General features: G+C 44.4%; 1 protein-coding gene and 1 long non-coding RNA gene across 2 annotated transcripts; one reads left to right on the forward strand and one right to left on the reverse strand.

Annotated features, from left to right (window-relative positions):
- Positions 1 to 30,465: 30,465 nt before the first annotated feature.
- On the forward strand, positions 30,466 to 41,277 carry LOC309563837. Its single transcript, XR_014225744.1, has 3 exons — positions 30,466 to 30,590; positions 37,609 to 37,671; positions 41,031 to 41,277. It is a non-coding gene; the product is annotated as an uncharacterized lncRNA (long non-coding RNA).
- A 7,499-nt stretch (positions 41,278 to 48,776) lies between these two features.
- Positions 48,777 to 84,149, reverse strand: LOC309564519 (glutamate dehydrogenase, mitochondrial). The gene is made up of 13 exons (XM_082269149.1): positions 83,651 to 84,149; positions 71,219 to 71,299; positions 69,774 to 69,829; positions 67,443 to 67,506; positions 62,441 to 62,535; positions 62,047 to 62,226; positions 57,963 to 58,100; positions 54,261 to 54,398; positions 54,092 to 54,172; positions 53,284 to 53,407; positions 53,093 to 53,184; positions 51,855 to 51,917; positions 48,777 to 49,162 (listed from the first exon to the last, which is right to left on the reverse strand). The coding sequence occupies exons 1-13, from the start codon at positions 84,039 to 84,041 to the stop codon at positions 49,043 to 49,045; spliced, it is 1,623 nt and encodes a 540-aa protein (XP_082125275.1). The 5' UTR covers positions 84,042 to 84,149; the 3' UTR covers positions 48,777 to 49,042.
- Positions 84,150 to 144,179: the final 60,030 nt, after the last annotated feature.

A 144,179-nucleotide genomic window follows, 5' to 3' on the forward strand; every position in this document is an offset into this window, starting at 1 on the left:
GTCTGAATACTTAGGACCCTGTGATATTTCAGTTTTTCTTTTTTAATAAATCTTCAACAATGTCAACAATTCTGTGTTTTTCTGTCAGTATGGGGTGCTATGTGTACATTCATGAGGAAGAAGAATGAACCTAAATGATTTTAGCAAATGGCTGCAATATAACAAAGAGTGAAAAATTTAAGGGGGTCTGAATACTTTCCGTACCCACTGTATATACATATACATATACATATATATACATACATATATACATATATATATATATATATATATATATATATATATTTGTATAACACTGATAAATTTAAAAAAAGAACAGAAAAAAAACAGAATATAGATTTTAAAAAACGTTTTTCTATAACAATTGTCAGCTCCTAAACATCAATGGATACTAGATCTCTGCACACCAAATTTGACCTGAAGTTTTAGTGCATGCATACATACATACATACATCATTCTATAGTCTTGACTTAAGTCCATGTGTGCATGAAAATTGTAGTGATCTGAAAGGATTGGCGGTCAGCAGAGTTTAATAAAATAAGTAAATCTGCCATAAGAGAAATCTCTGCTAAATTTGGTTGAATTGATTCCTGTGTCATGCTCTGGAACAAGTACACAGATCAGAAAAATCAAAGCCAAGTCACAAATCAGCGAATCAAACCGTGAAAGCAAGAAGGTCAGCACAGCAGCCAGGCAACTTGCATTTTCAAAGCAGAGGTTTAGCAGGACATTGTGCGTGTTTGTACTACAACAGGTTATCTTTTCCTTTATAACTCAACAACCATACCACAGTAGAATAGCAAATGCACTTAAGAGAAGCTCTCTTTCTATTAGATAGCTTTTACAGTCCTTATTTCATCATGGAGTGCCTAAAATGCCATAAAAACATGTTATGCGTGTTAAATGCAACTACAGCTTGATGCACACAGCTGTATATAACAGAAAAAATGTGATTGTGTTCATTTTTACTTAACATTTTATTTTTAAAGAAAATTGAAATTCTATTGTTCTTATATTTTTGTAGTAAAACAAGGAACAGATGCCGTGAAGGACACTGCCAACCAGTGTTCAGAAGAGGGCCAAAAAATCGCTCAAGAAGGCAAGTTATTTCTAATATTAGAACATTTATAATTGTCTGAAATTGGATTTCTGAATATGTATGTTAAACTTGTGTGTGTTTAAAGTGATCGTAAAGTCTAGTTTTTTTTTTTTTTTTTATAACAAACATGTTATACTTACCTACCCTGTGAAGTGGTTTTGCACAGAGCAGCCCAGATCCTCCTCTTCTCATGTTCATCTTCGGTGCTCCTGGCCCCTCTCTCCTGTTAAGTACATTGAGATTAAAAAAAAAAAAAAGCCTTCTGCCTTTACAGTCCCTTTGAATTATTCCTTAAAAGAATTTGTCTGTACCTGCCCAAATATTTTGTAGCCCCCAACTATCACCTCTAAGAAAAAAGATATTTAAGAGCTAATAGCTCTGATTTTTGCATTCGTGTTGTAAATATGTGTTTTGGTCTGTCCTTGTTCATGTACCAATCATGATCTCTACATTTTATAGAGCATTTTTTGCCTCATTTTATACCACAATTTAAACTTAACGTAAAGTCTCATTTTTTTTTAATACCAAAAATGTTATACTTACCTGCTCTGTGCAGTTGGTTTTTGGAGTTACCCAGATCCTCCTCTTTTCGATCCCTCTTCTGTGCTCCTGGCCCCTCCCTCCTATTGAGTGCCCCCATAGCAAGCAGCTTGCTATGGGGGCACCCGAGCCGAATCAAAGCTCCCTGTTTCCATTCAGACACAGAGGCGTGACTCGGCCCTGCCCCCCCCCTCTCCTGATTGGCTGACTGAAAAGAGATTTTCAGTAGCGTGTTGGAGTCTTTGAGCTGGGCCAGAATGTTCAGAAGCAGCACGATGGAATGGTTCATATGAGAAGCAAAACTGCCGGGCAATCTATCTCATCCATAGGTATCTGCCAGATTCCCATCACAGTAAAGAAAGACCATCATTTTTTCCACAAATAACCCTGCCTGTAATGTGCAGGCAGATTGTCATTATCAATTGTAACTAGATTTGATCATTAGTCGATTGTGGAGGGGGAGATTATGGCCTAAAACAATCAAAAGGATATAGTGGCACCTTCCCCCATGTAGTCTACATGTAAAAGGAGGGGGGGGTACAGATCGACCAATTGGTGGAGCTGTACCAAGGGGGGTTTGAGTGTGCCTCTTAAGATATCTGTGTATGCGTATATATCATAAGCGACAAAAAGAAAATAATTAAAAAATCACAACATTTTATTTAAATATCATAGTATACAAATTTCATAAAATCGACATTGTTTGATCAAAACAGATCATTTCATTGAAAATATCTCATAAAGGGTTAACAGTGATGCATAACCGTTGCTGGAACCACGCCTTTCACAGTGGATGCTTCCTCAGGGTCCAGCAAGAGTGTTTATACATTTATATTGAGTAAGTTACAAGGATCTAAGGATACATAATACATTAATTAGAATTATGAGAGACAATACATCAATACAGTAAACCCCCCTCCATTGCGGGGGTTACGTTCCGGACCCAGCCTTGAAAAGTGAAATTCCGCAAAATAGAAAAACCCTATTAAAATGCATTGTAGGCATGATTTTTTTACTGTCACTGTACGTGTAAAAGCATTTTAAGGTCTTTAAACACACTTTTAAAACAATAGAAACTCATTTAAACACATAAAAGATATTAAGAGACAGAGCAAGAGCTATGGAAAACACAAAAATATTTCAATTTTAATGATTTATATAGTAAAATAACATTACAAAAAAAACGCAAATTACCGGGACCGCAAAAACTGAACCGCGATGGAGATTTTTTGTACTTCTTTTCTAATCTGATAAAAAGTGGAGTCTCGTTATTATTTCTCAGAAATCACACATAGGTCTAAATATACATTTTTGACCAGATTTGAACACTAACAAGGGGTTAAAGGTTTAGCACTAGGCTTCTTGCATTGTATGTTAATGAAGACAGACTTGAGACATATTTCAAAAAGTGACCTGCTTAGAAGGCTTTATTCCATGGACTGTAACAATTAAACAGTGTAAACAACAAGGCATTTCATCTTTTATACATAGCCAACAAAATAATGGGGAAATGGGGAGGAGGATAGGTTTGGGAGAAGGCGGTATGAAAGACCTAACAGGATAAGTTTTAGGAAAGGGGAACTGAGTATAGGAGAGTGAGAGAAAAGGGGCATGGGAGACAAGTAGAAAGAGAGAAAGGGGACATGTGAGATAAAGGGAAATAAAAAAAGGGGGGGGCAGTGGTGAGGGTGTGTGCAAAATCCCAACAGCCCTTTCTGAGTTTATACACTGTTGAAATATTCTCGAAAGGGTTGGAATTTGATCCAATAGTACCAGATTCTTGTAAATTGCTCTGTTTTGCCCCTAAGTGCCGGTTCACACTACCACGGCACAACTTGCACGGACTTCATAAAATGAATGTCAATGCAAGTCGCTCCGATGTCGCCCCGAAGTAGTACAGGAACTTCTTTCTGAGTCGCTCCTGTTAGAACGGTTTCCGTAGCACTGCATGAACCGTGACTTGTCAGGCTGTCCAGTCGCCTGACAAGTCGTGGTAGTATGAATGGGCACTAAGGGTGGAAGTAAGGTTTAAGAGAAGTAACATAGTATCATTTACCTTGGTAAACCATTGACCCAAAATTGATAGATTAGTTTCCGCTTACTGGGAATGCAAGCTTTTGCTGCACTTCATAGATGGATAAGTAATATTTTTTTCAAGAAAAAAAGAATCTGTTCCTGGGTATGTAGTTGAGAATATGTTGGTGAACCAGTGGATGATATTGGTCAGCATTTACCACCAGGAGGTACTTTGGCCAAATTGAAACACCAGCATTGGCTTCCCAGCTGTGGGTAAGCTTTTGAGATAACTGATAGTATCCTATACAAATCAGTTGTGATTTTGTAATCCTGATCTCCTGATATTTCTGAAAATATATGTCTTATGGGTAAAAAAGTAATGACTTATTTTTTGGTCATTTAAGTGTATGTGCAGGTCTTTTCCCCACTATCAATGGATTGGTAAGTGTAATGTGCAGGTCTTTTCCCCACCAAAGGAATGGGGGTTCTGGCAAGGAGTTAGAGTGCAACAAAAGTAGTAAGATGTAGAGAGGGACTTTTTATGGAACCTCATCCCTTGCACAGCTTCTCAAATATAAAAGCAGTTCTAAAAAACTGGTGAGGCTTTGAGTGGGACTGGAGCAAGTGGGTTATTTGGGATTGCCTCCAAAACGTTAGAGAGGTCAGGGTTGGTGTGGAGTTCTTCTAAGGTTATCCAAGAAGTACTGGTGGTAATAAATTTGTCTGCCCACAGGTATCCTCTACAAAATTCTCTTAAACACATGATACCACACTCCTAAAGTGTGGCTCAGCTATTTATTAAATGGAACTCCAGCTAAAAGTCTTTTCATTTTTGACAGGGTTCAACAATAAAACCTGATGGGGGCTCCAAATCTTTTCCACTTCAAATGTTCAATTTTATTTGACTAAGTAATGATTTTAATTTTGTTATGCAACTCTGATAATATATTGGTAATTACCTAGCCTCTGTTAACACTGTTTTTTCTCTCCCTCTCTAGCTATAGACAAAGGATGTCAGGCTGCGAAAGAAGTAGGCGAAAAGGCAACAGCAAAGGTGAAAACTGGCTTCAAGACTAAGTGAATCCATGTACAGAGCTGGGATTTTGTTGTTTATTTGATTTATTAAATGAAATCATTTTAAATATATTTCCTTTAATTAAATGTACAATTCCCAAATCAAGTATCTCTGTTATATCATGATGACTTGAATTTATCTTGAAAATAAAGCCTTAGTCTATTCTTTTTCTTGTGGGATTCTTTAAAGTGACCTTGAGATGAGCTTGTACTTGATCGGTTGTAAGTCATGCTTTCGCAATGTTAATGGTCGAAACTGGTGGGAGTAGCGTTATCAACCACATTTTTGAATTTACCAACAAAAGGTTAACAGGCAGCTCAAAATGTTATACAAACATAAATACATATGGTAAAATAAACGGAATCATTGCTTTCCTTTTTCTTTAACATCAGCAAAACTATATAAAATTGAATTATTAAATGAGATATGTACAGTGCATTCCAAAATACATAATTGACAGCTGATACAAATCAATCAGTATTAATTCCACATTTTAAAAAATAAGCAGTGCCACCTGTAACAACATAGCAAATATCTAAGGCACATTTTTCGTATGTTACCACTAAAAATGATTTTTAAGCCCCGTACACACGGGGTGAATGTTGGGTGGCATCGGGCGGTTCAATAGAAACCAGCCAACATTCAGCACATGCCTCAGGCCGACCTGCTCCCAATCAGTGCTCGGAGTGTTCTGGCGAGGGGGTTGGGGGGGGGGGGCAGAACACAATAGAACAGGAGGGGAGATCACTGTACTAACATCGGTTGTTAGTACAGCGGCTCCGACCCGAGCTGATTTGAACTAGAAAAAAAACAAAGAGTAGTGTGTACTAGGTTTTATTTGTACAAAATACCCAACATGTAAGCTTTTAAGCGCAGCATGCATAAATCGAAAAATTACCCTTTATAATCGAGTCTACTGCAACATGAATCTAAAGATTGCTATACTTAAGCAAAAAGTTCATAGACCTGTATTTGCTGTGATAGGCCTGGAAATGGTAATATATACCGAAACTGTGAAAAGTTACAAGAGCTGAGATAATGGAAAAATAAGTTTTGAGTCCCAAGCTCTGCTATCCTGGATCTGATGACCTTTCTACACATGACTGCAATATATGTTACCCTTGTGTCAGCTAGAGAGTGAGGTTCAACAACCACCAGATTCTTCCCTGTCGCTGAAAAAGCTATTCATCCCAACATGTATAATGCTGTATGTTACAATGAAAGAAAAATTATGAAAAATGCTTCTCTTGTCTTGGTCAGTAAGAAGCGATTGGGTGGGGTTGTCTGTAGCGTAGTGGTCATTAAAAGTGAGCAAAGGAGAAAAGAACTCCAAGGTATCCAACTCCCTTTCATTGGGCATATGAAATAAGTACATATAACACAACTTCGACTTAAAGCAGTTTCCAACTTTGTCAGGGACAGTCTCTGAGTGCCCTAGACATCATAAAGACTTCATAATTTCATTGAAAACAACTGTAAACAGACTGAAGATGGAAGCCCAAAAGAACAAACTCCTCAGTTAACATCCCACATGAGTTATGCACAACACATACATACTGTACACTATATATTGTACACATATAGTTACATAGTTAGTCAGGTTGAAAAAAGACACAAGTCCATCTGGCTTAACCAAAAAAAAAAAAAAAAACAGTAATGATAACCCAACCATACAATCCTATAACCGCAGTTGATCCAGAGGAAGGTGAAAAAACCCCAGCAAAGCATGATCCAATTTGCTACAGCAGGGGGAAAAAAATTCCTTCCAGATCCCCCGAGAGGCAGTCAGATATTCCCTGGATCAACTTTACCTATAAATATTAGTACCCACTTATATTAGGAAAGAATCCTGGCCTTTTTTAAAGCAATCTAGTGAGCTGGCCAGAACCACCTCTTGTGGGAGTCTATTCAACATTTTCACAGCTCTTACGGTGAAGAAACCTTTCCGTATTTGGAGATGAAATCTGTTTTCCTCTAGACGTCTAGACCTTAAACAACTCAACACCAAGTTCGCTATATGGACCCCTTATGTATTTATACATGTTGATCATATCCCCCCTTAATCTCCTCTTCTCAAGTGAGAATAAATTCAGTTTCTCTAATCTTTTCTCATAGCTGAGCTTCTCCATGCCTCTTATCAGTTTGGTTGCCCTTCTCTGCACTTTCCCCAGTTCCCCGGTATCCTTTTTAAGAACTGGTGCCCAAAACTGAAATGCATATTCCAGATGAGGTCTTACTAATGATTTGTACAGGGGCAAAATGATATCTCTCACTCTGGAGTCCATGCCTCTGTTAATACAAGAAAGGACTTTGCTTGCTTTGGAAACCGCAGCTTGGCATTGCATGCTATTATAAAACATATGACCTACCAGAACAGCCAGATCCTTCTCCGCTATGGATTCCCCCAGTTCTACTATGTATGATGCATGCATATTCTCCTCCCCCCCCCCCCCCCCCCCCCAGGTCCATAACTTTATATTTATCAACATTAAACCTCATTTGCCCAATGAAACAGTGCATTGAAGTCAGCTTGTAAGTTGGAGACATCCTGTAAAGAAGTTATATGAATATAAATATGTGTCATGGCACATGTGATAACATGACAACCTAAAAACATTACTTCTCTAGTAGAATGATACAATTTTAAATGACTAAATTGAATTTGATTCAAAATACTAACCACAACATACAAAGCCATTCGCAACTCTATCCCAATCTACATCACCAATCTTGTCCCCAAATATCAACTGTCCTCTCCGCTCCTCTCAAGACCTCCTACTCTCAAGCTACCTTGTCTACTCCTCCCATTCCAGGATTTCTCCAGAGCCTCTCCTGTCCTCTGGAACGCTCTACCTCAACCTGTCCAGCTATCTTCTACTCTAGCTGCCTTCAGACAACCCCCGAAAACTCATCTCTTCAGGGAACCCTATCACTCCTCCATCTAATAACTTTTACCTCTTCCATCAGCTCATTCCCCACAGTTACAACCTTTTTTTTACCACCTGCCCCACCCTATTAGACTGTAAGCTCCTCTGAGCAGGGCCCTCTTAATCCTCTTGTATTTTATTGTATTGTAACTGTATTGTCTCCCGTTTATATTGTAAAGCGTTGCGTCACCTGTTGGCACTATATAAATCCTGTATAATAATAATAATAAATTGCATTTCTAGTAATGCAGCTAATGGTTTTCTATTCAACCTCATATTAACATATAAATTATAGCAGTGTAGCACTGACTTTGATTATGGAACCATGCCTTTTAATGAATATATTTCCTTGTATTAGCATATCTGCACAACAAAGACAGGGTTTATTTAGAGAAAGAAAGTTTGGATGCCAAAAAAGCTGTACCAACCAGATCCAGAATCTAATACTAGGTGAAGGTATTGTTACTACTGTGAAGTCAACATAAGACAAATCCACTAATGACTTAACACAAATAGTGCGGTTACAAAAGATCTGCTTTTTCCATAACTAAGACTAGACAAAAACTGAGCAAATTTGTTTTCATGCAACCACAGACAATGTTGATGCGGGAATGTCTCCTGCCAGGCCATTGTCTTCAGGCCAGGGGAAGCTGTGCCTGCCGAAAGAAAACACTGATTTATGCTAATGGCTATAGCATCTGCTAGCGATAATCGCAGTTAAAACCAGCATGCTGGTTGTACCCAAGTTGATCGATCGATCAACTTGCTACATTCAGCCTGCCCATTCCCCTGTTCGAATCTCGGCCGGTTCCTGCTGAAACGGCCGAGATTTGACCCATGTATTGCCCTGCCTAAGCTATTGAACGCCATTATGTGGCATAATAGAGTTAGGAAGTGCCTAAATACAAGGCAGAGGTTTCTGCGCAAGCTTCCAAATAAAGCTAGTCTCTGAAAGTTGAAACAGATGGGGAGAGACAACAGAGGCATATTGAGAGGTGAGGAAAAAGAGGATTAATTATTGGTAATGATATTTTTATTTGAAGTGTTACTAAACCCACAATAATAAAATCAGTCTGAATATGCAGTAAAGTATGCTTGTTGTACTCACCATGGAACCTAAGGGGTTAATCCCCTACATTGTGTAATACGACTGTTTAATCCTGTCTTCTCTGATCCTCTCCTTCTTCCACTGTCCCCAATATATTTCCTGGTAATACAGAGTAGTAAATAGAGAATTGTCCCTTTATAACAATTGTTAGTGTAAGAGAAGGTTTGCTGTGCAAAGATGTGCTCCTGTTAGAAACTTGACAATGGCGAATGCGCATGCGCGAACTCGCGCAGCCGCGCGTGCGCAAACCCGCGCAGCCGCGCGTGCGCAAACCCGCGCAGTCGCGCATGCGCAAACTCGAACAGCCTCGCACTCACGTTCGCGAATACGCAACGTGCGTTAGACACTGGCGCCAAATGGGCTATATAAACCCAGCCCTCACACTGCTCCAGTGCTGCTTTGTCTTCAGCCTTGGATACCTGTTACCTGCTTACCTGCATCTTGTTTCTAGTTCCAGACCCGGCTTGTCCTGACTATTCTCTGCTCTCCGCCTGCACCGACCTCGGCTTGTTCCTGTGACCTCTGTTCCTGTCTGCTCCTACTGGCTTCTACGTTCCCGATTGATTTCAGACCCGGCTTGTTTGACCACGCTCTTGTCATTCCCAGATCTGTCCATCCTGCCTAAGGACGTTTACCTGGCTCCTCCTGTTATCCGGACTCCTGTCTCCAGCACCTGCTGCCTGATCATCATCCTGCTCACCGGACTTACCTGGCAACCCTCACCAGTGGCCACTTGTGCGCTTCAAGCAACCTCCAGGCGCTCGTGCTACTCTATACTCCGGTGCCCCCTGTCTGCACTATCAGGGGTCTGAGTCAGAGGCGCAAGAGAGGCCTTCCTCACAGTATCAGGCTCATCTCCAGGTACGTCATAGTTAGTCAAGAAGTGTTCCCTCACATTGGTGGTCAGCAGCACAAAGAATGTTCTCCTACATGACTTATAAGTTATGAAGTGTCCCCCTACATTGATAGTCAGAGGAAAAATGCCCCCTTATAATAGTGGTCTGTGGAAGAAGGGACCTTTTACAATGGTGGTCAGTGGAGAAGTACACCATTACATTAGTAGTTAATAGAAAAGTGCTCTCTTACCATAGTGGACAGTGGAGAACTGTACCCCTAAATCAGTGGTTAATGGAAAAGTGTCTCCGTGCGTTGGTGGCCAGTGGCATGAAGGATGCCTACTTACATCGGTAAGCAATGGAGCAATGCCCCCTCATGCTGGTGGTTAGTGGAAAAGTGCCCTCCGACACTGGTAGTCAGTTGGATAAGGATTCCGTTACATTGGTGGTCAGTGGCAAGAAGACAAGAAGAATGCCGCCTTACATTGGTGGTCAGTGAGGATGCCCCCCTCTACATTGGTGGTCAGTGGAGAAAGCCCACTTACATTGGTGGCCAGTGTAGTGCCCCCCTGCAATTGAGGCCAGTGGGGACTTTTCCCCTTACCTTGGTGGCCAGTGTAGTGCCCCTTATGATTGGGGCCAGTGGGGACTTTTCCCCTTACATTGGTGGCAGGGTGGTGCACCCTTACAATACTAAACAGACAACAAAGTCACTGATAAAGCAAAATGATCAACAGGCTGTAATTGTATCAAAAGTACATCCATATCATTACAGCACAGTTACACAGTCACAGCTCTATTAGGATCACTATCCCAAATCGAAAAAAAATAATGTGGGGAGCTTTTTGGTTTATACAAATATTAACTAACCTCAGGCTTCTTTAATCAGCTTTGATGTGGCAAGACTGGAGACAGAGCAATGATTTTTGGTTTCCTTAATCTATACCCTCTCGTATCTATTAGCCGCAAGCTGTAACTTGTAACTGTAGAGCTGTAACTCACGATGTGATGAAATTTGTTATTCTGTGATTGTGTTATAATGTCTAATAAAGATAAAGAATCATCGGTCAGGATCCTTTATATGAGTTGAACAAAACAACGTGGTTTATTTATATTAACAAATTATGAACATGCTGAATAAAGTAAACCATCAACGAATCTCCAGAGTACATCACATGACCCTAACCCTAACCTCTAACCCTAACCCCCTAACCCTAAAAAAAATAATGCCAAACAGCTACCTATCCCTTCGATAGGAAAATAAGGTGGTGGCATGCTGAATCCATGTTGGATAGGCATGTAGAAGCTTTTTAGGCCCCTCTAATTTCTTAATGCCTCGTTTCCACTGAGTGGTACGGTACGGTTCGGTTCAGTACGGTACGGTCCGGTACGGTACACATTGCGTTTCCACTGCCAATAGTACCCTTTTCATGATAGGCGTGGTGTAGCTGGTCACAGCAGGAAAGCTGTGATAGACGATTCTCTGTCAACCAATCAAAGTTCTGCAGAGTGTAGCTCCACCCAGTTGGTACGGGTCTAATGTGCTTGGTACCCCAACGAAAGGGTACCAAAAAGTGGTACGGTATGGTTCGGAATTAGGGTACCATTCATAATGGAAATGGCATAAATAGCGTACCGTACCGAACCGAACCGTACCAGAAAGCTCAGTGGAAACGCGCCATTAGAGTTGGTAGAAAAGAGAGGGGTAGGGGCAATTTAGGGGACAAAAATAAATGTGGCTCAACCATCTATTTTTTTTGCATTCAATAATTTTTATTGAAAAAGATATTTCGGAGAACAAAAGGTAATTAAAAGAACAGTTAAGGGAAAAGATTCAGACAGTATTCCTCAACATACATTAATAATGGATGCAAGTAAGATTACATCGACATTACCCAATCAGAATACAATCATAAACAAAATCAGCTATAGCGCGGTTTAGTTGTGAGGTGCTGGGAGTTATCGATCGCCTCCTGACACCCCTAATGGGAACATTTTGTGTCAAGAGGGAGTCAACAGAACTCCCCGTTTACCCCTCAACCATCTATTTTTTAACACCTCCCTCCATAAGTGTAAACTATGCCTTAGGCTGGCCATATATGGTTCAGTTTTTTTGTTTTTTTTTAGTTCAGTTAGCCAGCTGAACAAGAAAAACTGACTTGGTTCCTCCATCCACACATTTGATATGGATGTAGTGGTGCTCCCTGCTATGTCGTATTCTGACAGCGGGGCTCCACTGTCAGAATACACTGATAAGCTCTGCAGCTGATTGGCTGCAAACACTGATCAAATTGAATTTTTCTAGCAGGACAGTTCATATCGATTGACTTCTCATGAAAAGAAACAGCCCTAGATGGATCGAAATTCAGTTCCTGCTGAACCCCCAAACTTTGATCAATATATAGTCAGCTTTAGTGTCTACATAACAGAAACAAAATGAGTCTAATTAAATTTACTAAAATGTTTGCAGTCTATTTAAATTGGTAGTAAACTCATTTGTTTTTATATTGTACCTACAGGTAAGCCTATAATAAGGCTTACAGGTAGGTAAAATGAATATCTCCTAAACATTCACCAGTTAGGGGATATTTACACTGGATGCCGTCGGTAACATCACTGGCGCATGTGCTCTGAAGGTACAGCATACCGTCCCGGAGCCCTTCCTCGTTTGCACGGTAGTGGAATCATCACGGCTCAATCCACTCATACAGCTGGAGGCCAGAAACCCAGGAGAAAGAAGATGGAAAGTAAGATGGAAGCCCTGTCAGCACAGTGCTGGAGGGCTTCGTTCTAAAGCTGGATACACACTATGCAACTTTTGTGGTTAGATTTCCTTCAGATTTACCTTTTCTATGTAGTGCAAGGGCCTGCCGGATTGCATACAAATTGAAAGTGTTTAGGTTTGACCTCATATTATATGGTTTTGGTAAATCTAAAGGAAAAAGTCTTCAGAAAATCTTATAGTGTGTATGGCCCATTAGGTAAGTACTCCATAATCTGCTAACATGCAATGCATACTAGCACATTTTGCAAATGCCTTAAACGGAAACGTTTTTTTTTTTTTACTGCCGCGGTTTACAGCGGTTTTAAATGACCAGAGCTTAAAGCGGAGTTCCGGGCACTAAAACATTTTTTCAATAAACATACCCCCAGGACAGTCAGGGCTAGTACATTCCACAATGGCTAGCCTTTGATCTGTCCCGGTTCGCACTTACCTGCAAGAAGAAATACTCACTTATAAAATTTCTTCTCCAGCGTTGCCATCTCTGTTGTGGGCAGCTGAAGCTGGCACGATCCTCTTCTGCGTCCTCTTCCGCGTCCTCTTCTCCCAGAATGCGCCTTCACCGGCCCCTCTCGTCACTTCCGGTGCGGCGCCCCATTCCTCCACAGCTTCTGGGCATGCCCAGAAGCTGTTTAGCAGGGAATACGGCGTCGCCCCGGAAGTGACGAGCGGGGCTGGTGCAGGCGCATTGATTCCTGGGAGCGATGACGTTCAGCTCCCAGGAATCATTGCAAGCCAGGAAGTGACGGCGGAGCCGCGGCACAGAGGGAAGAAGTGGAGAATAGGTGAGTATTTTCTATCTACAATTACAAGGTGAGTAAAAAAAAAAAATATATACCTAACTATCCAATTCCTTTTCAGGTGAAGAAGATCCAGCGGATGGGCACAAAATCGATTAGGTCGATTTTGTGCCTGGAACTCCGCTTTAATTTTGCCCCTGAGCAAAAGTGGAGTACCACTTTAAGAAATACAGTAACTCATTGCTCTGTAGTGTCTTTGTTTCCCCTCAAATCATCCTTGGCATTAGGATAATATTTTTGCTAACAATACAGCTCAGGTACAATGGATTCTATATACAATGCAGCTGAAGGGCGTTTTCTACTTCAGAACCAGGTGTGGCAAGGGCTAGACCTTCATAAACTAGACATGAATTCTCTGCCATTCATAACTAATTAATCTACATCTGAGCAAACAGCCTTCAGCCACAACTTCAGCCTTTGTCAGACATAAAGTCCTATTATCGGCGTCCATGAAACATAATTCTTCATACAAGGAAAGCAATAGAAGCCTAAAGAATTAGAACAATGCATGAGGTCAGATCAAATATTTTACATCTACTTCTAAATGAATGCTGCAAAGTTTTTGTATATAGGTAAATAAATACGCTCAGACAAACTACAAAGAATCCCTGCAAAGTGAAGAGAAAATAAAATAATTATATATAAATAAAAAATGATATACAAAGTGCTAATTACTTCTTTAATTCTCACATTTCTCCCTATGCTGGCATCCATGTGTAGCACCCTCCTAGCTAGGTAGGTGCTAGGGAAAGTATTTATCGCTCCTGCTGCTTATCAGGGGAGCCTGATCTATTAGTTTGCCTGTCACATGTTTCCAGGTGTGATTCACTGGGTCTGAGGGAGTGTTCCCACTGCATCCAATGAGGGGGCTTGTTGGACAGTGGAGGAAACCTAGCCAGTGACACATCATGTTTTATGGCAGTCCCAGTGGGAGGGCATTCTGCAATGCATCCTGGGATTGGCCATAAATACTGAGGGGACATGTGACAGGGTGTCTTTGGTGGGAAGCAGAGTCCGAGGAGGAGGTGGATGGCTGTCTCTCCTCCTGCAGTGTGTGAGGAAGGTGGTCTTAGGCGGTCGGCCTAGTGATCCAGGTGTGGAGCTGAGCTGCATAGGATCCGGTGTAACTGACGGTGGAGCTGCTGGCAGAGTCTTTTGGAAAAAACAGTGTCCGTGAGTACCGAGGGACTTGCCAAAGGGTCTGCCCTGGAAGGGGGACCACTTCAGTGAAGTCAGGGGATCAAGGAGCTAGCTCACACAGAGAGTATGACAGTAAAGGGGGTGCAATGTAAAAAGCCCTGAAGAATAGGAACAAAAGGGGGTGCCGGGAAGGACCCTGAAGTGTGTTCTGCAGTACAGTACAGCTTATTTAAAGCGGTTCATTTATCACTACTTCATCGCAATTGACAAGGTAAAGTAGCGGCCTTGCCACATTCAAGTGCAGTTAAACGTCCCAGCAAATTGTGCATAGTGTATTCAAGTTGGAGTATCCCACTCATTCCCTTCTTCTATCCAAGTTCTCAATAAAACAACAAAAAACCAAAACCCCTAGACTGTTTCTTGACTGAGCCAAGCACTTTAAAGTCACTAAACTATTGTACTGTTGCTATGGGTAACCCAGGGGAATCTGTCACCCGCAGCTCCCAAGGGAGTAGTGCTACACATGTGAGAATAAAAGAAGGAGAGATATAGTGATTGGTGGACTGGTTTGCCTGATGGGTAAAGAAGAACAATAGAGGTGGAACCCTTTGGGAGGGATAAGCGGTGCAGACCCTGGAGAGCAAGAGGACTGTGGCGGTGCTGTATATAAGCGAGGTGGAGGAATGGTGGAACCGCCCCATGATCCTAAGCATGTTTTGACCCTAAACAGCAGTGGATCTATATATCTGGTGCGTGGAAGTTGCACACGGTAAATGAAGGCTTAAAGTAGAAAGTACAACAGTGCTTGTAAAGCACATGAGACACTAAGGCACTTTTTGTTCCCTAAGGCACTTTATTTGAGACTTTTACGATTTTTTTTTACTTTTCATATTGGTTTGATGTTTCATATATAATCGTGTGGTTTTATGTATAAACGAAGGGTATTTTTGTATAAAGTACTGAGCACATCATTGTAGAACTTCTCAATGTCATCCTCATTATAATGCTTTTGTTTTTGATGGCTCCCATTTCCTCCAGGTACAGGGCAAGGGGGAATTCACCTTGCTTTCTGATGAATCCTCTATTTTTTTAGAACATATTTTGATTTGGCTTAGGTACATAAATTATAATTTTCTATTATGGGATGGCTCTGTTGAGCTGCTACAAGATTGCCCTAAATTTATGAATACTAACCCCTAAAATCTACTATTCACTATGTCCTATGGTTACTCCAAGTCCTGTTTGCAGAAACCCTATAACCAGGCAATTAACCAATCCCGTACCCATCTTTTGTTTGGCAGTTAAATTAGATCTCCTGCCAACAAAAAAAAACCCCTTAGAATCATTACTACTTTTAACAATCAACAAGATATAGTCAAAAGATGTGTTGAAAGGTACTGGCACCTACTTTAAGTACCTCTGAAACTAGGATTTCTCATATTATTCCTTAAAAATCTCTCTTTACTTTTAGAAGAGCTCTTATCAGTCAAGGACAGGTTGGTGTCCAGTGCCTTTCGGTCGTCACCCCCCTTGACTGATCGGTCACCTAGGGGGACATACCCTTGTGGGGCTTGCAGTCGGGGTCAATCTGTATACGCAACTAGGTTTTGCATGTTACCTGATGGCACAAAAGGCAGATCCAAATTGTCGGTGATTTGTCATACCCCAGGGATTGTTTACATATTAATCTGTCCCTGCAAGGCTTTCTATGTTGGCAAAACCAAAAAAGAATTTTGGCGTAGGATTAAAGAGCATATCCAAGCTGCGACATCTGGCAATATATACTCGCCACTTGGCAGACATATTTTTCAAGTAAATAATTACCATGTTTCCCCACTCCTCTTTTGGGCTTTGGATATGGTTGCTCCAAACCCAAGAGGAGGTAATTTAAACAAAACTCTATTACACAAAGAGACACATATAATTCATAGATTGAAGGCTACTGAGTATATATATATTAGAGCTTTTACCCCTCCCTTCCTCTTGGCTGTGGACAGGGGTCATATGCAAGCTATTCACAATACTGGATCTTTTTTTCTGGATGCCTTAAATTAGCAATGTAAAAGAGAACTAACAGCGGGGCACTGAGGTCAATAACAAATGAAAATCCTTTTATTAAAATGAGCAGCAAACCTACATTGAAGTTAGCATGAAACAGAATGAATAGGGAACACCTGAGACCGAGCAGCTGTGATCAGTGTGAGGCTGTAGGCATCACTAAGCAGAGACCGAGGATGACAGCTCAAAGGTATGGATATTAGCGGCGGTGTTCTCAGCTACACACAAGGATGACAGCTGTCAAAATGCCTGGTGGATGCCGAGAGAGGGGTGTGCATGACGCGTTTCCAGGGACTTCGCCCTTTTTTTTAAATGCATGGACAGTGAAGGGGAGCAATGGGCTTATAAAGCTAAAATGGCAGGAAGGGGAGGAACATGAGAGGGGAAAAAGGGAGAGAGCCGAGCTACTGCATAGAGCCAGAAGGGTGGGAGGGGGAGGAAGCAAGGAGGGGAGAGAAAAAGCACAGAAGACATGGCTGAGCCATTAACCCTTGGCTTGCAGACTGCCAATATCAGGGAATTCAATGTTACTACTGCAAACAGGGACTAAGACAAGGAAATATAAAGCGGATAAAACAAAATGGCTGCACTGCAAATACAAGGATGAAGTATTACAATACAATATGAACATTAATATCACTAGAAGATATATTCATAGATACTTAAAATGGATATATATTAGGAATAATGATGTATATAAGACAAATATATAATAAAAATGGTGATGTAGAAAAATAAATCAGGATTTAAAAAAAAAAGGTATTTAGGAGTCAACAGTGTCAACTCCTAAATGTCTGTACCACTCTCAGAAAATGCAGGTGTAAGGGAACCCTAACTGCATCATCACTTCAAAACTAAAAATGATAGTTGGAACAGAAATCAGGAAGATTTGCACTAGTGCAACACTGCAAGAGTGCAAACATTAAAGTTCAAGTGCAGCCAAATACACAAGCAGACAAATTAGCACAAGGGAAAAAAATATAGTCAGTATGGTTTGTCCCTAGTGCTGATTCCTGTTCTGACACCCTCCACCCCCAGCGCTGCAATCTTCCAGTGTGGTTGGGGTTAAAACAACAGGCTGTCACCCCACTAGGGGTGCCTATAGATGCCCTTTTGAGAGGGGTGCTTACCTGTATGAGTCTTTTTTAATCCTTTCGCGGTGGGGGTGCTACCTGATTGCTTCCACACACACACCCGATACCGGTGCTCCCACCCACCATGTATTTTGAGCTCCGCTTGTGGGTAGAGGGGAGAGAGAACAGCGGACACACATCCGCTCTCCTCCCCTTCTGGCTGTGACCCAGAAAGTGACAAGTATGACTTCACTTCTGGGTCATCCTGCCACTTTCCCCGGCTAGCGTAACTGGAAAGGGATGTATTACAATGCAATGTGCATTGCAATACATTCAGTGGAGCACAGGGGAGACATGCAGGGAATTTTAGATCCCACACGTCTCATTAAAGAGAACCTGCCACCTAAAAATCATCAGATAGGGGACTTTTTGTCCCCTATGTGATGACAAAAAAAAGATAAGCAAGAAAAAAAATTATTTTTTTTGCAAAAAAATAAAGTTGCACCCAAGCATATAAAATCCCGTTGGTGGTCAGTGGGAGAGGTGTCCCCTTACACTGGTGGTCAGCAAAGAAGAACCTCCTTACATTGGTGATCAGTGGGAGAAGGACTCCTTAAACTTGTGGTCTGGGGGAAAAGGACCCCCTTAAATTAGTGACGGGTAGAGAAATCACATTTGTGTTCAGTGGAAGAGTTGTCCCCTTACATTGGTGGTTAGTGGAGAAGTACCCCCCCACATTGGTGGTGGGTTGAGAAGGACCTGGTACATTGGAGATCACTGGAGAAGAACCTCCTTACATTGGTGGTCAGTGAGAGAAGGACCCTTTTACACAGGTGATCAGTGGGAGAAGGGCCCCAATACACTGGTGGCCAGTGAGATGAATGCTCCTTATTTTTGTTGTCAGTGGAAAATATGTTCCCTTTACAGACAGCTAAAAAGGTAACTGGTGTCAGCGGTTAGTTATGTGAGAGGCAGAAACTTGTGAGTGCACATGGAAATCCTAACAACCTTTGGAGGAGACATGCTGCATTTTTCCAAAGTGCACTGTATAGCACCCAGGGCCAGATTAACCTCCCTGGCGGTATGATTCTTTTGGATTTTAGGTGCTGAAAGCGGTACCATTATTTTGCATGTAATTCTTGTGAATGAGCAACCCAAACCAACTGTATACATTTATTTTATATATATATATATATATATATATATATATATATATGTATATGTATGTATACATATATTATGTATATATATATATATATATATATATATATATAATGTATACAGTTGGTTTGGGCTGCTCATTCACAAGAATTATGTATGTGTACATATATACGTATATGTGTATATACATATATATATATATATATATATATATATATATATATATATATATATACTGTATATATATATATATGTATATATATATATATATATATATATATATATATATACATATATTTACATAAAAAGTACAGTAAAACTGCAGGAAAGGGCACTGGGGGGCAATGTAATGTGATTTTATTTTATTTTGAATGGTATCAGTGTGTTTGGTGTGTTTTACATTTGAATTTGCCGCCGGTTCCACCCTCCGGTGGACGTTATGTCGCCAGAGACGGAAGCCGGGGCTCGAAGACGATCAGGAGGAAGCTCCGCCGCCGCATACCGCCCGCATTCTTCGCTGGATCCCGGAGAAAAGGTAAGTAAAACCTCTTCCAGGATCCAGCGATCTTCCTAGCGGTACCCCGAGTGTGGCTCGGGGTTACCGCTTTTGGCTCTAAAATCTAACCCCGAGCCACGCTCAGGAATACCGCTAGGAAGGTTAAGAGCATCGTGGGCCTGGTGCTGAAGATTTTGGAATGGAATGGAATGGAATTTGGAATATTTATGGAAAGAAAAAAAAAAGAAAACACAAAGAATTTTATATTAAAATAAATATTTAAACAAATTAAATTAAATAGCGGGGTAAAGGGGGGTAGGTTGGTAAGAGAGAGAGGAGGGTGAGAGAAAGATTGGGGATGGGGATGTGAGAGAGAGGGGGATGGGGGGTGAGAGAGAGAGAGGGTGGGAAAGGAGGTGAAAGAGAGAGGGGGGATGGGGGGGTGAGAGTGAGAGAGAGAGGGGGGATGGGGGGGTGAGAGAGACAGAGGGTGGGGATGGGGGTGAGAGAGAAAGGGGGGATGGGGGTGAGAGAGAGAGAGGGTGGGAAAGGAGGTGAAAGAGAAAGGAAGGGTGAGAGAGAGAAAGGGTGACAAAGAGAGGGGTTGTGGGGGGTGAGAGAGAGAGGGGGGATGGTGGGTGAGAAAGGAGGTGAGAGAAAGAGAAAGAATGAGAGAGAGAGGGGCGGTGGGGGTGAGAGAGGAGGTGAGAGAAAGAGAAAGGGTGAGAGATAGACAGGGGGTGGGGGGAGAGAGAGATGAGTGGGATAGGAGGGGAAAGAGAGAGGAAGGGTGAGAGAGAGAAAGGGTGACAAAGAGGGGGGTTGTGGGGGATGAGAGAGAGAGGGGGGATGGTGGGTGAGAAAGGAGGTGAGAGAAAGAGAAAGAATAAGAGAGAGAGGGGCGGTGGGGGTGAGAGAGGAGGTGAGAGAAAGAGAAAGGGTGAGAGATAGACAGGGGGTGGGGGGAGAGAGAGATGAGTGGGATAGGAGGGGAAAGAGAGAGGAAGGGTGAGAGAGAGAAAGGGTGACAAAGAGGGGGGTTGTGGGGGGTGAGAGAGAGAGGGGGGATGGTGGGTGAGAGAGGAGGTGAGAGAAAGAGAAAGAATGAGAGAGAGAGGGGGGGTGGGGGTTGAGAGAGAAGGTAAGAGAAAGGGTGAGATATAGAGGGGGAGTTGGGGGGGTCAGAGAGATGGGTAGGATAGGAGGTGAAAGAGAAAGGAAGGGTGAGAGAGAGAGAAAGGGTGACAAAGAGGGGGGTGTGGGGGTGAGAGAGAAAGAGGGGGGATGGTGGGTGAGAGAGGAGGTGAGAGAAAGAGAAAGGGTGAGAGAGAGAGGGAGAGAGAGAGAGAGAGAGAGAGAGAGAGAGGGGGGGTTGGGGATGAGAGAGAGAGACAGTATTGGGGGTGAGAGAGGGGAGGGGGTGAAAAAGAGAGAGGAGGTGAGAGGCACTTTATAATCAGTTACAGCAAACAGTTTTTTCCTTTTGGGATAAAGGTTTTACATGAATAAATAAAAGCTGTTCATTTTACTCACCCCTGCCAGTGTTAAGTGTTTTGTCTCATCCATGTAAATTGTTACATTCTGCTGGAGAGCTTGTGCTTTTGAAAAAGAACAGACTTGCTGGCTGAATAAGCAGGTGAAAACAGAAGAAAGAGTGGATAAGTTGCCATATAATAAATGTTTGCTTCTGAGTTTAATACTGCTTAAAGTGCTTACCCCAATAATCCATTAAGTTTCTAAATGCCCTTGTAATACATTTGTAGGCAGATTTTGAAAAAAGATTGTGCAATCTGATTGTAACATGTATTGTGAGCGTTAGTTGCCACAAAACCAGGAATTGTCTTTATTAGGTTGCACAGGTGTATAAGAATATATTGTTCTTTCATACAGGATAAGCTGTTTTTTTTTATGAACCCAAAGAAATATCCATGATTCCTTAGCAAGTAACAACAACCCTCAGTAGAATACAAAACATATTTTACTATAATCAGGTTTAGCGGTAATAATTAGTGATTCAGCCATTTAGATTTGGGTGGAGAGCACAACTGTTAATGCTGGGTCAAGTAAATTCTAGTTTAGGCATAAAGAAAGATATTGCAGGCTTATAATAAACTATAATAAGCATCTTTTTATCCTGTTAAACTTGTAATCTGTGCACCAAGATCTATTACACTATTAGAAGATCTACATAATATTTGTGGCAGTTACAGTGGGGAAAATAATTAGTTGATCCCCTGCAGATTTTGTAAGTTTGCCCACTTACAAAGAAATGAAGGGTCTATAATTTTATCATAGGTGTATTTTTAATGATAGAGACAGAATATCAACCAAAAATCCATAAAAATCATGATACAAATGGTATAAATTGAGCTGCAGTTCAGTGAGTAAAAAAAAAAATAAGTATTTGATTCCCAAGCAAAACATGACTTACGTACTTGGTGGAGAAACCCTTGTTGGCAAGCACAGAGGTAAGACGTTTCTTGTAGTTGGTGACCAGGTTTGCCCACATCTCAGGAGGGATTTTGGCCCACTCTTCTTTACAGATCTTCTCTAAATCCTGAAGGTTTCTTGGCTGTCTCTTGGCCCCTCGAAGTTTTAGCACCCTTCATAAATGTTCTATAGGATTAAGGTCTGGAGACTGGCCATGCCACCTTACAGGGCCGGACTGGGAATAAAATTCAGCCCTGGAAAAAATTTCACACCAGCCCCATAGCATTATTATACCGGCCCAACAGCATAACGCCATTATTTTCTTGTTCATAAAAGGGAAAACCATGCATTTTAAAGCAAATTTGAAGAGTGTACTATACATAGGTAAGATAGATATGAAAGCATATAGGGCTTTATATATAAAAGAGCAAATTCTAGTTAAAAGTGGTAAAAGTGTGGATATGGTAAAGGAGATGTCATAGGCTGTGCAGATATGATGCAGGACGTCAGAGGCTGTGTGGACATGCTACAGGAGATGTCAGAGGCTGTGCAGACATGATACAGGACGTCAGAGGCTGTGTGGACATGCTACAGGAGATGTCAGAGGCTGTGCGGACATGGTACAGGAGATGTCAGGGGCTGTGCGGACATGGTACAGGAGATGTCAGGGGCTGTGTGGACATTGTACAGGAGATGTCAGGGGCTGTGCAGACATGGTACAGGAGATATCAGGGGCTGTGCAGACATGGTACAGGAGATGTCAGGGGCTGTGCGGACATTGTACAGGAGATGTCAGGGGCTGTGTGGACATTGTACAGGAGATGTCAGGGGCTGTGTGGACATGGTACAGGAGATGTCAGGGGCTGTGCGGACATGGTACAGGAGATGTCAGGGGCTGTGCGGACATTGTACAGGAGATGTCAGGGGCTGTGCGGACATTGTACAGGAGATGTCAGGGGCTGTGCAGACATGGTACAGGAGATGTCAGGGGCTGTGCGGACATTGTACAGGAGATGTCAGGGGCTGTGTGGACATTGTACAGGAGATGTCAGGGGCTGTGCAGACATGGTACAGGAGATGTCAGGGGCTGTGCGGACATGGTACAGGAGATGTCAGGGGCTGTGTGGACATTGTACAGGAGATGTCAGGGGCTGTGCAGACATGGTACAGGAGATGTCAGGGGCTGTGCGGACATTGTACAGGAGATGTCAGAGGCTGTGCGGACATTGTACAGGAGATGTCAGGGGCTGTGCGGACATGGTGCAGGAGATGTCAGAGGCTGTGTGGACATTGTACAGGAGATGTCAGGGGCTGTGCGCACATGGTACAGGAGATGTCAGGGGCTGTGCGGACATGGTACAAGAGAGGTCAGGGGCTGTGCGGACATGGTACAGGAGATGTCAGAGGCTGTGCGGACATTGTACAGGAGATGTCAGGGGCTGTGCGGACATTGTACAGGAGATGTCAGAGGCTGTGCGGACATTGTACAGGAGATGTCAGAGGCTGTGCGGACATTGTACAGGAGATGTCAGGGGCTGTGCGGACATGGTGCAGGAGATGTCAGAGGCTGTGCGGACATGGTACAGGAGATGTCAGGGGCTGTGCGGACATGGTACAGGAGATGTCAGGGGCTGTGCGGACATTGTACAGGAGATGTCAGGGGCTGTGCAGACATGGTACAGGAGATGTCAGGGGCTGTGCGGACATTGTACAGGAGATGTCAGGGGCTGTGCGGACATTGTACAGGAGATGTCAGGGGTTGTGCGGACATTGTACAGGAGATGTCAGGGGCTGTGCGGACATGGTACAGGAGATGTCAGGGGCTGTGCGGACATTGTACAGGAGATGTCAGAGGCTGTGCGCACATGGTACAGGAGATGTCAGGGGCTGTGCGGACATGGTACAGGAGAGGTCAGGGGCTGTGCGGACATGGTACAGGAGATGTCAGAGGCTGTGCGGACATTGTACAGGAGATGTCAGGGGCTGTGCGGACATTGTACAGGAGATGTCAGGGGTTGTGCGGACATTGTACAGGAGATGTCAGGGGCTGTGCGGACATGGTACAGGAGATGTCAGGGGCTGTGCGGACATTGTACAGGAGATGTCAGAGGCTGTGCGCACATGGTACAGGAGATGTCAGGGGCTGTGCGCACATGGTACAGGAGAGGTCAGGGGCTGTGCGGACATGGTACAGGAGATGTCAGAGGCTGTGCGGACATTGTACAGGAGATGTCAGGGGCTGTGCGGACATTGTACAGGAGATGTCAGAGGCTGTGCGGACATTGTACAGGAGATGTCAGAGGCTGTGCGGACATTGTACAGGAGATGTCAGGGGCTGTGCGGACATGGTGCAGGAGATGTCAGAGGCTGTGCGGACATGGTACAGGAGATGTCAGGGGCTGTGCGGACATGGTACAGGAGATGTCAGGGGCTGTGCGGACATTGTACAGGAGATGTCAGGGGCTGTGCGGACATGGTACAGGAGATGTCAGGGGCTGTGCGGACATTGTACAGGAGATGTCAGGGGCTGTGCGGACATGGTACAGGAGATGTCAGGGGCTGTGCGGACATGGTACAGGAGATGTCAGGGGCTGTGCGGACATTGTACAGGAGATGTCAGGGGCTGTGCGGACATTGTACAGGAGATGTCAGGGGCTGTGCAGACATTGTACAGGAGATGTCAGAGGCTGTGCGGACATTGTACAAGAGAGGTCAGGGGCTGTGCGGACATTGTACAGGAGATGCAAGAATTATTAGGGGCCCTAATACAATGCTGATCCCCCCTCCCCCTAATACAATGCTGTTTCCCCCCCTCCCCCTAAATTTGGGAGGGGGGGTCAGCATTGTATTAGGGGGAAGGGGGCCCCAGGGGGGGGGGGTGGCACGGCAGATAAGCATTGTATGAGGGGGAAGGGGGACAAGTCAGGCCAGCATTGTATTTCCCTAATAGGGGGGAGGGAGGTTAGCAGTGGGACCTACCCTAATATGCTGATTGATTCCCCCCCTCCCCGACCCACCAGCCCCAGTCCATTTACTTTTTCTGATGATCAGCCGCTCATCTGGCTCTCTCTGCGGTGCACTCTCTGCCACTGTCTCTGACTCTCTGACCTAAGTAAGTCAGGCAGGCTGCTCACCTCATCATCATGAGTTCGATCACATGGCTGGCCTGTCTGTCATGTTGTCACATGTTGTTTGTTGTTGTGTCGGGACTGGACAGTGGCGGCCGCGTTGCACGTCATCAGTATGGAGGGAGGGATCATCATCACCAGTCGGCAGTCGCAGGCTCGCAGCCTCCCTCCACTCACCCAACCACCAGTCATTTCCCCGCCGCACCAGCCGCTGAGCCGCCCCGCCCCCGTGACCGTCGGCGTGGTGACGTAATGGCGGTCACAGCGGCTGACGTCACGCGGTAATATCGGACGAACGGCGTCGGACAGTCACAGCCCAATGATTACTGCAGTAATGTCACTGGTAGCCCCAAAAGTGTCAAAAATGTCAGCCAAGGCTCCGATCTGTCCGCTGCAATGTCGCAGTCCCACAAAAAAAATTGCAGATCGCCGCCATTACTCGTTAAAAAAAAAAAAAAAAACCCCAAAAATGACAAAAATCAAAAATCTTTCCCTTTGTTAGTAAACGCGGTAACTTTTGCGCAAACCAATCAAAATACGCTTTTTGTGATTTTTTTTTTTACCAAACATATGTAGCATAAAACAAATTGGCCGAAAATGTTAAAAAAATTTTGATTTTTACATTTTTTTGGGGGAATTTCATATAAAAAAATTTTTGTTTATAGCGCATGATCAAAAAATCGCACAGGTGATCAAATACCACCAAAAGAAAGCTCTGTTTGTGGGAAAAAAAGGACGTCAAATTCGTTTAGGTACAGCGTTGCACGACCGCGCAATTGTCCGTTAAAGTAACGCAGTAAAAAATCGCAAAAAAAACCCTGGTCGGGAAGGGGGTAAAATCTTCCGGGGCTTAAGTGGTTAAACTGACAGGACTAATCTGTGTACCACATGAGCACATACTGTAGCTGTAGCCAGTCTGTGGGACAAATAATTATTGTTGGTTGGTAGAGAATCAAATACTTATTTTACTCACTGAACTGTAACTCAATTTATAACATTTGTTTTATGTGCTTTTCTGGATTTTTGGTTGATAGTCTGTCTCTGTCATTTAAAATACACCTATGATAAAAATTATAGACCATTCATTTCTTTGTAAGAGGGCAAACCTACAAAATTTGCAGGGATCAAATAATTATTTCCCCACTCTACAGAAAGGTTATTTTTAACAACAAGAAATTTCAAAAAGGCTTTTGTAGCAATTATTAAGTGGAATATACCTTTAGGGCTCTTTCACAAGGTCGGCCTCCGTAGGCGGATCTGTGCTGCTCAGCAGGGGATCGTAAACACAGATCTCTGCTGAGCAGGAAGGTGACAGCTCCCTCTCCGCTCTGTGTGCGGAGAGAAAGGTGTCAGAGCCCCATGAATCTCTATGGGGGAATCGGATGAGAGCGGACCGCCTGTCCGCTCTCATCCGATCCCATCCGAACCCATCCCCTGGACAGATGGAAAATAGGGTTTCCATCCGTCTGGATTTCACGGACAGGATCGGATGCGGATAGCAGCGGGTGTCAGCGGAGATGTCTCCGCTGACACCCGCTGCCCCATAGGGATGCATGGAGGATCCGATCAGATCCGCCTAACAAACTGACAAGCAGATCTGATTGGAGCGCTCGTGTGAAAGGACCCTCAATAAGAAAATCTGAAGAGAAATTTCATCCGACGACCGACCTGCTGATTTTCAGATTGTTAGTATGGTGCTTTGGACAGCTGACTCCGACTTTTCGGCCGACAAAATCCTCCATTTCAGTCACATTCTTAGGCTTGTGCACTGCCACTGCTTTCTTTAAGTCCCACCAGAGGTTCTCAATCGGATTTAAGTCTGGTGACTGTGATGGCCACTCCAAAATGTTCCAGCCTTTAATCTGCAACCATGCTCTAGTGGACTTGGAGGTATGCTTGGGATCATTGTCCTGTTGAAAGGTCCAACATCTCCCAAGCCTCAGGTTTGTGATGGACTGCATCACATTGTCATCCAATATCTCCTGGTACTGAAGAGAATTCATGGTACCTTGCACACGCTGAAGCTTCCCTGTACCTGCAGAAGCAAAACAGCCCCAAAGCATGATTGACCCCCCGCCATGCTTCACAGTAGGCAAGGTGTTCTTTTCTTAATAGGCCTTGTTCTTCCTCCTCCAAACATAGCATTGATCCATGGGCCCATACAGTTCTAATTTTGTTTCATCAGTCCACAGAACACTATCCCAAAACTTCTGTGGTTTGTCCACATGACTATTGGCATACTGCAGTCGACTCTTCTTATTCTTTGGAGACAGCAAGGGGGTGCGCCTGGGGGTTCTGGCATGGAGGCCTTCATTACGCAGTGTGCGCCGTATTGTCTGAGCAGAAACTTCAGTACTCACATCTGACAAATCTTTTCTCAGTTCCTCAGCAGTCACACGGGGACTTTTCTCCACTCTACTCTTCAGGTAGCGCACAGCAGTCGAAGTCAGCATCTTCTTTCTGCCACGACCAGGTAGCGTTTCAACTGTGCCCTTTGCCTTGAATTTGCGAATGATGCTTCCTATGGTGTCTCTTGGTTTATTTAACATCTTTGCAATCTTCTTATAGCCATTGCCCTTCCTGTGAAGAGTAATCACCTTCACCTCTTATCTTGTCTTCCTGGACCATTCTCTAGACGCTGGTCAAATATATTTTTTCCATGTTATACTTACCTGCTCTGTGCGGTGGTTGTGCACAGAGCAGCCCCGATCCTCCTCTTCTCAGGTCCCCCGTCAGCACTCCTGGCAACTCCCCCTTTACCAGTGCCCCCCAAAAGTAAGCCGCTTGCTATGGGGGCACTGGTGTGTGCTCGCTGCAAAGCCCAGCTCTATGCGTCCATAAGACACACAGAGCCACAGCCCAGTGCCCGCCCCCCATTCTCTCCTCATTGGTTCACTGGCTTTGATTGACAGCAGTGGGAGCCAATGGCACCTGCTGCTGTCTCAGCCAATGAGGAAAGGGAGTCTTGGGACAGCCCGGTCTCTCGTGCACATCCCTGGATCAAGAGGGGGCCCAGATGAGTATTGGGGGGCTGTGGGGGGAGCAACACACACAAGGTTTTTTACCTTCATGCATAGAATGAATGAAGGTAAAAAACCTTCAGCCTTTTCAACTACTTTAAGGGATCTGCTGCTGACAGCTTGGTGCCAGATATCAGACCATACCTTTAGGGGTCTAGTGGCATCCATGCCTCAATAGGTCAGGATTGCTCGCTATAGGTGTCTTAGTTTATAAAAAGCACATCTTTAAGGCCTGGTTCACACCTGGGTCTCGCTGAATTGCTTCACAATGGAAATAACAGAGCTTACAATGATGCCGTTCATATCAATGCAGCGCAGCTGTGATACGACTTTGGGGAAGGGGAAGGGTCCTGTGCTACTTTGGTGCAATGCAGTGTGATTTTGCAGTTCATAGATTTCAATGTAAATACATAAAAAATCATTTACATGCATTCTTGATGCATTTTTGTGTGTGATTTGTGCTCTTTTTTAGGAGCAGGCACCTGCTGGTGTCCTAATAACCAGTGACTCATCCCTGCTGTCAGCTGAGATGAGTCACCAGTTTTCAAAGTGTTACTAAACCAACAATAGTAAAATCAGTGTGTAAATGCAGTAAAGCATGCTTGTTATACTCACTGTAGAACCTAAGGGGTTAATCCTCTGCTTTGTGTAAAAAGGCTGTTTGATCCTGTCCTCTCATCTTCCCCTTCTACCACATCCCCAATCCATCTCCTCATAGAAGACAGCCGTGGAGGCACTCCGCACATGCTCAGTTTGGTGTGTATTGCTAGAGGGTTTCTTTTTTTCTTGCGGGAGTCAATGTGAGCAGGACAGGGCCAATCAGCACTGTCCAGACAGAGGGTCAGGGGTCCTGCAGCCTCATAGGACAGTCAGAGTAGAATGAAAACTCCTCCTACAAGCTTTAACCAGACACTGATAGAAGTCACAAGACTGCTATATACAGCTGATGAGAAAAGGTATTTAGCAGTTTATATTTAATAAAATAATTGCATTTCCATGTTCTGTGTACTGTGGGAGACCAGATATAGTGACTGCAGGCTCCTGGGTTTAGTAACACTTTTAGGAGTCGGCATCCGCAGGGTCCTGGGTTTAGTAACACTTTTAGGAGTCGGCACCCGCAGGGTCCTGGGTTTAGTAACGCTTTTAGGAGTCGGCACCCGCAGGGTCCTGGGTTTAGTAACGCTTTTAGGAGTCGGCACCCGCAGGGTCCTGGGTTTAGTAACATTTTTAGGAGTCGGCACCTGCAGGGTCCTGGGTTTAGTAATGCTTTTAGGAGTCGGCACCCGCAGGGTCCTGGGTTTAGTAACACTTTTAGGAGTCGGCACCCGCAGGGTCCTGGGTTTAGTAACGCTTTTAGTAGTCGGCACCCGCAGGGTCCTGGGTTTAGTAACGCTTTTAGGAGTCGGCACCCGCAGGGTCCTGGGTTTAGTAACACTTTTAGGAGTCGGCACCTGCAGGGTCCTGGGTTTAGTAACGCTTTTAGGAGTCGGCACCCGCAGGGTCCTCGGTTTAGTAACACTTTTAGGAGTCGGCACCTGCAGGGTCCTGGGTTTAGTAACGCTTTTAGGAGTCGGCACCCGCAGGGTCCTGGGTTTAATAACGCTTTTAGGAGTCGGCACCCGCAGGGTCCTGGGTTTAGTAACACTTTTAGGAGTCGGCACCCGCAGGGTCCTGGGTTTAGTAACACTTTTAGGAGTCGGCACCTGCAGGGTCCTGGGTTTAGTAACACTTTTAGGAGTCGGCACCCGCAGGGTCCTGGCTTTAGTAACGCTTTTAGGAGTCGGCACCCGCAGGGTCCTGGCTTTAGTAACGCTTTTAGGAGTCGGCACCCGCAGGGTCCTGGCTTTAGTAACGCTTTTAGGAGTCGGCACCCGCAGGGTCCTGGGTTTAGTAACGCTTTTAGGAGTCGGCACCCGCAGGGTCCTGGGTTTAGTAACACTTTTAGGAGTCGGCACCTGCAGGGTCCTGGGTTTAGTAACACTTTTAGGAGTCGGCACCTGCAGGGTCCTGGGTTTAGTAACACTTTTAGGAGTCGGCACCTGCAGGGTCCTGGGTTTAGTAACACTTTTAGGAGTCGGCACCTGCAGGGTCCTGGGTTTAGTAACACTTTTAGGAGTCGGCACCCGCAGGGTCCTGGGTTTAGTAACACTTTTAGGAGTCGGCACCTGCAGGGTCCTGGGTTTAGTAACACTTTTAGGAGTCGGCACCTGCAGGGTCCTGGGTTTAGTAACACTTTTAGGAGCCGGCACCCGCAGGGCCCTGGGTTTAGTAACATTTTACCACTTCTGGACTAGAAGATTTAATGACCAGCTAATTTTTTGCGATACGGCACTGTTACTTTAACTGAAAATTGCGCGGTCGTGCGACGTTGTACCAAAATAAAATTGAGGCCCTTTTTTCCCCATTAATAGAGCTTTCTTTTGGTGGTATTTGATCACCAAAAATTCTCTCCTTATATCCTTAAGGTAGGTAAGAAATCATGAAACTTAATTTTACTTCACAAATGTTTAACAACAAACAGGTTGCCGAACAAAAAGAACTGATAGGTGGGAGTTGGAGTATTATTAATAATCTGTTTTACTGACAGAGAAGAGCACGGAGTTTGTAACGAACGGCCTCAGGCGTCCTAGAAAAGCAAGGCTGGTATCACATTATTACTTTTTAGCTGGGATTCTAATTAGCATCATTGCTCATAGAACAGGCGTGTTATGTGAGAAATACCGTGCCTCGCTGTTATGGGGTGGTGCCCTCTTTGGATATAAAGGAACACACACAATAACTGTAACAAACTAATATCAGAGAGAAACACATCTGCTACTTCCAGAATCCATCTTCCACCATCATGTCCGGCTTTCTAGGTCAAGCACAGCAGAAAGCCCAGGAAGCTGCCCAAGAAACAGGTAAGGACTGCACTCATTTACTTTATGGGGCTTTGCAAGAATCTCCTCTATTGGGAGTAGTAAAGGCAAACGCACAACTACTGATGGAACAAAAAAGAAAAATACAATTATCAGATTGCATTGTGAATGGATGTAATTACTGGTATAAGGAAAAAAAATACATAATTTAGAAGGAAATTACAATTTGAAATATTTTAAAATTCTTTAAAAAAAAAAAAAAAACTATGAAGGCAGAAAATAGAAACTCCTTTTTGTAAAAAAAAACATGTTTTTTGTTGTAAGCTCCTTGAGGGCAGGAAAAAGTAAAAAAATTTTTTGTTTTCTTGTTTTTTTTACAAAAATTAGTTTCTATTTTCTGCCTTCATAGCTTTTTTTTAGAATTTTAAAATATTTCAAATTGTAATTTCCTTCTAAATGATCTAAATGACAAAAACATGTTGTTCTTGTAAGCTCCTTGAGGGCAGGAAGGGAGGAATGTACAGTATGTAAAGCACTACAGACATTGTCTGCGTTTTATAAATGCCTTCTATAAATACATAGATTCTCCTTCTGTGTAAAGATTGTTCAGTAGTGAACGATCACCTCCTGCCATATTCTGCAGCACAATCGGGGGAACTGGTGCTGCGGGGGAGGCAAGAGAGTGCAGCTCAGGAATAGAGCAGCTCTAAAGTGAACCTTTTTCTTTGTACTGCATGGGAAGCCTGCGGTCACACCGGGTACGATTTAAAGTAGTGCGATTTAACCGCTTAAGGACCGCCCCCACATACATATACTGCGGCAGGGTGGCCCTTAAGCGCCAAATTACATACCTGTACGTGATCAGCTTCCGCAGCTCTGGGGGGCTCACGCATGCGCCGCCGGAGCCTCTCTTCTGCTGTGATTGGACACAGCGGGAGCCAATCAGCGCGTCTTTTGGCAACCCAGCAATCGTTCGTAGAGCGGCAGAACGGCGGTCTGCCTATGTAAACAAGGCAAACCACCGTTCTTCCAGCGAGGAAAATGGAGATCTTGTGTTTCTGCTAAGCAGAAATATAGATCTTTGTTTTCCTTTAGTCAAAGCACATCCCCTACAGTTAGAAAGCACTCATAGGTAACACATTTAACCCTTTGATTGCCCCTGGTGTTAACCCCTTCCCTGCCAGTGTTATTTATACAGTGACGATGCATTTTTTTTTTTTTTAGCACTGATCACTGTATTGGTGTCACTGGTCCCCAAAAAGTGTCAGTTAGTGTCAGATTTGTCCGCCGCAATGTCGCAGTCCTGCTAAAAAAAATGCTGATCGCCGCCATTGCTAGTAAAAAATATAAAAAAAAAATATGAAGTCACTAATTCTATTCCATAGTTTATAGACATTATAACTTTTGCACAAACCAATCAATATATGCTTTTTGGGATTTTTTTTTTTAACAAAAATATGTAGGAGATTACACATTGACCTAAATTGATGAGGAAATTTAATTTATACATATGGTGTGCAGTCATGTTGGAGCAGGAAGGGGCCATCCCCAAACTGTTCCCACAAAGTTGGGATTGGGAATAATAAATTGTCCAAAATGTCTTCGTATGCTGATAAGTATAAGAGTTCCCTTCACTGGAACTAAGGGGCAAAGCCCAACCCCTTCAAAACAACCCCACACTATAATCCCCCCTCCACCAAATGATTTGGACCAGTGCACAAAACAAGGTCCATAAAGACATGGATTAGCGAGTTTGGGGTGGAGAAACTTGACTGGCCTGTTCTGACCTCAACCCGGTTGAACACCTTTGGGATGAATTAGAGCAGAGACTACGAAGCAGGCCTTTTCGTCCAACATCAGTGCCTGACCTCACTAATGCGCTTCTGGAAGAATGGTCAAATGTGCTCATAGACACACTCCTAAAACTTGTGGACAGCCTTCCCAGAAGAGTTGAAGCTGTTATAGCTGCAAAGGGTGGGCCAACTCAATATTGAACCCTACGGACTAAGACTGGGATGCCATTAAAGTTCAAGTGGAGTTCCGGCCGTTTCTGTGTTTATTAAAAGTCAGCAGCTATAAAAACTGTAGCTGCTGACTTTTAATAAACACACTCAGCTGTCCCATGATCCAGTGATGCGGCCGCTCGAAGCCTCGTCTCTCTCCCACTCCTCTCCACGGCGCCGGCATCACTAGTGTGGGCACCCGGGTGTGACAGCTTGCAGCTTCACAGCTGGGTGCGCACTGTGGATGCACGAGTCATGCTGCGCGTACTGAATGGACGGGCAATCTTCTGGGACCTGCGACGTGTCCCAGAAGATTGCAGGGAGGGAAGGGGAGAGGAGAACATCCACTCCAGCTGCCTAGGTGGCCTGAGCGGAGGTAGGAGCTGGGTACCTGTTAAAACTAGGTACCTGCCCCCACCCCCAAAAAAAAGAAAACGACATGCCAAATGTGCTATGTCAGGGGGTCAGGAGCCCTAAAAGCGGAACTTCCACTTTTGGGTGGAACTCCCCTTTCATGTGCGTGTATAGACAGGCGTACCAATACTTTTGACACTATAGTTTATATTAGATATGGCTCCACTTATGATGATTTTAGATATATTTTTGAATTGTATCTTTTACTGCTGTTCGTGATAAAGATGTAGATTTTTTTTATCTTTGGATTTTGTTTTTGAGTATGGCACATTTAAAGTCCCTTTAATTCTATTCCCTTCTCTCCTTTAGGGGGGAGAGTGAATAATTTGTCCTTCTGTACTCTCCATGGGGATGGTGCCTGAATAAGGTTAATCTACTCCATCCACACATTAAATATATAATCAAACGAGCATAATTCCCCAATACAGTATTTATTTTGCTGAATTCAGCCACAAATGAGCAGAGCAAGTAAGAAAATAGTTCTAGTTAGTAATTTCTGAGACTTCTTGGTGCATCCCTCTCCCCCCACCTTCTGCCCTGAGCAGTAGCCCACGGTTTTCCTGGAAGGTAGGTATCGTGGTATCTTAATGTTACCAGAAGCAGCATACCTGTCAAAGAAAAGTGTCACTATAATATTTTTGGCATCTGTGACATTTGCTGTTGCTGAAATAGACGATACCAATGCTATATTTATGAGAATTTTGAAATGTTTATTCCCTTAAGGCTCACACATGTCCGGCTGTGGTTTGCAGTCCAGAGTCCGGTGCGGTTTTGTTCACCAGTTCAGGTGTGATTCAGGTGCGAATTTATACTTGAAGTCGCACCTAAACCAGACCCAAAATTGCACAGGACCCTTTTCAGAAACGGGCCGCGGCCGCCCCAGACATGTGTGAACCGACTATGTTATGACTAAGGCCTTATAGGCTGAAACTAGTCAACTGATCTTATCAGCAGTTGTGTTCTGTGGTTCCTGAATAAAGATGAAGATTTTTTTAACCATTTAAGCCTCAGAAGATTTTACCCCCTTCCTGACCAGGGTTTTTTTTGCGATTTTTTTACTGCGTGAATTTAACGGACAATTGCGCAGTCGTGCGACACCATACCCAAACTAAATTTACGTCCTTTTTTTCCCACAAACAGAGCTTTCTTTTGGTGGTATTTGATCACCTGTGCGATTTTTACTTTTTGCGCTATAAACAAAAAAAGAGGGTACATTTTGAAAAAATAACAATATTTTTCACGTTTTTTTATATGAAATTCCCCCCAAAAAAAATGTAAAAATTAAATTTTTTTTACATTTTTGGCCAATTTGTTTTCTGCTACCTATGTTTGGTAAAAAAAATCACAATAAGCGTATTTTGATTGGTTTGCGCAAAAGTTATTGCGTTTACTAACTAAGGGAAAGATTTCTGTCATTTTTTGTGTTTTTTTTTTTAACGAGTAATGGTGGCGATCTGCGATTTTTTTTTTTGCGGGACTGCGACATTGCGGCGGACAGATCGGACCCTTGACTGACATTTTTGACACTTTTGGGGGTACCAGTGACATTACTACAGTAATCAGTGCTATAAATATGCACTGTTACTGTAAAAATGACACTGGCAGGGAAGGGGTTAATTTTATTGGAGAGGGAGGGGTTAATGTATGCCTGGTGCTTACTGACGTGTGTGGGGGGAGGTGACTGAGTGACACAGGGACAGATCGCATGTTCAGCTATGCTGAACCCTGCAATCTGTCACTGTCTGTCACTTAGGAGATCCGCCCGCTTTGTTTACACAAGCACGCGGATCTCCACACTCGATTCCCCGACGATCGGGGAAGAGCGGCGGCGATCGCCGCCGCTCCTCCACGGGCCCGACTCCCGCTGTGACTGAATACAGCGGGAGCGAGCCTCCGGCGGCGCGTGAGCGCCGCCCACAAGGGGAGGAGTCCAGCGACGTAGGTCTACGTCGCTGGATGGGAACGAGCCACTGTGCCGCAGTAGAGGCACAGTGACTGGTCGTAAAGTGGTTAAAAGAAATCTTAAGGCAACTGGAATTCCTGGATGTGCGGCTATTTCTTTTTTTACAACTACCGGTGTGCAGATCATCTTTCTACATGTGTGAACCGCCTCCATTTAAAACTGGTCTAAATCACATTATGCAAATCGGATGCGGCTAAAAATGCATCTGATTTGCATATATGTGAACCGAGTCTTAGACTTCTCATTTTACATCCATTGAAATGATCTCTGAAAGGATCGTTCACCATTTGTAAATGTTATTTAAACATCACTTTAGAAAGGTCCTGTTAGGAAAGTTTCAAAAAACGTACATTTTGTATAAAAAAATTTGAAACAATCCAGGTGTTTTTTGAAATTTTGTTTTAAAGCAAACCTGTCAGGGAGTATAAACAATATCTGCAGAAATACCCTAAAACCATCCCTCTACATCATTATGGGAAACTGTAGTGATGGACCGGTCAATGTGAGGAAACAAAGCTCCCAGTAGGGGGCGCGCTATTCGACACCGCCAGAAATGTTGGCTAGTTTTATCACCTGGAACTCTTCAAAGGTGCAAAGGTTCAACACTTTGGCTACCAACCAGGTAAGTATTTGGGCTTGTGTCCACAGGCTTTGGGCTTCTGCAGACGGCATCAATTTGACATTCGTTTGTGATGTATTCTGAGATCATTCAAACTTCAGTAACAGGTGCATTTAACCTATATAAGGCCATATTTCCACTGCTCCGACATGAAAGTCGCGTGACTTCCGATCCGACTTTGCTCTGCCAATTCGGTCTGTCATCGATCCAACTTTAATGAACAGGATCCAACTTGAGATAAGTGCTACTTGGGTCTGGTATGGACTACCACGGCAAATTTACAAAAAAAAAACGGCGTGAGGTCGTTCTCCACCCCCCGAATCCAAACCGGACCCTTAAGTCTGGTATCAATTTCAAGGAAAAACACCACGGCCAACATTTTTTTTAAAAAAACGCATGAATCCATCTTCCCATCAACTCTGACTAGCTTCCCTGTCCCTGTTGAAGAAAAGCATCCCTACAATATGAAGCCACCACAATCATGTTTCAGGGTGATGAGCAGTGTTAGTTTTCTGCCACACTTAGCGTTTGGCTTTTAGACCAAAAAGTTCAATTTTGGTCTTATCTGACCAGAGCACCTTCTTCCACATGTTTGCTGTGTCCCCAAATGGCTTCTCGCAGACTGCAAATGGGACTTTCTATGGCTTTCTTTCAACAGTGGCTTTGTTCTTGCCACTCTTCCATAAAGGCCAGATTTGTGGAGAGCACGACTAATAGTTGTCCTGTGGAAAGATTCTCCCACCTCAGCTTTTTGACTTCTGCAACTCCTCCAGAGTTACCATGGTCCTCTTGGCTGCTTCTCTGATTAATGCTGTCATTGCCCGGCCTGTCAGTTTAGATGGATGGCCATGTCTTGGTAGATTTGCAGTTGTGCCATACTCTTTCCATTATCGGATGATGGATTGAACAATGCTCCGTGAGATGTTCAAAGCTTGGGATATTTTTTTTTTATAACCTAACCCTGCTTTACACCTCTCCACAACTTTATTCCTGACCTGTCTGGTGTGCTCATGGCCTTCATGATAAGGTTCTCTAACAAACCTCTAAAGGCTTCACAGAACAGCTGTATTTATACTCAGATTAAATTACACAGAACTGGACTCTATTTACTAACTAGGTGACTTCTGAAGGCGATTGGTTCCACTAGATTTTAGTTGTGGGGGTATGAGAGTAAATGGGGGCTGAACACAAATGCAGGCCACACTTTTCAGATATTTATTTGAAAACAATTTTGAAAACCATTTATCATTTCTTTGATTTGCTGCATGCTTGTTCCAGCTCAGTGACTTTGAACTATTGAAGCTCCCATATTTTTCCCATGATAGGTCTACTTTACTAATTACCCACTTGTTGACCGCATTATAGCCGAATAATGGCTACAGTGCGGTCGTCTAGTTCTGGGACGGCTTCTCATGATCGCGCCCGGCACTGGACACTCTCCAGACATTGCTGATTACAGATTGAGATAGAGAGCCAATCAGCGGCTCTTTACCATGTGATCAGTTGTGTCCAATCACAGCTGATTATGGAGGTAAACAGATGCCGGTTATCAGCATGAGGATTGGAGAAGAGAGACGATAACCGGCTTCTCTGAAAGGGACATCTACACTGATAATCACGGCACTGATTTTTAGTGTCCTGATTATCAGAGTAGTCCCACCAGTGGCCAATAGTGCTGCAAGCCTGTGCCCACCAGTGCTGCCAATGTGTGCCCACCAGTGCCTCCTCATTAGTGTCACCTATCAGTGCAGCCCCTCAGTGCAACCTTAGCCCATCAGTGTCGCCTCATCAGTGCCCATCAGTGAAAGAGAAAAGTTACCTGTTCCCAAAATGTTATAACAAACTTTGAAAACGTTTTTTTGTTTATTTAGCAAAAAATTTAAAACCCAGTGGTGATTAAATACCACCAAAAGAAAGCTCTATTTGTGTGGAAAAAAAATGATAAAAATGTTGTTTGGGTACAATGTTGCATGACGGCGCGATTGTCATTCAAAGTACCCAGTAGACAAGTGGTACACAATGTAGAATCTGAATATTGAAACCATTGTTTCTCTTTTGTAGCTAAACAAGGAGAACATGTAATCCAGGACTGTGTTGATAAGGGCAAGGAAGCTGGTCAAAATGGTAAGTTTACTACAACCTCCAGTCTACATCTGTTTGAGCTACTATCTCACTGATAACCTCAACACCTTTACAGTCTGCTTCTTGCCCACAAGGCTGCACTTCTAAAACACACTACCAACTTACTAACTGCTAAAACCAGTGGCCATTACTCCGTTCTCGTACTCTTCAACCTTTCTGCTAACTTTCATACAGATGACCACTCGTTCCTCCTCAAAAAATGTCACTCTCTAGGTCTCGAAAAACTCTTCTATTCTCTATCTACACCTTCTTCCTTGGTCAGCTGATATCCTCCCATAATGGGAGGATATCAACTCACCACGGAAGAAGGTGTAGATAGAGAATAGAAGAGCCATAGCTTCCAGTGCCATTTCCATTCTGTCTACACCCAAATCTTTCTCTCTACTCCTCATCTCACCCATTTAGGGTCTCCTCATACAATACTAATTCACTGACAAACCAGTATGGAATTTCATACCACTTTCCAATAATAAGATATATTGCTGCGCTAGCTGAAATTCAAAACTTCAATGCAAAAACTTCAAAATATATAGATAATGAAATCATTAGAAAAGCTGCCACACAGAATCTGGAATAAAAACAGATCTAAGATAATATAAAAAACAATGTAGCGCTAATCATCAACAGAAGGCTCTCAAAATGACTAAAAAGTCCATGTGTAGTCCCAATTTGATCAGATGAATAATGTAGCAATTCCGTGATACCACCACCAGACACCCAGTTCACACTGTCTCTTACCACATTGAGATGATCCCCATGACAGAGATCCCAAATGCCAAACAGACTCAGTATAGATCCAGGATAGTGATCTTCCTTTTCCCGCAATCTCAGGGCCAGTGGTCACAGGTAAGTATAGAATGAAAAACAGGGCGGCGGCAGCATCATAGCGCAGACCATTTATTATCACCAAAATCAAACAAGGGATTAAAAGCACTTACAGAAGACGAGTAAAATCAAGCGTGTATAACACATCACGATTCTCCCCAGCATGTTCCGCCAATAGGCAACAAACCACCGGAAAGATGGCCGCCACGTCTCCTCAGTGTGGGCGAGCGTGACCCTGAGAAAACTGAGCTTATATTATTTCCTCGCCTGACTCTTAATTTGAGATAAAAAAAACTATTAGTCCTTACCCTCATGCCAGGGTGCTCGGTGTAATTCTGGACTTTGACCTTTCCTTCTGGGCCCAGCATCCAAACACTGTCCAAATTTGACTGCCTTCACTCCAAAATATACCAACTAAAACTCAAAAATTTGGCCCTCCAGCTGTTGCGGAACTACACATCCCATGAGGCATTGTAAAACTCTCACATTCTCAGACTTGATTAGGCATGATGGGAATTGTAGTTCCTGAACAACTGGAGGGCCATAGTTTGAAGACCCCTGAACTAAGCAATGACACCACAAAGCTACTTATTCAAATACCTTGTTATCTCTCACCTTGAATACTGCAACTCCCTTCTTGTTGGTCCACCTTTACACAAGTTATGCCCTCTTCGGTATATAATGAATTCAAATAGAATTCAAAATTTGAACATCATCATAAAAAGCCACCTGCAACTCTGCTCCAAACAACACCAACCTCATTGCATAATAGAACTCAAACCATCCTCTCCACTCCTCCCAAGATCTCCTATTCTTTAGCTCTCTCATCGCTCCCTCTCATGCTCACCTCCAGGACTCTGGTATGACCTAAATAATCCCTTCAGCTATCTCCTACTCTGCCTTTAGGCAATCCTTGAAAACTCTTCAGGGAAGTCTATCCCACCTCTAACTGGCCACTGAACACAAAGCGACAAACCCATACGTCGCTGCCTACCTCCAAGTTTAGGCCGCGCATACTCCCACCTGTATGCAAGTCCCAGACAATAATTAATGGCCAGGACCTGCTGATCGGCTGTGTGCAATCACAGCCCAGAGCTCTGTGTTGGTAAACAACACAGAGCTCTGTACGAAGGGAGGATCTGTCGGTTCTGATACCTGCAAAGCAGGGATGATAAAAATGAAAGGTAAGTTTGTAAAATAAGCACACTTTACACACAATTAGGCACATATTTAACCCCTTGTTCGCCCTACATGTTAACCCCCTCCCAGCCAGTGTCATTAATACAGTGACAGTGCCGTGGCAATGTAGGTGAGATTTGGCAAATATTCAATGTTTATGATCTACTGAGGTTGTATAGACTGTGCAAGAAAACCATTCTATAAGAGCAAAGTCCTTTATTTACACTGATTGCCACACTGCTTGTCAGAGACAGGAATGTACCAGCAGAAAGCATACCAGTATCTATCCCATGTATGCAGAGATGTATAGTAACTAAGTAGAACTACTTCACTACTGTACTTAAGTACCGAAAGGCGGTATCTGTACTTTCCTAGAGTAGAATTAATTTCTCCTACTTCCACTTCACTACATTTTTTCAATGATTTCAATACTTCTACTCCAATATTTTTTTTTTTGTGCTGCATAGTTACTCATTGCAATTATAAAAATTACCACTGCCAGAACAGTAGATGGCAGGTTTCATGAAGCTCAAAAAAGTGTATAATGTCATGTGTACTTTTGACTTCTTTCTTTAATATCTACACAGTACTTGTACTTTCAGTACTTGAGTAGCAATTTTTTTTTAAAATCTACTTGTACTTTTACTATAAGTACTTGAGTAGCAAAAGTTTTTAAAAAAACTACTTGCAATACTTAAGTACAAAAAATGTTGAATACTTTAGTACTTCTACTCAAGTCACTTTTTGATCGAGCACTTCCACTTCTACTCAAGTATGGGTTTTGAGTACTTTATACAACTCTGCATGTATGGGTCCATGCACACTGAGCTATATATATATATATATATATATATATATATATATATATATATATATATATATATACATACATATATATACATACATACATACATACATACATACATATATATACACATACATACACACATACATACATACACACATACATACATACACACACACGGTCCCCCTGGCAGAAAAAAAATAAATAAAATATAGAGCATTTTTGTACACAGTTTAGGCGAGTTTAGTGTTTTTTCTACCAGAAAGCTCCAATCAGAAAACGCAAGCCAGAAGGGTTTTTTTTTGTTCCCTATCTGCAAACACGGAGCTCAAAATATGCCTGTAATCGTCCTAATGTACATGGACACATAGGGTAACATTGAGCTGCTTCTACAGGCAGAACACAAAACGTCTATAGAAGCAGCTGTTTTTAAGCCAGTGTGTGTGCATGGAGCATATCGCAGCTCAAAAAGAAAAAAAAAAAAAAAAATGAAAAAAAAGAATCTTTTTAAACATTTATTTTTCGTCAACAGTTATCAACCAAGGATGTCAAACTGCTCAGAATACGTGTGACCAAGTAGCCGGGCAAGCCAAAGAAAAGCTCCCCACTGGATGGTTGAAATAACCTTGTCATAGTATATGGAAAATACTCAGAAGACACGGGAAATAGCTGCCAAACTGTATATTTACAACTCAATAAATTTTGTATTTTAGTGGGGAAGTCTTTTAGGCTTCTAACTGTATAATACAATGTTCTAATGTTCAGTTGATAAAAACTTTGTAGCCCTTACCACAACTTTTGATTTATGTTCTGGAAATGCTAGTTGCCTGCCATCAGCTGTCATTCCAATCCCGTAACGTACTTCTACACTTCGAGGCACTGAACCAACACAAATTCATGTTTCTGCAAGTACACATTACATATATATATATATATATATATATATAGCGCCATGTATTCACTGATTGCACCTGCCTAACAAACTTCTATAGCATTTTCTGGGATTGGTTAGTTTTTTTCCTACTGTACCAAATGCCAGAAGTTAAAAAGTGTTACTAAACCCAGGAGCCTGCATTCAATATATCTGCTTTCCCACAGAACATGGAAACACAGTTATGTTTAGTAAATATGAACTGCTAAATACAATTTCTCATCAGCAGTATATAGCAGTCTTGGGACTTCTGTTTCTGGTAAAGCTTGTAGGAGGAGTTTTCATACTGTGCTGATGTGGCTGCAGGACCCCTGACCCTCTGTCTGGACAGTGCTGATTGCATGTGATCAGCACAGGGCCACTCTCCCAAGAAAAAAAAACCTATCTAGCAATACACACCAAACTGAGCATGTGCAGCCTGACACTGAAGGCTCCAACTTATCCAGACATGTTTTGGAGATGGTGGAAGAGGAGGAGGCTCTGTACATACGAGATCAGACAGCATTTTAAACACAATGCAAAGGATTAACCCATTAGACCCCACAGTGAGTATAGCCAGCATGCTTTACAGACTGATTTTACTGTTGTGGGTTTAGTAAGGTTTTAAAATGTGAACCAGGTTTGTTTTATTTTTTTTTATATAGTTGCAAAACACCTTTACTGCTTCCATTACATTGAGCAGGAGGCATTTGAAGCAAACAAGTGTTTACAACTAGCTATTAGCCACAGAAAACAATTAAAGATACATCCCAAAAAAAAAAAAAAAGAAGGATATATCCCAGTGATCTTCTGAAAAAAAAAAAGTCACCTAGAACTTAAAGCGTAACTCCTTTTGTTGAGAAAAAAAAAAAAAACCCCTCTGGGTGATCTCTGTACATTACAAGGATTTTTAACAAACTTTCTTGCAGATTCCTACCTTTTGTTTTTCTGAAGAAGTCCCTGTTTGTGCCTCTGTGCTGAGTGGGTCTAATGGGAGTGGTTTCATAATTATCTGTGGCAGCTGCATGGCTCTATTAAAGAGACAACTGCTGGGCCTGCATCCCTTTAGATGTATTCCTATTCGAAATATCTCACCAAAAATGACATTTTGTTGCAGGGGATGCCAGAAATCTGACTTGTATCTAAGGCAGACTTCTGGGAAAATTGGTGAGCCAATCACACAAGCAGGAAATGTTTCTGGGGTGTGGTCAGTACACATTTTGTGTACAGAACACCTCCAGTTGGCCATATTGCATTGCATTTTCAGAAAATGACAACATCTGCAGATTGAAAAGGAAAGGTAATAACATTCAATCACAACATGATTTGTGTTGCAATTGTATAGGCTATATTGTTTTTTCTTTATTTGCTGATTTTTTTTTTTCCCCCACGAAAGTGGAGTTACCCTTTAAAAAAAAAAAGTCACTAAAGCCACATCATATCTGCAGGCCTGTAGTTGGCAACGCCTCACCAATGACAATCTTGCTACTTATAAGAAAGAGAATTACACTCCTGTTACCACAACATCATCACCTCCCCTCTGACGGGAGCACTGTAGAATATAGATGGGCTCGGGCGTGTTCAAGTTCACATGTGCCCGATCCCGCTAGGAAGCAGACACTACATCCTGCTAATCACAGGCAGTGAGACGTTTCCCGATCTGTACAGCTGCGGATCAGGAAAGCTCTCATTGCCTGTGATTAGTGGAGTGCAGTGTTGGCTTCCTGGCAGGATCGGGCACATGTGAACTCGAACACGCCCAAGCCCATCTCTACTGTAGAATCTCCATGGTCGATGAGAAAATGCCACCTCACTGGTCCAGGCAGCAAGGTAGGGAAACCTTGGAAACAGGTAAACATTTCACGGTTCTCTCTGGCAATCCTATTGATGGCTTTGTCACCAGTAACAGCATCACAAGTAGGACGGACATAGATCTTATCAAACATACTGTTCCATTCATACTAATGCAGTCACCAATTTTCAACCCAAATAATCTTCACCAGTAGTGGAGTAGCTTTAAAGTGGTTGTAAACCTCAGACATGAAATATGAGCAAAGCATTTCCCTCTATAGTGTGTATGTGTCTCAATTAAGAGGACTGAATGTCTATTCTTTCTGTAGCCTCGTTCCTCAGCTATCTGCATGAATCACTTCTGACAAATTTTCCTGACACTGAGAAAAAAAAAAAAACAGGACAAGGGAGTGACCTGCAGCAGATTGACAGCCTCAGATCTGTTCCTGTGAAGGAGGGTGCGTCCCTTCTCTCCAACCAGCTCACAGAGCTCTCCATAGTGTAACTTCAGCTCTCCACCCCCTTTTTGCTGAAAGCTCAGACAAGCTGGACTGCTGCAGATAAACAGATACAACTTATATAGGAGGATTTGTTTAATTACTTTAATGGGTATATGGAACAGTTTACAACCACTTTATTCACTTCAGCTCTGGAAGGTTTACCCTCCCCCTTTAGGACCAGGCCACTTTTTGCAATACAGCATTGCATTTCTTTAACTGACACTTGTGCTGTTTGCAAAAATGTATCCCAAAATAAATTTAAGTTATTTTCCCCACAAATAGAGCCTTCTTTTGGTGGAATTTGATCACCACTGCGGTTTTATTTTTTGCACTATAAATAAAGACATCTGACAATTTTGAAATATATATATATATATTATATACACACACATACACACACACACACACAATTTCTTTCTGCTATGAAACATCCACAAAAAAAAAAAAATCAAATCGCTTCATCAATTTGGGCCAATAGGTGTTCTGCTAAGTTTTTGGTAAAAAAAAAACAAATTCTAATAAGCGTATATAAATTGGTATGGATAGTTTTACGGAATTATTTATTTATTTTTTACTAGTAATGGCGGCGATCAGAGACTTCTTGCAGGACTGCAACATTGTGGCAGACAAATCAGGACACCAAGGGCTCTTTCACACGGTCCGCCTCCGTAGGCGGATCCGTGCTGCTCAGCAGGGGATCGTAAAACACTGATCCCCGCTGAGCAGGAAGGTGACAGCTCCCTCTCCGCTCTGTGTGCAGAGGGGGCGGTGTCAGAGACCCATGCATCTCTATGGGGGAATCGGATGAAAGCAGAAGGAAGGATGACTAATGAATCGTTTGATGCATGTGTCTTTTTGCTGTCTAAAGTGAAGACAAGTCACAGGGTCCTGATGAGATACACCCAAAATTATTAAAAGAGCCTAGTGGTGAGCTGGCAAAACCATTAACAGATTTATTTAACCAATCTTTAGTAACAGGAGTCGTCCCGGAAGATTGGAAATTGGCAAATGTCGTGCCCATTCACAAGAAAGGTAGTAGGGAGGAATCGAGCAACTATAGACCAGTGAGTCTGACATCAATAGTAGGCAAATTAATGGAAACCCTATTAAAGGATAGGATTGTGGAACATCTTAAATCCCATGGATTGCAAGATGAAAAACATGGGTTTACTTCAGGGAGATCATGTCAAACAAATCTTAGATTTTTTTGACTGGGTGACTAAAATAATAGACGGTGGAGGTGCAGTAGACATTGCATATCTAGATTTTAGTAAGGCTTTTGACACTGTCCCACATAGAAGACTTATCAATAAACTGCAGTCATTGAGCATGGACTCCCATATTGTTGAGTGGATTAGGCAGTGGCTGAGTGACAGACAACAGAGGGTTGTAGTCAATGGAGAACATTCAGAACAAGGTCATGTTACCAGTGGGGTACCTCAGGGATCTGTACTGGGACCAATTGTGTTTAATATCTTCATAAGTGATATTGCAAAAGGCCTCGATGGTAAGGTTTGTCTTTTTGCTGATGACACAAAGATATGTAACAGGGTTGATGTTCCTGGAGGGAAACACCAAATGGAAAAGGATTTAGGAAAACTAGAAGAATGGTCAGAACTCTGGCAACTGAAATTTAATGTGGATAAGTGCAAGATAATGCACCTGGGGCGTAAAAACCCAAGGGCAGAATATAGAATATTTGACAGTCCTGACCTCAGTATCTGAGGAAAGGGATTTAGGAGTAATTATTTCAGAAGACTTAAAGGTGGGAAGACAATGTAATAGAGCAGCACGAAATGCCAGCAGAATGCTTGGATGTATAGGGAGAGGTATAAGCAGTAGAAAGAGAGAAGTGCTTATGCCGCTGTACAGAACACTGGTGAGACCTCACTTGGAGTATTGTGCGCAGTACTGGAGCCCATATCTCCAGAAGGATATAGATACTCTAGAGAGAGTTCAGAGAAGAGCTACTAAACTAGTACATGGATTGCAGGAAAAAATTACCAGGAAAGGTTAAAGGACCTTAACATGTATACACAGAGGGGATATGATAGAAACTTTTAAATACATAAAGGGAATCAACTCGGTAAAGGAGGAGAGCATATTTAAAAGAAGGAAAAACTACCACAAGAGGACACAGTTTTAAATTAGAGGGGCAAAGGTTTAAAAGTAATATGAGGAAGTATTACTTTACTGAGAGAGTAGTGGATGCATGGAATAACCTTCCTGCAGAAGTGGTAGCTGCAAATACAGTGAAGGAGTTTAAGCATGCATGGGATAGGCATAAGGCTATCCTTCATACAAGATAGGGCCAGGGACTATTCATAGGATTCAGATATATTGGGCAGACTAGATGGGCCAAATGGTTCTTATCTGCCGACACATTCTATGTTTCTATTTGCTCCAATGGTCTAGAAATCATTTCCTATCACTCCTGATTTGAAATTGCTTGCGATTTTAGTAGCAGGATTGCCCTTGCCAAAACAACCTAGTTTTTACAATTCTATAGAATAGAGACAGTTTAAAGACCTTCATTTTTTATTTGCAGTGCCATTTAGGGAGATGTCCCCTCATTTCCTGTACTAGAGATGGATTGGGGAAATGAATATAATTCTTCAAAGCTAGTGGTGTCTACATTGAAAGATTTTTGCTCAACTCCTGTACCTGTGACCCGCTCAAAATTTTTTTCTGATCACTTTCTCCACTAAAGACAATGTTCATCAGGGCAAACAGGTCAGAATAGAGGGTTCATCTTCGCAGTGGGGACACGGACAGTCAAAATGCACCTAGGGAAGTTATATAGATTCCAGTACATGACACTTCTTACCTTTTGTGTAAACCTTACTGAAATGATACAAAGTGAAATTTCATTAAGTTCTCCTGGTCACAGTATGGCACCGCATGATGTACTTTTTTTTTCAGTGCACATGAAAACAGTGGTGTTCACTGGTATGATTGGAAACCAGCTTGGTTGTTTTTGTTCCTAATGTTGCATTGGGACTGCCCAGTTCAATCCCCAATAACCATGAAGGGGGGAATAAATAAAATATGGGGCTATGCATACACTTTAAGCCCAGGTAATTGCTTTCTGGAAACAGATTTGGCATGTTCTAGCCAGTGCATTGTATAGTTAAGCAACTGCATTGTGCTAGGACACCTAACCTTCAGTCAGCTATTGACATCACTAAATAGGGCATATAAAAAATTTTTAAACGTAGGTTGAAAGGGATTAAAAGAGGTGCATGGAAGCCAGCCAGCCCAGAGTCTGATGTACTCACCAGTACATGACTGGGGGCTGGTTGGCTTTCATGCACCCCTTTTAATCCTTTTCAACCTACGTTTTTTCCGATACAGGGATGGAGACGCTGGGCATTACCTGCTGGTGTCTCACCTAAAGTCCCACATAGCCTACATTGTTTAGGGCATATAAAATTTGCCCTCTAAAGCCTTTAGAATAGGTTACCTAGTATAGTGGTCCTCAACTCCGGTCCTCAGGGCCCACTAACAGGCCAGATTTTAAGTATTACCTTGGGGAGATGCAGACTAGAGTACTGCAATCACTGAGCAGCAAATTATATCACCTGGGATGTATTTCAGTTATCTTGCAAATCTGGCCTGTTAGCCCCGGTTCACACTTCTGCGTGTGCGGGGTTCGCATGTAATGTCGGAGCGCACTGCTCCGACATTACATGCGATCAGCTGTGCGGTGCGAGTTTAGCCATACAGTTTGTATGGCTAAATTCGCATCGCACCCGCAGCAAACACGCACAGGAGGCATTTTTGCTGCCGCATCAGGATCGGATCGCACAGCGGTTCACACTTGTGCGATCCGATCCTGTGCGAACTGCACGATCGCACTGCGATATGCGATCAAACTGGGGGTGTCGTTAAGATTACATTGACACCCCCAGCGTATCGCATATGGCAGTGTGAACTGCCGGGGGTGCGTGTGCGATGCGGGAACAGGCTGCGAATTCGCAGCCTTCCCGCATCGCATAAGTGTGAACCGGCACTTAGTGGGCCCTGTAGGCCAGGGTTGAGGACCACTGCCCTAGTAGATTGACTGAATTGATGTTCACAGACAAACATTGTTAAGCATCATTAAAAACATGAAACTTATTTTGTAAAGGATGACTTTAATTTACAGTATTTGATCAAAATTCTAAGTTCTGTGACAAACATCTTTGGAACTACAGTGGCAGAACATTGTAGAAACCCTTCTGTTGAATGCAAGGCCCTTAAGTGGAAAAAAAAAAAAAAAAACACAACTTGGAGAACACTTTGTTTGTAAGCTTGTGGAAGAATATAATCCGCGAGTTACTAATGTAATAAAACTGCTTTGAGCAACCAGTCTAAATAGTTTAAAAACAAAAAAGGTAAAAAATATAAAAGCTGTGTGTAGTAATAAAAAAAAAAAAAAAACCCATCAAAGAATGATCACACTGCAGGTCAATATGCACCAGCAGTCACTATGGCATAAACCTTTTTGCATACAGCTCCAGATTAAAAATGAAGAAAAAAAAAAAAAAAAAAAGAAAAAGAACCAAACATTACGTTGAGTTTGTGTGACAAGGACTTATTTACAGGAAGCTATTCAGACTAGATCTGAAACAAGATAGGAAAAAAAAAAATCTATTTCAGCAGCAACAGGTTTAAAAAAGGTGGGCAGGTCAATGTGCAAACCAATAACAGACTCTCCCAAAAACACTTAAGGCAGGGCCTATACCACTCTACTCAACAAGTGCATTTATGGAAAGTCTTCCCTGAAAAAAGTTCTCAAAAATAGACTCCTCATGGCAAAGACACATTGTGCCATTAATATCTCGTCCTCTGGTATTACGATGCCCTGAATAGAGAAAGTTACACTAAAAGGGCTTTGGGAATTTTTTTGGTTGTTGGGGGGGGGCGCATCTTAAACCACATAATCGATGTACTACATGGACAGACGGATCAAGTGGAGAAACTGTTAAACAAGCAGGAAGTTAAGTATGTGGTAAGTTGCACTCTACTTGCTGCCATGCACACAGTTAAAAATAATAAAATGATGCCCAGAGCACGCACAACCATAACACCTTCCGTGTGCCAATGTGTCAACAAGGTATCTGCAAGGCCACTAAATATGATGCGCACATTACGTTCCTATGCTTTTAGGACACTGTATACACCAATGGTGTAATGTTAAAATAGAAAAGATATGGACGGAAGCATTCAAAAGCGGGTCCTCTGCGAGGCATGAGGAAGAGCACAATTGAAGTCTTGTGGTTATATGTAAACTTATATAAGATTTTTTTTCTTTTATATATAAAGAGGGTGAAAACTACAATCCAGCATATGTTCTGATATTTATGTGAAGGTCAGGCCAGCCTCATTGTAGACCTTGAACACTTTCTCAATGGCATTCACATAGGCAGCAGTTCTCAAGTCCAAGCCCAGGTTGTACTTCATTGCAGTGCGCATAATTTGCTGAAATAGAAGGTTACAGACTGTTAAAAGCACAATATAGGTTTTCAGGTCACACGCAAGACAGATGGTGTCCAGACAATATCGTTTTCATGGCTAAATTCTAGGATTGCAAGAGGCTAATACAATATCGAGAGAAAGAAAGAAAAGAAAAGAGAAAAGAAAAGAAAGGAGAAAAGAAAGAAAGAAGAAAGGAGAAAAGAAAGAAAGAAAGAAAGAAAGAAAGAAAGGAGAAAAGAAAGAAAGAAGAAAAGAAAGAAAAGAAGAAAGGAGAAAAGAAAGAAAGAAGAAAAGAAAGAAAGAAGAAAAGAAAGAAGAAAAGAAAGAAGATAGGAGAAAGAAGAAAGAAGAAAGGAGAAAAGAAAGAAAGAAAGAAAGAAAGAAAGAAAGAAAGAAAGGAAAGAAAAGAAAGAAAGAAAGAAAGAAAGAAAGATGCTCCTGGGGTAAACTAGGGCAAGGGTTAGCAACCAAAAGTGGCACAAAATGTAATAGAGAAGAAAAAGGGGTTACAATTCAAACCATCCAAGCACACACTAGGCAGGTAGTGATTATACAGTGCATCCAGGAAGTATTCACAGCGCTTTACCCACATTTTGTTTTGTTACAGGCTTATTCCACAACCGAGTAAAATTCATTTTCCTCAAAATGCTACAAACAATACCCCGTAATGACAACGTGAAAAGTTTGAAATCTTCGCATTTTTTTTTTCTTTTTTCAAAACACACACGGCCTTTGCTATGGCACTCAAAATGGAGCTCAGGTGCATCCTGTTTCCACTGATCATCCTTGAGAGGTTTCTACAACTTGATTAGTTCACCTGTGGTAAATTCAGTTGATTGGACAGAATTTGGAAAGGCACACCTGTCTATATAAGGTCCCACAGTTAACAGTGCATGCAAGAGCACAAAGCAAGCTATGAAGTCCAAGGAATTGTCTGTAGACCTCCGAGACAGATTATAACAAGGCACAGATCTGGGGGAAGGGTACAGAATAATTTCTGCATGATTGGAGGTCCCCATGAGCACAGTGGCCTCCCATCATCCATAAATATAAGAAGTTTCAAACCACCAGGACTCTTCCTAGAGCAGGCAGCCTGGCCAAACTGAGCAATCGGGTAGAAAGGGCCTTAGTCAGGGAGGTGACCAAAAACCCAAATGGTCACTAAAAAAGTTCCAGCGTTTCTCTGTGGAGAGAGGAGACCCTCCCAGAAAAACAACCATCCCTGCAGAACTCCACCAATCAGGCCTATATGGTAGAGTGGCCAGAGGGAAGCCACGACAGCCCGCCTGGAGTTTGCCAAAAGCCACCTGAAGGACTCTGACCATAAACATTCTCTGGTCTGATGAAACAAAGATTGAACTATTTGGCCTGAATTGCAAGCATCATGTCTGGAGGAAACCAGGCACTGCTCATCACCTGGCCAATACCATCACTACAGTGAAGCATGGTAGTGGCAGCATCATGCTGTAGGGATGTTTTTCATCGGCAGGAACTGGGAGACTAGTCAGAATTGAGGGAAAGATGAATGCAGCAATGTACAGAGCTATCTTTGATGAAAACCTGCTCTAGACCTGACTGGGGTGAAGGTTAATCTTCCAATAGGACAACGATCCTAAGCACACAGCCAAGATAAAGCAGTGGCTACGGGACAACACTGAATTCCCTTAAAGAGGCGTTCCACTCAAAAGTGGAACTTCCGCTTTAAGTGGTCCTAACCCCGACATGCCATTTAGCTTGTCTTTTTTTTGGGGGGGGGGGGGGGGGGGTTTGACAGGTACCCAGCTCCCACTTCCACTCAGGCCATCTAGGCGGAAGTTCTCCTCTCCCTGCAATCTTCTGGGACACGTCACAGGTCCCAGAAGATTGCTCGTCCATTCAGGATGCGCGACTCGCGAAGTGCGCACCTGGCTGTGAAGCCGCAAGCTGCCACAGCCGGGTGCCCACACTAGAGATGCCGGCACCACAGGGAGGAGACAGAGAACCGACGTTCCCCCCCCCGGCCACATCACTGGACTGTGGGACAGGCGAGTATGTGTTTAAAGTCAGCAGCTACAAAAAGTGTAGCTGCTGACTTTTAATAAACACAAAAGCCAGTGGAACGCCACTTTAAGTGGCCCAGACTTGAACCCAAATTAAACATCTCTGGAGAGATCTGAAAATGGCTGCGCACCGACGTTCCCCCATCCAACCTGAGGAAGCTTGAGAGGACCTGCAAAGAAAAATGTGAGAAACTGCCCAAAAATAGGTATGCCAAGCTCTTAGCATTATACTCAAAAAAAGCCTTGATGCTGTAATTGGTGCTTCAACAAAGTATTGAGCAAAGGCTGTGAATACTTGTGTACATGGGATTTTTTTCATTTTTAATAAATTTGCAAAGATTTCAAACAAACTTTTCATGTTGTCATCATTGTTTGTAGAATTTGAGGAAAATATTGACATTCATATAATTGGGAATAAGGCTATAACATAACAAAAATGTGGAAAAAGTGAAGCGCTGTGAATACTTTCCGGATGCACTGTACAACTAAAACTGTTAATGACTCTAAAAACTTTAAAAAAAAAACAAACATACAGTTGGTACAGTGAAGACATGGGTCTAGACCTGTGAGCATAAACTTTCTTTCCCTTATTTATAAATCAATCATTCTTTAGAAATACATACATGCAATACAATTTAAAGGCAGAATAGACTTACTCTTGCTGATCTTTCCATGGTATATGCCAAGCCAGAGTGAACAATATCTTTTTCAGAAGCACCCTGTAAACAAAAGCAACCATTATAATCACATTAGTAAAGAAGGGAAAAAAAAAAAAGTAAAAAAAGTAAACCTTAGTTCCCATATGCCCAAATGCAGTCTTGTCAGTTTACAATAGGAAGCTTAAAAAGGCAAAGTCTACCTTTTACAAAATAAATTCACATGTATCTGCAGGTAAACAAAATGAAAATAAATTCCCCCAATCAGCCTGCAAAGAATTGCAACGGCAATCAGTAATCACAGGTGTAATGCCAAGCTCCTGCAGACTCTTCCTCCAGCATACAGACTAATGCCTCGTACACACGCATCGATTATTGGCCGGGAATTTTCGGCCAACGTCTAATCGGCCAATTTTCGGCTTGTTAGTATTTTGACAACCGACTCCGACTTTTCGGCCGAATAAAATCTGGTGTGCAGACTATAAAATTTGTTGGCCGTCAACACAACGGCCGATTTTCCGTCAGTCAGTACAGATATTCGGCAGACAAGATTCAGATGAGCAAAACTGGGCATGCTCAGAGAAGAAAAAACACACGGAAAGTAAACCATCACATAACATCACTTCTGAAGTAGATTTTTGTTGGCCGAGAAAATTAGTGTGCAGTCAGGGCACATTCCAACCAACAAAACACCACTCTGGACAAAATTCGGACGACCGGTCGGCCGATAATCGTTCAGATCCGCCTGTTCGTTTTTTTGGCGTCTCCCTATGCATTCCTATGGGGCATCGGATGGCAGCGGAAACATGTCCGCTGACATCCGACCCGATCCGTCAAATCTGGACGGATGGAAACCCTATTTTCCATCTGTCCAGCGGATCGGATGAGAACGGACCGACGGTCCGTTCCCATCTGATGTCCCCCATAGAGATGCATGGGGAACTGACAGCTGCGTCTCCGATCAGCCTCTACAAATTCGATAGTGAATAAAACAGCAGCTGAGCGAGACAGTAATACTGGATTTTAAAACAGTATAGACACCTATTTTTAATATTTCACCTGCATAACAGGCCAGCCTGAAGTTATCTAATAGGACTTCATTTCCTGACTAAAGTTCCACTTTAAGAGTGAACCTCAAATATGGTCCAAAACGAAAGGAGAAAAACTACTTTTGTCTCCCCATTTGTGTAAACATGTGCACAAGTAATAACATAATATAGCCTAAAGTTATCACATACAGATATCCTAGCCTGGAACTCTGCTGTTGGCACCACTGGAATAGATCCACCATGTTTCCCAAACTTCCTCTCCAAGCTCTCCTGGACAGACACTAAAAAGGGGAAAAAAAATAAATACATAAATAATAATAGGAACTTAGTAGAATAGTCTGCTGAAAAGAACAAATCTGTTTTTGACAATGTATACATACTGAGTAAATGATAGTTGGAGTCCCGCTCATATTTGAAGGTTAAGCGACCATAGCTCACATGATTGAGATTCTTCAGCCACTCAAAATAAGAAACTGTTACACCACCAGCATTCAAATACAGGTCCTGCAAAACAAAACAAAAAAATGTATGCGTTTGACAATTTAAAGGTCAGTTAGCCGAAAAAAGTCAAGTTTTAAGATAGAGAATATATATATATATATATATATATATATATATACACATACACATACACACACACACACACACACACACACACACACATACATATATTATACACACACACATACATATACATACACACACACACACACACACACACACACACACACACACACACACCTACCTTCCCATTTTTACACCAAGGGCCTGAACATATATCCCCCCCCCCCTTAAAACTGGCATAATAAAAAACTGTATGCCCTTTGCTTGTCCTAAAAATACTGTCAGTGGGCGTAAACAATGCATCTTTGGAATAAGTGGAAGTAATAGTGCCCCATAGTTTGTTCTAAGCTATTAGATTCAGAGCTAAAAGTCTAAACTAACCCAGGAACAATTTGCCAGACCAGGAAAATCAGATGGTTTTCATCTACACAATTGTTCCAGTCCGTATTTGTCAGTTGTAAATTAAGAGTCAGCATGAACCAATTAGCACTTTTGGAAGTTAAAGTTTGTAATGGTAACCCGGTGCTAACACATGACACGTTTCCCTAAAATTTGATACAGCACATTTCTGTGCAGTGATCGCTTAAGCAATTTAAAGTGAAATGCATTAACAGTATTACTTACTGGAATGACCATTATATTTCTCTCAAGGAAGATTTTGTCAGCTTCTGGGGTTGTGGGACCGTTTGCTCCTTCAGCAATAATCTATAAAACATATTTTAATAGAATAGTGAAGCAATACAAGAATAAAAAAAAAGGCAGATTTCTCATTTGTTAAACAAGAGAATTATACCTTTGCCTTGATTTTATGTGCATTCGATTTTGTAAGCTGTTTCTCACTGGCTGCTGGAATTAGAATGTCACAGTCAGCCTCCAAAATGTTTCCGTCATAAGCCTGGGCTTTTGGGAATCCAACTATTGTTCCATGTTGCTGTTAAAATAAATGAAAGCCAAAACAAGTAAGCATAAAATATTTAAAAATAAAAAGCAAAAATATACAAAATGTATTTCAACCTATACTAGTATGCATGCTCCAAAGTTTTAGCTGTAGTATAGGTTCCCAGTTACAGTGCACCAGATATGTAGAAACCATACAAACAGAAAAATGTTTGAAACTAGCGCCACCTTGTGGTAAATTGCACACCTTACACAACACCATTTTCAATGTCAATATATTAGGATCAGGGTTGTGCCGATACTGATATAGATAGGGGTGCCGGTGCTAAGCATTTGCGCAAATACTTTTTTTCGTGCAAATGCTTAGATACAGACCTCTGTGGTGTGATTTAAGCCCATACAAAAATAATTTACTTAAAATTGCACTGCAAAGAGAAAAAAAAAAAAAAAAACACCACGCATGCAATATGAACAGGAATGCTGTGCAATTTTTCTGAATCACATGTGGTTTCTTCCACAGCTCTTGTATGAACCCAGGCTTGTCAGAGTGACTTCAGCATGAGTTCACAGGGACAGTGGGGGGAAACCACATGAGCTCTGGGACAGGAATCACACTGCATTATATATATATATTTTTTTTTTTATTCTTTGCAGTGCGATTTGAGCCTAGTCAATTTCATTTTGTATGGATCGGCGAGTACTTGACCAAAAGGATTGGTGCTCGCTGGTAAAAAAAAAAAAAAAAAAAAAAAAAAAATGGTATCGGTGAAACCCCAATTAGGATTCATGAAAATGAAATGCATAGCTTTTCCAGCAATTGTATTTTATGTCCAGAGAACAGGCACCTTTAGACCGTTCATTCACCCTCAACATATCTTCAGAACACCTGGAAGCATCCCAAAATCCTCCCCTTATCTTCAGAACACCTGGGAGTATCCCAAAATCCTCCCCTTATCTTCAGAACACATGGAGTATCCCAAAATCCTCCCCTTATCTTCAGAACACCTGGAGCATCCCAAAATCCTCCCCTTATCTTTAGAACACCTGGGAGTATCCCAAAATCCTCCCCTTATCTTTAGAACACCTGGGAGTATCCCAAAATCCTCCCCTTATCTTTAGAACACCTGGGAGTATCCCAAAATCCTCCCCTTATCTTTAGAACACCTGGGAGTATCCCAAAATCCTCCCCTTATCTTTAGAACAACTGGGAGTATCCCAAAATCCTCCCCTTATCTTCAGAACACCTGGAGCATCCCAAAATCCTCCCCTTATCTTCAGAACACCTGGGAGCATCCCAAACTCCTCCCCTTATCTTCAGAACAGCTGGAGCATCCCAAAATCCTCCCCTTATCTTCAGAACACCTGGAAGCATCCCAAACTCCTCCCCTTATCTTCAGAACACCTGGAAGCATCCCAAACTCCTCCCCTTATCTTCAGAACACCTGGAAGTATCCCAAAATTCTCCCCTTATCTTCAGAACAGCTGGAGTACAGGTGGAACACATGACAATGACTAAGTGGGCCAGGCTCACCACAGAAGCTGTGGTTGTGGATATCCGCATAATGGAATGTCCAGGTTATGTAAACACCCAGGAGCTCTGAAGATAAAACCAAGCCTGTATCTTCTCAATGGACCCAAGAAAATGTGACATTGTAAGATGGGCACATGTCTGGACTGCCCAGTAATTAAGAGTTGAACATTTAAAAGCCTAGTTCACCTTTTAGAACAACTTTATGGTGTAATATGTCCCATCTCCTGCCCCCCCCCCCCCCCCCCATGTCCCCTCACCACTTTTTTCCCTGTGACAGCAGATGTAGATTATCCCAGGAGCTAAATTTAAAAATTCAAACCTTTTACTTTACAGGTGACCATGCAAAAAAAAAAAAAAAAACTAAAGAATTGCAACCGAGTATACCAGATATGACCGATTCCGATTCATTTTTACAGTAACTTGCAACTGGTCGCCTCAATTTAGGGGGAAAAAAATCTAATTTGTAAAAGGTAACCACAACTAAAAAGGTGTATAACTTAAGGGTTCCCTCCTGCAACAGTAAAATGCCTATTATGTCTTTCAGTCACTCTGTGGACCAAAACAGTGGAGAAGATCACAGCTGGTGCACACAGAATCGGGTGCAGTGGTGCAAAGTAACCAATCAGCTTCTAGATTGTATGGTCAAAGTTTAATTGAACCAGTTGAAGTTAGAAGCTGATTGGTTACCATGTACAGCTGCACCAAATTCTGTGCGCTCCTGTTTTAGTGAATCTCCCCCAGTATGCTTGCAGGCTTAGTCAGTACAGATGGGCAAGAAGTAGTAACCAGCGTGATTTCAGTTACAGATTATGCTGCCCAATCACAGCACAAAGACTTCAGGGGATTATGTAAATTTAGTGGCAACTTGAGTCTTACGTTGGGGTCTATTGCAGAATCGGGTTTACCTTCCGATGTTGGGGTCTATTGCAGAATCAGGTTTACCCTCTAACAGCAGTACCATTAAGGCCCCTTTCACATTTGTGCGCCCCAAAAAAGGCACACGATTTTCTGACCGGACTTGAAGCAATGCCTGTGTAATATTGAGGTCTATGGACCTCAAAACGCATCAAAGTCAGACCAAAGTAGTGCAGGGACTACTTTGAAGTCGCACTGATATGAATGGTACTCATTGGAAATCATGGAGTGCGACTTGTCATGAGACTTGCAGTCCCAAGTTGCAGGACAAGTCGCACAAGTGTGAAAGGGGCCTACAGAAAAAAAAAGGTCATGGCAGTCTTACATAAACATTCTCCCCCCCCCCCCCCCCCCCACGAAGCCAAAAAAAAAAAAAAAAAAAAAAAAAAGCCACCACACACACAACTTTACAAACACTTTAAAAATTACAAACATGTCATACTTACCTGCTCTGTACAGTGGTTTTGCACAGAGCAGCCCCAATCTCTTTTCGGGTCCCTCGCCCCTCCTTCCTGCCGGGTGCTCCCACAGTAAGCAGCTTGCTATAGGGGCAGCTCAGGGCCATTCAGACACAGAGCTGCAGTTTGGCCCCACTCCTACCTTCTCCCAATTGGCTTACTGACTTAAATTGACAGCCAATTGCCCTCCGCTGCGGTCTCAGACAATTAAGAGGGAGAGTCCCGGGCAGTAGAGACTCCCGCGCACATCACTGGATCAAGATGGGGCCAGGTAAGCATTAAGGGGGCTGTTGCACACAGGTTTTTTAGCTTCATGCATAAAGATAAGAAACCTTCTGACTTTGGAACCACTTTAAGGTCTCATTCACAAATGCACCACAAAATCTGTGTTTATATGCATCTAGAGGACATTTCTGAACACACAATTGCATGTAATGATTTTCAATGGTGCCAGTCACATTGTTTACTGCTTATAGGTGCAGTTAGTTTAGATTAGAGAAAAATAGAATTCTGTGGGTCCAGGATCCAATTAGACACACTAAAAACGCAGCTAGACCTGCTTTTAGGATCATCTAAGCACATGGCAAAGTGATCTGGGAAGCATAGAAGTGGTTTATACTTCCCAGATGAATTGTCCTGCATTTAACTGTTAATCACAGGAATAGAAGTGTAAACATATAAAATTACTACTAACCAACTTGTAATCTTCAAGTTCTTTTGGATCAATGCCATCAGGATTCCAGATTGTCCCATCTATTTCACCAATTCCAACACACTTTGCACCAAAACGATGAAGGTAACGCATAGAATGTAGACCTACATTACCGAATCCCTGGAACAAAAAAAGCCACAATAGTTAAAAGACAAAAAGGATTGCGGGTTAAACAGGTAAGATGACCAAAAACAAAACAAAAACTTCACTAATGGTTTACTCCATTTAGGATTTATACTGCTTGTATCCTAGTTTTCCGCATTGCAAAATAAAAATTTATGGTATTTTTGATTTACCGTAAAATCCATTTCACTGATGTTCATTGATGGACACAGCTTCAGATCTTAATAACCGTTGGGTTAAAACGCCTCCAGATGAAAGGACCACCCCCCTTGGTCCAACGCCTTCCTGACTGAGCTAATCCGCCAGCCAGTTTTCCACCCAGGGAATGTGTACGGCGGAGGGCTGGAACGAACCGTTCTGCCCACCTTAGAATGCAGGCTACCACTAGAGGTCATCAAGACACTTCTTGTGCCCCCTTGGTCATTGACATAAGCCACAGCATTATTCAATTGAATGCACACTGGACAACCATGAAGACGATCCATCCAATGGTCCAGACAGTCTGATCGCTCAGAGTGTCAAGACATTGATGGATAGTCTGGACTCTTACAGCATCCAAATCCCCTGAGCAGAATGCTTGCAGGGGATGCCTCTCTAGCCAGACAGGCTGGCATCCTTGGGGACCACTGTCCAACACAAGGGGAGGAAGGATTTGCACAGCCGAAGCGCTGGAGGAGAAAAAAAGCCACCATATCAGGGACTCCTTCGTTCCAACTCAGCCACATCTGATTGTCCAGAGACTGTAGAGTCTTGTCCTATTTGGTCAGAATCTCCCTTTGCAGGGACCTCGTATAGAACTGTGCAAATGGAACCGCCTCGAAGGTAAACACCCATCAGGCCCAGCACCTGCATGCTCAAGTCCGGAGGGATGACCATCTGTTGGACAGCAGTAGACGAAATGCAGCCTGCAAGTTCTGGAGTTTGTCTAGAGGAAGACGAACGCTGGCTAAGGCAGAGTGCAAAGACAGGCCCAGGCAGTCCAGCTTTGTGGACGGAACTAGGGCAGACTTCCGAAAATTCTGAATCCAGCCGAACTCCCGCAGAATTCATATTGTGAGCTCCAGGTTTTCCAACAGAGGAAGGAGACTCTGCTCGCAGAATGAGATCGTCCAAGTAGCGCAGTACCACGATTCCCCCCATTGGCGTAGCTAGCATGGGGGCTAACACTTTTGTGAAGACCAGAAGAGCAGAGGCGAGACCAAAGGTTAACAAACTGATAATGGTCCTCTCCCACGGCAAAGCGGAGGAAGCGCTGGTGACTGACACATACTGGAATGTGAAGGCAAGCATCCTTGATGTCGATAAGGGGCGAGGAAATCCCCCCAACGCAGGGATGCCACCCCCGTGCGAATGGACTCCCATTCTGAACTTTTACACCTGCACAAAGCAGTTCAGCGCCTTGAGGTCCACGATTGGACGCACTTTGCCTTCCTTCCTGGGAACTTTAAAAAGATTTGAGTAAAAATCCTGAAAAAAAAAAAAAAAAAAAAAAAAAAACACAACATTCCTAAGTCGGAACAATCACACCTTGTACCACACAGGTCTTGTACCGTCCCAAACAGACCCTGTAAGCGGTCCAGGAACAGGCACAAGTTGGAAGGAAAGAACCTTTCCGGGGGAACAAGAGCGAAATGACTGTGGACCCACTCGTCTTGCACCAGGGAAGTCCGGCGGTCTGAAAACCAGCAAAGACGCCCCCCATTTGAAGAAGCCTTGTCTGCAGGTCTGGAGAAGCTCGCTCTTGGCTTGCCAGACCAGGTTCGTTTGGATCCTCCAGAGGAGGCCCTGAAAGGCTTTGAGCCCTTGTCAGTTGATCTTGAGGGATGAAAAGGAAGGCCCGCATCTACGACAAGCAGTGTTAATTTCGTCGACTAAAACGTTTTCGTCGACTAACACAATTCAGATGACTAAAATACAACTAAAACTAAAATGGCATTTTAGTCAAAAGACTATAACTAAAACTAAATCGAAATTTGCTGCCAAAAATTAACACTGGTGCATGCTCAAAGCATAAATAATAACATATTAGATTTTTCACTCCAGGACCAGCAGTAGTATATAATGAGTTTGGAAATTGTAGAGAAATGCTTAAATAATGCATTACAAATTACAATTGAACTACACCCATTCGATTATAGATGACTAAAATGAGTTTTAGTCGACTAAAATGTAGGGCGTTTTAGTCGACTAAAATATACTGGAGTTTTAGTCGACTAAATACGACTAAAACTAAAACACTTTCAGAAGACTAAAATAGGACTAAAACTAAAATGCCATTTTAGTCCTAAGACTAAGACTAAAACTAAATTGAAATTTGCTGCCAAAATTAACACTGACGACAAGGTTCCTTGCCCTTAGTAGCCTGCGGAAGAAAGGTACTCTTCCCTCCCCGTAAGACCTTTAATGATGTCATCTAGGGTAGCTCCAAACAGGCGATCTCCTTGAAAGGGAAGATCAGTTAAGGCCTTATTAGAAGTCTGGTCCGCAGACCAGCATTTGAGTCAAAAGACACGCTGAAGGGCCACTCCACGTGCAGCGAATAAGGAAGTGAAAGGATCCAGTGAATGGAGGAGGGGCTCCACCACGAAATCGCCACCCACAGGGCTCCACTGTCATGGTTGCTGCTATTTGTAATGGCAAGCCACCGCAAAATAGCTGCTAGACTACACAAACCTGGCCGCCATGTATAGAAACACAGGCTACAACAAAATGGCGACCCCACAAGGCATACAGGGACCTAGGAGGAAGTTCAGGCCTCAAGGACAGACCCAGGCAGGATGGGGGGCCTGGCAGGAGCCCCCCACCAGGTACAAACCCCCCCCCCCCCCCCACAGTCGATCGTGTGGTCACCAGCGGCGCACATCCCCCCCAATCGCCAGCATAGCGCCCTGCCCCCCACCCCAGCAGGTGGATCAGACCACCCAAACAGCCCCAACATATGGGGGGAAATGGGGCACAGCTACAACCCAGCTACTTGCCATATCAGGAACCAGGCAGGCACCACTCCACACAGAACTGCCATCTATGGAAATGGGGGGCTGTCAGCCAGGAGGAACGCTGCAACTTGAGCCGAGACCCTGGTCGTAGGAGACCTCGAGAGGCATTTAACTCGCAGGCCAGCCCCCTTCCAGTGGGGCAATGTCCCGGCTGACCCATTGCGGGGCTGATGTCTGCGTGCGCTTGCTGGCCAGACTGGGGTGACCACTGGATCTAGATTATCTAGCCCATCGCCCAGTACGGCAGTTGATTTCTAAAAAGAAAAAAAATTGCCAGGACCAAAGATCCCCCCCAAGGAACTAGGTTCTGACTAGGCAGAAAAAAAAAAAAAAACTGAGTGCATATAGCAGAGAGGAGTATACCCCCTTGGACTGCCCATGGGCATAGCCAGACTTTTTCTGCCTAGTGTCCTACTCCTGTAGGGGGCAGTATAACCCAACAGTTATGAAGATCTTAAGCCTGGTTAGTCAATGAATGAAAGAAACATGCATTTTGTGTTTAGCCACAGTATATGGCCCAGCACACTGGCTGCAGTGAAAGCTGCTTAATGCCTCCTACAGAATATCGCACCAAGGATAAAATGTAATGCACATAAACCCTTAACCAAATCCATAAAAAAAAAAAAAAAAAAAAAACTTTCAAGTTGAAAATCTAGCCCAAAATCTATAACTTAATTCCTATATTAAAAGCAAATCTCTACTGTTCACATTTGAAACCATGCGAATACTAGGAAACACAAATACATAGACATCTTGCAGCAGCTCTTTAGCAAGCCACTTCTGAACTTTCAGAAATATCTGTCCAATGAACACTTACAATCTGTTTTTTTTTGTAGCATGGTAAAAGCTACCGCATGGTGTGACCCAAACTAATTACGCTTTATAAAGAATATAAAATTAGAGAGCACAAAGCCTCAACTGATGTGCCAAATATAAAATAAAATCACCTGAATAACAAATGTTTTATCACCGAACCCAGGAGTCATTCCCAGCTGGCTCATGTATGAAGCTTCATTGATGAAGTTCTCAATGCCATGAAATACACCTCGGCCAGTTGCAGAAACACGTCCATGGATGCCACCTTGGCTGATGGGTTTCCCTGTGACACATGCATGTGCATTGATATCCTAGAATAGAGGAAAAAAAAAAAAAAATGTCACCTGCACAAGAGCAAAAAGCATTTTAATTTTATAAACCATCCCCTACCAAAGAAAAACATAAAATGCAAACAATTACTGGATCAATGGTCTAGTTAGTAATTTTATTCTCCAAATAGAAAATGCATATTTGGAGTATAAAAACAAAAATATAATCACAAACACCACAATGAGCCCAACTTACAGTGTGTCCAATTGTGTTGGCATATGTGTCTGCAATCCAAGACATCTCCCTCTCCCCTGTGCTCATATCCGGGGCAGGAACATCAATACCGGGTCCTGTGGAATAGAGGTAAAAATACAGATACATGAACTCATCCACAGTAGATTTCCCTGAAATCATAAGCAAGCTGGTAAATACTTCCTTTTTAGTTCTGGTCCAGACAGGTGATCCTGCATCTCTGGTTCATCTATCTGGGAGTGACTGCTGCAGGGGAGAGGAGGGGATGCCAACAACGGAGGGGTAATAGGAGCCTACAGTGCATCCTGAGTGTATTCACAGCCCTTCACTTTTTCCACATTTTATGTTACAGCCTTATTCCAAAATTTATTAAATTCATTAATTTTCTTGAATATCCTACAAACAATACCCAATAATGACAACGTGAAAGAAGTTGGTTTGAAATCTTCACAAAATGTATTTAACCACTTTATGTCTGCCTGCAGTAATATTACTGCGGCAGAGTGGCTCGTTATCGTCTGACGACATAGTACTACGTCGTCAGACACTCCCCTTTCTCGGCGGCGCCGGAGGCTCGCTCCCGCTGTATTCAGTCACAGCGGGAGTCGGGCCAGGGGAGGAGCAGCGGCGATCGCCACCGCTCTTCCCCGATTGTCGGGAATCGAGTGTGGAGATCCGCCTGCTTGTGTAAACACAAGCGGGCGGATCTCCTAAGTGACAGGCAGGGTCAGATTGTAGGGTTCAGCATAGCTGAACCCTGGATCTGTCCTTGTGTCACTCAGTCACCTCCCCCCACACACGTTAGTAAGCACCAGGCATACATTAACCCCTCCCTCTCCAATAAAATTAACCCCTTCCCTGCCAGTGTCATTTTTACAGTAACAGTGCATATTTATAGCACTGATTACTGCAGTAATGTCACTGGTACCCCCAAAAGTGTCAAAAATGTCAGTCAAGGGCAAAAAAAAAAAAAAAAAAAAAAAAACGCAGATCGCCGCCATTACGCGTTAAAAGAAAACACCAAAAATGACATAAATCTTTCCCTTTGTTAGTAAACGCAATAACTTTTGCGCAAACCAATCAAAATACGCTTATTGTGAATTTTTTTACCAAACATAGGTAGCAGAAAACAAAATTGGCCAAAAATTTTAAAAAAAATTTTGATTTTTACATTTTTTTGGGGGGAATTTCATAAAAAAAAAAAAGTGAAAAATATTGTTGTTTTTTCAAAATTTACGCTCTTTTTTTGTTTATAGCGCAAAAAGTAAAAATCGCACAGGTGATCAAATACCACCAAAAGAAAGCTCTGTTTGTGGGAAAAAAAAAGGACATAAATTTTGTTTGGGTACAGCGTCGCACGTCCGCGCAATTGTCAGTTAAAGTCGCACAGCGCCAAATCGCAAAAAGTGGCCCAGACGTAAGACAGCAAAATCCTCCGGTGGTAAAGTGGTTAATAAAACACCACACATAATAAGTATTCACAGCCTTTGCTTTGACACTCCAATTTGAGCTCAGGTGCATCCTGTTTGCACTGATCATCCTTGAGGTTTCTACAACTTGATTTGAATCCACCTGTGGTAAACAGTTGATTGGAGATGATTTGGAAAGGCACAGACCTGTCTATACAAGGTCCTGCAGAAAACAGTGCATGTCAGAGCACAAACCAAGCCATGATGTCAAAGGAATTGTCTGTAGACCTCTGAGATAGGATTGTATCAAGGCACAGATCTGGGGAAGGGTACAGAAAAGTTTCTGCAGCTTTGAAAGTCCCAATGAGCACAGTGGCCTCCATCACCCGTAAATTGAAGAAATAAAGCCGTGTGGAGAGAAGAAAACCTTCCAAAAAAAAAAAACCCATCTTTGCAGCACTCCACCAATCAGGCCTGTATGGTAGAGTGGCCAGACCGATGTCACCCCTCAGTAAAAAAAGGCAAATGACAGCCCACCTGGAGTTTGCCAAAAGGCCTCTCAGACCATGAGAACCAAAATTCTCTGGTCTGATGAAAGATTAAACTCTTTTGCCTGAATGGCAAGCATCATGTCTGGAGGAAACCAGGCACCCCTCCTCATCTGGCGAATACCATCCCTATAGTAAAGCATAGTGGTGGAAGCAGTCATGCCGTGGGGAGGTTTTCAGTGGCAGGAACTGGGAGACTTGTCAGGATCGAGGTAAAGTAGAATGAAACGATGTGCAGAGACATTCTTGATGAAAACCTGCTCCAAAAGCGCTCTACACCTCAGACTGGGGCGAAGGTTTATCTTCCAACAGAGCATTGACTCCAAGCACACAGCCAAGATAGCAAAGGAGTGGCTATGGGACAACTCTGAATGTCCTTGAGTGGCCCAGCCAGAGCCCAGACTTGAACCCGATTGAACATCTCTGGAGAGATCTGAAAATGGCTGTGCACCAACACTCTTCGTCCAACCTAATAGAGCTTGTAGAAGTCCTGCAAAAGAATGGGAGAAACTGCCCAAAAATTGGTGTGCCGAGCTTGTAGCATCATACTCAAAGACTTGAGGCTGTAATTGGTGCCAAAGGTGCTTCAACAAAGTACTGAGCAAAGGCTGTGAACGATAAGTACATGTGACCTTTTGTCGTTTTTTATATTTAATGAATATGCAAAGATTTCAAACAAACTTCTCTCACGTTGTCATTATGGGGTATAGTTTGTAGAATTTTGAGGAAAATAAAAAAAACGTAATCCCATGTCGGAACAAAGCTGCAACAACAAAATGTTTAGTGAAACGCTGTGAATTCTTTCTGGATGCACTGCATGGGTGGGGGGGGGGGGGGGGGGCATGACTCTGGAAATTCAGTCATTGTCGAGTCCTCCCTTAGGGCTCTCTTTCACATGGGTGGCTGGGGAGGATAAGGCAGTAAAAGAGTTGGCTCACAGTCTATGCAGTAATCTAAACATAAGTCTATTGTGGATCACTTTTTGGAGGGCAGCAAGCATGGCTAATAGTGGACAGTGTGAAAGAGCCCTCACATGGGGGAGCCAGAGCTACAGGATCATGTGACCAGACTGGATTACAAAAACGGTAATTACACATCAAGTCAGCTTTTACTATGTATAGTAGAAAATGGTGTAGCGCAAATCATAAAATAAGAACTGTCCATAAAATATATATATATATAACAAAAAGTCCCAGAAAATTATCTGAGGCCCATAGATCCGTATAAGGTGCTGGAAAACGTAGGTCATAGAAAATCCAATCTGTGATATCCCTTCACCAAGAAGCACTACAATGCGCTCACCTCAAGGTTTGACCCCTGTTCACCAGCAGGTCAAACAAACGCAATATTGCAGAGTGTTCCAATGATATCAAATCAGCAGGTCACTGGGGCAGAGACACAAGGAAAGCCCCCTGTATCATCAGCAGGTCAAACCATGTAATAATGCAGATCCCTCCAACGATAACGAATAGCAGCAGGTCACTGAGGCAGAAACTCCATAGAGCATGTATAAAAGAAAGGGACACAGCCTCTAAGAGTAAACTGTATATTTGTGGGACCTTTAATAAAGAGATGCACTTACATATATGCAGGGAAAAACAGCGGGTGACGTCAATGGAAGCGACTCCACCTCCCGTATATATATATATATATATATATATATATATATATATATATATATATATATATATATATATACATACATACATACATACATACATACATACACACACACACATACCTATACTAGGTTCATGCCCTCTGACATCTATGGTGGATGTATTACACACATTTGGCCACTAGATGTCCTCAGTATGTTTAGGATGAATGTACTGACATCACTGAGCAGCGTTCGGGTATATCAAGACTATGGTGACTTGTTGACGAAGTCCCGAAGGACGTAATGCCGCGTTAAAAGAAAAAAAAAAAGCGGGAGGTGGAGTCGCTTCCATTGACGTCACCCGCTGCTGTCTCGAGTGTCTGGCTGCCGTTGTGCAGAGCCTGCGACGCTATCTTATCGATGGATGTTCATTGCGCTGTTTTTCCCTGCATATATGCAAGTGCATTTCTTTATTAAAGGTCCCACAAATATACAGTTACAGTAAACCCCCCTCCATTGCGGGGGTTACGTTCTGGACCCAGCCGCGAAAAGTGAAATTCCGCGAAATAGAAAAACCCTATTAAAATGCATTGTAGGCATGATTTTTTTTTACTGTCACTGTACGTGTAGAAGCATTTTAAGGTCTTTAAACACACTTTTAAAACAATAGAAACTCATTTAAACACATAAAAGATACTGAGAGACATAGCAAGAGCTATGGAAAACACAAAAATATTTCATTTTTAATGATTTATATAGTAAAACAACATTACAAAAAAAACCGCACCGCGATGTAGCGGGGGATTACTGTACTCTTAGAGGCTGTGTCCCTTTCTTTTATACATGCCTCAGTGACCTGCTGCTATTCGTTATCGTTGGAGGGATCTGCATTATTACATGGTTTGACCTGCTGATGATACAGGGGGCTTTCCTTGTGTCTCTGCCCCAGTGACCTGCTGATTTCTGATATCATTGGAACACTCTGCAATATTGCGTTGTTTGACCTGCTGGTGAAGCGGGTCAAACCTTGAGGTGAGCGCATTGGTGTGCTTCTTAGTGAAGGGATATCACAGATTGGATTTTCTATGACCTACGTTTTCCAGCACCTTATACGGATCTATGGGCCTCTGATAATTTTCTGGGACTTTGTATATATTTTATGGACAGTTCTTATTTTATAGGATTTGCGCTACACCATTTTCTACTATACATTTTGTCTGGGATTTACTGTGTGTCCTGGGTCGGTGTCTAGCTACTTTGCGTTTTATTTACTCATATTATTCACCTGTCTGCGCTGATTGTCTTTTCCATTTTTATCAGCTTTTACTATGACCACACTCTCATTGGTTCCCACCACCCTGTATACCATTTCATGTCTAGAGAAGAAAAAAACATCCACGTAACAAGACCAGTTGGGGTAGCCAATAATATACAGAAGTGTAGCTTACCAATAAATCCCTTCTTTGCTAGCTCTATCGTAAACCTTCTGGTAATCTTTTCAAGTTCTGCATCCTAAGAGCAAGAACATAATAGAAATGTATTATATGAACATTGCACATGCAAAACTTGCATAGGTTGTGACACATCACTATTTGTTCATGGTTCATTTAAAGCACCCATACTAGGGGACACCCACACACACAATCATTTTAGGCCTGTAGATTAGTTTAACCCCCCAAACAGCATATATCTTCTGATACGATAGCCTAGAAAATCAAAATAGTGGTAGTTCCAATTTATGTCACGCGATATTAGTGCAACAGTTTATGAAACTGAAAATTCAATAAGAAAAAAAATATATGTTAGTTTAAGGGCACCCAAATGCAAAACATTACCCAATTTTTTGGTAAAATATAAACAAAAAATGATTGCGGGGATTTCAAGGTGAGTAACAAAAAAAAAAAAAAAAAAAAAAAAAAAGATTTACCCTATAGGGGGGGACAAAAATTCTCCTATGCGATGATTTTTTTGGCGACAGGTTCGCTTCAACAAGACATCAGGGATCCAAAATACCCAATGTCTCACTGGTTTTCCAATGAAGCTGTTGGCACACAGCTTGCGCGCCATCAGCTTCTTCTCAAGGCAGTATAAAATTACATCAAAATCTGGGTCAGGAACGGGAAAGGGAGGGCAGCAAAAGGTATGTTCACTGGCTTCCCTCTTCTGTACCTGGCGGCACCAGCCATGCTTGTACTGGGTCCGCCAATTAGAACTCGGAGCCTGGGATACATCGTTGAGCTGCACACATGGTGGGGGGCATGCTGCAGCGGCTGGTGAAGTAGTCAGGCTGCAGATATATATTACTTTAAACCTGAAAGCAGACTTCCAGCTTAAAGCCTTAGAGAACCTAGGCTTCAGCGGCGGCAACTTCCCAGTATAGCTGGCGTGCCCACAGAGAGGGCCCTGTGTGCCACGCGTGCCATAGGTTCGCCATCACTGCCCTATACAGTAAAACCTTGATTGAGAGTAAATTGGTCTGAGTGTGTTTTGCAAGACCAGCAAAAAAAATTTTTAAATAAAATTTTGACTTGCTAAACTAGCGATGTCTTGATATACAAGTAGCGTCACGTCACAACCGACTATAAAAAAGAAGAGAGGTGCCTCCAAGTGTAGCAATATGGTTACATTTAATGAAGGTACAACCTTTAGCAACTCACTTTTTTGATAAAACAGGCACACCCAAGTATGCAGGCTTCCGGGATAAAAGCTGTCCACAGACCATCCTCCGCAGCGCCATTGATGCCATTCCTTCCACGCTGTGCTCCACGAGCGATTCAAGCCTCGCTTTCAGATTGCTCTTCTGCAGGGTAGTCTTCCTGGTCACAATTGCAGACTGACCACAGTGAGAGGATGCGGTGCAGAGGACGGTCTAGGTGGACAGCTTAACCCCGGATGCCTGCCTATTTGGATGTGCCTCTTTTAATAATCAGCCATGTGAGTTACATTAAACAAAGGTATAACATTTAGCAACCATACTGCTACACTTAGGGGCCCCTCTTTTATACTCTGTACCTCCTGCTGGATTTTGGTTCCAATCCACTCGTGGAGGCTGCCATTCGTGGATGGACATTTTATGGTAACACAACCTATCACACTGCTATCTTTTTTTTTTTTTTTTTTTTTTTATATATATAGACTAAACTGAAAGATTTGTTCCACAACCATTTTTTCATAAGTCTAAGATTCTATTATTTCTAATGGGGAAATTAGCTTTGCTATACGAGTGCTTTGGATTACAAGCATGTTTCTGGAACAAATTATGCTCGCAATCCAATGTTTTACTGTATATGGTTGGGGCGCAGCCCAATGCAATCAAATAGGACGGATTCAGCGGCAGTGCCACCCGCTGTTTGACCTTTGCTGTGACCACAAAGCATAGCGGCAGGTGTACGGCCCTGAGTGGCTGAAAGCCATTCTTTAGGAGGGTGTAGGTAAAGAAGCTAAATCGCCTGCTTTTAGTGTCCCCTGGTCACACACACACACACACACACACACACACACACGAGTGAGCCCCTAGGACCATGTCAGATGGGCAATTCTGTCACTAGCAACACATTACTACAGGGAGAATCAATGATTTTCCTAATGAAACCACCCTCCTCACCAGCTCAGAATGCTGCAGAATCAGATCACTAGCAAATGTCATCTCACTGGTCCAGTCAGCAAGCGAGCAACTCCCGATGCAAAGGTATGTAGATTTAGTAATCCTAGTGTTAAGTTTGCATGTCTGACATTGGCCGTGCACTACATCTCACCAGATTCAGAGAACCAATACTTACTGAATAATTCTTAGTATTGATTTTCACTCCAGCTTTGGCACCACCAAAAGGCACATCTAAAAATATAAAAAAAAAAAAATAAATTATATACGAAACAAAAGAATACGTTATCATTTCCGAAGTTGTATTTGGTTGTACAAGAATCTCTATAACCTTCATTTTCAAACAGGAGGCTAGCATGGATAAAAAAATAAATAAAAAAACCACGGACAATCGTTCGGCCAATATTCTTAGGCATAAGTGAGGATATGCTCACCAAAAAACAGCCAGCAGTACAGTAAAGGATGGACCAGACAAGTTTTTGGAAAGCAGTATATTTACACTGCTTCTCTCAGAAAGGTATCCATGGTTACAGAAAATATACAATTTCTTATAAGCACATAGAGTTATATCACACGGTTTAAAAATGTGAAGAAAAAAAAAAAAAAAACATATAATGCACATGTGACAATTAACCAATATATTTGATTCAGCATTAATTCGCATCCTAGCTTAAAGTCAAACTATACCAAAACAGCACCTATGTAATTACAAATAGGTTACTACCACTTCCCAACCTTTAACCTGTTTTGTATTCTACTTCACACATAGCATTCAGAAACAACTTCCCACCTTTTCTGGTCCTCAGCTTCTCTGTCTCCCGCTATTGGGTAAAACCGAATGCAAAAGGTAAGTGCCACAAAAATAATGAGATGCGGGGTGGAAATTAAATGAGGTGGAGATTGTGACACCATCAGTCTGCCTCTTCACCTTATCCAATCAATGAATGCAAAGCGTTCCCTGAATGGCACCCTTGCCCAGCAAGCACACCTCTTGCGTTTACAATGCAGGGGGCAGCCACTGCATGGGACACGGAAACTAGCGGAGATCACTATAGCAGTGGTGACCAATATAGCGATTTCCATCTTCCACAGGTATGGCATATACATGCTAACGCTAGTTCAGATTGGACCAATGTAACCATGTAAAAATTGCCATGCCTAAACTTCAAAAGAAAAGCATGACCAATACTTTGACCATTCTTTACTTGTGGGTCACAGGAATGCATTAAAAGCCTGTTACTGGTTGTCATCACAGAGCTGCTCCTGGCCCAGAGCTCTCATTGACAGCTGGCTCTGGCTCCTAGCGCTCAGCTGAGAGCTGAAGCCAGCTGTGCCCACCTTCTCTAAAGTGTGAGCTGGAGGGCAGAGAAGACAGTGATGTCTGCCAGCCACCACTTTCTGCTTACAGCTGACCGAGAACTGAGCGATCAGCAGTCATGTGATCTGTCAGTTCTTGGACTTCAAGCTGGCAGGGGACAGATTTAGCATCAGATCAATGCTGCAGCATTGAGGCGAGTATGTAGGTTTCTTTTTCCTTTATGCGCCTCCCCCCCCACCCAAAAAAAAAAAATCTATTTTTAATAGTTTGTTATTAATTATTGAAAACAACATGAACAGACTTACCTACAACTGCACATTTGTAGGTCATCAAAGACGCCAAGGCTTTTACTTCATCAACACTGACATCTGTGCTGTAACGAATACCTAAGAGGAGAAAGAGAGAAAAAAAAAAAAAAAAAAAGTAAGTTATAACAGCAGCAATTTTATGCAGTAAACTTTTTTGCACGATTTTCCTGGCACAGTAAACAAAAATAAGCCACTGAATGACTTTAAGAGTCCATTCAGACTAGCGCGACTTGTCAGACGACTTGGTCGCCTGACATGTTGCGGTCGCTCGCCATTGATTAGCACAGGACCTGTTCCAATAGGAGCGGCACAAGTCGCTCCGACTTAGAAAAAGGGTCCTGTACTACTCAATTATATGAAGTCCGTGCAAGTCGCGCCAGTCTGAATGGGCTGTAAAGCCCATCATGTTTAATGTTCCTTTAGCCATTTCCTGCATTAATTGGTGCGCTTGCTGGACATTCTGTATAAACCGCACAGTGCTGTGTTTAGCAGACGGACGCAAACTTCACGTCCACTCCAGACACAAAATAGAGTCAAACTGAGTCTGCACAGCCATTCACGGGAAGCTATGAATTCTATGAATGAATGCAAAGCTTTGATTGGCTGAGGCAGAGATCTGATGGCATTCGCCTGTTTCTCTGTCTTAACCAATCAGGGGAAGCTTTTTAGTCTATGAATGCCAATCAGAGGAAGCTTTTTAGTCTATGAATGGCCATGCAGTGCTCAGCCTGGCTAGGAGCGGGAAGTTTGTGTCCCACTGCCAGATTGCAGTGCTGTATACTGTATGTAGCGGATACCGAGTTTACATAGTTAGTGCAGTAAATAGTTGTTTTTGTCAGCTCGGTCCAAACTATTATAAAAAAGGAGCATCAAACTTTGAATTAGGCTTTAAACACAAATTCTATTATGCTTAATAAGCGTTGTCCGACTGAAAGTTTTTTCTTCAACTTCATGAAAAAAAAATCCCATCTCTGGCTGTGGCCAAGACAAACAGTGAGGTTGAATCCCCCAACAGGGGCCCTTTAAAAACACATTTAAAATGCAAGTTGTGCCAAGCAACACATCCCACTCCACTGGCGCTCCTCAGACCCTCCAACCATAATAGAATGGTTCAACGTACCCAGTAGATCACTGCAATGGAAGCACTAAATTCACCTACCGAAGGTCCCCCCCCTCCAAATTCAGGAAAACTTGGGCCTGCTGGGAACACTTTGTCTGGTAGTGGGTAGGTGTATTTACGTCAAGTGTTTTTTTTTTTTTTTGTAATTGTCCATTGTGACAAACGGCGAGGGGGACAAGGGAATATTCCTATATTCCCCCCCCCCCCCCTTTACCCTGGGCCAGATCTAGATACCCCAGGCCATGAATCCCCTCAACTACTGCTCATACCATACGACCATTCCCACCCAGTGTAACCCTAATACAATACCCACACTCCACACGCTAACACGACCTCAGACCCAGGAAGAGCCAATGACACACACATCCTGAGCAACCCATAGACACAACAACTAAACACTTTTCTAAGCCAATCAACAACCACAAAACATAGACTTAAGTGCCGGTTCACACTTCCGCGTGTGCGGCGATCGCATGTAATATCGGAGCGCACTGCTCCTTCATTACATGCGATCGGATGTGTGGTGCGAATTCAGCCATACACTTTGTATGGCTAAATTCGCACCGCACAAAAGTCGCACATGAGGCATTTTTTCAGCCGCATCAGGATTGTGCGATCCAATCCTGTGCGAACTGTCAGATCGCACTGCGATATGCGATCAAACTGGGGGGTGTCGTTAACATTTCATTGACACCCCCTGCGTATCTCATATGGCAGTGTGAACTGCCAGATCTGCGTTTGCGATGTGCGAACAGGCTGCGAATTCGCAGCCTTCCCGCATTGCACAAGTGTGACCCGGCACTATGTGGAACCTAGAATACGCAACATACTTGCTAATCGGGGCCAACACCTACCCCTCTGAAAACGGCTCTGATGGTGCATCGCGGTAACCAGTCGCTCAACCCAACGGTTGTGAGTAAAACATCACCACTCCCTTTCCCCGTTTTTCCCTGACCTGTATTCCGCTACTTAAAAAACACCACAAATATTAGGTAATGCAGAAGCAAAAGAGGTTTTCCTATATACTATGTTATAGTAGAGCTGCACGATTAATCGTAACAGAATCAAGATCGCGATTCACTCCCCCTGACGATCTTAACATGACACTTGCTCAATTCTTTACATAGCTATGAGGGAGCAGCTGTCAAAAAAAAAAAAAAAAAAAAGCCTCCCCAAAAGCCTATCAGCATTAGTCTCCCACTGAACTGTAAACACAAATGATTACATTGTATCTTTTCCTTCCCTCTGCTGGAGGAAGGAAGTTTAACCTCTTAAAGACTAAACCTTTTTCCTACACTTGTTGCTTGCAAGTTAAATCAGTTTATTTTTCCTAGAAAAGTAGTTAAAACCCCCAAACATTTATATATTTTTTTTTTTTAGCAGAGACCCTGCAGAATAAAAATGGTGATTGTTGTAAATTTTTATGTCACACTGTATTTGCGCAGCAGTCTTGCAAACGCAATTAATACACTTTAATGAATAAAAATAAAACAAAACCGTAAAGTTATCCCAATTTTTTTTATAATGTAAAAGATGTTACACAGAGAATCGTGATCTTTATTCCAAGCAAAACAAATTGTGATTCTCATTTTGGCCAGAATCGTGCAGCTCTATGTTATAGCATGCTTTATCATTTTGCTCCCCTTCTGAATGTTACCGTTTTTTTTACATTTTGTAACTACACATTTGCCTAAAAACCTTTTGGGAAAAAAAAAATGCAAGTAGTGAATGTAGCAATCTGTTACCATGCACACTGATTGTGTAGCAAGATACACAGCCATTTTAAAAAGATATGTGCTCGAAACTGGAAGCTCAGGGTCAAGGCGAATGCAGAGTCAACTAATATGGCAGCGTGTGCAAAGTTTGGAGGTACTGCATATACAGCCTCAGCAAACAGCAGACTGAAAATACTCATTCTTTTGCAGTGAAATCCATAACAACGTCACAGCAAAACACAAAAACACCAAGAAAAGCTCTGCCAGTGCTGCGTGACTCATTACTTGTGCATTTTTTCTGCACTAAAAGTTTCCATTGGATGAAAACCAAAAAGCTCGCTGAATGAAGTCCGGCCACTCCCTAGACTCAAAGGAAACCACAGTTTATAAAGGAAAAATTCTGCTGCAGCATTGATAACTGCGTCGGCACAACAGCGCTTAAGGAGATGGTTAGTAGAAAAAACAAACCCCACAAAACCAGAAATGAACTAGCTTAATAAATAGGAGTGTATGGTTTAAGAATGAGTCATGCCAAAGAGGTTAACCACACTGTCTGGAATGGTACGGCACACATGCATTATACATTCATCCCTTCATGGAGCACACCCATCACAGAACCAGTTTCAGAAGAAGCATTTGGAACAGTGTAATGTAGGGAAAAACACACAACCCAATTTACGAGAAAAGAGAAAAACACACACACACACTACAGAAGGATGATCCCATGATCCTTATGTGTGTAACCATATCACCAGCAGGACAATCTGATTAACGGGATTTAAGGATATAATACTTTGAATCCCCCACAATCCTATTCTATCTGAAGCTTACAGTGGTGGCTGGAAAAATCAAACCAGTTCTACTGGACAAGACAAGTCCTCAGGATCACCGATACATGCAGGACACATCACTAGGATGAAGATGACATTTTCAACTGTATTGTAAGCTCTAACGAGAAGGGCCCTCCGATTCCTCCTGTATTGGATTGTAGCTGTACTGCCTGCCCTCATGTCGTGAAGCACTGCCCAAACTGTTGGCGCTATATAAATCCTGATTATTAATAAGCCATCAACCACACAAACATTTGACGTTAGTGTGGCGATCCCCCCCCCCCCCCAATGAGCTATTGCGTTCCAATAGGGGGGGGGGACTGCTCCCCCGCCATAACACAGGGGGGGGTGGAAATGCTCCCCCGCCATAACACAGGGGGGGGGGGTGGAAATGCTCCCCCGCCATAAACACAGGGGGGGGGTGGAAATGCTCCCCCGCCATAACACAGGGGGGGGGGGGGACTGCTCCCCCGCCATAACACGGGGGGGGGGGGGGGGGGACTGCTCCCCCGCCATAAACACAGGGGGGGGGGGACTGCTCCCCCGCCATAAACACAGGGGGGGGGGGGGACTGCTCCCCCGCCATAACCACAGGGGGGGGGGGGGGGGACTGCTCCCCCGCCATAAACACAGGGGGGGGGGGGACTGCTCCCCCGCCATAACCACAGGGGGGGGGGACTGCTCCCCCGCCATAACCACAGGGGGGGGGGGGGACTGCTCCCCCGCCATAACCACAGGGGGGGGGGGGGGGGGACTGCTCCCCCGCCATAACCACAGGGGGGGGGGGGGAAGAGAGAGAGAGAGAGAGAGCAGATGTCAGATTTCAAGATCCCGCAAGACAACCCACTGATGTCACCTCACCTAAGCGAACCGCCAGAAGCGTGGAAGGCAATTATAAAAGATTTTCTTCCAAAGGGTTTTTCCCCCCCATTATACCACATTCAATAGCCACCTATGCAGACCTTACATTTTAGTGCAACGTCATCTCCAAGCCATTTACAGGCTTTAAATTGCAGACAGGATCTGACCACCACAAGATCTAAGGCTGGATACACAGTGGCAAAAAAAAAAAAAAAAAATCAGCCGAAAAATGCAGGAACCGCCCAACATTTGGCTCCATGGTACAGCTCCCTCTCCGACAGAAGCCAGTACCATGACTGCTTCTGTCAAATGAACATCCCCCACCCATCTTCACACTCGTTTTAGATAGGGGAATTCTTCTCACTGAGCTATTGTATTCCGACAGCGGGGAGACTCTCCCGTCATCCGACTACACTGATCAGCTTTGCAGGCTGCAGCCCTTCTCCGTAAGGGGAAAATCTGATCAGGTGGCTTTTACAGCAATTGATTGGTAGATCAACTTCTGTAAAAAGCCTGGTACACAGAATTCCATTTTTCAACCCCTCAGGCTGAAAAAAAAAAAAAAAAAAAAAAAACTGAATAGCTCTCTATTATCTGATGTCTGCAGACACCTTAAACCTTCGTAACTATAAAGAGGTGCCAGACAACACTGAGAAGCCAAGTTCAAAAGGTGTTCATGGGGTGTCCAAACACACCAGAGCCCAGGGTGTCCATGGTACACAAATGTTGACACTCACCCATTCTCCCCTCCCCATTATCCTCAACACAATGTTGGCTGACCAATTGTGCACCTTTGACAAGTGTGTGGTACCAGAAGGGCCACTGTGCGAAATCACGGGGCCCCATGCAGCCTTCCTTCCGGACCCCCCCCCCCCCCAACCCTGCCTACATTACACCCCCCCCCCCCCCAACCCTGCCTACATTACACCCCCCCCCCCACCGCCCCTCGGATTGCAGTGGAACAGTGGCACTTTTATCCACCTTCTTCCCAAAAATGAAAAAGTCTCTCCTCTGCTCCCACCTCCTTGGTCCCCCTCTGTGGACCTGATGGAGCCCAGGAAATTGTAATTTAAGCCCTGGAAAGAAAGTATGAGTGGGGTGTGGTTCAGTAAAATGTATTCAATTAGGCAGAAATTAACAATAAAGCTTCCCCAGGCCCCCCTGTTTAGCCGACGGGGCCTGGGACTCCCCCGTTTAGCCGATGGGGCCTGGGACTCCCCCGTTTAGCCGACGGGGCCTGGGACCAGTACAATAGGACTGGTTGTACTGCCTTATCAGGGGCCCTGGGTACCAATGGGCTGGGGGGGGGGGGGGGGGGGGGGACTACCTAGCGAAAAGTCAAGTTTGCAGTGTTTAATAAATTAGAACTCCAGTCAAGCTGTGAAAAACATGAAAGTGTTAAGTCGCCAATAAACTGTTCAAATCTGGGCCGGTTCAGCAGGGATTTGACCCATGTATGGGCAGGCTGATTGTACCAAGTCTTCGATCAATGAATTTGGGTTCAACCAGCCTGCCAGATTTTCCTTATTGCTAGTGGTGGTTATAGTTGCTAGCAGTAATCACTGTTCTCCCAACCCGTGGTTGCAGGGAAAAGAAAAAAAAATAAAAACCACACAAGACACGCTCCATCTATGGCCGGCTTTAGAATCTGATAGTTTTAATAATAATGGTCTGTATTCCATCCATGCTCCAGCCAAGGAAATTCCCCTCCCTATCTGCCCCAGTTACAACTAAAACTGGCCACACAATTTTTGTTCAAAAATGTGTTTTTAAGAACATTCACCCAATTTTCTTATCATTAGTGAAGTAGTATTATCCGTTGCTTCTGACTGGGGGGGGAAAAAAAAAAAAAAAAAAAAAAAAAAAAAAAAAATGGAAAATTCTCTTCAAATGAAGTTGTTTAAATATGAATATAGTTTTCATTCGGGAAAGTTAATTCACTCTAAAATCAAAACATATTTGTAAGTACTTTCAAAACATTTGTCGTCATTACTGATGAGATTGTTCACACAAAAATCTACTAGTGTATGGCCAGCTTATGGGCAAATTCACACATGCCCTCAGTCAAATCGCAGAGCAGCCGAAACGACTCCGTTTTCCAGTCACTCTGTGTTGCTAGGTAGGGGGCAGTGTGGCACACGATTCACCGCACCGTCCTTTTGTACAAGCTTTATTCAAAATGTGCCAAACGGAAGTTTCATTGACTGCAATGTTGGGCTGCCTGACACTGCAGTGCGAATCAGGTGGGTGCGCTGCGATAAAATGCACCATGTTTTGGTTGGAGTAAGGCAGGGGTCTCCAAACTATGGCCCTCCAGTTGAGGATCTACAATTCCCCATCATGCCTCGTCATGTCTGTGAATGTCGGTTTTACAATGCCTCATGGGACATGTAGTTCCGCAACAGCTGGGGGGCCGTAGTTTGAGAATCCCTAGAGACCCAGACACCTGCCCCTGCACGCCTTTTATACCCTGCTTTTATGCCTGGGGGGTGTCTGGAGACAATCTGATTGGAGTTCAATATTTGAATACAACCTTTACCAGGGACCTTTTTTGATTCTATGGACCTATGGATGGGATCAATTTTTGCTGCTAATACTAGCAGCTTATCCTCAGAGCATGTTTTCCATCTGATAATAGAACTTCATGTTATTCCACGTTCATGCTTGAGGCCAGCTAGATAGCTTGTCGGAAGTCTCCCCTTAGCCTGAACACACCTGATGTACCTTACGGAGATCTGTAGAGTTATGCCTCGTACACACGCATTGATAGTTGGCCGTGAATTATTCGGCCAACGTCCGATTTTCGGCTTGTTAGTATGATGCTTTCGACAACCGACTCTTCGGCCGAATAAAATCTGGTGTGCATGCTATAAAATGTTTGTTGGCCGTCAACAGAACGGCCGATTTGTCATCAGTCAGTACAGATTTCGGCAGACAAAAATGTGATGAGCAAGACTGGGCATGCTCAGGGAAGAAAAAACACACGAAAAGTAAACCAGAACATGACATCACTTCTGAAGTTGGTTTTTGTTGGCCGATAAAATTCGTGTGCAGTCTAGAGCACATTTCAACCAACACAACACTGGACAAAAGACGGCCAATCGGTCGGCCAACAATCGTTGCGTGTGTACGAGGCTTTAGACACAGAAAGAAGCCCTGAAGAAGCAGTCTGCACCCCGAAACATGTTGGCAAGATCCATGTGCTACATCTTATCTGATTACTCTTAATATAGTACCGATTTCATATTTGCCCTTCGTTTTTTTGTTTTTTTTTTTTAAAAGGTTTTAATAAACCATTTTTGTACTTGGAGATTTATACATTATTGTAAAATCAGTTTAAATACTGAGCGTTTATCACTTAACGCCCATTGCTAAATTCCTCCTTTTTGAACTACTGAGTTGGTGTTCCCCCTAGTATAAGGCGGATTCAAGCTTTATTACGCGATCCCCACTTTACCCCATATTACCAATTTCCTTCTTTTTAAAATGCTGCATTTTATCGCAGTATGCTGCAGTGTGAATGGGGCACATATGAAACAATTGTTATTGTTTGTGTATCCCAATGGTAAAACATCTCAGTTAAGTACACATGGGCCAAATGTCAGCCACAGGCCGGCCATCTTCTGTTGGAAGGCTCATGCCCGAAAAAGGTCTGCCAACTTGCTCCCGATCAGCGCAATCCCCTGCCAGAACGCAGGGGAGATCGCTGCACTAACATTGGATTATTAGTAAAGCAGCTCCAACCCAAGTGGTCAGGTTTTTTTTGTTCAACCTGGGGGGGGGGGGGGGGGGGTAGGTGGTGTGTACGAGACTTTAGACAGGGAGTAAAATCTCCCCAAGAGCAACTGCAGACTTCGATCAGATTATCGAACAATCTGTCGTCCGTTTTTTGTGGCATGATAGTCGGATGTGGAAATTAGATGAAAATCGGACGTGTGTTGACGGAGGACAAAAAATGTTATAGCCTGCACATCAGCATTTTGTCAGCCGAAAAGTCGGAGTCGGCTGTCGAAAGCACCATGCTAACAATCTGAAAATCGGCAGATCGGTCGTCGGATGAATTTTCCCTTCTGAATTTGTTATTGTGTGTATGGGCCTTTATCCACAGTGTTGATTACCACACGTGCGTTTGTGTGCACTATTTCCATGCATTCTGACTGGGCTCTCCGAGCATCACCACACAGATTTCAATGCGCCAGAAGCATTTTCCTCACCAGTGCATGAGTGCCTCACATCTGCTTGTCGCATGGAGTTGGCTAAGTGCATTGGACTACCATTCAAGAATGACATGGCACTACACCACCTATCATGTGCTAACATGCATTGCAATAAAAGCCAAAACATACAAATGTAAAAGTACAGCCTAGAACAGACCCAAATGAGGAAAAAAAATGGTTTCCCAACCTACCCCCCCCCCCCCCCACCACAAGAGGTGAAGAGAAAAAAAAAAACACTGTTTTTTCAGCTCATGAACAAGGACAAAATGACAGCATAGTCACACCAGTTCCCCTCCCCCAATTCTCTATACTCAAGGAAATTACCAATTATAACAAAGACTGCACTCAATACCACTGGTTTAATGGAAGCAACCATAGCTGCTAATGCAAAGCTTTATTCCTACTAGGCCAGAAAAGAAAACACAATAGCCCTGTTAATGTTAATCCCCGAAGGGACATCATGGGGGGTAGAACAGCAAGATGCACCAAGAAAAACAATGGCCGCCTAAAGATTAAAAGCCTCTTGCCTTGAGACACTTCAAAAAGAAGACGCCTCAAGTCTTTTACAATAAAAAGAAAGGGATCAGGAAGGAGGTGACTTTCACAGAGTGTCATATTCTGAATGACTGACTCTACAAGAATGTAGAAGGATGGGTAGACAAGTCAATGCCATGGACTCATGTCACATACTGCATGGTGTCAGTTGCATGAAAAATGTCCACTCACCCCATCTCACCTAACCCACTGAACCCAGGAGGACACAAGTCTGGACCAGGACATGTGCTTCCCCTCCATGTCACCCAGCTTAAACAATCCAGATGACCATCTTGGCTGGGATATGTGCTGACCCCCCATATAACCTAATCTATAGAATCCAGAGGATACAATGGTACGTGTATCCCCCCCCCCCCCAATGTCACCTAGCTTAGTTAACCCAGATGAAATGGTTTGTCCAGTACCTGTGATTCACCCCAATGTTACCTAGTCTAGTGACAAATCTTGGATAATACCCATGCTTCCCCCTGATGTCACCCAGCGTGGATGCTTCCCCCTGATGTCACCCAACGTGGATGCTTCCCCCTGATGTCACCCAACGTGGATGCTTCCCCCTGATGTCACCCAACGTGGATGCTTCCTCCTGATGTCACCCAACGTGGATGCTTCCCCCTGATGTCACCCAACGTGGATGCTTCCCCCTGATGTCACCCAACGTGGATGCTTCCCCCTGATATCACCTAGCGTAGGGAATCCACAACCTGTTTTGGTTGCTTCATGCATTACTCCCCCCAATCCTATGTCAAGTAGCCTACATATTGTGGCTGGTATATTAGCCTCTCCCAATGTCACCTAACCTAGAAAACCCAGATGACATCTTTCCCACCCCCGGTGTCACATAACTTGAAATGACACACATTCTGACCAATACCTGTGCTTCCCCCTGATGTCACCTCGTATAGAGAATCCAGATGACAATGTGCTTTCCCCTCTGTCACCTGGTGACCCCAGATGATGGCTTGGCCAGTACATGTGTTGAGGTCACCAGGTTTAGAGAAACTAGATGACACCCATAGCCGGTATATGAGCTTCACCCCAATGTGATCTAATCTAGGGAAACCAGATGATTTGGCTGGTACCTGTGTGCAACCCCCTCCAAAAAAACAAAACAAAATGACCCCCAGGTGGCACACATCTGATCATGTGGCATTACATGCGCTTCCCCCATGTCACAAAGTGAACCCATTTAGCACATTTTGGCTGGTACTTGACACCACCCCCATGTCACCTGGCCTCTGGTAGCTGCTTATCTTGGTTGGTGTACTTGTGCTGCCAACAGGCAGTGTGATAGCGGCTATGCAGAGAACCTCAACAGCTGCATGTCACCCATATCAGTCCTCCAGGGACACAGTCATAGGTCACCTTACACATTGTTCTGCAGATAGTAGCACATGTCCCTGGAAGGCCCAGTTCTGTACAATTACCCCAGGGTCATCTTATGGAAGGCCATCCAGACATGAAATGTGACAGCAGCAGACATTGTCCTGACCAGTCCCAGCAGGGACAGGATTACCCTGATCAGTCCTAGATAGGCCCAGTTTTGCACAATGACCCCGGGGTCATCTTGTGGAAGGTCTCCCAGGGACAGCATTGACCCCCCCCCTCTCATCACTCCTGCCAGGGACAGCATTGACCCCCCCCCTCATCACTCCTGCCAGGGACAGCATTGACCCCCCCCCCCCATCACTCCTGCGAGGGACAGCATTGACCCCTCCCCCCTCTCATCACTCCTGCCAGGGACAGCATTGACCCCTCCCCCCTCTCATCACTCCTGCCAGGGACAGCTTTAATCCCCCCCCCTCTCATCACTCCTGCCAGGGACAGCATTGACCCCTCCCCCCTCTCATCACTCCTGCCAGGGACAGCTTTAATCCCCCCCCTCTCATCACTCCTGCCAGGGACAGCATTGACCCCCCCCCTCTCATCACTCCTGCCAGGGACAGCATTGACCCCCCCCCCTCTCATCACTCCTGCCAGGGACAGCATTGACCCCCCCCCCTCTCATCACTCCTGCCAAGGACAGCATTGACCCCCCCCTCTCATCACTCCTGCCAGGGACAGCATTGACCCCCCCCCCTCATCACTCCTGCCAGGGACAGCATTGACCCCCCCCCCTCATCACTCCTGCCAGGGACAGCATTGACCCCCCCCTCTCATCACTCCTGCCAGGGACAGCATTGACCCCCCCCTCTCATCACTCCTGCCAGGGACAGCATTGACCCCCCCCCTCTCATCACTCCTGCCAAGGACAGCATTGACCCCCCCCCTCTCATCACTCCTGCCAGGGACAGCATTGACCCCCCCCCCCCTCATCACTCCTGCCAGGGACAGCATTGACCCCCCCCCTCATCACTCCTGCCAGGGACAGCATTGACCCCCCCCCCTCATCACTCCTGCCAGGGACAGCATTGACCCCCCCCCCCTCATCACTCCTGCCAGGGACAGCATTGACCCCCCCCCCCATCACTCCTGCCAGGGACAGCATTGACCCCCCCCCCCTCATCACTCCTGCCAGGGACAGCATTGACCCCCCCCCCCCTCATCACTCCTGCCAGGGACAGCATTGACCCCCCCCCCCCTCATCACTCCTGCCAGGGACAGCATTGACCCCCCCCCCCTCATCACTCCTGCCAGGGACAGCATTGACCCCCCCCCCCTCATCACTCCTGCCAGGGACAGCATTGACCCCCCCCCCTCATCACTCCTGCCAGGGACAGCATTGACCCCCCCCCCTCATCACTCCTGCCAGGGACAGCATTGACCCCCCCCTTCTCATCACTCCTGCCAGGGACAGCATTGACCCCCCCCCCCCTCATCACTCCTGCCAGGGACAGCATTGACCCCTCTGATCAGTCCTGCCAGGGACAGCATTGTCCCCTCTGATCAGTCCCAGTAGGGTTGTCATTGTCCCCTCTGATCAGTCCCAGTAGGGAAGTCTTTTTCCCCTCTGATCAGTCCTGCCAGGGTTAGCATTGTCCCCTTGATCAGTCCTAGTAGGGTTGTCATTGTCCCCCCTTGATCAGTCCTAGTAGGGTTGTCATTGTCCCCTCTGATCAGTCCCAGTAGGGTTGGCATTGTCCCCCTTGATCAGTCCTAGTAGGGTTGTCATTGTCCCTCCCCCCTATACTGACCTCCCTTGCAGGGGGTGCGGTGCTGGCTGTGCTGGGCCCGGTATCCCTCCACCACCTCCCAGTCTCCGTTGTCCCTCTTGATGGGGAAGCTGACACTGAGGACATGGTTGCACGGCTTGATGATCCGGAGGATTCCCTTCACCCTCTTCCTCTTCTGCTCCTCCGTCTCCCGGGTCCTCAGGTCCTCCACCAGCTTGTCCTCCACAATGCCGGCGCCCCGGTCGAAGAAGCCCTCCACCATCTTGAAGAAGTTGGGGTCATCCTCCGGGTCCACGGCCTGGCTGTATCGGCGGAGGAAAGGGACGGTGGCGGCCGGCAGAGCGGAGTCTGCAGCGCACGAGGCCAGGGCTCCCCCTCCCCGGGACACGAGCTCCCCGAGATAGCGATACATGGCGGGTACGGGGCTGTGAGACGAGCCGGGACACTGACAACAGGCGGAGGATGGACGAGGACGGCCCGAGCGGCCAACTATATACGGAGCCGGAGGGGCGGGGAGCGCGTGCGCAGGACGGGGGCGCTGTGGAAACCCTTGTGCGCGGGCACGGGAGGGAAAGCTGTGTGCGCGGGCACGGGAGGGGAAGCTGTGAGCGCGGGCACGGGGGGAAGCTGTGAGCGCGCGCTGAACATTGATCTCCACACCCTGAGCTGTGTGTAATGTAGTACAGTGGCCTAATACCAGCAATTACCAGTCATTTGTAGCTCCTCATATCATCATTGCTACTGGTTACACTGGTAGTATATCATTAGGCTGCTGTGCTCTGCTACAAATCACTCTCCTCAGTGCTGTCACCTCCATTACACCCAGCAAGTGCCTATGGAAGGGTTTATACCATTTCCATGACTGTACCATTGTATAATACACCGCCGCACTCCATGTACTTCTCCGCCACTTCATACTTGTGTCTTCTACATAGTTGGCAACAGTCTCAAAACATGTTTCTTTTTTATGTAGGCGGAGTATTGTTTTAATTAGGGGCGGGGCATTCATTTGTAGGCATGGCCTAACTAGGGAGAAAAGATGAGGCGCAAAGCCTTACATAGGGGAGAATGTAGTAATATATAGGGAAAGAAAAAAGAGAACAAGGGATGGAGGGAGAAAAAAAGCAAAAGCTGGAAGGAAGGAAGAAAGAAAGTAAATGGAGAAAAAAAGAGAGAAAGAAAAGGGAGAAAGAAAAAGAGGGATGGAGGGAGAAAAAGAAAAAAGGGGATGGAGGGAGAGAGAGAGAAAGAAAGAGAAGGAAAGAAAGGGAGAAAGAAAAAGGGATGGAGGGAGAGAGAGAGAGAGAGAGAAAAAGAAAGAAAAGTAGGGAAAGAAAGCAAAAGAGGGATGGAGGGAATGAGACGCAAAGAAAGAGAAGGATGAAAAGGAAGGGAGAAAGAAAGTAAAGGAGAAAAAAGAGAAAGAAAAATGAGAAAGAAAAGGAGGAATGGAGGGAGAAAGAAAAAAAAAAGGAATGGAAGCAGAAAGAATGAAAAAAAAGGAATGGATGGAAGGAGAGAGAAAGAAAGAAAGGGAGAAAGAGAGAAAAAAAGAAAGTGGGATGGAGGGAGACAAAAAGAAAAGAAAGAGGGATGGAGGGAAAAAGAGAAGAAATAGAAAAAAAAGAGTGAAAGAAAAAGAGGGATGGTGGAAGAGAGAAAAAAAAGAAATAGAAAGAGGGATGGAAGGAGACAGAAAGAAAGAAAGAGGGATGGAGGGAGAGAGATAAAAAAAAGAGTGAAACAAAAAGAGGGATGGAGGAAAAGAGGAAAAAAAAGAAATAGAAAGAGGGATGGAAGGAGAGAGGGAGAAGAAGAGAGAGGGAGAAGAAGGGAGAGGGAGAAGAAGAGAGAGGGAGAGAGGAAGAAGAAGAGAGAGAGAAAAGAAGAAGGGAGAGGGAGAGACACTTTCAATTACTGTTCATGCATAAGAGAGTTTCTTCTTCCTTATCTCATCCAGCTTGCAGTGCAGCTCCATGCCACAACACTGGAAGCCCAGACAGTGCACCCATTGGCTGGGGGGTGGTGCAGCCTGCCTCCTGCTACCTCCTCCTCCAATAGATAGCTGCAGTTTGCTTTTAGATCCGTCCCAGAATCTCCCAACTCCCAGCCAACCCAGTTTACTATGTCAGCAGGCCGGGATGACACAAGGACCATCCCCCCGCCACACCGGGGGACGAAGGAGCGGTGTGGCCTTTTTATGAGGGATCAGGCCCCCCCGGCACAGCCTGCCCCTGCCTGGGATAGAAATAGAAAAAAGCCCATTTTCTGGGACATGCTCAGACCGGGACATTGGTCTGAATTCAGTGAATGTCCCGGGCAAATCAGGACTGTTGGCAACTATGCTTCTTTCCCTCACTAAGGATGGTGGGGTGTTTTTGCACATGTATGCAAGCTTCTGGGTGGGGGAGAATAGAGGACAGTTGTTCAGGTGTCTCACACATTCACAACGCTTCCATTGAAGTCTATAGGGCCAAATCGCACCACACAGCTTGGAGCGACTGAGCGTTGATGTGAACAGCCTGTACATCAGTCTTCCATTGTATTATGAGGGTTCTCAGGGGAGTCTGGTGACAATGAAAAAAAAGGGCTGTTATATTTATAAAGAACATAGAACACAGAGGAGAACCCTGACTTCAGACCTTCCAACTCTCTCATTTAGAGATTTAAAACTTTGGATTAATGGTTTCCCAAAACAATTAAATTCAAGGCATGCAGTTAATGATAACTGTCACATTTCCTGTCCTGTCAACTGAAAGTAGAACTCCAGGCTAAACCTAGAGGAGAGAGCGCTCCGACAATGGCGATCGTTCCCAGGAGAGGCAGAACAGCGATCTTCCTATGTAAACAAGGCAGATCACCGCTCTTACAGGGGAGAAGATGGAAATCTTGTAATTCTGCTAAGCAAGAACACTGATCTCTGTCTTCCCCAAGGCAGAGAAAATCCCCCCCCCCCCCCCCCACAGTTAGCAGCGCCCCCTAGGGACACATTTAAAGCGGAGTTCTGGCCTCGGAAACTTTTTTTCAATAAAAATACCCCCGGGACAGTCAGGGATAGTACATTTCACAATGGATAGCCTCTGAACTGTCCCGGGTCGCAATTACTTTTTTGAAGGAATACTTACCTTGAAAATTTCTTGTCCAGCGCTGCCATCTCGGGTGTGGGCAGCTGAAGCCAGCGCGTCCTCTTCTGCGTCCTCTTCTTCCCAGATTGCCCTGCACCAGCCCCGCTCATCAGTTCCGGCGCAGGTGCGTCATTCCTGCACCCAGAAGCTGTTTAGCAGGGAATGACATGCCTGCACCAGAACTGACGAGCGGGGCCGGTGCAGGCGCATTGACTCCTGGGAGCGATGACGTTCAGCTCCAAGGAGTCAACACAAGCAGGAAGTGACGGCACGGGCCACGGCCGCAGAGCGAGAAAGTAGAAGGAAGGTAAGTATACTTTCTTCAAAAACAAGGTAAGTAAAGAAAAAAAAAAAATCGGGACTATCCATTTCTTTTGCAGGTGAATGTCAGCAAGCGGATGGCCCAAAGTCGTTTTTGAGGCCGGAACTCCGCTTTAACCCTTTGATCGCCCCTGATGTTACCCCTTCCCTGCCAGTGTCATTAGTACAGTAACAGTGCATATTTTTAGCACTGATCACTGTATTGGTGTCACTGGTTCCCAAAAAAGTGTCAAAAGTGTCAGTTAGGTGTCTGATTCGTTCGCCAGAATGTCGCAGCCCCGCAAAAAGAAAAGATTTCGTAGATCATTGCCATTACTAGTAAAAAAAAAAAAAATTCCATAAAAATATCTTATCGTTTGTACACGCTATAACTTTTGCACAAACAAATCAATATATGCTTATTGGGGTTTTTTGTTACCAAAATTATGGCCTAAATTTATAAAGAAATTATATTTTTTTCATTTTTTTTTATTGGATATGTTTTATCCCTGCAAGAAAGAAAAATATTGTTTGTTTTTTTTTTTTTTTAATTATGGCTCTTTTTTGTTTATATCGCAAAAAAAAAAAAAAAAAACGGAGAGGGGATCAAATGCTACCAATAGTAAGCTCTATTTGTGGGGAAAAAAAGGACATCAATGTTATTTAGGTACAGCATCGCACCGTATCCATGCCGTATCGCAAAAAATGGCCTGGTCATTAGGGGGTAAAACCTTCCGTGAGCTGAATTGGTAACTAAGAAAAGAGACGTACCTGAGTCTCCCGCATTTTGGCTGCGGCTCCCTGACACCCGCAAGTGCTGTGCAATACCCCGGCTGTCAGCCACAGCAGCCCGAGCCACCGCGGCTGTACTCCACTCACTCGGCTGCGCCAGATCCCAGATCATCATGCTGTGTAATGCTGAGAGTAATGTGGAACTGCCAGCACTGTCTGCAGCTGGGAACCCGCTGGCGGCCGGATGCCCTCACTCACCAGAAGACCAGTCTGTGTGCGGAATGACAGAACCTCGGTCTGCCTATATAAACAAGGCAGACCGCTGTTCTGTCAGGGAGAAAAAGAGAGATCTTAGCCAGTGCTGTATTTTGGCCTAGGCCGACAAGGCCCAGGCCTAGGGCGGCACTTTGCAGGTGGGCAGCATAAAAGCCGCCCCCCCCTCCACCTGAGACTCTTTTGGCCACTGGTTGCTAGAGCCGCCTCTCCCACCTCTCTCTCTCTCACCCCCCTCCTCTCTGTCACTCACTCACCCTTCTCTCTCCCCCCTCTCTCTTTCTCTCTCACCCCACTCTCAACCCCTCTTCTCTCACCCCCCTCTCTTTCTCTCTCTCACCTCCTCTTTCTCTCTCTCTCTCATCCCCCTCTCTCTCATCCTCTCTCTCTGTCACCGCCCCCCTCTCTCTCTCATCCTCTCTCTCTCCCTTTCATCCCCCCTCTCTCTCTCATCCCCCCCCTCTCTCTCTCTCAATCCCCCCCCTCTCTCTCTCTCTCACCCCCCTTCTTTTTCTCTCACCCCCCCTCTCTCTCCCTCCCTCCCTTCCTCACCCACCCCCTCTCTCTCTCTCACCCTCCTTCTCTCTCCCTCCCTCCCTTCCTCACCCACCCCCTCTCTCTCTCTCACCCCCTTCTCTCTCTCTCTCTATCCCCCCTCTCTCTCTCTCACCCCCTTCTTTCTCTCTCATCCCCCCTCTCTCTCCCTCCCTCCCTTCCTCACCCACCCCCCCTCTCTCTCTCACCCCCCTTCTCTCTCTCTCACCCCCCTCTCTCTCCCTCCCTCCCTTCCTCACCCACCCCCTCTCTCTCATTTCCCCCCCGCTCTCTCTCTCCCTCACCACCCCCTCTCACCCCCCCCCCCCTATTGTGAGATCTCAGGGGTTCATGCTGGCACTTGGAGCCCTTCAATTTAGGAGGGAGTCACATCCGTTAAAAAGGAAGGAGTGGGGCAAATTTACATAGGAGGGGGAAAGGGGGCGCCCAATTTTAGTCTTGCCTAGGGCAGCACAACACCAAAATACACCACTGATCTTAGCTGAAACACAGATCTCTCTTTTCCTCTAGTGCATCCACTCCCCACACAGTTAGAAAGCACTCCCTCATTTCTACAGCAGCAGTGCATTTTTTTTTAGCACTGATCACTATTGATGTTACTGGTCCCCAAAAAGTGTCACGGGGTCAGATATGTCTGCTGCAATGTCGGCGTCCTGCTAAAAATCGCTAATCGCTGCCATTACTAGTAAAAACAATAAAAAATAAATAAAAAGTCCATAAATGTATCTCATACTGTAGTTTGTAGATGCGATACCTTATGCGCAAACCAATCAATATACACTTATAAGGATTTTTTTACTAAAAATATGTAGCAGAATACAAATTGGTCTAAATTGATGAAGACTTTTGATTTTTTTTATTTGGAATGTATTATAGCAGAAAGTAAAAAATATAGTTTTTTAAAATAAAATTGTGGTTCTTTTTTTTTTATAGCGCAAAAAATAAAAACCGCAGAGGTGATCATATACCACCAAAAGAAAACGCTATTTGTGGGATTCCTTTGTATGCACCAAGATGTATATTCCCCTATACTGGGGGAAAAAAAGGTGGGGGGGACTGCCGCACGACTATTTACTGCGGCAGTCTGGCTCTCCTGGGCAAACCGACGTAGGGCTACGTCGCTTGCCCAGGAGCCTCTAGGGGGCGAGCGCGCTCCCGCTCGTTCCCTGACATCCCCGCGCGAGTGACCGGCGGCTCCGATGTCCGCCGGTCACTCGTGATCTCCCGCTGGAGAGGGAGAAAGGCAGACGGCTGATGTAAACAAAGCCGCTTGTCATTCTCCCTGATGTAACTGCAGAGACTACACGATCCCGCTATGTAAGATCATATGTCTCTGTGGTTACATCACAAGCCACGCCTCCCCACAGTTAGAATCACGCCCCTAGGGATACATTTAACCCACTGATCACTAATAAAGTTAACCCCTTCCCTGCCAGTGTCATTTTACAGTAACAGTGCATATGTATAGCACTGATTACTGTAGTAATGTCACTGGTACCCCCAAAAGTGTCAAAAATGTCAGTCAAGGGTCTGATCTGTCCGCCGCAACGTCGCAGTCCGGCAAAAATAAAAAAAATCGCAGATCGCCACCATTACTAGTAAAAAAAAAAACTATAAAGATGACATAAATCTTTCCCATAGTTAGTAAACGTAATAACTTTTGCGCAAACCATTCAAAATACGCTTATTGCAATTTTTTTTCCCAAAAATATATAGTAGAAATCAAATTGGCCTAAAATCTTAAAAAAAATTAGATTTTTACATTTTTTTGGGGGGGAATTTCATATAAAAAATGTGAAAAATATTGTTATTTTTTCAAAATTGTCGCTCTTTTTTTGTTTATAGCGCAAAAAGTAAAAATCGCACAGGTGATCAAATACCACCAAAAGAAAGCTCTGTTTGTGGGAAAAAAAGGACGTCAGTTTCATTTGGATACAGCGTCGCACGACTGCGCAATTGTCCGTTAAATTAATGCAGTGCCGAATCGCAAAATAGGCCCTGGTCTTTGAGCAGCCAAATCCTCAGGGGCTTAAGTGGTTAAATATGATTTTTAAATTGTGATTTTTTTTTATACATACTATATACAGTTTGCTGAGTACTCCTTTCTGGCCTGTATAGTATGTATTATACGGATGATGGTCTAGTGATTGCCTCATATCTTTAGATAATCTAGCAAAAAATACAAAATGTCTGCATTTATACGCACCACAACAAATGGCATTGAATGTCACAGAAGGCCGTCACAATACACTGCAGTGCATGGACATGAATGAGCTTTCATTTTGTGACACTTTGATACAGTTAAAAAAAAGTAAACAGAGTGATCTCACCACCCCTCGCTGCTCTCACGCAATGTATTCCACGCTTTAGCATGCAGGCTGGTGTAAAGGAGCCGTAAAACAGTGAACGGAGGAGAGGGTACCTTGCAGTGAGCATAGCAAGCAATCTAAATACATAGGTCCCAACCTTCCCCCATTTGAAGGGACTGTCCCTCTTTTGGAACCAGATTCTTCTGTCCCTCAACCCTCCTCAAATATCCCTCCTTCAGCTATGGTTTAGAATGTGTACAAATACTATTTAAGGATCAAGGTTTCTTTTGCACTTAACTTTTCATCCATTCTTCACATTCTTGCATTTTTTTTTTGTTTTTTTAAACCTTCTTACATAGTTACATAGTTACATAGTTACATAGTTAGTGAGGTTGAAAAAAGACATCAGTCCATCCAGTTCAACCTATGATGTGTGTGTGTGTGTTTGCTGTTAACCGTACATTGTATACCCCTGTATGTTGTGGTCTTTAAGGTGCCCATCTAATAGTTTTTTGAAACTATCAATGCTTCCTGCTGATACCACTGCTTGTGGAAGAGAATTCCACATCCTTACCGCTCTTACAGTGAAGAACCCCTTACGCATTTTAAGGTTAAACCGCTTTTCCTCTAGTTTTAGTGAGTGGCCATGTGTCTTGTTGTATTCCCTTTCTCTGAATAGTTTGTTCCTTATGCTAGGGTCGCCAGTACAGTATTTGTACATTGATATCATATCCCCCCTCAATCGTCTCTTCTCCAGAGAGAATAAGTTCAATGCTTGTAGTCTTTCCTCATAGCTGATGCCCTCCATTCCCCTAATTATTTTTGTTGCCCTTCTCTGGACTCTCTCCAGTTCCAGCACATCCTTCCTGAGGACCGGTGCCCAGAACTGGACTTCTATTGAGGAAAGATAAAGGTGACAAAGCCCTAGTGGCTTTGATTGACCATTGTTGCATAATTCATCATATTATGTGTGATTGAGTCATGTGACGATGGTTTGTACATTGTCAAAATATTTTAATGCGAAAAGGTGTCACTCTTCCCCATCTTGGAAGGATGTAAGTAACCTAAATTCTGGAAGGCTATAGGGTTGTGCACTATGAACATTACTCTTTGTTATGTTTACTACATAAACCTATAGCTATCAATTGACTTCAGTAAAACCAGGCCATTTTTCTTGTGTGATCACTGTACTATAGCCACCAGCAGTTATCATTGCATTCTGATGGCTGGGAAACCTCTCACTGTCAGAATACAATAGCGCAGTAGGACTGACTGTGACCCGTGGTTGAAGGAAAGAAAAGTGTATCATCTATGGCAGGCATCTCCAAACTACGGCCGTCCAGCTGTTGCGGAACTACACGTCCCATGAGGCATTGTAAAACTCTGTCATTCACAGACATGACTAGGCATGATGGGAATTGTAGTTCCTGAACAACTGGAGGGCCATAGTTTGAAGACCCCTGATCCATGGCTTGCCTTAATGAAAATGGGCAATGTGAGAAGAATGGAGAGAAATAGAGAAATAAGATATGCAAGAAATGAAAAGCCTGCAATTATTTATAGATATCTGTTTGAGGACTGTCAATACGTAACATAAAGGTGCCCCCAGGGGAGCCAAGACCTAAAGAGAAGACGGGACATCTGTTAGGGTTCTTTGGGACCAGTGGTTTAACATTGGACATCAACTCATCGGGGCATCCAAAGGACATGAACTTCTCTACACGAGCCTTTCCAAGTATGGACTATTCCTGATATTACTTCACCTGTAATTAACCATTACTTAACTTGAGGTAGCCTCAGTTAGGTGTAGTTAGGTTGAGAACATATAGGCATGTTCTACATGTTCTACTGGACTCTCAGTAAAGTTGTTTCAACCACGCTAAACCTGGTCTGAAGTTATTCAAGGGGTGCATGTTGGTCCTAGGCATGATCCTAAAGAACCTGGGGTCTGTAACAGTACTATGATGTAGGTGCAACATCATTACAAAAGGTTGCCTCGCAAGGCAAAGGAAAGGAGGTAGTTGCCATGGGTAACTGCATGGAAGAACAGCTACAGCAACCTGTCGTTTGACGTGGTCAGGGCCATCTTTAACACAGGGCAAAAGGGGCAGCTGCCCCGGGCCCAGTCATTGTTGTGGGGCCCAAAGCAGCTGCCCCTTGAGCCCGCACTGGCTGCAAATAGTTAATAAGTGGTTTTGGGAGGGCCCAAGAAAATATTTGCCCAGGGTCCAATCGTAATTAAAGACGGGCCTGGACGTGGTACCTGGTTAGGTGAAAGGTCCTCCGGTAGTGAGGGGGTGCTCTGACTCCTCCCTAGCTGTCTGTTTCCTCCGGTCACCTGCAGCAGAGTAACATTACAGAGACTTAAGGGCTGATCGCTAGCTATGAGACTGAAAGAATTCTGAGCATTCATTGGTCCTGCTATGTGCTTGGTGGGACCCCATTCTGTTACTGGGAGTGAGGTAAGAGAGGCGCACTGAACTGGTGGAGTGGGAAAGGGCTCTGCCTATCCCTCCAAATGCAACATGTACATCAGTATAGGTGTGAAGTGACACGGGACAGAACATCTTATGCAGGGCTTTTTTTCTCAGGGAATAGGTGCAGGAACTCCCCCCCCCTTTTGAGTCACCCCTTGTCTCCACCCACTACCCACCTCTGAGCACTATCCCTTGGTTCCACTTCCTACCCACCTCCCACACACTGCTTAATTAAAGTGGCAGTAACCCCCCCCCCCCTCCAAAAAATCTGACAGGGCATACATGCACGACGCTGGCAACCCGGCCATGCTGTGATTAAACACAACAGATGTGGATCATTGGGTGGCGGGCGATGGATTACTCCCGGCACCCAGGGATCGTCATGAATTTACACAGGACAGAGCCCTGCCTATGTCCTGTCAGCGGAGAAGTAATAGAAAGAAAATCTATTACTTCCCCTAGTAAAAGCACCACACGAAGTACACCTAAACACTGGCTAGGCACACATTTAACCCTTTGATTGCCCTAGATGTTTAACCCCTTCCCAGACAGTGTCATTCGTACAGTGACAGTGCATTTTTTATTAGCACTGATCACTATATTGGTGTCACTGGTTCCCAAAAAGTGTCAGTTAGTGTCTGAATGTCCGCCATAATATCGCAGTCTTGGTATAAGTCGCTAATCGCCGCCATTAATATAAAATCCCATTATATAGCCCATAGTTTGTAGATGCTATAATTTTTGTGCAAACCAATCAATACACGCTGATTAGGATTTATTTAAACAAAAATATGTAGCAGAATACATTTTGGTCTAAACTGATCAAGAAAAAAGATTTTTTAAAATTTTTTGTATTGGGTATGTTTTATAGTAGAAAATATAAAAATATTGTTTTTTTTTTTTTTATTTTTTTGCTTTTTTTTTTTAACAAAAGTGTATTTTTTTGTTTATAGCACAAAAAAATAAAAAGCCACAGAGGTGATCAAATACCCCCAAAAGAAAGCTCCATTTGTGGGGGGGGAGGACAAACATTTTATTTGGGTACGGTGTGGTATAGCAAAAAAAGGCCAGGTCATGAAGGGGGGGGGGATAAATCTCCTGGAGGTCAAGTGGTTAAGAACATATTGTGCTAGTATGCATCACCATTTGTGATGGCGGAAGTGTGGAGGGTTTATAAGGAACAAACGTCATTTTTGGAGTTATGTTCCAATTTTAAGTAATAAACATGATTTTCGGTTTGATTTACACTACTGTGATGCAGTTTTGATGCGATTTGCAGTGCAATTTTTCCATATGTCATTAAAAAAAAAAAAAAAAAATTCTAGCTCACTTACCAGCCAGCCTGCACCAAACTGAATTATCCTGTCTAACAGATGATGTTAAAACCATTTTGCACACATTTGCAAATACATGCGTAAGTTGCAGAGGCCAAGGCACGCCAGCATTATCTGCAGTCCTAACTCTATAAATTTTGAGAGCCTCCATAGTAGGAGCACATATATAATGGATAGATTGAGGGCAGGTATGCCTGGAGGGAGCCCACTCCTCCTTAAAGGCACATGAGTGCACTGGACACCCAACATATAGCACAATGGCAGGAAAGATATCTACTGCGTCCCCTCACCAAATAACCAATGGTACAAACAAAAGGCAACTGCCCCAACCTACGTATAACTGGTCTTAAAGCGCTGTTCCGGCCTCTCCCACCAAAAATTAAAAGTCAGCAGCCACACATACTGTAGCTGCTGACTTTTGAATATTAGGACACTTACCTGTCCAGGAATCCAGCAATGTCGGCACCACAGCTGATGTTTCCATTGGCTACTGCTGCCACCATTGCCGGTAAGGAAACCTGGCCGTGAAGCCTTGCGATGGGTCCCTACTGCGCATGCGCGAAGCGTGCTGCGCTCTGTTACTGGCCTGGATGCAGAGGAAGGAGGAGGGAGGAGGAGGGCGCCAAACTTTTGACGTACCTTGCTGTGAGGTCCGACGGAAGTGGTAACAGGGCACCTGTCAAAAACAGGTACCCACTCTCCCCCCTGAAAGGTGCCAAATGAGGCACCAGAGGGGGGGGGGGGGAGACAGATAAGCAAAAGTTCCAATTTCTAGATTGTAAGCTCTAACGAGCAGGGCCCTCTAGTTCCTCCTGTTTTCAGTGGCGGAGCCAGAGGGCTAGCTGGGGTGGCAATTGCCATCCCAGATGAAGTCCTTGCCACCCCTGTTGCCACCCCACTCATGGGCGTCCGCAATTCCAAATTCCACACACAATTCTGTTTTCTTTCGTGCAGCGCTGATCGCCGCCAAATCACAAACTTGGTCCGCCCGCCGGCTCTGGCTCCCTCCTCTCTCTCTCTCTTCTGCTGCCCTGCCGACAGCTGTAGGGGGCGGGCCGGGGATTCCCTGCTGCTGATGTCAGTCAGGAGGGGCGGAGCTGCAGCCCGTGGAGGAGAGGAGCCTCAGTGTGCCCTGGAGAGGAAGCAGGACTGGGAGTGACCTGACACGTGACCTGAGCGGCGGCGGTGAAGAGTAGTAAGTCTGATTGTCACTGTCACTGAGCTCCAGCTGCCTTATATATACTGCTCATCCAGCTCCATCCTGCCATAATTCCTGCCCACCCAACTCGATCCTTATTGCCTGCCTACTCGACTGCATTCACTAGGAATGCCTGCTTACTAAACTCCACCCTGCCCCCACTTCATACTGCCTCCAACCAAACTCCATCTTACGCTGACCCTACCTACTGCCTGCCTACCCAGCTCTCTACTGCCAGCCTAAATCTATCCTGCACCAAACCTGTACTGCCTGCCTATCCAACTGCCCTATGTAGACTTCTCACCCATCTCCATAGTGCCCCCACTCTATACTGCCTACCTACTCAACTCTATCCTGCCCCCACCCCATACTTCATCCACCCAGAATGACTGCCTCCTTACGAAAGTCCATCCTAACCTGACCCTGTACTGCCTACCTACCCAGCTCTATACTAGAACCCTAAATCCATCCTGCCCCCACCCTGTACTGCCTGCCTAACCACCTGCCCTATATAGACCTGCTACCTACGTCCATCCTGCCTCCACCTCCACCTCCACCTCATTCTGCCTGCCAACCCAATGCTATATAGACTTCCCACCCACATACCCTGTTCACTGATCTTCTTTCTGTCTCTGCGCAACATTGCCACCTATTTTCACCCTGCCCACTTCCCTTATAGAGCCTGCCCACCCAACTATATTCTGCCTCCGCATACCCTTTCCATTTCTGCCCACCTCCCATTTATAGAATATCCATCCACCTCCATCCTGCCCCTACAAAATCTGTCTTCCTGACTTCATCTTGCCTTCCTTCCCCTATATACTGTAGTGTGCCTATCCACCTCCATCCTGCCTCTACATAACCTGACCATCCATCTTCACCATTCTCATCTCCTTTATATAGACTGCCCACACACCTTCAGGCTGACCATCTATCTTTATCCTGCCACTTTGTATATTGACCCCGCAACCCCTTTGCCACCCCTGTATTAAAAGTCTAGCTTCGCCACTGCCTGTTTTGAACTGTATTGTAACTGTTTTGTCTTCCCTCACATTGTAAAGCGCTGCGCAAACTGTTGGCGCTATATAAATCCTGTATAATAATAATAATAATAATAATAATAATAATAATAATTTAACAGCAAGGAGCAAATAGAAGGGCGACGCACATCAAAAAACAACAAAGAAAAATTCCCAGCTCAACTTACTAGCCAGCCTGAAACAAACCAAATTGTCCTGTCTAACTGTTTGTTTGTACCGTTGATTATGTAGTATGATTTAACACGTCTTTGGTTACATTTCACATTCTCTATGGGGTCAAATCGCACTGAATAATGCACCAAAGGTAGTGCATGAACCTTTTCCAAAATAAAATTGATATGAATGGGTGCCATTGAAAATAATGTGATTTTTTGTGTCATGCGATTCTGTGTTACGCAAGTCGCAGCTGAAATGGCATTTGTTTGAACCAGGCCTTAATAAAACAGGATTTACCAAACACTGTCTTTCCCTGTGTTTTGGAGCGCAGGTACGATTACTGAATTTAAAGTCCATTATATGAGAAGTACAGGAAAACCTAATTCATGTCTATGTAGGGTTTAATCATCCTGTATAGGTGTATAGAATATGTATGTTCTGCAGAAAATAGTCAGCTGGCTGAATTCATGCCTTCCAGAGACATGGGAAATTCCCTCTGTCTGCCAGATTGTTTTCTGTACATCAGCTGGGAAGGTGTGAGGGGGGTGTGACAGTCATGTGATCCTCAGCGTACCAATGGTAACATGAGCCTTGGCCTTTTAGGGAAGGGGGGGGTGTGCGGCGCTGACTACATCTTTTAGAATGAACTCAGTAAACATGAAAGACATACATACTTACTGGGCTTTTCTATTACACAGCCAATCATTTACAATAGTATGATTTGTGTATATAAAACAATAACACATTCTATTCTTTTCTATTTATTACATTGTAGATTATTATTATTATTATTATTATTATTATACAGGATTTATACGGCACTAACAATGTAATGGGTGACAGTACAATCATAATACTGTTTAACCACTTTACCACCGGAGGATTTTGCTGTCTTACGTCTGGGCCACTTTTTGCGATTCGGCACTGTGCGACTTTAACTGACAATTGCGCGGTCGTGCGACGCCATACCCAAATGAAATTTATGTCCTTTTTTTCCCACAAACAGAGCTTTCTTTTGGTGGTATTTGATCACCTGTGCGATTTTTACTTTTTGCGATATAAACAAAAAAATAGCGTAAATTTTGAAAAAATAACAATATTTTTCACATTTTTTATATGAAATTCCCCCCACAAAAATGTAAAAATCAAAATTTTTTTAAAATTTTTGGCCAATTTGTTTTCTGCTACCTATGTTTGGTAAAAAAAAATCACAATAAGCGTATCTTGATTGGTTTGCGCAAAAGTTATTGCGTTTACTAACTAAGGGAAAGATTTCTGTCATTTTTGGTGGGTTTTTTTTTAACGAGTAATGGCGGCGATCTGCGATTTTTTTTGCGGGACAGCGACATTGCGGCGGACAGATTGGACCCTTACTGACATTTTTGACACTTTTGGGGGTACCAGTGACATTACTGCAGTAATCAGTGCTATATATATGCACTGTTACTGTAAAAATGACACTGGCAGGGAAGGGGTTAATTTTATTGGAGAGGGAGGGGTTAATGTATGCCTGGTGCTTACTGACATGTGTGGGGGGAGGTGACTGAGTGGCACAGGGACAGATCGCAGGTTCAGCTATGCTAAACCCTGTAATCTGTCACTGTCTGTCACTTAGGAGATCCGCCCGCTTTGTTTACACAAGCGGGCGGATCTCCAGACTCGATTCCCCGACGATCGGGGGAAGAGCAGCGGCGATCGCCGCCGCTCCTCCCCTGGCCCGACTCCCGCTGTGACTGAATACAGCGGGAGCGAGCCTCCGGCGGCGCGCGCGTGCCACCGAGAAAGGGGAGTGTCTGGTGATGTAGGTCTAAGTCACCAGACGATAACGAACCACTTTGCCGCAGTAGAGCTCTAGTGAGCAGACGGCAAGTGGTTAATACAGAGAAAGTAGGAGGGCCCTGCTCATGGAGCTTACAATCTAAAGTTTATTTATGCTTGTGAGTGGCTACCAGTGCACCGATATGATCATTTAATCATTTGATGTGACTAAAATGATCAAATTGAACAGAAATCGTAAACCACGCACCCTCCATCCCATTAATTTAGTAGGTTGTTTTGCCATGGCGGAATTTTATTGCTTGTTTCTCATCAAATAGATCATGTTTTCAATCAATACTCTATATGTTGCAGCATTCAGGGCCGGTTGGCACCACATGCAGTGAAATGCGTTTTTTTTTTTTTTCTCCATCAGAAACGCTAGGATAGTAGGTTTTATGGTTTTCAATGGCATAGTTCACACGTGCAGTCAGTTCCAGCTCCTGAAAAAAAAAAAGTAGAACATGCTACATCTTGCCCACTGATGCCAATGATGGGGCACTATTCCTCCCACTGATACCAATGACGGGGCACTATTCCTTCCACTGATACCAATGACGGGGCACTATTTCTCCCACTGATACCAATGACGGGGCACTATTTCTCCCACTGATACCAATGACGGGGCACTATTTCTCCCACTGATACCAATGACAGGGCACAATTCCTCCCACTGATACCAATGACGGGGCACTATTCCTCCCACTGATACCAATGACGGGGCACTATTTCTCCCACTGATACCAATGACAGGGCACTATTCCTCCCACTGATACCAATGACGGGGCACTATTTCTCCCACTGATACCAATGACAGGGCACTATTTCTCCCACTGATACCAATGACGGGGCACTATTCCTCCCACTGATACCAATGATGGGGCACAATTCCTCCCACTGATACCAATGATGGGGCACAATTCCTCCCACTGATACCAATGATGGGGCACAATTCCTCCCACTGATACCAATGACGGGGCACTATTCCTCCCACTGATACCAATGACGGGGCACTATTCCTCCCACTGACACCAATGATGGGGCACTATTCCTCCCACTGATACCAATGATGGGGCACTATTCCTCCCACTGATATCAATGACGGGGCACAATTCCTCCCACTGATACCAATGACGGGGCACTATTCCTCCCACTGACACCAATGATGGGGCACTATTCCTCCCACTGATACCAATGATGGGGCACTATTCCTCCCACTGATATCAATGACGGGGCACAATTCCTCCCACTGATACCAATGACGGGGCACTATTCCTCCCACTGACACCAATGATGGGGCACTATTCCTCCCACTGATACCAATGATGGGGCACTATTCCTCCCACTGATACCAATGATGGGGCACTATTCCTCCCACTGATACCAATGACGGGGCACTATTCCTCCCACTGATACCAATGACGGGGCACTATTCCTCCCACTGACACCAATGATGGGGCACTATTCCTCCCACTGATACCAATGATGGTGCACTATTCCTCCCACTGATATCAATGACGGGGCACAATTCCTCCCACTGATACCAATGACGGGGCACTATTCCTCCCACTGACACCAATGATGGGGCACTATTCCTCCCACTGATACCAATGATGGGGCACTATTCCTCCCACTGATACCAATGATGGGGCACTATTCCTCCCACTGATACCAATGATGGGGCACTATTCCTCCCACCAGTAGCGGAACTATCAGAGTCGCAGCGGTCGCGCTTGCGACCGGGCCCTGGAGTTCCGCCACTGTGGGGGGGCCCGCCGGCCTCCGCTCTTCTACCGTGGGGGGCCCGCCGGCACCTGCCAGTTCTGGATGTGCGAGTGAGTGCCTCCCTCCATCCTCAGAATCAGTCTGTCATATAGTTGTGCCGCGCGCGGGGGGGGGGGGGGGGTAGGAATGCTGTGGCCGGGCTGTCAGGAGGAGGCTGAGCTGAGCTCTTACTGTGATGAATGAGAGAGCCAGCCAGCCAATCCATGTAGAGAGCAGGGAGTAGAGAGGCGGAGTTTCACAGGCACCGGAGAGTCAGCCGTCCAGAAGGGGGTGGATCTCTCCTCCACATGTGATTCACAACATGCATCCCTGATCCCTGGACTGTGGAGGCCCTTTTCGTGACCAGTGAATGAGGGGAATCGACTGAAGGACATGTAAGTGTCAGTGACAAATTTCTAACCTCCACCACTGATCTCAACCACCACCATTGCTGCCTCTTACTGATCCCACACTACAGATTTCATCCCTATCCCATTCCCCCCCATCACTTCTACAACAGAGATACTTGGTGTGGGGAGGGGATGGGTGGAGATGGGATCAGTAAGAGGCAGACGTGGGGGAGGTTGGCACCACCACTAATCCCACCCCTCCTTAACCACTGATCCCCCCCCCTCACCACCATCACTGGTCCCCCCCCTCACCACCATCACCAATTGCCCCCTCACCACCATCACCGAAACCCCCCCTCACCACCATCACTGATCCCCCCCTCCCCATCGCCGCCACTGATCCCACCCCCCTCCCCACCATCGCCGCCACTGATATCACCCCCCCACCATTGCCGCCACTGATCCCCCCCTCACCACCATCACTGATCCCACCATCACTGATCCCCCCCCTCCCCACCATCACTGATCCCACCATCACTGATCCCCCCCCCTCCCCACCATCACTGATCCCACCATCACTGATCCCCCCCTCACCACCATCACTGATCCCACCATCACTGATCCCCCCCTCACCACCATCACTGATCCCACCATCACTGATCCCCCCCTCACCACCATCACTGATCCCACCATCACTGATCCCCCCCCCTCCCCACCATCACTGATCCCCTCAGCACCATCACTGATCCCCTCAGCACCATCACTGATCCCCCCTCTGACCACCATCACTGATACCCCCTCTCACCACCATCACTGATCCCCCCTCTCACCACCATCACTGATCCCCCCTCTCACCACCATCACTGATCCCCCCTCTCACCACCATCACTGATCCCCTCTCTCACCACCATCACTGATCCCCTCAGCACCATCACTGATCCCCTCAGCACCATCACTGATCCCCTCAGCACCATCACTGATCCCCTCACCACCATCACTGATCCCCTCACCACCATCACTGATCCCCTCACCACCATCACTGATCCCCTCACCACCATCACTGATCCCCCCTCTCACCACCATCACTGATCCCCCCTCTCACCACCATCACTGATCCCCTCACCACCATCACTGATCCCCTCACCACCATCACTGATCCCCCCTCTCACCACCATCACTGATCCCCTCAGCACCATCACTGATCCCCTCAGCACCATCACTGATCCCCCCTCTCACCACCATCACTGATCCCCTCAGCACCATCACTGATCCCCCCTCTCACCACCATCACTGATCCCCCCTCTCACCACCATCACTGATCCCCTCACCACCATCACTGATCCCCTCAGCACCATCACTGATCCCCCCTCTCACCACCATCACTGATCCCCTCACCACCATCACTGATCCCCTCAGCACCATCACTGATCCCCCCTCTCACCACCATCACTGATCCCCTCAGCACCATCACTGATCCCCCCTCTCACCACCATCACTGATCCCCTCACCACCATCACTGATCCCCTCACCACCATCACTGATCCCCTCACCACCATCACTGATCCCCTCACCACCATCACTGATTCCCTCACCACCATCACTGATTCCCTCACCACCATCACTGATTCCCCCTCTCACCACCATCACTGATTCCCCCTCTCACCACCATCACTGATCCCCTCAGCACCATCACTGATCCCCCCTCTCACCACCATCACTGATCCCCTCACCACCATCACTGATCCCCCCTCTCACCACCATCACTGATCCCCTCACCACCATCACTGATCCCCTCACCACCATCACTGATCCCCCCTCTCACCACCATCACTGATCCCCCCTCTCACCACCATCACTGATCCCCCCTCTCACCACCATCACTGATCCCCTCACCACCATCACTGATCCCCTCACCACCATCACTGATTCCCCCTCTCACCACCATCACTGATTCCCCCTCTCACCACCATCACTGATCCTCTCACCACCATCACTGATCCCCCCTCTCACCACCATCACTGATCCCCCCTCTCACCACCATCACTGATCCCCCCTCTCACCACCATCACTGATCCTCTCACCACCATCACTGATCCCCCCTCTCACCACCATCACTGATCCCCCCTCTCACCACCATCACTGATCCCCCCTCTCACCACCATCACTGATCCCCCCTCTCACCACCATCACTGATCCCCCCTCTCACCACCATCACTGATCCCCTCAGCACCATCACTGATCCCCTCAGCACCATCACTGATCCCCTCAGCACCATCACTGATCCCCCCTCTCACCACCATCACTGATCCCCTCAGCACCATCACTGATCCCCTCAGCACCATCACTGATCCCCCCTCTCACCACCATCACTGATCCCCCCTCTCACCACCATCACTGATCCCCTCACCACCATCACTGATCCCCTCAGCACCATCACTGATCCCCCCTCTCACCACCATCACTGATCCCCTCACCACCATCACTGATCCCCTCACCACCATCACTGATCCCCCCTCTCACCACCATCACTGATCCCCTCACCACCATCACTGATCCCCCCTCTCACCACCATCACTGATCCCCTCACCACCATCACTGATCCCCTCAGCACCATCACTGATCCCCCCTCTCACCACCATCACTGATCCCCTCACCACCATCACTGATCCCCTCACCACCATCACTGATCCCCTCACCACCATCACTGATTCCCCCTCTCACCACCATCACTGATCCCCTCAGCACCATCACTGATCCCCCCTCTCACCACCATCACTGATCCCCTCACCACCATCACTGATCCCCCCTCTCACCACCATCACTGATCCCCTCACCACCATCACTGATCCCCTCACCACCATCACTGATCCCCCCTCTCACCACCATCACTGATCCCCCCTCTCACCACCATCACTGATCCCCCCTCTCACCACCATCACTGATCCCCTCACCACCATCACTGATCCCCTCACCACCATCACTGATTCCCCCTCTCACCACCATCACTGATCCCCCCTCTCACCACCATCACTGATCCTCTCACCACCATCACTGATCCCCCCTCTCACCACCATCACTGATCCCCCCTCTCACCACCATCACTGATCCCCCCTCTCACCACCATCACTGATCCTCTCACCACCATCACTGATCCCCCCTCTCACCACCATCACTGATCCCCTCACCACCATCACTGATCCCCCCTCTCACCACCATCACTGATCCCCCCCTCTCACCACCATCACTGATCCCCTCAGCACCATCACTGATACCCTCACCACCATCACTGATCCCCCCTCTCACCACCATCACTGATCCCCTCAGCACCATCACTGATCCCCTCAGCACCATCACTGATCCCCCCTCTCACCACCATCACTGATCCCCCCTCTCACCACCATCACTGATCCCCTCACCACCATCACTGATTCCCCCTCTCACCACCATCACTGATCCCCCTCAGCACCATCACTGATCCCCCCTCTCACCACCATCACTGATCCCCCCTCTCACCACCATCACTGATCCCCCCTCTCACCACCATCACTGATCCCCCCTCTCACCACCATCACTGATCCCCTCAGCACCATCACTGATCCCCTCAGCACCATCACTGATCCCCTCACCACCATCACTGATCCCCCCTCTCACCACCATCACTGATCCCCCCTCTCACCACCATCACTGATCCCCCCCCTCCCCATCGCTGCCACTGATCTCACCCCCCCTCCCCACCATTGCCACCACTGATCCCACCCCCTCCCCACCATCGCCGCCACTATTACTGGTCCCATTCCCCAGGTCATATTTTACCGATCCTGAGGTGGAAAATCAAACATAACATAACATTAACCACTTAAGGACCGCCCACCTCAGTTTTACTGTGGCAGGCAGCCCCTCCTGCGCAAACCGACGTAAAACTACGTCAGTCACTCGCCTGGTGCTAGGGGCGAGCGGGGATGCCAATTCACGGGGGCCTGCAGCCGTGATTGCCGCTGACCACCCGTGATAGGTCCCCGCTGAGAGAGAAGGACGTCGGATGTTGTAAACACAGCTGACCGTTCTTCTCCCTGAAATGATCACAGAGCGCCTGTGATCCTTCTATATAGAATCACAGGTCTCTATGATCATTTCACAAGCCCCTCCCCCACAGATAGAAACACTCCCCTAGGCTTACATTTAACCCCTTGATCACCCCTCTGTTATCCCCTTCCCTGCCAGTGTCATTATTACAGTAACAGTGCATACTTTCAGCACTGATTACTGTAGTAATGACACTGGTCCCCCCAAAAAGTGTCAAAAATGTCAGTCAGGGGTCCGATCTGTCCGCCGTAATGTCACAGTCTCGCTAAAAAGTGCAGATCGCCGCCATTACTAGTAAAAAAAAAATTACATAAATCTTTCCCCTAGTTTGTAGATGCAATAACTTTTGCACAAACCATTTAAAATACGCTTATTGCGATTTTTTTTTTTCAAACACAAATATGTAGCAGAATAGAAATTGGCATAAAATGATGAAAAATTAGATTTTCAATTTTTTTTTTTTTGGGGGGGATGTTATATAGCAGAATGTGAAAATAAAAAGTGTAAAAATCATGTTTTTTTTTTGGGGGGGGGGGGGGGCCTTCATGATTTCTTGCACCTGGGCCCTGAAAGTTCTAGTTACGCCTCTGCCTCCCACTGATACCAATGACGGGGCACTATTCCTCCCACTGATACCAATGATGGGGCAAAATTCCTCCCACTGATACCAATGATGGGGCACAATTCCTCCCACTGATACCAATGATGGGGCACAATTCCTCCCACTGATACCAATGACGGGGCACTATTCCTCCCACTGATACCAATGACGGGGCACTATTCCTCCCACTGATACCAATGACGGGGCACTATTCCTCCCACTGATACCAATGATGGGGCACTATTCCTCCCACTGATACCAATGATGGGGCACTATTCCTCCCACTGATATCAATGACGGGGCACAATTCCTCCCACTGATACCAATGACGGGGCACTATTCCTCCCACTGATACCAATGATGGGGCACTATTCCTCCCACTGATACCAATGACGGGGCACTATTCCTCCCACTGATACCAATGACGGGGCACTATTCCTCCCACTGATACCAATGATGGGGCACTATTCCTCCCACTGATATCAATGACGGGGCACTATTCCTCCCCACTGATCACAATGACGGGGCACGATTCCTCCCACTGATACCAATGATGGGGCACAATTCCTCCCACTGATACCAATGATGGGGCACTATTCCTCCCACTGATACCAATGACGGGGCACTATTCCTCCCACTGATACCAATGACGGGGCACTATTCCTCCCACTGATACCAATGACGGGGCACTATTCCTCCCACTGATACCAATGATGGGGCACTATTCCTCCCACTGATATCAATGACGGGACTCTATTCCTCCCACTGATCACAATGACGGGGCACTATTCCTCCCACTGATACCAATGATGGGGCACAATTCCTCCCACTGATACCAATGATGGGGCACTATTCCTCCCACTGATACCAATGACGGGGAACTTTTCCTCCCACTGATACCAATGATGGGGCACTATTTTTCCCACTGATACCAATGACGGGGCACTACTACTCCCACTGGCACCAATGATGGGGCACTATTCCTCTCACAGACACCATTGATGGAGCACTATTCCCTCCACTGCCACCAATGATAGTGCAATATTCTTTTCACATACACCAATGATGGGGCACAATTCCCCCCACTCACACCAATGAGAAAGCATTGTTACCGATCCCAGGACAATTTTTACTCCTACTGGTCACAGTCCGGCCCCTCTAAAGTCTGAAGGATGATAAACTTGCCCTTTGTTTAGAAAGTTTGGTTGAATTCCGGTTTAATCAATAATGAATTGCTAGTTTGTGATCACTCGTTCCTAGATTGATCATTTATCGATACATGTCTAGCCACCTTTAAAGTTCCCCATGCTTTGCATCATAAAGTCTGCCACAAACCTGAGCATCAGAGATTGGGGATGAGCAGCAATTGCCACAAGAGGGAGGAAAAAGATTTTGTTTACTCCTCACCCCCTAGACTAGTGGTTCTCAACCAGTGGGCTGCAGCCCATTGTCAAGCCTTGGCCTCCCACCTGCTGAGCTGAGACCCGTAAGGAGTACTGTGCCATGCACTCTGGAAATGTGATTAAGGCTGCAATGCTCCTTCCAGGCAGCTCTGTGCTAGTATGGAAGCTGGGTGGGATTGTCAGATGTCTAGATCAGCACATAGCTACCCCACTGATACCTGTCTGTGCAAGCCCTGTGACAATGGAGCCTCAGGTGTTCCCTCTGACAGCTGGGGGAGGGCTTGTTGATCAGCACAGAACTGTCCTACAAATATACAGAAGCCCTCTGCGGCCAAACTGCAATTGTGTGCTAATTTTCTTCCCTTCAGTGTTAATGGACCAGGCCTATAGCTTTGTAGGATAATGGACTCACACAGGCACAGAGCCCTGTACAACATGAAGAGCCGTTAGTTAATCTCCTTGTTCTAGCATGGAGCTGTTTGCGGGCACCCTATATAAATGAATGGAGACTCTGCGGGTGTACAGACTCATCCGCACAGCTCGGTATGACAGGAACTCAGGGGTGGTCACTAGTGATCAACCGATATCGTTTTTTTAATGCCGATACCGATATTTTGGTCATCGGATATCGGTATTGGCTGATATCTGCCGATATTTTCGGACATTTAAAAAAAATATATTTTTTTTTCTCTAAAGGTACTCCTTGTGAAGGGATCTGGGGGTCTAAAAGACCCAAAACCCCTCCTCAGCACAGAAAAGCATTCAAAACGCCAAGATTGGCTGTTTTGAATGCTGTCAGTTTTTTTAATTTGGCGCCCAGTACCTGGAAGTAATGTCATGACATTACTTCCGGGTTTTTTACATGGATACCCTGGTCTTCTCTTCGGAGATAGGATGCCCGGGTCTCCCGGTGGGACGGGAGACCCGGGCGAGCCGCGGAAGCCGGTGGGAGGGGGGGAGGAACATCCCCTCCCGCTCCTTGTGATGACAGCCTAGCGGCTTCTCAGCTGCATCGGTTGTCATTACAAGTCAGCCGACTGTTGGCTATGGACACCGGTACCAGGGTGATTCGTCTAGCTGCAGGCATCACCCGGTACATGCACTTTCCCTAAATATCGGCAATATTGGTAACCTCAGGGGCCAATTCTGATATATCGGGGAAAGTGCATATCGCCCCCCAATATATCGGTGTTGCCGATAATCAGTCGATCCCTAATGGTGACCCTGTGCATCTGGAGTCATACACCTATCTCTACGTACCTATCAAACTGGGCTGTGGTGGTGACTATATACAGTCCCCATATCTCCATTCCTCTATATAGGGTGCCTGCACGCAGCTCCACGCTAGTCCTAAAAGAGGAAGCCCAGGTCCACACTAGTGCAATGCTAGTTGGATCTGATTTCAGGTGCCATTTTTTTGTAGTGTTGAAACTACCACCACGACTAGGACTACTACTACCACCATGACTAGGACTACTACTACCACCATGACTAGGACTACTACTACCAGTACTACTACATCTTTTGCTCGGGAGGCAGTATGGGGCTAACAAAAATGAAAACGCTTTCAGAATCGCATCTACACGTAAGTCTAGAGGGCCTAAAATTGTGCTGGAATCGCACTGAATTAACACAAGACCCTTTTACAAAATTGCACCATGCTGCATTGATGTGAACAGGCACTATTGAAAGCAGTGGGGGAAATTAACTAAAAACAGGGTAAGTATTATACTCATAAAATTGCAATAGTAAAAAGCACATCACAGATCTCAGCATGGGCGAGGTGGCTACTGCCATTGAGGGCGGGCCGGTAACACCCACATTGGAAACTGTTTCCTATCGCTTTTCTCTGTATAAAAGAAGGGTGTAGGTAGTCTTTTCTTGTGGCTCTGAAGGAACTCCTTGAAACGCGTCAGCCCACGGGGGTCTTCAGTTTCTGTTGCATCTGCACATGTTGATGCATTTGGATGGATAATGCTGTGATGCGCTTTTTACTATTGCAATTTTGTGAGTATAATACTTACCGAAGTCTCTGCTCTAAATTCATACCGAAGGTGTTCTATCGGGTTGAGGTCAGGACTATGTGCAGGTCAGTCAAGTTCTTCCACTCTGAACTCACTCCTCCATGTCTTTATGGACCTTGCTTTGTGCACTTGTCCAAAGCATTTGGTGGAGGTGGGATTATAGTGTGGGGTTGTTATTCAGGGGTTGTGCTTGGCACCTTAATACCAGTGAATGGAACTCTTAAGGCGTCAGCATACCAAGACATTTTGGAGAATTTCATGCTCCTAACTTTGTGGGAACAGTTTGGGGATGGCCCCTTCCTGTTCCAACATGACTGCACACCAGTGCACAAAGCAAGGTCCATAAAGATATGGATGAGCGAGTTTGGGGTGGAGGAACTTGACTTGACTGTCTTGGTATGATGACAGTTAAGAGTTCCCTTCACTAGAACTAAGGGGCCAAGCCCAATGCCTGAAAAACAACCCCACACCATAATCACCCCTCCACCAAATGATTTGGACCAGTGCACAAAGCAAGGTCTATACAAACATGGATGAGCGAGTTTGGGGTGGAGGAATTTGACTGGCCTGCACATAGTCCTGACCTGAACCCAATAGAAAACCTTTGGGATGAATTAGAGCAGAGACTGCGAGTCAGGCCTTCTCTCCAACATCAGTGCCTGACCTCACAAATGCGCTTCTGGAAGAATGGCCAAACACTCTCATAGACACACTCCTAAACCTTCCCAGAAGAGTTGAAGCTGTTATATTTGCAAAGGGTGGGCCAACTCAATATTGAACCCTACGGACTAAGACTGTAAAATCAGTCTGTATATGCAGTAAAGCATGCTTGTTATACTCACTGTGAAACCTAAGTGGTTAATCCTCTGCACTGTGTAAAAAGGCTGTTTGATCCTGTATGCACAGATCCTCCTCTTCTTGCATTGTCCCCATAACATGTCCAGAAAAGACATTTACTGGAGTGAGGCTGCACATGCTCAGTTTGGTGTGTACTGCTAGAGATTTTTTTTTTCTTGGGAGAGTGCATGTGATCAGCATAGGGCCAATCAGTACTGTCAAGGCAGAGGCTTAGGGGTTCTGCATCCTGATAGGACAGCCAGTGCAGTATGAAAACTCCTCCGACAATCTTTAACCAGAACACTGATAGAAGTCACAAGACTGCTATATACTGCTGATGAAAAAAGGTATTTATCAGTTTATATTTACTAAAATAATTACATTTCCATGTTCTCTGTACTGTGGGAGACCAGATATAGTGAATGCAGGCTCCTGGGTTTAGTAACACTTTAAAGTTCATGTGCGTGTAAAGGCAGGCGTCCCAATCATTTTGGGAATATAGTGTACATATACATTGGGTTCCTGGTTTAAATTAACCACTTGCCGACCGCCGCCCGACTATATACGGCGGCGGTCAGCCCCTCCCAGGCAAAGTGACGTACCGGTACGTCACTAGCCTTGGAGCCAATAGGGGGCGAGGGCGCGCCGCCGGTCACTCGCGATTGTCGGTTAGAGAGGGAGAAAGGCAGGCGGCTAATGTAAACAAAGCCGCCTGTCATTCTCCCCTGTGTAAAAGCACAGATCATACGGTCCTGCTATGTAGGACTGTAGATCTGTGCTGTTACACACACAGCCACAGCCAATCACAGTAAGAATCACACCCCTAGGGACACACTTAACCCCTCCCTCTCCAATAAAGTTAACCCCTTCCCTCCCAGTGTAATTTTTACAGTAACAGTGCATATGTATAGCACTGATTACTGTAGTAATGTCACTGGTACCCCCAAAAGTGTCAAAAATGTCAGTCAAGGGTCCGATCTGTCCGCCCCAATGTCGCAGTCCCACTGATCGCCGCCATTGCGCGTTAAAAAAAAAAAAACAACAAAAATGACAAAAATCTTTCCCTTTGTTAGTAAACGCAAAAACTTTTGCGCAAACCAATCAAAATACGCTTTTTGCGATTTTTTTTTCCAAACATATGGTAAAAGAAAAAAATTGGCCTAAAATGTTAAAAAATTTTGATTTTTACATTTTTTTGGGGGGGGAATTTCATATAAAAAAATTTGAAAAATATTGCTATTTTTGCAAAATTTGCAAAATTGATGCTCTTTTTTTGTTTATAGCGCATTATCAAAAAATCGCACAGGTGATCAAATACCACCAAAAGAAAGCTCTGTTTGTGGGAAAAAAAGGACACCAAATTCGTTTGGGTACAGCGTCGCACGACCGCGCAATTGTCCGTTAAAGTCACGCAGTGCCGAATCGCAAAATAGGCCCTGGTCAGGAAGGGGGTAAAATCTTCCGGGGCTTAAGTGGTTTATAGAATTACACTAAATTAATTGAAGAAGGCTTTGCATTTTGTTAACACAATATATGTGAAGCAATAAAAAGGAAAATAAGAAGATATCAGAAAACCTGAAAATAAAATATTCACTGTCCCAAACCTCCCACAGGACAGTCAAGGTAACTTCACATTCTCACGTATAGATTAAACGCATCAAGGACAGAACATGAAAATTTTCTTAGAAATAAATGATATCTTCATAAAACAATTCATAACAGTTGTGTGAGTTTCTCATAACACAATTTGGTTTACATCTCTGTAGGCTTATTTTTTTAGATTGCTTTGATGTGGATTTCATTTTTAGTTTTATGACCTGTGTAAGAAGTCCAGTTCTCACTTTAAAATACCAAAGACTTGAATTTATGTGGCGACAACAAGAATAGCTTTGTGGAGCACTGGCAGCAAAGAGTATAGAGCTGTGGGAAGTCTGGATTGTTCAGGACACGGGAGGAATCCCCTGGATACAGAGGTACAGTCAATTCTTCCCAAGATCCAACCCACACTTTCTTAAACAGCGGTCAGCTTCCCACTTAGGGGTCCTTCTGCCAAGAATAAATCGTATAAGGGCTCCTTTTTCACTTCCTTCAAAATGTGGTATTTGACATGCTTTTTTAAAAACACTCTAGATGCCAATCAAAGCACTTCTCACTAAATAAAATGGTTATCTTATAGTTCTGTTCATACTGTTATGTTTGCTTTGTTTGGCTTCAAAAATGATACTCCATGTCACTTTCTTGGTGCTTCAAAGCATCTCTAAAGCCTCCATAGAAGTCTAGGACAACACTCGCTAACAGCACCTGCAACTTTTGAGGGGCTTTTATTTAGAGGTAGCTTTGCTTTGTTTTGGAGGTATTGCAGGGATGAGATATCCTAGGATGCACTGAGAAACCAACAAGCGAACTGGAAAGAAGTTACCAGCAGTCACTTCCGGTTCATGTGTATTTTTTCTAGAAGTGTCTGGTGCAGACATCACATCTGGTGTGCAGCGTGGTACATCAGGGAGGTGACCGGAGGAAGCAACTAGCAGATGTGGGAATGCTATAGCTGAAGTTGAATAGGGGCCAGAGAGAGGAGGATCAGCAAACCAGAGAATAACCAGAGCTTGGGGTTACTACTGAGTGGGGGAACATCAGAGCTGGGGGACAGGAGCAGCAAAAACTAGCAGATGTCACACGTGGTGCACAGCATTGGAGCAATATAACGGGAGGTGAGCAGGGACCAGAGAAAGAGGAGGGTCAGCAAACCAGAGTATGAGCAAGGCTGAGGGTTAGTAATGAGTGGGGGATCAGCAGAGATGGGGGGTATTACTGAGCAGGTGATCAGCAGAGCTGGGGTTACTTCTGAGTGGGGGATATGCAAAGCTGTGGGTACTACTGAGTGGGGGATCAGCAGAGCTGGGGGATACTACTGAGTAGGGGGATCAGCATAGCTGGGGGATACTACTGAGTGAGGGTCAGCAGAGATGGGGGTTACTACAGAGCAGGTGATCAGAAGAGCTGGGGGTTACTACTGAGCAGGGGATGAGCAGAGCTGGGGGTTACTACTGAGCAGGGGATCTGCTGAATGACAACACTAATAAACTGGGGATCTGCTGAATAGGGGTACTAATGAGAGCTGAGTGGGGGTACTACAGAGCCAGTGTTCTACTGGGTCCCTTTAAAAAAATACAAATTCAACACAGAGAGGGCAGCTGCCAAGTTTCAGTAAAGCTTCAAAAAAGCACAACAGAAGTATCACAGGAGCACCAAAAACATAAAAAAGCATGTTGAAGCAGTAGGCAATTTAATGTGTGTTAAAGTAGAAGCAAGTGTACAGTAAATGAGCCCTAAAAACATATTCCAGTAAGCACCTGTTTATAAAATTAAGAGTCCGGGATACTTATATCAATACAATACAATATCTGTATGGACTTTTGGGGGCACTCTATTTAAACTGGTATGCGCCATGGGATGCTTGGCAAATACCAGATGTTCTGAAAGCATTCAAAATGTAATAAAATCAGGAAAAAAATTGATTTAATCCATTACAATCTCATGATGGTCATACGTGCTTCGATAAATGATCAATTATTTTCCAATTAATCTCCCCTAATAGGAATAATACATTTTTTGTTGACAAACAAATTGATTGATATGGCACACACAGGGAAGTGGATTTCAGTTGATAGTTTAAAGAAACAATCATTAATTATTGGTTGCATCTCTCTTTCCCCCATGCGATCTCATACTCTGATGGATTGAAATATGATCGATTCATGACCCAAGCATCTTAGTGCTGACTGTCTATACTACACAATCTATTTTCCACCCAGGCCAATCTATTTAGTGTAATTGAATCCATTGTAAATCAAGTCTACATCCATTGGAAGAGAAGTTATGAATATCTGATTACAATATAATTGAAGCGTGTGGCCTTGTTGTCTTTTCACAACAAGGAGCAGGAGCAGCAGCGTCCAGTCTTGCGCTTGAAGTATCAGCGGAAAGTTTACAGAAAGACCTAAACAAAATAATGGAGTGGGCAACTGTATGGCAAATGAGGTTTAATGTGGAGAAATGTAGGGTAATGCATTTGGGGGCTAAAAATATAAAAGCAAACTACTCACTAGGGGGAACCTCTGGGGAATCAAGGATGGAGAAAGATCTGGGGGTCCTAGTAGATGGCAGACTGCATTAGCATGCAATGTCAAGAGGCAGCTACCAAGGTTGGCAGAATTTTAGCATGCTTAAAAAAGGGGATATGCTCCAGACATAAAACTACAATCCTGCCACTTTATAAAAATCTGGCTAGACCACATCTGGAGTATTCCGTCCAGTTCTGGTCACCAGTCCTCAAAAGGGATGTGCTGGACCTGGAGAGAGTCCAAAAAAGGGCAATGAAATTAATACGGGGACTGGAAGACCTCAATTACGAGGAACGACTACAAGCACTAAATGTATTCTCGCTGAAGAAGTGACGCTGGAGAGGGGACATGATAGAAACTTACAAATACCTCAATGGTGGTCCCAGTGTAGGAAAAAAAACATTCAGTCTCAGAGAGTGTAAGAGGATATGGGGCCACACAATGAGATTGGAGGAGAAGCGGTTTAACCTTAAGCTGTCAGGGCGATACGGATATGGAACTCTCTTCCACAATTGGTGGTGTCAACGGGAAGTATTGATATTTTTAAAAGACTCTTGGACGTGCATCCTAAAGAACACACCATACAGGCATATAGGAAATGATTATAGACACTGACACACATAGACCTACACAGGTTGAACTGGATGGATTATTGTCTTCATTCAACCTTACCTACTGTGCAACTATGTGATTTATTTTAAAAAGATTGGTTTTGCTCGAAATCTATCAGAGGCTGTGTTTTTTCAATAATTCATAGATCTGATCATATTATCCTAAAGAATTGCTCAATCTGATTGTTACATGCATGGCCACCATTATGGTTGTCATACACAATTCAATCAGTGCTCTATTTCTTAACCGGCGGATCTCTTCCAATAAGTATAATCGATCTAGAGTCAACCACCCACATGGGGAAGTGGATTTTAACTGATAGTTATGACCAATGGAAATACAATCCTATTTATGGACAAAACTATCTCAGTACTGCAAATCCATGCAAACTGATTGATCACCTTCTGCCCTGGCCAATCGACTTACTTTGATCAAATCCAATCTAAACTGAGTCTATATCAACAGAAGGGAAGGTATGGCTATTTGAATGTTTGCGGATTTAATCATCTTGATCAGATTGCACATCAATCAGATTATGAAACTAAAGTGTGTGTCAGACTTTGCCACTAGCAAACCTGGTGCTGGTGGCTTGTCTAAATTGAGACCCAGTATTGTTCTGCCAGTGGCAGGGCGCAGGGGTGGAAGGGAGTGATTCTATAGGGACAGATGGGCAGCCTGTTCAGCAATCCTGCCACTGGCATTTTGTTTCTAATGGCAGAATCACCCATCTGATAGATGCACAAAATTGAAGAATCCCCAAGCTACTGTCAGGAATTGGAGGTGTAATCCTATGCAGGTAGTTTTGCTCATGTAAGCATAGGTCCAAACTGGTACACATCTTGACCAGCTCAATTCAAAATAGTGTGATCCAGGTATTAGGTGTTTCCAGATAAAAAGTTATATTGAACATGGGGGAGCAATAATGGTAAAGGCTGATTCCCTAATCTGCACAATATATTGTTCCTCTTAGAAACGGCAGAATTGCTGAATCCAGTTACTGTCATCCTCACTAAGGTCATTTAAAGAATGACTGTACTTGTGGATCACAGGAGTGCAGTTCGTGCTGCACTCCTGTGACCCATTTTCAGCAGACAGCGGTCTGAAGCCTGCTGTTGACTGATGTCACAGAGCAGGTCCAGGCTCGGGAAAGATCACGACCTTATGGTTGGGATCTGCCCAAATACCTGGACTGGCATCCGACTCAGCCTCCTAGCGAGGCACTGAGAGACTGAGCCAGTCACTCCTGTCCCCTCCACAACCCAGCACTCCAGGGAGTGAGGTGGGGGCAGAGCAGAAAGCTGGTGACTGACAGTCACCAGCTCTCTGCTCAGGGAGCTGTGAGAACTGAGCGATCGGCGGTGTTTGATCGCTCTGTTTTGGTCTTAGAGGCAGTGGGGGACAGATGCAGCATCGGATCGATACTGCCTCCACCTAGGTAAGTAGTATAATTTCCCAAAAAAAAATTTTTTTTATTTGCATACTTCTCTTTTAACCACTTGCCGACCACCGCACGACTATTTACTGCAGCACTCAGTCGCTCCTGGGCAAAGCGATGTAGGCCTACATTGCTCGCCCAGGAGCCTGTAGGGGGCGAGCGCACGCCGCTGGAGGCGTGCTTCCGCCCCTGCTCGTTCCCTGCCTTCCCCGCGCACGTGACCGGCGGCTCCGATGTCCGCCGGCTATTAGCGATTTTCCACGGGAGAGGGAGAAGGACGGATGGCTGATGTAAACACAGCCGTGTGTCATTCTCCCTGATGTAAGCACAGAGGCTATGTGATCCTGCTATGTAGGATCGTATGTCTCTGTGGTTACATCACAAGCCACGCCCCCCCCACAGTTAGAATCACGCCCCTAGGGATACATTTAACCCACTGATCACCAATAAAGTTAACCCCTTCCCTGCCAGTGTCATTTTTACAGTAACAGTGCATATTTATAGTACTGATTACTGTAGTAATGTCACTGGTGCCCCCAAAAGTGTCAAAAATGTCAGTCAGGGGTCAGATCTATCCGCCGCAATGTCCCAGTCCCGCAAAAAAAAATCGCAGATCGCCGCCATTACTAGTAAAAAAAAAAAAACAATAAAAATGACATAAATCTTTACCGTAGTTAGTAAACGCAATAACTTTTGCGCAAACCAATCAAAATACGCTTATTGCAATTTTTTTTACCAAAAATATGTAGCAGAAAACAAATTGGCCTAAAATTTAAAAAAAATTTGATTTTTAAATTTTTTTGAGAATTTCATATAAAAAAATGTGAAAAAATATTGTTATTATTTCAAAATTGCCGCTGTTTTTTTGTTTATAACGCAAAAAATAAAAATTGCACAGGTGATCAAATACCACCAAAAGAAAGCTCTGTTTGTAGGAAAAAAAGGACGCCAATTTAATTTGGGTACAGCATTGCACGACCGCGCAATTGTCCATTAAAGTCACGCAGTGCCGAATCGCAAAATAGGGCCTGGTCTTTGAGCAGCCAAATCCTCCGGGGCTTAAGTGGTTAAAGTGGAACTAAACCCATTAATTTATCTGTTTCCCAAAACAGTTACATTCAAAGCATGCCATGAATAATAACTGTCACAGTTGCTTGTGTTCTCAACTGAACTTTCAAACCATCAAATGTGCAGCACCATGAAAACTGCAGACCTAAGATGGAAACTTCCTTGGTTGTACAGTTCAGGAGGGTTTAGTTCCACTTTAAAGAACCCGTGTAATGGAAGAATCATGTAGGTTGTCAATGCTGAGCTCTCTTATTGAGAAAGTTCACTTTTTGGCAGTGATGCTGATGTTTTGGCTTCAATGCTTTCTGAACCACTGACCTGGAACAAACATTAACATAAAGCATAAGTCTTCAAACTTTATAAACAATGGGCCAGTTCATGGACTGTGGCCATTGGGAGTAGACAAGGTCCCGATGTCAGCTGGAAAAAACAGTGGCTCGCCTTTGGTGTCAGTCAATTGTGCCCCATTGCTCGTGTCACTGGGAGGATTCGTGCCTCATCAATGGTGTCATTGGGCCCAATTGTTGGTGTCATTGGGAGGAATTGTGCCCCAATTTTGTGTGTGTGTGGGAGGAATTGTGCCCCATTTTTGGTGTCATTTGGAGGAACTGTGCCCCATTTTTGGTGTCATTGGGATGAATTGTGCCCTAATGTTGGTCTAGTTGGGTGGAATTGTGCCCCACTGTTGGTGTCATTGGGAGGAATTGTGCCCCTTTGTTGGCGTCATTGGGAGGAATTTTGCCCCTTTACTGATGTTAGTGGAGGGGGAATTTATGCGCCTTTGTTGACATCAGTGGATAAAATAATGCCCCAAAGGCTGGATAACAGCAAGCAAAGGGCCGCACCTGGCCCCCAGGCTGCAATTTGAAGACCACTGACACAAAGCATTGTCTGACATTTCTGTACATGTTCTGGGTCTCTGGGACTGAAAAGTATTAATGCGAGCCACAGACAGACATCTAGCATTTCCGGATGGAGTCTAGCTATGGCACCCTTATACTTAAGAACAGCTTTTACTTCCTCTATCTACCAATCCAGCAGACCGCTCTCCAGATCCTCACCGGTCCTCCTGCCCTGATACTGCAATTGTTATTTAGTGATGATGTCTCAGGATCCTGATACCATGTGGTTCCTGTCACCCGTCCCTAATCCTGGACGTCTTTCTATTTGAAGTCCTTCTAATTCTACTGTGCTCCCAATACCCTCTGCTGTCCTCTGAAGTCTCCTGGGTTGCAAATTATTTTTACAAAATTTTAATCTTAACCAATTTATACATGTGTAGCCTGGTTATCGAATTCATCTAAATCTGTTCAGGGTTGTTCTGCCTCTTTATTATTAAAACTTCTGCAAAGTAATGATATAATGGATTGTGGGAAATATAGTCCCGGCGAGAATGGAGACTATGGGTCACTTGTCTGATTGGACTATCCTCCCAGGGAGCATTGGGATTCGCAGAGACAGATGGGAGTGTCTATATAAAGGGGGCGGGATCAACATTCGCTCTCTTGCCTCGAGGACAGCGTGCTGTGAGGAGGGAAAGAGCTGCTGCGGAGCGCAGAGAGAGTAAGCCAGCGGCCTAGCGGAAAGACACCGAAGAGAGAGAGCGGTGTGTGGACGGAACTCGGTGGCTGACCGAGTAGAAGGACACTCAGAGAGACTGCGGGTGCTTCTGAGGAGCGTTGGAGGCTGGTGACAAGGACAGCGGGACACGCCATTCCATTGGGTGAGAGAGATCCAGCTTATAATAGATACAGTCTTATCGGACAGAGTCAGGGTAGGCCTGTGACGCAGCTTAGTTTAACCAGAGAGCTGCAATTAACATATAACGGTCGCCATAGGACACTGTAGTGCTGATTAGTGCGTGGCGGATCATAAGGTCTCACCTTTCTATCTCAGCTCCCCCTAGATTGGATATCATTTGACTGAGTACGGAAAGCATACATTCTCCTTTAATTTGGATTACAGTTAAAAAGTTATCTTTACTGTGGATTACAATTGATCGCTACCTTTTACAGTGGATTACAAATACTATCCCTTGGGAGATAAAGGATCTCTTGCCGGCGAAGACTAGCAAGGCCTAGGAGATTGTAGCAGTCCAAAGTAAAGGGGGCCCCCTATAGGATACAGAGTGCACTCTGATAGATAGATTGGTCTCAAGTTAGTGGAGACACTGAGATAAGTTAATTAACCTGCAGTATTGTTTCTGATTGTATTTAATATTGTTTCTGTGGTCACTCTCACATGTCATTTGAGGGATGATTTATTGACAGATTCTTGATACATCAATCCTCAATTACAATTGTATGCTATAAATGTGCTTTTATTTTGCTCTATTAGATCCTGAATGCTGAATCCTATACAGCTTTGGGTTGAGGATTCAGGATCTTTCCTGTGTTCTGATTATTCACACTATTTGTTGTTGAGATTACTTATTCATTCCTTTAACCACTTAAGCCCCGGAAGATTTTACCCCCTTCCTGACCAGGGGGTATTTTGCGATTCGGCACTGCGTGACTTTAACGGACAATTGCGTGGTCGTGAGACGCTGTACCTAAACGAATTTGACGTCCTTTTTTCCCCACAAACAGAACTTTCTTTTGGTGGTATTTGATCACCTGTGCGATTTTTTTGATCATGCGCTATAAACAAAAAAAGAGCGACAATTTTGCAAAAATAATATTTTTCAAATTTTTTTATATGAAATTCCCCCCAAAAAAATGTAAAAATCTAAATTTTTTAACATTTTTGGCCAATTTGTTTTCTGCTACATATGGTTGGTAAAAAAAATCACAATAAGCATATTTTAGTTGGTTTGCGCAAAAGTTATTGCGTTTACTAACTAAGGGAAAGATTTTTGTCATTTTTGTTGTTTTTTTTTTTTTAACGAGTAATGGTAGCGATCTGCGATTTTTTTTGCGGTACTGCGACATTGCGGCGGACAGATCGGACCCTTGACTGACATTTGTGACACTTTTGGGGATACCAGTGACATTACTGCAGTAATCAGTGCTATACATATGCACTGTTACTGTAAAAATGACACTGGCAGGGAAGGGGTTAACTTTATTGGGGAAGGAGGGGTTAAGTATGTCCCTAGGGGCGTGTTTCCAACTGTGATTGGACATGGCTACTGGTGTAAGAACAGAGATCAAAGGTCCTACATAGTAAAACCGTATGATCTCCATTTTTACACAGGGAAGAATGACAGGCGGCTTTGTTTACATTAGCCGCCTGCCTTTCTCCCTTCACGGCGGACGATCGCGAGTGACCGGCGGACATCGGGTCCGCCGGTCACACGCGCAGACTCGTTAGGGAACGAGCCTGGGCGGGATCGCGCCTTCGGGGGCGCGTGTTCGCCCGCTATTGGCTCACAGGCTAGTGACGTACCGATACGTCACTTTGCCTGGCCGGGGCTGACCGCCGCAGTATATGAACTTGCGGCGGTCGACAAGTGGTTAAACAAAGTCAGTAAACCTGATTTTTTATTGAAACCTGGTAGTGTTTAATTATTCAGCATGTCTGAACCTATAGTGTCAGGTGGGTTGGACCATGTTCAGGGCAACTGAAGTGAGGAGGATGTGAATACATCTGGCCACCCCCTTGGGGGCAGGGCTACACATGGATCAAAAATATGTTAATACAAAAGTATTATTGCCTCTAAAGATAGCGAAGAAGAATATATGTCTATGTAATGTAACCTTCAATCTGAAATAAAATGTAGGGTGTGAGGAAGAAGTGTTAAACTGAATCCACCCTCAGAGGGCACCGTCTCTGTTATATAGCCATACAGAACCGTGAAATTAAATGGGACTTTGTATGTGCCTTCTATGGCATGTTACTCACCAACTCAACAAATCTAAAATTACATAGAGTTTTATTTCATATCCCAAAAAAAATATAACAAAACATACAGTATATGTTAAAAAACAAATTCACACATATGATGGTCATGGTAGTGCATCTTTAGGCTTTAGGATTCCATGTATTGGCCCTGGGCATATTAGTATGTTTGTCATCTGTAGATACACTGCATATATAGAACATGCCTCTGTCTCCTCCTTATTCCAAATTTACTTCCCATACACTTGTTTCCCTTCCCCCACTCGTTTGTATCTGGTCCCAGCTGCTGCCCTGCTGACTTCTATAGCTTTTAAAAAAAAAAAAGGACAGATGGTCCATGAATGTGACATATAGCTGTGCCGGGTAGAATAAAGATTCATTTTTTTGTGCAGGCAGACAGATATGATCAGGAATATACACAACTGTTCTACTATGTTTCTTTCTACCACACTGATAAATACTAAAAAACATCCCGGCATCTCAGATCCAATAATCCTGACAGATTTGTTATTATAATACAGGATTTATAAAGTGCCGACAGTTTGCACAGCGCTTTACAACTTGAGGGTAGACAATACAACTAAAATACACTTTAATACAGTAGGATCAGAGGCAGGGGCAGACTGGCAACTTTCGGCCCAGGGGGCAAGTACAAACCAGAGGCCCATTGTGCAGCGACTGGGCCCCCCTACCACTCTCCCTCACCCCCTCCCACTCTCCCAATCCTCCTCCTGACCCCAATCCAAGCTGAAGCCCTGCTCCAGATTCACTCTACTTACTGGCTGAATCCAGGTTCCCGACCTTGTTAGCTCGGTTGGGGCTGGCTAGGGCAGAAGAGTCTCTAGTGGGACATGGAACTGGCCTCTGCTCAGACAGTTTACACCATCCATGCTGGGGGGGAGCTGCACTTTGCCCTTGTCTTCAACCCGCACTCAGTAGGTCAGTGGCAGGGACTTTTACTTCTCTTCACTGGTAATCCTTTAGGCATGTCTGTGGCAGAAGCGGTGCAGCCTTTTTACAGGTCATCAGAGCGGCCCAGGGGGCAATTGCCCCCCTGCCCCCTGGCCAAGTCCTCCCCTGATCAGAGGGACAATCTAAGAGGGAGGGTCAAGAGATACAAGAGGTAATAATTGTGGGGGGATGTGCTGATTTAGAGATTAAATGTACAGTTGTTAGGTGGGGGACCGATAAGCTTTCTCTGAAAATATGTGTTTTCAGGGATCGCCTGAAAGTGGACAAAGTACTAGAAAGTCGGACAGAATGGGGTGGAGTATTCCAGAGGATGGGAGCGGCTCGGAAGAAGTCCTGGAGTTGAGCATGGGAAGAGGTGACAAGGGAGCTAGAGAGCAGGAGGTCCTGGGAGAAACGAAGAAAAAGATTTGGTTGGTATTTTGAGACCAGGTTATGGATGGCTTTTTAAGGTATGGTTAGTATCTTGAATTTTATTTGTAAGTTGAGTGGCAGCCAATGGAGGAATTGGCAAAGAGGGGTAGCAGAGACCAAGCAGTTTGTAAGGTGGATGAGCCTGGCAGCAGCATTCATGATGGACTGAAGGATGGATAGCTTATTTAAAAGGTAAACCAGTGAGGAGGGAGTTGCAGTAATCAAGACGAGAGATGACCAAGGAGTGGATTAGAAGCTTTGTGGTGTCATTGGTTAGGAAGGGGCGTATCTTGGAGATATTGCGAAGATAATAAATTGAAAACAATTTGTTCGGTATCAGCTTATATTGTTGCTCTTGCTTCTAATGATATTGAAATATGGGTCATAGAGGTTACAGTAGTAGATGGGTCCCTATTCCTGAGGGGCCCGCAGGCTCTTCCTGCCACTCTCTGTATGATCACAGGTCCTATGATTTCATTCCTTTCCTACAGGGTGATCTATTCTCATGTCAGACATGACCTACTACAATTATATTATAAATAATCTATAGTGAACATGACAGAGGACGTTAAGCTATAAAGGGAATGTATAGTGATTTTGCGCATCCTTTCTTTGATTAGTTATGGTGGTCAGGTCTAAACCAATAACATTCTTATGAAATATTGCATATGAATGTAGCATTGCACCATGAGGGACTGCTGAATATCCACTCTGCAGGTCCCCCTGGTTACCAACACACGGCTATAAGCAAATGCAATTTGTATACTCCTCTTGGCTCTTCACTTCAATAAACAGTCCAGGGGAATTTTTTTTTTTTTTTTTTGTAGTTTATTGTTGTAATGGAGATAGGAGGAGAAGGGAACAGTGGGATACCATGTTTTAACTATTCGCAGTATCTGAGGACTTCTATCTTCACTACTGGACTCGTAGGTATGAAACAGTCAGACTGTTAATTCATCCTGCCACTTTACATTAATAGGGGTTAAGTCTCTTGCTTTCTCTCAAGACGACTTGGTGAACAATATCTTATCATAAGGATGCTCTCCCTAGCATCCTCTTTTTGCTGACACCCGTCCACTGACTATCCTATGAGCAGGGGTGGCCCTCTTCAGGTCAGGCCCCCTGACACGAGTTCCTTTCACAGGGTCTCCAGTGTCTCCCCTCTCAGTCAGCTTCCCTGAACCTCTGGGTTCAGCTCCTCCCAACCTCTGCACTGGTCCTCTGGACACCCTCCTGCGACCACATGGCACCTCTACAGAGGAGGAGGCAGCCGCCCCCTCCCTCCAACGAAAGACCCAGAGCACATGTGCTCCTGGCTTTTATACAGCATCCCAGCATGCACCGAAGTAACCTGCCCTCTGCCAATCATCAGGACTGTATAAAAAGCCTATGCACCCATTCGTCAGGTTTCCTCCCACTGTCCAACATGCTTCCCCATTGGACCAGCATGAAACACTCTCTAGACTGAATGAATCACATACTGAGCACAATGAGCAGACCTCACTAACAGATCCTGCTCTCTGGTAGGCAGAGAACAATATGGATTTACTTGCAGCTCCTCTGATAAGCAGACAGAGCTCAAAACTATACTGTCTCACTAGCACCTACCTAGAAGGGTGCTACACTCACCCCCTGCCAAAATGAGCCCTGTCCTCACTGGCTCTGGGCAGCCGCCCCTACAAAAATTCTTTGTACAAAATATTTTACTGAGTATCCCACAAACTTGGAAAAGGGGAAAAGGGAAGTAACATATGTACAGAGCCATGTGTGGCCAGTGAACACAATAAATTACATGGAAAAATATATATGACTCTGCTGTACAAATATTCACACATTTATGTACATATACAAGGTGCATTTAGACCAATGCAACCCCCGCCAAACAAAAATCTGCTTGACAGGTTAAGACATTACCCTATCTAGCTAACTGAATACAATATCTACATTGTACAGAAATTTATATTGAGTAGTGGAGGGCCTATCCAGACCCGGAAGTCCCATGAAAGCCTGTAATAGACAACAAACAGATCCTGCCAAGCTGACTATCTAACACTTCACCACTGATTCCTACTGAGAATCATATTTTTGACTAAATAATAGGCACAGTCCCTCTCAGGCACCAGGGCACCGACTCTCTCTCCTATTATAGTCAGACCACACAAGTCCAGAATGAAGAAATGCAGAGTCCACCAGACTGTTGTTCACAGTGTCCTCTCCTGTAACACCGAGGCAACATTTTCTTCTGCTACAAGCTATTTTGCTGGAGCCTGAGCAAACGTATCAACTTTTGAGTCTCTGCAAATCTCTTCAAGGGGTCCTCCACTCTGACATCCCCTTTTCTGAAGAGACAATGAGCCTCTACCTCCTTTTCCCAAGGTAGCAACTCACACAAATTTCTTTCAACCAGCCCACTGGCCTGATAGTGTCTTCACAAAGTGTCCTTTGAGCAAAGTATCTTTGCAAAGCGTCTTCTTCTGTACTTCAACCATCCTGGTCCGTTGGCCCAAAGCTCTTCGCAAAGTGTCTCTAGTAACAGCTAGTGACTCTAGTCCGTTGGCCCTAGGGATCTTCACAAGATGTCCGGTAGACATAGCTTCTTGTAGCAAGCTGCAGCACAGAGTACTGGCAAAAGTTCTTTAAGCAGGAAGTCTTTTTGGACTAGAGAGTTTGCCCTCTACCGCTTGAAACTGCATAGTAATAGTTGTTTCACTCTATCCCAATTCCTCTTGCAAGGATAGAAGGGAAATGGAATTTGGAAATAGGGTTTTCGACAACAACTTTTTTCCTTTTAACTGGTGAAATCTCTTCGGGCTCTCTTTTTAACTTCCTCCCATCCGCGCTACAGCCTATGTACGGCTGCAGCGCGGACTCACATTTTCACGTGCTCCCGTTAGCGCGCATCGGGGAAAATCTGTGTCGGCCGTGGCCCTTGGCCATTCACCACGTGATCGGACCGTCCAATGAGAGATGATCTCATATGTAAACATATGAGATCATCTCTCATCGCCAGCGCTCCTTCCTCACACGAAGACTGCAGTGTGAGGAAGGAGGGAGAGTTGCCCAGCTCCGGGGACACAGAAGAATGTAATCAGGGCACCGATCACCAGTGCCCTGATTACTAGAGGTAAAAAAACATACACTCAGTGCCCACAGTGCCCGCCATCAGTGCCCCCCATCAGTGCCCATAGTGCTGCCAGTCAGTGCCCATCAGTGCCTGCTCATCTAGGCACTGATGAGCACTGACTGGCAGCACTATGGGCACTGAGTGTGGGCACTGATGGTGCTGCCCATCAGTGCTCATCAGTGCCGCCCATCAGTGCTCATCAGTGCCACCCGTCAGTGTCCATCAGTGACATCCGCCAGTGCCCATCAGTGCCATCCGCCAGTGCCCATCAGTGCCGCCCATCAGTGCCGCCTCTCAGTGCCCAGCAGTGCCACCTCTCAGTGCCACTTCTCAGTGCCCAGCAGTGCCACCTCTCAGTGCCCATCAGTGCCGCCTATCAGTGCTTATCAGTGCCGCCTATCAGTGCTGCCTATCAGTGCTCATCAGTGCGGCATATTAGTACCTCCTCATCAGTGCCCATAAGTTCCACCTCATCAGTGCCCATCAGTGCAGCCTATCAGTGCCCATCAGTGCCGCCTCATCAGCGCACATCAGTGAAGGAGAAAATGTATTTATTTTCAAAATTTACTCGCAGAAAATAAGAAAAACTTTTTTTTTTTTCAAAATTTTCTGTCTTTTTTCTTTTTTTTTGTAAAAAATAAAAAGCCCAGAGATGATTAAATACCACCAAAAGAAAGCTCTATTTGTGTGAAACAAATGATAAAAATTTAATATGGGTACAGTATAGCATGACCGCGCAATTGTCATTCAAAGTGTGAGAGCACTGAAAGCTGAAAATTGGCCTGGATGGGAAGGGGGTTTAAGTGCACAGTAGGCAAGTGGTTAATTTAGCAACATTACATCACTTGGTGAATATCCAGACTAACTAGCCTCGTAATACTACAACTCCCAGCATAGATGGGAACTCTACATCCTCAGCAGTAATAGTCAGGATGAGGGATCTGAACAGTCTTCCCCGCAGAATCCTGAACTTGAACAGCCCAGTGCGTGTACATCTATCGGTGGAAGATCTCTCACAGGATTTTCCATTTTGGACCCCACACCTATTGGGTTGTCACACCTATTTCCTGTCAAGGACTTTGTTTTTAGGCTGACATAAATAGGCTGAGGCTTACTCCCTCTTATGTCTCCCTATTGCCCATCACTATGATAAGGAAACCCCCAAGCCAATGCAGTGATGTGGGGGCCAAGCTAGATATCACATAACCTTGATGTTGTGCTTCCACTTTTTTTGGGGGTTTAGAGGTTTTCTGCTTTCATATCAGAAACTTCATGCAAACACCTGGAGGTGAATGTGAGTGCTTGCTACCTATGTTTACTATGACCCAAATGTTACGTTCTACCGTCAGAATAATAAAAAATAATCCTGCCTGGTATTGCTACATTGTATAGCAATATTCTGAATAAAAATACTGTAAAGCATTTGTTACCCCAACACTTCATATTGCTGATCTGTGCCTGCTGTACCATGCACTTGTTTGATAAAGCATCCTGTTTTTTGTATTGGTTCCTTTATTTGAAATCCCTGGTGTTCCAGTCAGTCCTTCTGCTTTCCTATTAAAAACTGACCACACTAAGCAGGAGAACACATAGTGGTCAGTTCTCTAGCTGTGCTCGGAACTGAGTGTATTCTCCTCTAATGATCAGACTTGTCCTAATCCCCCCCACACAGAGACATTCACTGGTAATCTCAGTGTGCTGCTGTTTCTCCTCCCCCAGCTCTTATGCAGCTGAGAACAGAGGGAATGTGATCACTTATAAAAAAAAAAGTGTATTTAGAATGTTATATATATATATATATATATATATATATATATATATATACTGTATATATATACAGTATATACAAAATGTTTTTTCCTTTTTATTTATATTTTAACCAGATCTACATCGGCTGCATTTAGGGGTTGTACCGGGGCGATGCCTGTAGCTAGAGGCATCACCCTGGTACCATTTTTTAGAGTCAGCGGTCGGCTCTCCAGGGGTAATGACCAATGCGGCTCGGGAGTCGCTCGATCCTTACCCCTGCTCTGCCTGGGTCTCCCGTCCCACCGGACCACATCCGCTGGCTGGTTGGAGTCCTGATCAAAGCCGGATGCAGCTTTGATCGGGTCTCCGATGACGCAACCCGGAGGCAACGTCCATGACGTCACTTCCGGGTTACTCGGCTGCTAAAGGCACCAAATTTTAAAAAAAGTGACTGTATTCAAATAAGCCGTTTTCAACATTTTGAATACATGGAAGTGTAGTGGAGGGGTCCAGGGTCTTTTAGACCCCCAATCCCTCCATAAAGAGTACCTGTCACTGCCTATTGCTGTCACAAGGGATCTTTACATTGCTTGTGACAGCAATAAAAGTGATCAGATTTTTATTTTTTTTAAAAAAACCTGTACTAAAATTTAAAAAATAAATAAAATAAATAGGAAAAAAAAATGTTTAGCCGCCCCCGTCGCCGTGAGTTCGTGCACGAAAGAAAGCGTTTACGGAAATGGTGCCCGCTAATGAAATCGCTGTTCAAACCACACATGTGAGGTATTGCCGCGATCGCCACAGTGAGATCGATGATTTCAAAAAAGAGCTACTCTCTAACTTTAAACTGGTAACCGTTAAACATTTTTAAATCATCGCCTATAGAGATTTTTATTGACCTTAGTTTGTCGCCATTCCGCAGTTGTGCGCAATTTTAAACCGTAACATGTTGGGTATCTATTTACTCAACGTGACATCATCTTTCGCAATATACAAAAAAATGGGCTAACTTTACTGTTAAGTTATTTTTAAATGCAGTGAAATGTAATTTTTCCAAAAAAATGGTGTTTGAAAGACCACTTCGCAAATACTGCGTGACAAAAAATATTGCAATGACCACCATTGTATTCTCCAGAGTCTTTGCTAAAAAAATTATATATATATATAATGTTTGGGGGTTTTAAGTAGTTTTATTGCAAAAAATACTGATTTTAACCTGTGAAAAACATGTGTCAAAAATGGGCTCGGTCCTTAAGTGGTTAAATTAAATGGGTTCTTTTAAAAGGTGTCCGTTTACAATCACTTTTAAACATTTGCATGTTTGTAAATGCCTAAAACCACAAAGATTGTATCTTAAATAAACAGACACATAATTCCAGTCACATCAATTTGGTTCCTCCTTTTTTTACAGGATGTCAAGAATGCTTATTTTTAACAGATTGCTCATACCAACTACATACAGGCATGGGTGCGCACACACACACACACACACGTGGCTGCAGTCTGTTACATCTAGCAATTCCAGATGGTCTGTACTTTATGTTTGCCATATTTTGGCAGTGAAATACAAAAAAAATAAAAATTCCTAAGTATATGTTAGGGATGGGCCAAACGACCCCATGTTCAGTTTGCACCAGAACTTTCAAACATTGCAAAAGTTCAGAACCGAATAACAAACCCCATTGAGGTCTAAAGGACACAAACTGTAAAAATCAAAAGTGCCCATTTTTAAGGCTTATATGCAAGTAATTGGGCATACAATGGGTATGGGGGTCCGGGTACTGCCCTGGGGGACATGTATCAATGAAAAAAAAAAAAAGTTTGTAAAAAGGTTCATTTTTAAATGAGCAGTGGTTTTCTGATGCTTAAAGTGACAATAAAAAAAAAATTCCTTTCAATACAGTGCCTGGGGGGTCCCCTTAGTCTACCTGTAAGGTGTTACCTCTGTAATGTGTATAGAAGCTGCTGCTGAAATAGTTGCATTTATAAAATTTATAAATCACAAAAATGTCATTTTCCCTGAAAGCTCTCTTTATTTTGTAAACAATGGCTTGGGGAGCCAGTCTGTGTGATGAAGCCACAATGTAGTGCACTGGGACCGAGATTAGAGATTTTTTGGATAAATACTGGTGTCTCTTCTGCAGACTTTGTATAGAAGTAACAGGTGCGGAAAAATTGTTCTTTGGGTGTCGAAGGTGCCCTCACACCGTAACCCTATAGAGGTACTCTTGATAAAAGCAAGAATTGGCATTGCTGTCAAAAATTGAAATGATATGCACCTGTCAAACCGGTGGGGAAAAATTGGTCTTTGGGTGTCTATGGTGCCTTCACATCGTAACCCTATAGAGATACTCTTGATGAAAGCAAGAATTGGCCTTGCTGTCAAAAATGTAAATGATTTGCACCTGTCAAACAGGTGTGGAAAATTTGGTCTTTGGGTGTTAATTGTGCCCATGAAACCTGCACCAAACAAAATTCTTACCCACAACACTAGGCAGCCTAGAAGTCTTGCAGAGATTCCCCATCCCAAATAACACTTAATCAGTGACATCTGCATCAGGGGCTTCATAGCTGCTTGTATTTCAGGACTGATTCATTTTGATAAATGTCAGACAGTCCATGGAGTCTGGACAGACGCGTTCTATTATCAGTAACAAAACCTCCAGCTGCACTGAATGCCTGTTCAGAGAGCATGCTGGATGCAGGGCAGCCCAGCAGCTCAATTGCATACTGGGCAAGTTCTGGCCAGTGGTCTATTCTCATGACCCAGTAACCCAGTGGATTATTAACTGGAAAGCTCTCCATCTCTGTTTTCGCCCCTAGATAATCATCCACCATACGATGCAGACGCTGCCGATGGAATGTGGAAGCTGAGAGCCCTCGGCGGCAAGGACTAAAGAAAATTGTGAAATGCATCACTTAGGTAACCTCTCACTTCTCTACTGCTCTTCTCTTGACCAACAGAAGCCTCAAAATTACGTTTTCCATGACACTGTAACCTACCAGAGTCGGGAAAAGTGTTAGATAAACTCCTCTTTAAAGTGTCCTCAGGAGATTTTATCTTCTGCACCCTCTGTGGTGATGGGCTGAGTTCTGAGACTTTCCCATTGTAACGTTGATCAAGGAGGGTTGCCAACCAATAGTGATGCTTCTCCGTGATGCCACATATTTTTGGGTCCTTTCAAGCATGAGGGAGCCCATGCACCGCAAGTTTTTGGAGGCATGAGAAGCAGACTCCTTGGGGTCACCAAGGATTACAGTATCTGGAACTGTCTCCTCCCAGCCACATACTACTCCCAAGGGTTCTGAGGATGGAAAACCATCTGTTGAGGGTTGACGTATGTCTTCCTCTGTTTCAATGCCTCCAAAACTGCCAGAATCATCCTTCTCTTCACGGCAAGAAGGAGCGCGGCTGCCCTCCCCCAGGCAGCAAGCACACTCGGAAACGCGTCGCATGCAGATGACATCATCCAGGTTCGACTATCCACCAAGCCGCGCTGTCAAGCAAATACCCCGAGCCTACTTCCTGGTTCTAACCTTGCCGTACAAGCCGGCCACGGCGAAAGGATTTCGGCTCCAGCAGGATGGATTTCCATGACCGGATGATGTACACTTCTCCACACTGGAACCTTGTTTTATGGGCATGAATAAATGCTTACTAACGTGAGTGCATAATTTTATTCATTAAACCTGTTGCATAAAGTCTACACTTAGAGGCTCCTCTGCCTAGCTGTATAAAGATGTGGCAGCACAAAAAGGTGCAGCACTGAGCCCTGTCCTGCAGCCTTCCGAATTGCAAGCTGGGTTGAGTTACCCAGTTGTAACGCTCCTGCATTTTATGTATAATGTGGATTTACAGCTGCAGAAATATTCCACTTCAGTAGTCATGTAGAGAAACGCTGAGACACCAATCCCAACTCCCAAGACTCATCATGTGTGGATAGTCTCAATTCAGCAAGTAGATACACACACTCAATAAGATGTTCCTAGAGTGACTTATATGTATAGTAATATAGTGATGATAGGCTGAAGAGACAGGTTGGGTAGAGATGGTAGATGACAGACACTTGAAAGCAATGTTCTTGAAAGTAAGATAGTAGCAGATGGGATGCAGATAGGTTAAGCAATCATGTATGGTAGCAGATGATAGAGTAGCAGGTGAACATACAGAATAGACCAACCCAGTGCAAGAGCAGATGGTATTAGGCTCAAGAGCTAGCAATCTTAGTTAATGCAGATGTAGTAATAGTCCTTAGTATGCAGAGCTAAATAGTGTAAGCTTTAGTATGAAGGTTATAGAGGTTTCCCCTGTGGGGTACTTATCACTAGTAGCAATGTAGTAGAGGAGAGGTTCGGCAAGAGCGGATGATCCGGTAGCGGGATACAGGGATCAGCAGCGTGGTTCCGATAGCGAGGTATGCTTGCAAGCATGAGAGCTTCAAGGCAGATTATGCGGCGTTGAACGAACATGTGAGTGAGACCGCCGGAGGTTGAAATAGCCGCTCCAGCGGCGCTCAGTGATGACAGCATCGGTCTTAAAGGTGTATGCGCACCTTACCAAAAGAGAATGGTGGGGCGCATACACTTAGGAAAAGTGGAATTAGGGTACCAAAGGTACCAGAACATTACACCAGTGTGCTGTGAATGAAATATAGCATCCCTGACCATGCTTGCTGGACCACATGTCAGCAGTAACATGGACTTTGCAGCTGATTGCCTGGCCCAACGATGCCACAACATTACCTTCCATGTAATGTTACAGAGCTGGAATGGCCTTACATGAAAATAAATACAGACTGGGAACCTGCCATTATGGTACAGTACATTCTGCAAATTCACGGAAGGGGGCAGAATTCACCAAAAGGAAAGGCAGAAGTAGTGTAGCCAGTAGCTTTGACAACCTTGCATTTAGATGCTGGGCATGTGGGTGGCAATAACTGTAGTTTTCTTTTGCTGCAGCAGATGGGGCAGAGCAATTTGCTGGCTATAGTCTACAGCTGGTATTGTGCTACTGGCAGATGTGCTGCAAGGACCAGGGACACACTGAGCTATACCATCATCCCTGTCAGTGGAGGCTGCTGAGAGGTCACGAGGTAGGAGTAGACTGAGGTGAGTAAGGAGGAGGAACAGAATTGCATCCCTTTTGTGTGGCTTTCAGGTGCTCTTGCCAACAGGCTGAGGGGTGAGGGGTAAATGCCTTGTCAAGCATGTGGTACTCAAATGGCTGGTGTTTTTGCCACACTTGGTGTGCTTGAGACAAAGTTTGCAAATTTCAACAGTACGATTGGCTGCACATGTGCTAAAAAAAGCCCAGACAGCTGAGCTGTGGGAAGGGTGGCGGGAGATAACAGCTACACAATGTGATGGAATAGGGTGGCTGCTCTACTCTTCCATGATGGCTGCCTTATTGGGGTTGTGCCTCACCCTCACTTTCCTCCTCTGCTCTATCTGGCACCCAAGTCATGTCAGTGACATCATCATCATCATCATCTCCTCCATCCTCATTACCACTGGTGAACACTTGGCAATATGCTGAGGCTGCGGGAACATGACTGCCAATTTGTGTACCAGTGTTCTCCCCTCTCTGTAGGCTCATGTTCCTACCTTCCTCAACCTCAGAACCAACATCTAGATCAAGTAATGGCTGTGCATCATTCAGAAGCAATTGGCTGACTCTGTGTTCAAATAATTCAGCTGACTCCTCCATGCCTGATGCTGGGGCTAGGGCAGAACTAGCTGTGGATAAGGAGACGGATTTAGCCACTCTGGCAGCTGCAATGGACTGCACACTAGCCTCTGTTTGGGTGACGGAGGATGAGGATGATTTAGTAAGCCAGTCCACCACCTCCTCTGCATGCTGTGGCTGGATAGCATGGGCAACATCACTAAACAGAGGAAATGATGCTCTGCCTGGGGACTTACCACGTCCACCTTTGCCTGTGGACACATACCCTGCTGCCCCCCACAGTGCCATGGGAACGTCTGCCTCTCCTTGTTGGCCTCCCAGACATGATGAAGGGGGGGGGGGGGTCCTTATTAACAAAATGTAATAAAGATGTGGAAATGTGTATGTGGATGCACTTTAATCAATGGAAAGTGGTGTTTGGTTCACTTTAACCTAAGTACTCACTACACAGACACACTCAACTGACACACTACAAAATACTGCAGTAAAACTGCACTAGCGCACAGAAATATACTGCATTAAACGTGCACTAACACCCAGAAGTATACTGCATTAAACGTGCAGTAACGTACAGAAGTATAGTGCCTTAAACGGCATGTAACGCAGTGCAATGTACCGCGTTAAACATGCAGTAACGCACTAAAGTATACTGCGTTAAATGGTAACGCACTGTAATATACTGTGTTAAACCTGCACTAACGCACAGAAATATACTGCGTTAAACGTGCACCTATGCACTGAATTATAATGCAGTAAACCTGCCCTGACAAAATAAACTGACCCTAAAGTAAAAATTAATGGTCAGGTCAATACACGCACACTTACTGAACTATCACTAGATTCACACTAAACTAATATTCTAAACTGATAATAGAATCAGAATAGTACACTAACTCTCTAGTAGCACTGAACAGAGTTATGCTCTATCTCTCTCTACGCCGATATCACACTACAAATGGCCGCTATTGAAAGATTACTTTTATAGTGTTTGGTGGGACTAAGAGCAATGAGCCATGATTGGATAGAGTCATCATTACTTTCTCCAATCATGGGTCTGACAGTGATATGTGCCCTGATTGAGCAAAGCTTTCATTACTTCAGCCAATAAGGGCTTCCAATGCACTGTGCTTCCTAGTAAAGGCCCACATAACCAGCCACTAATCAGTGCTTGTTGGGTCCATTAACAAAGAGGTATTTTCCTCTTTAACCACTTTAGCTCTGAAAAGTTTACCCCCCTTCATGGGGAGTCGCATATAAAATATATACTATAGTTAAAGTATATAAGTAATAAAACGCTGCCACGCCCTTCCCGCGCCGGTTATTAAAAAAACATATTGCAACAATTTACACACACTAATGCACATACCTTTTCTACTTATTTTGCAGACTGCTGATGGTTACTGTTGGCGGATTCTTCTGGTGCGGTTACTGCTGTTGGTTACTGCTGGCAGGTAATGCTGGTCATGCGGGTACTGCTGGTCATGACGCAACGTTGGGTACTGCTGGAGGAAGCAGGGGCTGCAGTAGAGAGCAGAGCCGCTGCTTCCTGTATGGCTCCTGTCACAGGCGGAGTGCATTTCATATCACTCCGCCTGTGACAGAGCTGGAACAATAAAGGAAGCAGAGGCTTTGTCACTGACTGCAGACATCCTAAGTCTCCCGCGGCAGCCAGGGGGAATCACACGGCACTTGCAGCCTAGTTCATGCCCATCCAATGCAGCCTAAACGGTGCCATCCGATGCAGCTTCACCAATGCGTGCCCATCCAATGCAGCCTGATCATTGCCCATCCAATGCAGCCTCACGTATGCCCATCCAATGCAGCCTGATCAGTGCCCATCAATGCAGCCTCACCAGTACCCATCCAATGCAGCCTCAGCAGCGCATGCCTATCCAATGCAGCCTCACTAGTGCATGCCCATCCAATGCAGCTTCACCAGTGTGTGCCCATCCAATGCAGCCTGATCAGTGCCCATCCAATGCAGCCTCACCAGTCCATGCCCATCCAATGCAGCCTGATCAGTTTCTATCCAATATAACCTCACCAGTGCATACCCATACAATGCAGCCTCACCAGTGCGTGCCCATCCAATGCAGTCTGCAATGAAGAGAGAGGAGAGCCGCTGGATTACACAGAGCGGGGATCTCCTGCTTACCCGGCGACCGCTGTCATATGAAGTCCTGCCTCCTGGACCGGCTCCTATGATAGTAGTCACCAATTTGCTGTCTATCATAGGAGCCGGTCCCGAAAGCGGGGCTTCGTATGACAGTGGCCGCTGGGTAAGCAGGAGATCCTGGATCTGCTTGTAATCCGGCAGCGCTCCCCCCTCCCCTCCGAGGCAGCCTCTGCCAACAGTTAGTTGGAAGACGTGCCCCTGACTCGACTTCCTTCCTCCCCAGCAAAAAAATAATAATTGTCAGGGGCAGTGGGCCGCATTGCCTGCAGTTCTGGGCCGCAGGTTGGACATGCCTGGATTAGACCATTGTGATCTGCATGGACATTGTATTGTGTTTGGAGTGATTGGGAGGTATATACAGCAAATGATGTAAAGGTACATCTCATAAAATTAGAATAACAACAAAAAGTTAATTTCAGTAATTCAATTTAAAAAGTGAAACATATATATTTTATATAGATGCGTTACACAGTGATACATTTCAAGCATTTCTCTCTTTTAAATGTTGATGGTTTTGGCTTAGATCTAGTGAAAACCTGAAAATTCAGTATCCCAGAAAATTTAAATATTACATAAGACCAATAAAAAAAAAGGATTTTTAATACAGAAATGTAGAAACAAAATTACTGCGCTAACTGATAAGTGCAAAAAGCAGCTAACACCAATCACTAGACAAAAAAGTGATAAACAATGGAAACAGGGTAAATATAAATGTGCAGCGCTAATAATATTGACAGAGTCCAACAACATGAAAAGTCCAATAAGAAAAAGTTTCATGTAAAAAATGATGATGAAAAGAAATCCAACATGAAAAATGATGTAAGCTAGTTGTGCAGCAAATCCCAACATCAGTGAAGGTAAAATAGATTGCGCTCACCAAATGGATGGGACCCAGATACCATATAGTATAGGGGTCAAACAGGCTTGAGAGAGTGATGGAGTGTCCCAGCAAAATTCACCGACCTCGATGGATAGCGTGTAGATCCTTGGCAGATATGATCAGTCAAAAACTCCACTTCCACATGATGGATGGTATATCAAAAAGAAGGGGGACATACATAGCGTAATATTGCTAAAAACAGTTTATTTTAAAAATAGCCGATACACTTACAAACATCCGTGAAGGAATAGCATATATAGTATAAAACAGCTGGGCTGAATAAGGTCCTTTTAACATCTTTTTCAAAAGGCACATATGCCGAAACATGTTAAGAGGACCTTAGTCAGCCCTCTGCTGACCATCTTTATGGAGGGGGTGCTGATTTATTTTTCCAGTAGGACTTGGCACCTGCCCACACTGCCAAAAGTACCAATATCTGGTTGTAAGACTTCCAACTTTCAAGCTCCCTTGTCTCCTCCTCCCATGCTCGTCTTCAGGATTTCTCCAGAGCCTCTACCTCAACCCGTCCGGCTATCTTCTACTCAAGCTGCCTTCAAGCGATCCCTGAAAACTCATCTCTTCAGGGAAGCCTATCACACCTCTAACTAATCTTTGACCTCTTCCATCAGTTCATTCCGAAAACAGTTACAACCTTTTGTACCACCTGCCCCACCCTATTAGACTGTAAGCTCTTCTGAGTAGGGCCCACTTAATCCTCTGTATTTTATTGTATTGTGACTCCCTTTTATATTGTAAAGCGCTGCGTAAACTGCGCTGCGTAAACTGTTGGCGCTATATAAATCCTGTATAATAATGGTATCACTGTGATTGATTGGCCAGCAAACTTGCCTGATCCAAACCCCATAGAGAAACTGTAGGGTATTCTCAAGAAGGAGATAAGAGACACCAGATACAACAATGCAGATGAGCTGAAAGCCATTATCAAAGCAACCTGGGCTTCCATAACATCTCAGCAGTGCCACAGGCTGATCGCCTCCATGGCCTGCCGCATTGATGCAGCAATTCATGCAAAAGGAACTCAGACCAAATATTGTACATGGACATAGTTTTCAGTATGCCAACATTTCTGTATTAAAAGTCTTTTTTTTTTTTATTGGTCTTATGTAATATTCAAATTTTCTGAGATACTACATTTTGGGATTTGACAAGCTGTAAGCCATAATCATAAAAATGATAAGAAAGAAATGATTGAAATATATCACTCTGTGTGTAATGCATCTATATAAAATATATGAGTTTCACTTTTTGATTTGAATTACTGAACTAAATTAACTTTTTCGATAAAATTCTAATGTTATGAGATGCACCTGTATATAGTTGTATTGTACTCATAAAAAGTCTCTGAAAATCTGTCAAAATGACACGAGAAAATAAATATACTTCACTACATGTAATGAGGTTGATTTACTGAATGCAAATGGACTGTGCACTTTGCAAGTGCAGTTTCTCCAGAACTTAGTAAATGAGGAGAAGCTCTGTTGACTTCCATCATCCAATAACGTGCAAGCAAAAATGCAGTTATTTTTCGTTTTTATAGTTTTTTTTTTTTTTAAGTATTTATCATTTTTTTAAAGTTTCCTGGCATGTAATTGGGTATTCTTTGTAAAGTGAAGTTTTACCTCATTTTCTAAGCTCGGCAGCAGCTTGCAAAGTGCAGTCTGTTTGCTTTTAGTAAATCAACCCCTATTTTTCTGCGTTTTTTAGGTTTCTGTGCATTACTGTTAAGAGAACTGATCCAAAAAAAAGGTAGAGACTAGTCTCAAATGGCTATTATAATTTTACATTCCTTAAATAACACAAGCCTGGACCACTATTTTTTTTAACTCATGCATTTTTGTTTATTTCCTTTAATGAATTGACTTTAAGACCCTGTTCACACAGGGGCGACGCTACTTGCTGGGGCAACCTGTGAAGTCCTCGGCGCGACATGCACGGACTTCATATCATTGAAGTCAATGCAGGTCGCCTCCAGGTCGCCCCAAAGTAGTACAGGACCCTTTTTCTAAGTCGGAGCAACTTGTGTCGCTCCTATTAGAACTGGTCCTGTGCTAATCAATGGCAGGTGACCGACCGCGACTTGTCAGGCGACCAAGTGTGAACCGGGTCTAAACGCTGCTGTATGGGGTACTTGATTTATTTGGTAAAAGGTGCAAGTGATGTTGGGACCGGCGCTACCACATAAATATTGTGTTTGTGCAATTTCATACACTGTGTAATTCATATAAAACATATAAAAGTGCATATAGTGCTTAAACCAAAGTGCTGCGTGCTGTAAACCTTTTATATATTCGCATGGGCTGTGCTCAGTGTACCATATAAACACATGTATACATATAAAGTGCTGAGTGCTATTGATAACCACGTGTGTGATTGCGTGCTAAACAAAGTTTGGCGCCAGTGGGTGTACCACAAATTGCACCGTTGCTTACCGCACTCTTAGGATGGTGGCTCAGCACTCCCTGGTCACTAGAACAGAAAACAAGCCTCCATTGCGTAGTATATCCTTGTTAGGGTAAAACAACGTAGCATCCACTCACATTTAGGGAGTTCACTATCAGCTTGAGGTGTTCGCCGGGTCGCTTCCGCGTTCCACCAGCTCAAACCACCGTTCCCGGAAGTGACGTACTGACGTACGCAAACCACGCCCTACGCGTTTCGTCATACGACGTCATCTGGAGCGTGATTTGCGTACGTCAGTACGTCACTTCCGGGAACGGTGGTTTGAGCTGGTGGAACGCGGAAGCGACCCGGAGAACACCTCAAGCTGATAGTGAACTCCCTAAATGTGAGTGGATGCTACGTTGTTTTACCCTAACAAGGATATACTACGCAATGGAGGCTTGTTTTCTGTTCTAGTGACCAGGGAGTGCTGAGCCACCATCCTAAGAGTGCGGTAAGCAACGGTGCAATTTGTGGTACACCCACTGGCGCCAAACTTTGTTTAGCACGCAATCACACACGTGGTTATCAATAGCACTCAGCACTTTATATGTATACATGTGTTTATATGGTACACTGAGCACAGCCCATGCGAATATATAAAAGGTTTACAGCACGCAGCACTTTGGTTTAAGCACTATATGCACTTTTATATGTTTTATATGAATTACACAGTGTATGAAATTGCACAAACACAATATTTATGTGGTAGCGCCGGTCCCAACATCACTTGCACCTTTTACCATTTTACTACCTCAGTGGTAGGTTGGGGGCAGCTTACACCACCATTTTTTAGTCCAAAAAGTACTGAAAACTCCATAGCGCTGGTATTTAAACCCTTTTCACTTGATTTATTTATTTTTGCTTTTTAAAAGGTAAATACTGCATAAAGGTATAGTGAATGGACATTTTCATTATCTCATGTGATATTTGGGTAAATTTGTGTGATCACCAAAAAACATTGTGCTATGCTTTAGTGAATGGAGCCGGGTCAAGACCAGGTGCTTTGCAGATCGTACCCACAACGGATGAAAGCATGGCATAAGCACACCATCACTCTCCTTCTATAAAACACAGATAGGGGGAAATGTGACCGGGAGCCATTCTTTATAGGGAGATGAGAGCAGCACCCAGTCGCACTACACGGAAGCTGCCTTGCATAGGATAAATAATTCCCAAGTTTGTGGTAAAGAAAAAGTCTTACAAAAATGGACTTTAAAAAAAAAAAAAAAAGATATAAGTGTTACTAAACCCAGGACCCCATATTTACTATATCTGGTCTCCCACAGTACACAGAACATAGACATACAATTATTTTAGTAAATATAAACTGCTAAATACTTTTTCTCATCAGCACTACATAGCAGTCTTGTGAGTTCTATCAGTACCTGGTTAAAGCTTGTAGGAGGAGTTTTCATTCTACTCTGATTGTCCTATGAGCATTGGAAACGTCACACACATACCTCCTGCGCTTAGGAAAATGGCCCCTCCAGATGGATATGCGTATTTCTTCATTGCCTTTAGAAACAGGTAACCAGGGTCTTGCTGCCCTCAAAGACTTAGGGAGGTCTAACAATATTTGCTAATGACCAGGAGCTGTTGGTGGCTTCTGTTGTCGATGGTAGCCACACCGCCCAAGTGGGGTGGGATGGTAACGCACATATTTAAAACTGTTTCCCGTTATCTGTTATATAAGGGTGTGGATAGTCTTCTCGTGTGGCTCTGAAGAAGAGGAATTCCTAGAAACGCGTCAGCCTACGGGGTCTTCAGTGACTGTTATATCCATACGTGTTGATACATTGGATGAAATTTACTGAGATCTGTGATGCATAATTTTCTGTTGCCTTTGTGAGTATAATACTTACCGAAAATCATGTACATCAATACATATATATATTATCAATTATGTCATTGTATCAATTAATATTTTTATGTACTAGAGTATTATTTGAATATTCTGATTATCATGTATTGTCTTATATACAATTTACCAATTTTTTATATGTGTTCTCTACTCAGATATACTGTTGTTACCCGCTACAGATCTGATAATAAATGCTTTTTACCAATTTATTTGACCTCTTTATGCTTACCAGCATAGGTTCTTATATCATCATTATTATTATTATATACTGGGCACACCTCATAGAAAGTCCCAACTTTTTTGAACACCATGTGTTCTTATTAATGTGTTGATACATTGGATGAAATTTACTGAGATCTGTGATGCGCAATTTTCTGTTGCCTTTGTGAGTATAATACTTACAGTGTTTTTATACAATAAATTATTTGTCTTGGGATAATGCACTAGGTTGGTGCACCCTCTGTGTGGTTTGTATAGTTGTCCTATGAGGATGTCTGAACAGTGCTGATTGACACTGTGTGAATTACATGCACCCCCTTCCCCCCCAAAAAAAACTCTCTAGCAATACACACCAAACTGAGCATGCGCAGAGTGATTCCAAAAGCTCTGTCTTATCAGGAGATGGATTGGGGACAGTGTAAGAAGGGGAGAATCAGAGTACACAGGATCAAGCAGTCTTTTTACACAATGCAGAGAATTGACCCCTTAGGTTCCACAGTGAGTATAACCAGCATTAAACAAGAATGATAAATCAATTTGTCTTTGGGTTAATGGAAACAATATAGAGACCCGTGTTCCTAAAAAGGAGGAATACAGGAGCTCTGCATTGACACCAGAGAGAACAACGGTCTGCTGTGTTTACAACAGCAGACTGCTGTTCTCTCTTCACAGGGATCGATCGTGGGTCGAGTCCTCATTGGATCCAGCGCTGTTCCCATCTACAGCAGCTCACTCCTCTCTTCATGCTCTAACAGGACAAAAAAGCAGCAGCGGGAGTCATTGACTCCTGCTGCTGTCAGTCAAGTCCTGTGAGCGGGGGGCAGGGCCGAGCCACACTGTGCCTATGGACACAGCCCTGTTCAGTAGCATGCCCACATATATGCCCCCATAGCACACAGCTTGCTACGGGGGCACATGTATGGAAGAAGTAGCAGAGTGTGTTGAAGGGGGAACCCAGAATAGGAGGAAAGGACCCCTCTGTGCAATACAATTGCACAGAACAGGTAAGTATATCATGCTTATTATTTGAAGTTAAAAAAATGTTTTTACTTTAGAACCACTTTATAGCTGAACTCCAGGTATGTTTTTTGTATGGTTACATTAGTTGAGCTTGGCGTCATAGCCCTCTCCTCTTCTGAGTGTGCCCAATTACTGTTTGTGCTGGCCATGCTTCTCCGACCAGCACCTCATCTCTCTATATAACCTCTTATGTCCCAGCTGGGGGAGGAATGAAGGGGTGGTGTTATATATGTGACAATTCTGAGTCTGCCTGGGGCTTCTGACATCACCTCAAGATGGTGGCACCCAGCAGCCATGTCAGGCATGCTCTGAAGAAGAGGGCCCAACCCTTGAAATGCATTAGCCATTAATAAACGTTTAGAGGTCTTCCCATGCCATCAGCCAAATACGGTGGATTTGGAGGCGGTATCGTCTGTATCTTTAGATATGCTCATGTACAACATGTGTTTGTGAATACCGACTCGTTTTTTATCTTTTGAATAAAAATTGAGTTAGGATAATGCACTAGGTCGGTGCGCTCTCTCTCCTTTGTTGTTTTGTAGTTTGTTCAAGGATACCAACAGTTCTAAGAGGACAGCAAGACCTCTGTGCGCTATACTTGCAAGACCAGCCGAGAGGAGAGTCCATCTTACCCCTAAGCACCACACCTGAGCACAGGAGGTTATGTTTTCAGTTACACTTTTGGATGTATATGTAAGGTTGACCAGACCTTTTTCAACCAGGGTGCTGTGGTACCCTGGGGTGCCTTCTAGGTTCTTCAGGGGTGCCTTGGCAAATTGCCTAGAAATTGCCCAAATTGTCCAAAAACTGTAAGTAAGCCAGTGGGTGGATCAAGCCTTCTTCTTTTGTTACACAAAGCCATAGGTCTTTATTGAGCAGTATTACAACCTTGGACACCATGCAGGCCAGCTTTATAACAACCAATGCCATCATAGATTGATAAGGAGGATATTGGGCGCCTGTGCAGCATCCTTGTTTGCCCCTCCCCTGCCCCAGTGTTTAGTGGATAGCCAGACCTTATCACCTAATGAATAGGGAGGAATGGTTTCCCTGTGTCTATTTGCAATTACCTTAAAGGATTCTTAAACTTCGTGTGAAGTCTTTTTCAGTAATTCCTGATTAATTTGTAAAGCTGACACCCTTGCATTTTCCAGTTGGTAAAGATGACTCTATGGGCATTCCGGGGATAAAAGATGGATAACTGGCGAAGAATGGGGTTTGAGAGATGGAACTGTGGCAGGAGTTATTGTAAGCAAATTCTGCTAATGGTAGATATTCGGTCCAGTCATCCTGAAGATGGCAGATGAAACAACAAAGTTATTGCTCTAAAGTTTGATTCGTCCTCTCAGTCTGGCCTTTTGATTGTGGATGAAAGACAGTTGATAGATTAACTTTGATTCCCAGAGTAGCACAGAATGTTTTCCATAGTCATGATGTGAACTGGGCTCCCCGATCTGATATTATTTAATGTGGGAGCCCATGCAGTCTGTAAATTTCTTGTATTTCAGCAGTGTCTTCAGCTGTAGGAATACTAGTGATTGGCACAAAATGAGCCATCTTAGTTAAACGGTCCACCACCATCATGACACTGGTAAATCCCTTGGGAGTGGGTAGATCCACAATAAAATCCATGGAAATGGATCCCCATGGTCGTGATGCCACAGGGAGAGGCTGTAGAAGACCTACCGGGACGGGAGTATGGTACTTTGTGTCGGGCACAGGTTTCACATGAGAGAACATACTCCTTTGCCTCCTTCCAATAGGAAGGCCACCAAAAAGGTACGAGCAAGGAGGTCTACCATTTTCCTAATTCCAGGGTGACCAGCAGATTTTGAATCATGCACCAGCTGAAGGACCTTAAGTTGTGCCTCTTCAGGGACATACATTCTTAGTAGCGCGGCAGGTACATTACTCCCAAAAAGTATCTTTCTTCTCAGATAGTACTTACTGGTTCTAAGTCAGTAGAAGAGGCACCAGACATTCTCGATAAAGCTTCTGCTTTTCCATTTTTACATCCTGGTCTGTAGGAAATTACAAACTTCAATTTTGAAAAATCCATCTTGTCTGCCTTGCATTGAGCCTCCTTGCGGATTTAATGGATTTGTATTTTGTTCCTCTGCATGAGAGCTGCTGAGCTCATTATCCCAGAGTGGGAGCCTGAACCTTGGAAGAAACCATCCACCTTTTCCCTGTTGGGAGTTTATGCTATTATTGACCAAGCTTAATTGCGAGGTCACACTCCATAAGGTGAGCACCCACCCCCACGGGGGGGTCACAAGAGTGGAGGTGATATACCTGACAAACCGTCCTACAATATTCAGTTCATGGATTGTCCACTTGTTGTTTGAGCACTGGTAATTGGGACTGTTTTATATTTGAATTACTCATGGATTTATTCATAATAATTTTATTTATATATTTTTGATTTACAATCATACTGTACAGGTGGCATTGTATCACATGTGCACTTTATCACAGATTTATATAGGTTTTCATATTATATATTTTTGTTATTTTAATATTACATATATTAC

This window comes from Pelophylax lessonae, assembly GCF_965119305.1.
Source record: "Pelophylax lessonae genome assembly, chromosome: 9".
NCBI lineage: Eukaryota > Metazoa > Chordata > Amphibia > Anura > Ranidae > Pelophylax > Pelophylax lessonae.

Bases quoted from the DNA above. Each gene is read 5' to 3' on its own strand.
- LOC309564519 (XM_082269149.1), bottom strand. From the start codon at position 84,041: ATGTATCGCTATCTCGGGGAGCTCGTGTCCCGGGGAGGGGGAGCCCTG. The intron at 54,173-54,260 runs GTATAATTCTCT...TATGTTTTATAG, and splicing joins CACATAAAATCAAGGCAAAG to ATTATTGCTGAAGGAGCAAA. The intron at 51,918-53,092 runs GTATGTGATAAC...TTTTGTTTACAG, and splicing joins AGTTCCAGGCTAGGATATCT to GGTGCTTCTGAAAAAGATAT.